The 121,896-nt window shown below is 35.7% G+C and overlaps 8 protein-coding genes across 28 annotated transcripts; 4 read left to right on the top strand and 4 right to left on the bottom strand.

The window, feature by feature from the left end:
- Window positions 1–357: 357 nt before the first annotated feature.
- On the top strand, window positions 358–18,248 carry LOC143913072 (uncharacterized). 20 transcript variants are annotated; one of them, XM_077432603.1, is made up of 22 exons: window positions 358–589; window positions 4,080–4,268; window positions 4,337–4,457; window positions 4,927–5,015; window positions 5,098–5,187; window positions 5,272–5,433; window positions 5,512–5,709; window positions 5,785–5,958; window positions 6,028–6,173; window positions 6,253–6,410; window positions 6,491–6,614; window positions 6,710–6,861; window positions 11,211–11,378; window positions 12,619–12,846; window positions 13,462–13,642; window positions 13,714–13,797; window positions 14,469–14,552; window positions 15,034–15,117; window positions 16,486–16,653; window positions 16,738–16,898; window positions 16,974–17,227; window positions 17,690–17,861. In XM_077432603.1, the coding sequence occupies exons 1-22, from the start codon at window positions 473–475 to the stop codon at window positions 17,708–17,710; spliced, it is 3,153 nt and encodes a 1,050-aa protein (XP_077288729.1). In that variant the 5' UTR covers window positions 358–472; the 3' UTR covers window positions 17,711–17,861. The 20 variants fall into 20 exon arrangements, with proteins under 20 accessions (XP_077288729.1, XP_077288724.1, XP_077288738.1 ...); XM_077432598.1 differs by having other exon boundaries at window positions 361–589; window positions 4,337–4,544; window positions 5,794–5,958; XM_077432596.1 differs by lacking the exon at window positions 17,690–17,861 and adding an exon at window positions 17,880–18,248 and having other exon boundaries at window positions 393–589; window positions 4,337–4,544.
- A 3,335-nt stretch (window positions 18,249–21,583) lies between these two features.
- LOC143912939 (charged multivesicular body protein 6-B-like) lies at window positions 21,584–23,289 on the bottom strand. Of its 2 annotated transcripts, none has more exons than XM_077432403.1 (4): window positions 23,171–23,289; window positions 22,874–22,938; window positions 22,488–22,791; window positions 21,584–22,415 (listed from the first exon to the last, which is right to left on the bottom strand). In XM_077432403.1, exons 3-4 carry the CDS (start codon window positions 22,788–22,790, stop codon window positions 22,095–22,097), a joined length of 624 nt encoding a protein of 207 aa, XP_077288529.1. In that variant the 5' UTR covers window position 22,791; window positions 22,874–22,938; window positions 23,171–23,289; the 3' UTR covers window positions 21,584–22,094. The 2 variants fall into 2 exon arrangements, with proteins under 2 accessions (XP_077288529.1, XP_077288528.1); XM_077432402.1 differs by having other exon boundaries at window positions 23,038–23,278.
- Window positions 23,290–24,991: 1,702 nt separating this feature from the next.
- On the top strand, window positions 24,992–27,746 carry LOC143913071 (uncharacterized). Its single transcript, XM_077432595.1, has 2 exons — window positions 24,992–25,291; window positions 25,378–27,746. Exons 1-2 carry the CDS (start codon window positions 25,178–25,180, stop codon window positions 26,257–26,259), a joined length of 996 nt encoding a protein of 331 aa, XP_077288721.1. The 5' UTR covers window positions 24,992–25,177; the 3' UTR covers window positions 26,260–27,746.
- A 2,504-nt stretch (window positions 27,747–30,250) lies between these two features.
- On the bottom strand, window positions 30,251–33,641 carry LOC143913640 (carboxypeptidase B-like). The gene is made up of 5 exons (XM_077433540.1): window positions 31,815–33,641; window positions 31,529–31,741; window positions 31,364–31,457; window positions 30,984–31,295; window positions 30,251–30,914 (listed from the first exon to the last, which is right to left on the bottom strand). Exons 1-5 carry the CDS (start codon window positions 31,883–31,885, stop codon window positions 30,330–30,332), a joined length of 1,275 nt encoding a protein of 424 aa, XP_077289666.1. The 5' UTR covers window positions 31,886–33,641; the 3' UTR covers window positions 30,251–30,329.
- Window positions 33,642–34,543: 902 nt separating this feature from the next.
- Hrs (Hepatocyte growth factor regulated tyrosine kinase substrate) lies at window positions 34,544–42,576 on the top strand. Its single transcript, XM_077432594.1, has 11 exons — window positions 34,544–34,637; window positions 34,728–34,812; window positions 36,759–36,862; window positions 37,342–37,502; window positions 37,744–37,859; window positions 39,245–39,365; window positions 39,442–39,558; window positions 39,635–39,797; window positions 40,410–40,698; window positions 40,783–41,107; window positions 41,187–42,576. The coding sequence occupies exons 1-11, from the start codon at window positions 34,601–34,603 to the stop codon at window positions 42,444–42,446; spliced, it is 2,778 nt and encodes a 925-aa protein (XP_077288720.1). The 5' UTR covers window positions 34,544–34,600; the 3' UTR covers window positions 42,447–42,576.
- A 3,994-nt stretch (window positions 42,577–46,570) lies between these two features.
- LOC143912914 (serine/threonine-protein kinase ATR-like) lies at window positions 46,571–67,372 on the top strand. The gene is made up of 31 exons (XM_077432370.1): window positions 46,571–46,855; window positions 47,530–47,652; window positions 47,719–49,267; window positions 50,135–50,713; window positions 52,561–52,944; window positions 53,082–54,171; window positions 54,243–54,448; window positions 56,021–56,157; window positions 56,225–56,314; window positions 56,385–56,569; window positions 56,642–56,760; window positions 56,840–56,943; window positions 57,025–57,215; window positions 57,288–57,427; window positions 57,890–58,048; window positions 58,120–58,358; window positions 58,424–58,577; window positions 58,939–59,049; window positions 59,127–59,293; window positions 59,352–59,481; window positions 59,558–59,727; window positions 61,064–61,235; window positions 61,317–61,556; window positions 61,627–61,752; window positions 61,823–61,928; window positions 62,008–62,253; window positions 64,348–64,504; window positions 64,583–64,647; window positions 64,724–64,907; window positions 66,103–66,295; window positions 66,402–67,372. Exons 1-31 carry the CDS (start codon window positions 46,662–46,664, stop codon window positions 66,528–66,530), a joined length of 7,839 nt encoding a protein of 2,612 aa, XP_077288496.1. The 5' UTR covers window positions 46,571–46,661; the 3' UTR covers window positions 66,531–67,372.
- A 2,470-nt stretch (window positions 67,373–69,842) lies between these two features.
- On the bottom strand, window positions 69,843–98,373 carry tty (tweety). The gene is made up of 11 exons (XM_077432816.1): window positions 98,317–98,373; window positions 81,421–81,555; window positions 80,028–80,189; window positions 79,815–79,943; window positions 79,568–79,711; window positions 77,921–78,133; window positions 77,580–77,846; window positions 77,355–77,499; window positions 75,743–75,986; window positions 75,441–75,668; window positions 69,843–71,208 (listed from the first exon to the last, which is right to left on the bottom strand). Exons 3-11 carry the CDS (start codon window positions 80,157–80,159, stop codon window positions 70,980–70,982), a joined length of 1,731 nt encoding a protein of 576 aa, XP_077288942.1. The 5' UTR covers window positions 80,160–80,189; window positions 81,421–81,555; window positions 98,317–98,373; the 3' UTR covers window positions 69,843–70,979.
- Window positions 70,062–70,673, bottom strand: LOC143913172 (uncharacterized). The gene has a single exon (XM_077432817.1). The coding sequence runs from the start codon at window positions 70,671–70,673 to the stop codon at window positions 70,062–70,064; it is 612 nt and encodes a 203-aa protein (XP_077288943.1).
- Window positions 98,374–121,896: the final 23,523 nt, after the last annotated feature.

Here is a 121,896-nt window from a genome sequence, read left to right as displayed (position 1 = left end):
CGCGCAACTAGTCGGCCGACAAAGTTGATACAAAATGCGCCAGTCACGACACGGCAAAGTTGATACAAAAGGCAAATCTGTCGCGTGACGCGTAGTGAGTCTCATACAATTTCATACAAACAATATTTGGTCGCGTACTGACGTGTCGTGTCGTATCGGTCGACTGACGCATAGTGCGTTCAGACCTTTATATATGGGATGGCAAACCGTTTACCGTGGTTTCTAAGCTGATCAATCGAACTCGTACGATAGTTTGAAAGACTTGGCGATATTTGAATGGGACGCGTCGGGCCGAGTCGTCGGTAAAATAGAGACCTGCACCGACGCCATCTATCGAGTGGTGGGCGAGGCGGAGTCGCGTTTGTTCGCCGGCGGGTCGGTTGGCCACCGTGGAGGGGAGCGGCGAAAGAGAACCGCGGGGAGCGGCAACGGCGGGGCGGGGTGGGGAAGAGGGGAGCCCCGCGACCGCAAGATGAACGAGCACGGGGCGCATCACGACCACCACCACCATCTGCACCATCACCAGCACCCGCACCCGCATCAGCACCAGCACCACCAGTCGGAGCCGGACGCGGAAGCGGAAGACGAGGTGAGCCTGCCCCTCCCACCCCCACCTCCACCCCACCCCACCCCACCCCACACCCGGCGCCCGTCCTCCATCTTGTGTGTTGTTGTGCGTTTGTATCGCGGCCGAGGTTGGCGGCCGTGCGTCGGCTGTCAAACGCGTTGGTTGCGCCGCGCCCCACCCCACCCCCGACCCCACCCCGCCCCCGCCCCCCGACCCCGCCCGATCGATCGCCACCGCCCCGAGCCGAGCCGACTGCGCGCCCCTCTCACTCCACTCCACTCTCCGCACTCCGCACTCCGCACTCCGCTCTTCGCTCTCCGCTCTCTCTCCTGCCTCCGCAGACGTAAACAAATTGTCGGACTTCTTCACACTTCAGGCTTCAGGCTTCAGCCTTCAGACGGGAAGAGACGAGACGAGACGTGACGAGACGGAGCCCGTTCGTACAGCCACCATTGTCTGCTCTGCTTCTTACCGCATTGTCGCTCCCCGCACCCCTCGCCCCACCCTCACCCTCACCCCCACCCACTCCCCGCCCATCGATGTAAACGTCAACTTATATTCTGTTGCTGTTTGTTCATTTGTTACTTGCCGAAAATAAATGATACTGATTACAAGTACGTTCGATAATGCAAGAACATTACGATGAACGTTCGGAAATTCATGTAATATTTTTTCTTTTGTTTTTATTTTATTTTTAATTTTTATTCGATTGAGTACTTTTGAAATTATTTCATCTTTTGTTTTTTTTTTTCGTAATGTTTGTAGATCGTATTTAGCAGAATTTGAATATATTGCTTTTTTTTTCTATTCCTATGCATAAATCTATGAAGACATTTCACATGTTGATAATTCAATTTGTCGAGACCTTTTAGAATGCCTGAATAATAACTATGAAAATGAATGCCCCCACAGATCATATTTCACACCTTGATAATTCAATTTGTCGAGACCTTTTGCAATGCATCAAAACTATAAAAATGAATGCCCACATATATATGTATTATATTGTATTTTGCTTTCTCTACAAATATTATTCGCAGTGAAAGTATTTTTTGCCAGTATATCAACAGTATTAATTTTTTTAAATTTCAGATGTGAAGTACTTAATAGTGTCGCAAGTACTGATCTAACAGCTATTGATTTTATGTGTTTTTGAATCATACTTGCGACGATTTGAAAATGAAAAATTATAATATCAATCTCAAATTCAATCTTGTTTTTTTTTTTTTTCCTTTGTTTTATTTGAACATAATGTGATTTGAATAAACTGTAATTGTGATGATTGGCTAAAATTGTAACCACATTGTCCAATCAGTTGAAAACTTCACTTCAATTATTCTCATCCAAACATGAACGATTAAGAAAATATCGTAAATGAATTTATATATGTATGTATTTCAAATTTTACTTTATCTATGTACATAGTGACACTAGATAAGTTTTCGACTAAGTTAAAAATTCTACTAAGATTTTGACTGATTTGAACTCAATCAATCACTGATCACGTTTTCATGGTTTAGAAAATATGTGTATGTGTATTTTGGATATAATTTAAACACCATAACGGCGAAAACACACTGAAGAAAAGAGCGTAGCACATCTTTGTGGCTTCCAGCTAAGGAAGGGCATTCCCAGTTCATTGTTAATTCATAGGGCCTTATTATTTCGACAAGTGTCTCTTAGATCTCTTCACAGTCACTGTCAATATAAGGATAAAATATCGCCAGAAACACTCCAGGGGCTGATTTTTGGGATTGCAGGCTTCCTGAATGGCTATGTGTGCTTGTGATTTTTTACATGTGCAAAAATATCTTTAAAAAAAACACATCTCGAGTCCCTCTCAGTGTGTTTTCGCTCTTAGTCCTATCAGACCGAAGCTTAGTACCAGTTACTGAAATGTTTATCATTTCGCTCTAAATTTTTAGGTTAACTGGGAGTAGTACCTCCCCTTATAGGTCTCCTTTTTTTTGGAATCAATTATCTCCCAGACCGCTTAAAGGATTAGTTTGAAACTTTTTACATGGAGTAGGTATAAATGAGGCTTGTGAAAAGCCTAGTAAAAAATCGTACACATGCGTTTTTTTTTTATTTTTACCTCACCTGGAAGTAGTACTTTTACTGTAGTTTTCTTAATCATATAGTACTTTAAATCTTTATCTACATACAGTATGGATTATCCATAGTCCAAAATAAACTGAAAAAATTAACGTTAAAATCTTGCATAGCAACAGCATACTTTTCATGACGATTGTTCATTGTTCACCAAACACTACTTCACTTCTACAGCCATTGTAAAATCAAGGAGTAACTGCAGCTTTCAAAAATCCATTGAAAAATATTAATCACAGCTGGAAATATTATGACATTGTGAACTGTATTGTAAATATTAAAGAGTCAATAGATCATATCATCATATACCACTGCAGCGTGTGGGCCTCCTGGGCACACCATTTTAATCTGTCACGATCCAGTCTTTACCAGTGTGCACCTGCTATGTGTTTTATGTCATCGGTCTATCTGGTTCATTGATGGTCCACACTTCTTTTCCTGTCTCTTGAGTTGTCATCCGGTGACACATACCGTCCAGAATTCATCCGACATTCTGCATTCCCATTTCAGTATTGGGATGTGCTGAACAACATCCTTGACCTTAGTGCATCTTCTGGCTCTGTCTTTTAATAAGATGCCCAGCATTTTTCTCTATAGCCCTTTCGGCAACTTCAATTCTAAACCTTCTACATTGCACAAAAAAAGAAAAAAGGTTTTACGATAGTTTTTTCACCTCGCTTGGACCATTATCATGCCAACTGAACTTATTCAAATTCTACAGAAATGACAGACTTCTTGTTTTAAATCGCCTTCTATTTTTTTTTATCTGCACAAAAATCTAATCCCCATGGATAATGGGGGATTACTTTACATGTTTTAAAAAAAAAGAGTAGAAATATATTCGCTCGTGTCATTGGTCCACTTCTCAATCATGACTAAAGCCCGGACCCAGAGCGCGCCGTTCTTTGTTCAAATGTTGTAAATGCATTGTTAAAGGTTTGCCGAACAATTGAACAATGAGAGGCGCGCTTTGGGTCCGTACTCTAATCATAACACTATGGATACCAAGGATTACTCTTTCTATAACAAGGATTATAGTAAAAACATTCAAAATTATTATTTTAGAAATTATAAATTAAGTAGAAAATGTGATAATGACTTATGAGATTTGTATGAAAACTTTAATTTTATAGTCCCGATTTATTTTGGATTTCTTAAACGATGTGCAGGGTCAAAGAACAGACAATTGATATTTCACCAGATAACACATCAACATGTATTCATTGAATATAATTGAACGCAATATGTATTCATTGAATATACAAAAATTGGTCAAAACGCAAACGAATGATTCACTTTCAATTCTGCTAAATATTGTTGAAAGATACATATATCGCTAAACAAATTTATCTAAATCACCGTTTACTCTGTCTTATTATCATTATTTTTGTTCGTGTTTTAGAATGAAAGGACAATACAAAGCCAACACCAAATTGCTACCCCGACCACGTCGGCCACCGATCTCAGAGTCAATTCTCCCACCGTGAACTCTTCGCTACCTAACGTTGCGAAATATTTGGTATTCACAAACTTATTCCCAGGATCCGTATACGGTTCGTCAAATAAACTAGAAAATGGAAAACCCGTTCAGGTTCGCACTCACGATGCATACATATTTAGATTATAAATTAGCCGTTTTAATTTGATGTGACTTTGCAGGAAGGTATGCTCCAGCACAATTCGACGATATTGAACGGCAATTCCGGTTTCCTATTGCAAGAGCACCCTGAGTCGGTCTTGAGGCAGATTCACGGACTGCCGACATTGGAAACGGGAGCCGGTGGGTTCTTGCAACAGATTCCTCTCGGCACAAATTTATCTCAGGGTATAGCCAACATATCCGTACCTGTAAATGCCATACCAATAGGTACAATATATTAGACAATTTGAAAGTAATATTGTTTACTAACCAAATTTTTATCGCTAGTCTTATGTATATAATACATACTAACTGTACTAACGCTATACTTCTGTTGGCTAAACTTGTGTGGTGCCATTTATTGTATCCTTGCTATTTAGTCAAACTCCATCATACCATTTATGTGTTATTGTACTGAAAGATTTAGAAAAATTTTTCTATTCTATTCATTCAGATATTGTAAGTCATATATAATATTTAAATAGCATAAATCTTTAAAAAAAAAATTGTTATGGAGTTTGCCTAATTGTGAGCTTACTCGCTGTCTTTTATTTTGAGATCATTCAAACTATTTGAACATGCTTTATTTTCATTTTTAAAATTGTATTAGATGTTGCGGCAGCTTTAGGAAACCACACTCAACAATCGGAATCGGAGCAATTGCAACAAAGTAATTCCAGTCAGCAACAATCTCAACAGGTTTCAACAATCTTACAACTGTGTACGATTTACTATCGATAAATACATACATATTTTTTACATTTTTAATTACATTTTATAGAGTTCAAGTCAACATCAAACAATAATGGCAGGACAGCAGCTAATATCGAGTTCTTCAAATAGACCTCAAGATCATTCAAATAATCAACAAGTATGTGCATTCATTTTCAATATATGTATGTTTATATTGTATTAATATATTTTTTATTCATTTTTTATATCACTGTCTTTATAGCTAGAATTAACAGTTACCGAAGATGGGGTTGTAACGGTCGTGGATCATGTTACCCAGAAAGTATTGGGTACTGCCGCCACGACTACGGCCAAAGATGGACATACGGGTGGGGAAATTCAAGCTTTAACAGTCCAACAGTTGCAACAAATAGTCAATCAACAGGTTCGTTTGAGAATTGATCTTAATTCATTTTCTTTGATTAATGTTGCTTATATTCTTTTCCGTTTTTTTTTTTTTTAGATGTTAGACAGTGTAGTCCGAATTGAACAAGCTTCCGGAGAAACTCCTAATATCATAGTGACGCATAACGCCAATGGCACTACGTCGATAGTTGCGAGTAGTTCGCAAGGTTCCACTATTGTTAAAGATGATAAAGCTAAAATTTTAGGTCAGTTCAGTATACCAGAAATCAAAACAGAAGGAAAACTCGATCTCAAGGTACTCGTACAGGACTTAATGAATTGACTGATGGTCGTAATTTAAAAAGTGAAGCTTTTTTTCTATCTGCTATAGATCGGTCAGATGATGGATGTAAAAACCGCCGATGGATCTGTCGTTAAGATAGCGACTGCCCTCGGAGATCAGGATATTCAGAGCATGTACAAAGTGAGCGCTGAAGACCTGTCCCAATTGCTAGCATATCATGAAGTATTCGGAAAACTGAATTCAGAAGCAAGTGCACCGAAGGTATACATTTTCATCGCAGATTTTGTCAATTTTTATTTAGAGGCAAAATTGACAGTTTGATGGTTGTAGGTCATGTCGGAATCTGAAGCCGAAGCTGGAACCAGCAATGTATCCGAACCAGATAGTAGTCCTCCGTCTGTCGGTTCTGCAGGACCTCACTCTTGTGAACTGTGTGGAAAAATGTTTCAATTCCGATATCAACTAATTGTTCATAGGTATTTCAGTCATGTCCAATGTAAAGTATTGATGATGCAAAACTAAATAGTTGCTATACACATTTTTTTCTTGTTATAGGAGATATCATGCAGAAAAGAAGCCTTTTACTTGTCAAGTGTGTGGTCAAGCATTTACTTCAGCCGAAGACTTATCTAGGCATGGAAAATGCCATTTAGGAGGTTCTATGTTCACTTGTGTCATATGTTTCCATGTATTTGCCAATGCACCTAGTCTTGGTAATTGACGTTTTATTTATTTAATTAGAATTGGATAATGAACGTAATGTCTAATTTTATTTTTTATTTTTCATCAACAGATAGACATATGAAACGCCATTCCCAAGATAAACCTTATTCGTGTAATACATGCCAAAAGTCCTTTGCTCGTAGAGAACATTTAGATACTCACGTTCGAAGTCATACAGGCGAAACTCCGTATAGGTATGGAATTTATAGTGTTTTCTCACCTAAAAAGAATGTTTGTTGTTTTTTTTTGTATATTGCACATATATTTTTTATTACATTTTCCATTGCAGATGTCAATATTGTTCTAAAACGTTTACACGTAAAGAACATATGGTAAATCATGTAAGAAAGCATACAGGAGAAACGCCCCATAGATGTGATATATGTAAAAAATCATTTACAAGAAAGGAACATTTTATGAATCACGTTATGTGGCATACAGGTTTGTATTTTTATTTCTTATCCTGTATAAATAATTATTGATACTATTTGTTTGTTGAATTATTTTAGAAAAACATTTTTTTTTTTGATTATGAAGACATTGATATTTTACCTAGAATTATTTTAATAGGATGTGATTTCAATCCTTTATTTGTGATGTTTTTATTTCTTATATAATAATGGTTTTTGCTTTGGGTAATTAATTTTGTTATACTAATAAATATTATTAGATTTGCATGGTTCAAATTTAAAATAAAATTGTCAGTACATAAGGTTTTGTATGGTTGTAAGGCTGATGATCCATAAATAAATTTAGATTAAATCCATAGTTTGAGGAAAACATGTGGAAAGAATATTAAATTATTCTGTGATAATAAAGCGAGATGGGTTCAAATTAAATTAAATTTTGGGAATTGTGTCACTTTATTTTATTATGTTACTTTGCGTTTTGCCATATGTGGTGGAGTTCTATTCTACCATTCCCGAACGATTGTTTCATAATGTTTTATAATATTTTTAGTGTAAAAAATCTTAGAAGAATGGTAAATAAAATTTCATCTAAATATGATGGAGTTGTGCAAGGAAATCAAACCCACAATAGTGGTAATTGGATTATTACGCACATTGCGATCGCCCAAAAGACAATTTTTGTCATGAAAATCGCGAACATGGAATATTTAGCAGTCGAGTTCTCGTTAGTATGATTGACTTTTCGGCTGCCAGATGTTCCGTTATATAGATTTTAGTGACTTTTGGGCGAGCGCTTTGTAGGCAATAATCACTGAAGCCACAATAGTATAATATCGTCAGTCCGGAAGAAAAACTTCACAAAAAAAAGCGATCTTTGAGTTATCGATTGCATACATTCCGAATAAAATCATTCTTTTCGCTAGAAAAATGTCATTTGTCTAGTTCAAGTTACGGTTGACACACGGCAATAGTTTCGTTTTTCACTTGCAGGGAAGTGTGTTCACCATGTTCAAACTTAAATCGTTTCTATTGAATAGAAAAGACAAATTTTAACTTCTGATGTTTACTTTCGGACTGACGATATTTACCCAGTTCGGTGATTACTAGTCAAATGTGAACCGGTCACAGGACAACCTGTCGCTCTAGATCGGTCACACTAAAACTGGTCACACCCTAAAATCGGTCACGAGAGAACTGGTTGATCGATTTTAGGGAACATTTTTAGGGTGTGACGGGTCATCACGTGTGACCAATCTAGAGCGACCGGTTGTCCTGTGACTGATTTACATATGACTAGTAGTTCGTTAACCATTTACCCACTGCAATTCGATTTATTTTATTTTTGTATAATATAAAATGTGGGTTAGATTATTTTGGCAAAACTGTGCACACTCGTGCAACAAAATTAAAATGTATCGGCCAAACGTACAAATATTCCGAAAAAGTTCGAAAGGGGAGCTTCCCGAGTGAAAGACGTGCGTTTTATATGGAAGAGAGAGGGGAAAAAGATTGAGCGTATGGAACGCGCGTATTCAGCACGAAACAAAACAAAGGAAAGTGCAAAGTAAGGAAGGGGAGGGGTGGAGGCGTGGGGGGGGTGGCGCTAGGAGGGGAAGGGAAGGGAGGGGGAAGCGGTCGCTGCGGCTGCGGCTCGTCTCGGCGATCGATCTGTGTCGGCGCTACCAATCGATCGCGCAGCTCGCGTGCGTGCTTGTGTGTGTGTGCGAGCGAGCGAGCGAGCGGGGAGTGCAATTCGAGTGGAGTGGAGTGGAGTGGAGTGGTGGTGGTGGCAACAGTGGAACCGACCGCTGACAGCTGCCCGCGCGCGTCCCCCTCCGCTGCCGCCGCCGCCGCTCCCCGCCGGCCACTCCCCTCCGCCGCCGCCGCCGCCGCCGCGAAATGGACACGAAGGCGGGCGCCGCGGCCGCGCCCATGGAGCCCCCCGACATCAAACCCGTCATCTTCGTGGACGTCCTCACCTCCGAGGACATGCTGGTGGTGGAGACGCAGCGAATCAAGAGTCAGTATCGACCCCCACCCCTCGCCCCGCCGCCATTACATGCGAACCGCACGACACGAATACACTCTCGCACCCACACCCACACCTACACCTACACCTACACGTACGCTGCAACTCCTCGACTGTGCAATTCCGATGCGATGCTTTTTTTTTTATTTTATTTCAATTTATTTTTTCGTTCGTTCTTTTTTTTATCCTCCACTTCTACTTCCTATGCATCCGTCATTCGTTGAATGTCGCATACTTTTTCGAACGCAATACGCGCTGATGGACGCTCCAAGCTGATCTAAATAGCCATATGAAAAAAAATTCCGATTTCATTTGTTTTTTTTTTTACGATTATTATATTTCCACTGAATCATCATTCCTTTGTTGTTTTTTTTTTCTTTCTTTTGTTTCATATAATAAAAATCTCCATATTGAAAAATAATGCATCCAACTTTCAATGCACATATGAAAATTTTCGGCCATTATAATAGTGTTTTCATTTGATTTAATTATACATATGTATTTATATTATACACCAAAGCAGTCTGAACTTTTTTTTTTTATTCTATTTTCAATAAAAATTAATCGCGATCTAACAATAAATATGGTTACACGACAATTGGTGCAAGTCCAAAAGGTTCAACGACAAAATGTACCCGAAAATTAGTGCACTGACAAAATGTACCCGAGACAAAATGATCACGCGATAAAATGTCCACGGAAATAATGTTCAAGCGACAAAATGTTCAAAAATCCTAAATTTTTAAAGTTAATTATAAATTATTATTATTTTTCAATTTAAATAAGTAAATATTGCATACGGTTGAGAAAACCTGTCATTTACACTAATTTAATAACGCCCGCGATGTATACGATAAAAAGTAAATTATTCATTTGAAATAAAGAAAATTTTGGAGACGGTTGAGAAGCCCTGCCATATAAACTAATTCAATGTAATCTGCAGTTCATACGTTTAGAATTTTTTTTTTTCAATTTAAATAAGTAAATATTGGATACGGCTAAGAACCCCTAACATTTAAACTAATTCAATGACATCTTAAAATGATATTCAATGAGTCACAATGACATTCGCTTAAAATGTAATTGTTGAATTTAAATAAGAATATGTTGGTGCGGTTGAGAACACCTGTAATTTATACTAATTTAATAACATCCGCGATCTATACGATAAAAAGTACCATATACATCCATAAATATAATACAATAAAAAGTTACTTTTTCCATTAAAATAGGAAAATTTAGGATTTTTGAACATTTTGTCGCTTGAACATTATTTCCGTGAACATTTTGTCGCGTGAACCTTTTTTCGCGGGTACATTTTGTCAGTGCACTAATTTTCGGGTACATTTTGTCGTTGAACCTTTTAGACTTGCGCCAATTGTCGCGTCCCCAATAAATATGTATGAGAAAATAATATTTTATAGAACTTTTGATAAAAATTGCAATTTAAAATATAATCATACGAATAAAAAAAGGAACATAAACGCTACATTTGATGAAATGATATATCATCAGTATGATGGCAGAAAACTCTACATCAAAAATTCTTGTTTTGAAGAAGTTTGACGGTCTCTATTTCGTGACCTAAAGCATTATTAATACTTTGAATAATAAATTCAAAACATTACGTTTTCTGCTAGTATACTGACGATGTGTAAAATCATTAACGCTATTCAAATTTGGCAATATTTTCAAAGTCGGAATTGTACGATGAATCGTAAACATCGGTCAAAATGTTCTCACCACTCTCAAGAATTTCAATTTTATAATGTTCATATCAGAAAATGCAAATACATAGATCCAAAACAAGACAAAATTTTGTGCCACTTTGTCAATATACATACACAACACTGAACGAATACTCTAATTGTTTCAAGATATTTTCAGGTTATGTTTATCCAAATAAGTACATTTCAAAAATGGAGCAAAAATCAACCTCCAAATCACACAACAATTGACCTGTTTTATACATTTAAAAAATTACATACTGAAAGCCACAGTTCGATGAAGAAAGAATATTTATATTGTTCTAAAGATTTGTCGTATGCTGGGAATGCAATATAATTGAAATAAAAATTTATATTTTAAAAAAATAACTCAAATGTATACAAAAAGTATTTCATTGTGTACACCGTGTAAATTTACAGGACCTTCCGAACTGGATATATATGTAATAATTGGCAATCATTGATTAAGTCACAACACAATTATATAGTAGTAAATGAAAGATGAGTTCGTAGCGTAAGAATGATGAAGCTCCCCCCTCGTTATACGTATAGGTGTCTTTGTACAGTTTGTCCGATTGTGTTAGTTTTGTTAGGTATTTATTCTCTTTTGAAATTGCTCCACAGGCGAAACTCCACATCATTGCGAAATATGCGGAAAGAAATATACCCGTAAAGAGCATCTGGCTAACCACATGCGCTCGCACACTAACGATACACCATTTCGATGTGAGATTTGCACCAAGTCTTTTACAAGAAAAGAGCACTTCACCAATCACATCATGTGGCACACCGGTAAAAAAACCAGTGGATCATTATTCTATTGACGACCAAAGTTGATCTTCGATATTGAGATTATTTGACACAGTTTCACTTTAGCGTTAAAAAAATAATACTACAGCAATTCTTATTATACATACGTAGCTTGAAGCTACTGTTATATATCAAAAGTCCTTTTATTTCTTTCGTTTTTTTAACTGAATCACAACATATAATATATTTTTATTATTTTGCATCTTTTCTGTGGGTTCGATTCGCCTTATTTTTTTTATATATATATTTGTTCCACTTGTTATGTCACCGTATTTATTTATCATTATAAATACATAGTTTAATTTTTATTTTTGTTAAAGCACCAACGTTTTCTTCAAATATGAAATGTATGCCATAACATTATATTAATAATAATCTGTTATAAATATTTTTATTCTTACATAGGTGTTCTAGGATTACATTAAAAATACTTTCCGTTTATTTTTCCATACGTTTTTATGATTTCTATCCGACTGAAATAGTCTCCAATGAGATTGAATTGTAAATTTGTACTACTTTGTATATTTATTTGAAGGCCTACTTTCTGTCCATAGTCTTTTGAACCCATAGAATGGCGCAAATATATGCAAAATATATTGATTGTAATTATCAAACATCTCATTTTATCGCTGGCTTGTGCTGACATTTTGTGATGATGGTTGAAATAATTCTTATATATTATGTGCATTTTATAACGTCGACGTATGCATACTCGCTATTTTGATCGAAACATTCAGTCACGAGTAATATTTTTATCGTATTACATTTATAAAATCAAAATATCTCACGTATGCATACGTCTAGATTCATTCTAGATAATTGAGATAGATATCATTTTCAATTATTTATAGTGAAATAGTTCAGTTTAAAGTCCACTCACTGTACTCTCGCTGCACATCGTAGTGAAAGTACAAAGTTCTAGCTTATTGCGTCATAGTTTTTTTTTTTTGTATTTGGTTTATATTGTATAGAATTCGAATGATCGATTTTTCTTCCTTTAATAATTCAATGAGTAAATCATCGGTGTTTGTAGGCAGGGTGCTTTGTAACGAATGTCGCTCAAAGCCACTATCACAATTTCTAGGATCAACTGCGACGATAAGCCAGAACTTGTGTGTAGTGAAATGATCGCATACTATAGTACTTACTTATTTATGATTTTAATTTTTTTTCTCTTTCTAAGCAGCGTAACTATCATTTTAGTTTTCGTTTTTAATAATAGGTGAAACTCCACACCGGTGTGATTTTTGCTCCAAAACTTTCACCCGTAAAGAGCACTTATTAAATCATGTGCGGCAACACACAGGTGAATCGCCCCATCGGTGCGCGTACTGCTCCAAGTCGTTCACCAGGCGGGAGCATCTCGTCAACCACGTACGGCAACACACGGGAGAGACACCTTTCCGCTGTACCTATTGCCCAAAAGCTTTCACCAGAAAAGATCATTTGGGTTAGTATATACATATATATATATATACACGTAGAAGTAGAATGCATAGAATGGTCATTGTTAACAAAAGTATCGTCTAAAAGCGAGCCATCGAAGGGAGAGACGGAAAGTCAGAAGAGAGACAAAAGAGAGAGAGAGAGACGAAGTTTAGCAAACAATGAACAAACTCTGCCGTGTATAGTTTTTGTAGCAACATTTTTGGAGGTTGAGAGCGATTCTATGCATTCTACTTCTATGTACGTATATGAATAATTGGGTTACCTGACAACTCATTCACAGATTTTCCGTAAACCGATGATGCGCTCCAGGCATTTCGTATACGGCCATCTCTTTCTCACCCCGTCTGTTCACCATGATCTCGTTTACTCTGCCATTATGTATGCAGCCATCTCTTTCACAGACCGTCTGTTCACTGATAACAGACGGTCTGTGAAAGAGATGGCTGCATACGTAATGGCAGATTAAACGAGATCATGGTGAACAGACGGGGTGAGAAAGAGATGGCCGTATACGAAATGCCTGGAGCGCATCATCGGTTTACGGAAAATCTGTGAACGAGTTGTCGTGTCACCGAATAATTGGACGTATATTCTATATGATTTGATTTTTCAATAGTGAATCATGTGCGACAACACACGGGGGAGTCTCCACACAAGTGCACTTATTGTTCTAAGTCGTTCACTCGCAAAGAGCACCTCACGAACCACGTACGTCAACACACCGGGGAGTCTCCGCACCGATGTGCCTACTGCTCAAAGTCCTTCACCAGAAAAGAGCATCTCACCAATCACGTCAGGTACGATTTTCGTCTGTTGTTTGTGTTTGAATTGATGTCGGCAGCTTAAAAATTGTTGTTTCAATCTGAAGGAAACACACGGGAGAGACTCCGTACGCGTGCAGCTACTGTCCGAAAGCGTTCAGCAGAAAGGAACATTTGACGAACCATATCAGGTGAATTTTCTTTGTCCGTACTCACTTATTCTTATATGAAGAAGTTCCGTATTGAATGAATACGCTAGATTAGGTTTTATTTTTTTGCATTCGTATTTTTGTTTCTGTGCAGTCCTCATTTAGAAATAAATAATCGCTATTTTCGTTCGTGTGAAAACTCTTTGAACCGTTCATTGTTCAAGCATCTTTTACATACTAAACTTTTGTACTGTGAGCAGACATTTGCGTTAGCTGAATGAAGAGCCTGGTTGGCTTGTTTATTACATGTTGGACGTTGGTTTTTTTTTTGTTTTTTTTTTATATTATTATTGCACAAACGTACGTAATTCTAACGTGCGTTCTTGTTTTAAATTTAAATCTTAAGGATTTAATGGAAACGTATTTGCATCATTCGATCTGCACTCACCAAAAAGTTCATCATTGACACTCTGTAACGAAAAAATTTGTGTCAGTTGAATAAATTGCGCTTGAAATGAGAGCGAGACTGTTGATTCATAGTTGTGAGAGTAATTCATCACGCATTTCACTTCTTTTACTTGGTTTGATTAGTGATATTTTTATACCGTAGTAGAATTTACAAATTTTTTAAATAAGCTTTTTCACATGTGTTAAAAATTTAATAACTAGAATTTGTTAATTTAAACCTTTATATGGTTATATTTGCTAAAAAGGAAGCATACGGGCGAGACGCCGTACAGCTGTGCATACTGCTTGAAGTACTTCAGCCGAAAGGAACATTTAAACAATCACGTCAGGTGAGAGACAAATGTGTAATTAGCCAGTGATATAGTTTACCTTTGTATTATCAGTTTTATTCCGTGCTAGTAGAAGTCATACCAAAAATGGGGAAGTGAAGTGCTTGTGGTGGTGATATTATTAACTGACACAAAGTTTCTTTAACATTTCATTCATCATGTGGCTAAATTGTTTCTCCTCATCGACATTACATCTGACTAATATTAATAATAATCACATGATATTTCTCGTCATCTTTGCAAATGTTGCAAATGTTCTTTCCCATTTTTTAGGTGACTTTTGCTAACAAATAATATTGTCACGTGATATTATTCTAATAATTATCATTGATCAATTGACTTCATCAATTTGAAGGCTATCTATCTGCATTATATTTTTTTCTAAAGTTTAACATTACGAAGGGAATCACTCGATTGGTTTATTTCATGCATTTAAATTGAATTAATTCATAGTTAAATATAATGGTATTTGAACATAAAGGAAACATACGGGAGAGTCCCCATACACTTGCACCTACTGCTCCAAGGCGTTCACCAGGAAAGAGCATCTAAACAATCACGTCAGGTGAGAATCCTACCCACATTTACTATTATGGTTTTTGTAATGAATAATTTACCAAATAAATCTTGGTAGCACTTTTACGTATGTAGTTAGTTTTTGGTGTGTTTATATTAATTGTTTAATAACACTGAGCAACAACAAAAAAAATACCTGGGCAGAGACTAATCAATCTTTACCCAGTTTGAACCATTAAATCTGAATAATGACAGTGGTTTTTGTTGATTTTCTCTCGTTTATGAATTATGAGCGTTTAAAGAAAACCGCAATTTTATCGATTTTTGGCTTCTGTAAGCTTTAACTAACAATCTAGCATTGCTGTGCTAAAAGTGAGTATTGGAATCAATAGTCAATGTTTTTTTCTATTGATTACGATTTTTAATTGCTTTAAAATATTTATATTTAATTATCTTGCAAATTTTAAATGTCAATAATCTACTTTTTTTCATAATACGAGCTTATTCACTAATTTTTCACTTTGCCACGTTAATAAGGATCGGTTTTTTTTTTATCTAAACATACTAATTCGAGCGGTAAATGATTTTATATGTTAAAAATTACTGTTGTTGATGACAGTATACATGATGCAAGAGTGAGTTAAAGATTGGAAAGGGCATCATTCGATCTCTCGAGTAATGAGAGGCCCCGCCTAAAACACTTCATAATGTAATTTTAAATCATGTATTTTCGAATTATTAGTATGTTTTTAGGTAAAATGAAAAAATATTGAAATTGAAAACCAATCCTTCTAAACATAGTGAAATATAAAACTGGCCCAATAAATGCATGATAGCTTGAGAAAAAAAAAATTTACTTAAAATTCGCTAGATAATTCATTATATGTATTTTAATTCAATTGAAAAATCTTCTGACCGTTAGGTTTTTAGTTAGACTGCAAAAGCCAAAAATCTGTAAAATTTGTACATTTTTTAAACGCTCATATCTCATTAGTGAGAGAACACCAACAAAAACCATTGTCATATTCGAATTCATTGGGTCAAACTTCGTAAAGATTGATTAGTCTCCGCTCCAGTAAGTAAAAAACATGATTTGTTATTGTTCAGTGTAATTGCCATTTGTATATGAGACAATCAAGGCTATCTTCATACTATTAAATGTGTTCAAAATAATTTCATTATTCCTTATACTATTTATATGTATGCGATTTTATTATATTTGAATTCTATTCAGTTTATTGTGATTGTGTATGTATGTGTGTTCACAGTTGTATTTACATACATTGTAAATTATTTCTAACTGGACGGTGTTGTAAAATTATTATTTTGAATTAGTTTTATTATTATTTTGAGTTTTTCAATTTGGTTTGAAAGAATAATCTGCATTTTTAAAAGATTACATACTATCCACAATTAGAATACACACCGGTGAATCGCCGCATCGATGCGAGTTCTGCCAGAAAACATTCACCAGGAAGGAACACTTGACGAACCACTTGCGGCAGCACACGGGCGAGACACCTCACCGATGCAACGTCTGCAACAAACCCTTCACAAGAAAAGAACACCTGATCAACCATATGCAGTAAGTAGTGCCCGCCTGAACAGCGTCAAACAATCTGTATATAAAATAGCATTTTTGTTTATTTGATTCTATTTCATCTTTCAGACGATTTCATACCGGTGAACGTCCTTTTTCATGCCTCGAGTGCGGCAAATCTTTCCCTCTCAAAGGTAATCTTATATTCCATCAGCGCTCACATAATAAGGGTGTACTGGCTGCACGTCCTTACCGTTGCGATCTCTGTCCGAAGGATTTTATTGGAAAAGGTTAGTAGTGGTGTTTTCAATTTTTCAATGCTTATTTTGTTTGTATGTATATTTATTGATTTTGTTACTCGACAGGACATTTGGCTTCGCACAGACGTTCACATACTGGAGAGAAACCCCATGCGTGTGAACACTGTGGAAAGACCTTTGTCGAAAAGGCCAATATGTCTAGGCATATGCGAACACACGAACTTGAGGAAGCCAGAGGTGGTAGTGTGATCGGTGAAGACGGCGATTCAACTCCGACACCGACTCCGATCACTCCAACGGCGCCAAGCGGTGCAAATGCTACCCAGCAAAATATGCCCATGATGCATATGACAGGACAAGTAAATAAATTGATTCGTTTTTACGATATGCTTTGAATCATACTGACCAAAAAAAAAAAAAAAAAAAACATTTCCATTTTTTTACCTTTTAACCATTCTGTTTATTTTATTTGTTTACTGATTGATGATATTCAGTCATTTTTTTATTTATTTAATTTATTTATAGTACAACTTTATATCTCCTCATTCGATTAATTGGTTTGTGCAGTTTGATTAATGGTGATTCTGTAAAATTAGAGGGAACACTGATTGATTGCTTTTACATGTAAAGCAGAATGTATACTGAATGTTCAGACGATTGACGGACGCTTCAACCCCTGTCGGCTAAAATATCCATCCATTAATTCATGAAATAAAAAGTTAGCCGACAGGGTGTGGAGAATTTAGCGTGTGTCTGATGTTTCAGTGTGCCCTCTCGCTTAAGCGTCATTCTTACTTATGATTTTCTCTGAATGTTTACAGAGTCCACAACTTAGGATATGAGGAGGTTCGTTAAAATAAACATTAAAATAAAAACAAAAACAAATACAATAAATAAGAACTCGCATTCGTGTTTTAATAAGTGAAAATTCGTGTTGACTGAATATTTTGTTGGCGCAAAATTTGAATAGCGTGTTTAAATCTACGTTTAAATATATATTTTCTCTATCAGGTGATTTCTGAAGGTGCTCAAGGACAAAGAACATTGGGTGTCCTTCATCATCAGGGTCAACAGCAATCATTGCCACACCATCCGGTGTTAAGGATTTAATTTTAAAGATTGAAAGTAAACTGTTAATTATTTGTTAATTGATTAATAGTATAGATTGTTAATTAATTAACAAAGAATTATTGATTCGTGGTTTTTCATTATATTTTTGCATTTTTCCATAATTTCATCCAACACAAAACTTGATATTACTACACCGTGGACATGTAATAATTAAAATAAGGAGAAAACCATTTTATGGTGTAGACAAATTCAGTGGTGATAATAAAGTTATAGTGTTATAAATTTTAGTGTGTATAATAATAATAATTGAATAATAATATTAAATATTTGCCTACTTCTAAAAAAAATAATTATTTTGAAATGTGCTACCAAATACTGTTTGAGAACGTGAAACTGCAATAAGTGAATAATAAATAGCTTAAAATGCCTATATTTTGTGCACTATTCAAATATTTATATGGATTAATATTTTTTACTAATTTCATATTTATTTTAGTCGTTTATAATACATTTTTATGTACCATTAAAAGAATTTCTTATTTATCTCATAACTCCCTGTTAAAAATATTGCATATTGGCTTAGGTTTTTTTCAATTAGCAAATGAAGCTATTTCCAGGTTAAAAGACTTGCTGGAATTATGTATGCAAATATTTATTGTATCATACATTTCTATTATTTATTATTCTGTTGAATTTTGTAATGTATGTACATTTTTTAACCAACTGATTTTTTAAGTATACATATAAATATCATATAGCACTGTATTCCACATACATATACGATTTATTTGTGTCACTCACTTTTCTTATTTTATTAGGGCAATAAACTAGTTGAAAATTATAAGTACTTCACATGTGAACATTTTATATAATATATTTATGTTTCACCTGCTTTTCTTCTTTTAATAAGGTTTTTTGTACTATTTTGTTTATTAAGTTTTCCTTTTGCTATTACCCCACCACCTTTGAAGAAAAATTAAATTTAATATATTTTTTTATTTTTCATATTGTATTCCCAAAAAACGTAATATATGCGCGCCTAGGCTGAAAACCTTAAATTTGATGGAAGTGGACGTTAATATTAATTTCAATACGTTGTATGCATTTATTGTTCTATTTATTTATGCGACACTTGTACATTTATATTTATTATAAAATAATAATAAAAAAAATGAGAGCTTCGAAGATATATTTTTTATAATCGTATATATTACTGAGAGGACTCTCTTCACTTTACTTTGTATATTTTAGTTAGGAGGTTGAGTAAATTTATATAAACGATTCACTCTTGAATCAAACAGTTCTCAAGTGCGGCCGATATATGTAATTTTATTTTAATTTCATTTTTTATTTTATTTTTTCATTTAATGCGGCCTAATACCGCTTGGGAATCATTGTCATGATTGAATCAATTTTTTTTTAAACTAAAGAAACGATAACTTTTTTCATTTTTGTATTTTACATGTTTTTTTTTATTCACAATTTTTGTAAAAATGTGTATAACTGTATATTACAAGGAAAAATATAACGTCAAAGTATCATTTTAAATAAATATATATATATATATATATATATATATATATATATATATATATATATATATATATATATATATATATATATATTGTCCTAAAACATTCTAATTGAAAATATTTTTTATATATAAAATTCATTGAATTTGGAAATAAATAAAAAAAAAACAAAATTTTTTATACTTTCGATCTAATGTAATTTTAATCATTCAACCGACCTGGGATCGGTGATTTTTTTTTGGTAATCAACTGACGATTTGATTTCCGTGTCGCAATTTTGAATAAATCGGATTAGTTTTAGTCTGTATTTGAAAGTCTTGTCGATTTGTCTGACTTGTTTGTAGTAAAATGAACATATTCACAATCAGCATTAGCGACATCACGTTTCGATCGATCCCGAATTCTCACGAGTAGACTTTTCATAAATTAATATTTTTACTATGTAAAAAGAAATGTGTATGTATATTGTTAGAGTTTGATTTGATGTTTTACCTATTATTGCAGGAATATTAGTGAATTTTATTAAAAAAAAAAATTTCATTTGTAACATTAAAGAAAATATAGACAGAATAAAAGAGTGACAAACTAATCGATTTTGTATATGAAAAAAAATATATGTTTCCACCTTTGAATAAGCTTAGAGGTCATTCAATTTATAAAAGCTATGGAAAAGATGGCAAAAGCGATCCACAATAAAGCGTACATCTTTTCTTTGGAATGGGGATAAATAGAATGACTTCTACTGTGTACTTCCTTTTGCCAATCCCTTAAAATCTTGTGCCGTCCTCGAGTGATTTTGTTGCCCAAGCGTAGTTGCTCGTAGTCACTCTTGGTCGCCCAACTCGGGCAACCAGAAGCGACCAAGAATCTGCTCAACCTATTAAGGTAAGGATACTTTTGAAAAATGAAGCACCCCTAGCCCTTATACACGACACACAGTCCCAAAAATCACCCCCTGTAGTATTTTCGGTGATATTTTATATTGACAGTGATCAATAACAGTGAATCCCAAATGTATCGATTGCATATGGATATGCATACACGTGCGACCTCCCAAACATGCATTCTGCACGTGTAAGTACACTCAAATTCGATTTGGGGAACACCCATTGTCTATGGTCACAGCGGGAAGCCAAGGACACATGACGTCCCATACCACTCAGTGTATTTTCGCCCATAGAGTTGGTAATACGTCACACATGTTCATAGTTTTTACAATACAACGCCATACATTTTGAGGGATCGCGATGGTTGCTCATGTAATAAAATCACCGTGACCAGACCCAACGCCGGCAACTGATCTCGGTCGGGTTATTTTACGGGTTTGGTGATTACTAGTCAAATGTGAACCGGTCGCTCTAGATCGGTCACACCCGAAAATTGGTCACGAAAAAACTGGTCCACCCAAAAATTAAAAATTGGTCGAATTTTTGGGTGTGACCAGTTTTTTCGTGACTAGTTTTAGTGTGACGGGTGATCGGTTGTCCTGTGACTGGTTCACATATGACTAGTAGTCCGTTTACCATTTTACGACTTGGGCAACCGGTGAGTTGCCTGGTGTGGCATGCTCCATGCAACTGTTACATTTAATCTGGTCGCGCAATTAAGTCACCCGGTGTGGCCAGGCTCGAAGCGATTATCACGGGCATAGCCTGCGCAAACTTTCCTATTTTAGGCAAGCTGATACAATTTTTTGTCTCAACCATGTTCTGATATCTCAAGAGCCGAGATAATCTCTTTCTTCCAAGTAGGTTTTTTACGTACAATTAAAAAACGCTTGTTCTACTTCAGTACGCCAAATCTGTATCGACGCGTTCCTTCGCAAAACTAACCCCCTGGAGTGTTTTCACTTGTATTGACATAAGTTTGATAGCAATCGATAATGGTGATTCACATATTTAAAGAAATGTAAAAGAAACTACGAATTAATAATGACATGAAGATACGCCTCTCACAGCTGAAGTCCATGTGCACGTCCTGTACCGCACTTTTGAATGTGTTCTTACCATACATATTTGCATTGTTTGACAACATGAATTACTTTTCATGCCACCAAGGACTTTTCTTGCTATTATTATTCCAGAAATTAAGTAAATACAATAAAAAACGCTTGACTAAATATAATATATGCGTATTTTATTTAAAATTGTACAATTTAAATACATTTAGTTACAGAGAAATAAAATAAAAAATCAACACATGTACATAACTTTTTCGAAAATACAATCAATCTTTTAATATAAATTTTCTTGGCATATTGATAAATTTTATAGAAAAATATTTTTAAATACAACTTAAGTCTATTATTAACCCTCTCGTGTCGAGAAGAGTATCTCAAATCCTTCGACACTAATATTTGTATATATTATAAGCAAACATGCAAATGAATCGTTTTGCAGAAAATATTGAACGAAAACTTCGCACATTGCTAGAAAAAAAATCATATTCTGAAGGATCGAGATACCCATTATTATACTGAACATAAGGCAGACTACGTATCAAATGAAAAGTCGATTGTCTTGTTATTCCAATAAATACCTCATCCGAGTTGAATCGGGACAAAAAGGTTAAAGCAAATGTACATTTCTTGAAGCCATCAAATTTCGATTCAATTGGTGAGTGACTACGCTTCCAACGCTACACGTTCCCGCTTCTTTTCCCTAACGGGCTTTGGTACCTCTGGAAGTTCCAGTTCCGCGTTTTCTTCTTCCAACTCTTCGGGCACGTCTGGTAGCTTTTCGCCGATGCCCAACATCTCCTCCAATTCAGCTTCGACGGCCATTTCATCCTCTTCCGTCAACGTTCCGCTCAAGATGGCGTCTATCTCGTGCTGCTTGTCAACACCTTCTTTAGTCTCTTCGAGGATTTGTTCGATCTCGTCTATATTGAGCACTTCATGGACTTTCTTTAAAGCGGCGTTACCCGTTTTCAATCCATCCAAAACCTATATAAATTAAATTTGTAATAAATTTTCATACGTAGTTTGATTAAATGTGAAAATAAAAGGAATATATACTTGTATTTCAATTTGAGCAAATTCAATATCATGAACCAATTTCTCCAAATTTTCCAATTGAGAGTCGGTGTTGCTTAAAAGTTGTTCTTGGTAATGTTTCTTCTTCAACAACAATTTGGCTCGTTCTCTTTTGCCGTTGGTCAACAACGTTTTAGCTAACTGTCTATCCTTTTCCAAATTTAGTTCTATCCTCTTTTGGTACTGTTTTAGTTTGTCGCGTTGTTGCTTCAGCTGAAGCACGGCCTTGTCTTGCTCTGTGACTCGGCTTGCATGCTTTTTACTCTTTCCGAACAGGGCCCCCATCCTAATAAGTGGAAAAGAGAGATAAAAATCGAACAACTACGGCAATATACATATACAGTTAATCAAATAATAGGAAATATAACCTTAAACAATATCCTCAAATATGGCAGCGGAAGAAATATGCACACAGTTAAAATCAGCACATGATCTATAGGAATAATCAATGCGATTTAAATATCCAACATGTTTATATTTTATTCGTTCAATTTGAAAATAGTAAAAGGTAAATTTTTTGCGACTAAATCACCTGAATTGATCAAACAAACAGAGCAATCACTCGCCGATGATAAATATTGAATGAATGATGTTCGTTAAAAGGGACATATTTCACAAATGATATGAAACATATAAACCTATACTCGATTTAATTGCTTTTCAACCTTAAAAATCCACTTATTGGACAATCGCTAAAGCCCAGTCATGACAGTGACAGAAGGACTCGCCTGACGTCTCAAGATGTTTGGTCTAAAACAAGTGATATTTGACTCTCTGATTGTGCAAAATGTTGGAGTTGTTGTTTGTATATGCTCACAAAAATTTCCGTAGCCATTGTTATAGTCGAAAATCCCTTGAAAAACAAACCAGACGAATAAATTGGAGTCAAACGAATATGTCATTGGTGAAACGAGTGAGAGCAGCCTCGTGAGACTAGTGATAATTATTGTTAAGGAAAAAGGTTACCTGACTGTCCAACAAAACTGACAGACTGATTTCTAAATTAGAGACAATTCCACTATAATTGGAACGTATGATGTGTAGTCATGAAACCTAATGAAATAAAATAAAACTGTATCTATATACATATATAAAATTAATGTTTGTCTGTCTGTCTCGAATAGGCTCCTAAGCCACTGAACCGATTACGATGGAACTTTCAAGATTTGTTGTATAGGGGGGTTGTAGGTTTTGGACCGTTTCCCAGCCTATGGAAATTCAGTTGAATTTTGAAGAGGATCTTTATTACTCGATTAATACAGATTTATTTGTATGTACAGCGAAGTAGGTAAAGGATTCACTGGAACGAGCTAGGTCGAGTTCCTGAAGCTCACTGGCATCTGGGGACGATGCACTGGTTTATAAAGGTGTTGCTTGAGCAACGCGTAGCTGGGCTGGTGAGATCACGTTCTGGAAGATTCCGACGGGGTCGAGGTCTTCCTTTGTGTTCGATGTTTGATGCGTAGTTGCGTAGCTCCTTGGGATTTCCCGTGTACTCGTGATTGCGTATCTGGAGCGAGTCGAATCGCCTTTATGGGTAAGCTGGACGAAGTATTTCGGCCACGGCTAACTTTCGTGTACGAGAAGAAGACACGATGATGTCATTTGTACAGATTAAGTTCAATGAGGGAAATAGGTGATATCACAAGTCGTGCTATATCTCTACAGTTGTATGCATGTCTGGGAAGATTACTGTGAAAAAAAACTCTTAATAATAATATTCGTAATTACGATTTTAGGTCTGCTCCAGTGGCGTGCGCTGAAATTCTCTCTCTTTTTGTCGTACAGCCTTAATGTGCCCGTTCGTACACATTAAGTAAGGCTGTAGGACAAAAAGAAAGAGAATTTCAGCGCACGCCACTGGTCTGTTCATACATAACAGCACTACACGACTCCGTTTCAAATACGTCATTTCTATTCATATTTACCGACACGGCACGGTTACACCACGCTTACGGCACTTTATTAAGCGTAAGTATTTTTCGTTGAGAACTTCGAAAACAAAACAAAATTTCTATGACGATTCGATATATATTTTTTTCGATTCAAATAAATTTTATAAAAAAAACAAATGAATATTTTACCATAAGAGTCGCCATGTTTAAGCTGTTTATATTACAAATACTGAACGAAGTCGGGTAATAAAACAACTAGTTGAATATAAAGTAAGTATAATATTTATTTAAACGTTAGTTTGGACCATTGTGACATTACAGGAAGAACCAAATGCGCCACAATGGCCTCCATAAGAAAACAAGAGAGAAAAATAAAAACCATAATAATAATAATAGTAATAATTCATAGATTAAAAAGAAATAAAAGGTACAAGCAAAAAAATACTATAAAACAAAAGTAAAATAGTACGTAAAAACGTCACAGCGAGCTAAAACTGTTCACGAGAAAACTGGTAACACCCTAAAATCGGTCAACCAGTTTTCTCGTGACCGATTTTAGGGTGTGACCAGTTTTAGGGTGTGACCAGTTTTAGTGTGACGGGTGATCACGTGTGACCGATCTAGAGCGACCAATTGTCCTGTGACCGGTTCACATATGACTAGTAGTCCGCTTACCCATTTCTCTGGTATAACTAGTACCAAATTTAGACCAAAAAAAAATTTGCAAGGTGATGTCGTCCGGTTGCTGTCAGAGTTCGATAGTTCGATACAGGGACGATGGAGTGCAGGCTTTGTCTTGGATTAACTCCGGCCGAATCTTCCATCTCCATCTTCGGCGATCCTCATCCAGAGCGTCTGCAGCAATACATTCGGACCTGCTGTCAAATTCAGGTCAGTGCTGGTTACAGGTTACAATTATTGTGGACCCAATTGATTAACTCTTCTCACCGCTTGATCCTACTTTTTTTCATCTGCAGGTTAAAAGAAGCGATGGGTTGCCAGACACGGTGTGTCTTTCGTGTAAAACCAATCTGGAATTATTGATCAGCTTTCGAAAGGCTTGTTTTCGAAGCAACGAAAAGTCTCAACGGAGGTTAGATGATTGCTTGAAGATCAAGACTGAAGAAGTTTTTTTGGAAGATGTAATATGGGACGATGAGCCTTCACTACCAACAATTCACCGAAAGAATAGTGAAATTTGTTTAAAGCCATTTCCCAATAAATCCGAACTTGTGCTACACAAAAGATCACATACTGGAGAATACCTGTTCAAATGCGATATTTGTTTAAAATCATTTGTTCGAAGGAGTACACTTGTCAGACATTTAAAAACTCACACGGGTGAAAAGCCTTACAAGTGTGAAATTTGTCTAAAATCATTTTCTGATCAATCTAACCTCAAGCAACATAAAAAATTGCATGCTGGGATAAAACCACACAAATGTGACATTTGTTTAAAATCATTTGTTCAAAAAACTACACTTGTCATACATTTAGAAACTCACACGGGTGAAAAGCCTTACAAGTGTGAAATTTGTCTAAAACCATTTACTCAAAAATCTGGTCTCGAGAAACATAAAACATTGCATGCTGGGATACTACACAAATGTGACATTTGTTTAAAATCATTTGTTCGAAAAAGTACACTTGTCAGACATTTAAAAAATCACTCGGGTGAAAAGCCTTACAAGTGTGAAATTTGTCTAAAATCATTTTCTCAAAAATCTAACCTCAAGCAACATAAAAAATTGCATGCTGGGATAAAACCACACAAATGTAACGTTTGTTCAAAATCATTTTCTAAAAAATCTTACCTCAAGGTACATAAAAAAAATGCATTCTGGAATAAAACTACATAAATGTGAAATTTGTCTAAAACCATTTATTTACTAAAAAAATCTCGACATACATAAAAAATTGCATACTGGGATAAATATAAAATAGGTTTGTAAAAAATTGTTAAAATTTTTACATTTTGGCTGCATTCGTGCCATGGTGTTTCTGGTGCCCCCTTCTCATGAAATTTCTTCTCATTGCAGTTTATTTAAATAATTTTAAGAGAAATTATAATTGAAAATTAAATACACAGATCTATTAGTTGTCTTACTTGTTTTATTTATTTTAAATTTTATACTTTTTATTTATTGGATGAAATTGAGATAATTTTGGTAAACATTCTTCATCATCCTAAGCCAGGGGTCGGCAAACCGCGGCTCTTTGGCCAAAGTGCTCTAAAATTGTAGCAATTTCAACAGATGGGGCGAAAAGCATGACCGGCGTAAGAAAAGGGTTTGTTGCTATTTTGAAAGGAAAAATTAATCACGAGGTACTTGCTTACAAATGCATCATTCATCAAGAAGCGCTTTATGTGCAGGCATTTCCAGAAAAAAATTGAAAAAGTAATGGAATTAGTGATTAAAATTATCAACTCCATTATGGCTAGGGTTGTCAGGCGTCCCGATTAATTGGGATTGTCACAAGTTTTAAGTCTCGTGTCCCGAACAAACCTCACGGGACGCCCAAATGTCCCGGTTTGCTACTTTTTAAATTACTTCAGAAGTCGATGTCTGGTAAACACTGTAGCAATATTAAACCAAGAACTATATTTCTCTATCTTATACTTTTTAGAGAACTATGTGTATAAGGGAGACAAAAAATGTGTGTGAGGCATCAATCAATTTATCTTGTATCGATAATTTTCTCGCACGCAGATGCAGAGTAGACACCGTAAGAACAGAAAGACTAGATTTCTGTGATTTTGCTAATATATTGAATATAAAAATCTACTCTCCCATTCAAAAACTAGGTGGCTATCACTATTACCTGCAATAGAATGCACTCTAAAGCTACTTTTTAGTTAAAGAAAAAGCTTTTTTTGAAGTTGAAGAAAAAGCACCAAAAACCTTATTAGATTTTTTCACTAATCCTTCTTCATTGTAATTGTAGCACTTTTCATTTACATATATTAAAAATAGAAGGGCAAAAAATCAATTATCGATATTCTAAATATTATTACTTCGATTGAAAATATATCTATAGAAAAGTCAAAGATCTGTTATTTTGGGGGGAGAGAGTATCCTTTAGGTGTACTTTTTATTGTAAAACTAAGAAGTTTTCATCTGCAGGTATGTACTATTTTTTTGCATAGCTTTAATTTAACACATGCAGCCCGGCGCATGATTTCATACATTTGCCCGTGCGACGGCACTGTCACCCAATTACGCTTAACAGCATTTAATCACTTTATATTATGAGCTGTCCCTAAATCTTTAGAGCTTTATAGGAATTTTAGTGTTGGGATGCTAAATGAAGTGGAACCGTAAAATTATACTGCATCTGGGAAACCAAAAAAAAAAAAAATGATCAGGCGGCATATTTAACATAATAATCTTCCATGTGGTGGCGTATTTAATTTGAATTTGAGGGTTATACGGGAGTGTGACTTCCGGTGGTACACTCCGTTTGATATAGCACTATCCGCGTGGCCACCGGTGGTACACGCCGGGTTGAACGTGTTAATAAAGCTGCTTAAATTGTATATATACTTTTTATTTACATCAAAATATAATTCCTGTGATTGAATCTTTTTATACAAAGATTCTATGATGTAATTCAAAGATGTATCTATAAAGATTCAATCACATTTAAGTAAAAATAATCTATTTATCTATAAATGTCAGGTCGGATAAATGCACTCTCGAGATATCCAAACTTTCATGCTCAATAAGAACAGACGCCCATAAATAAAAAAAATAAAAAATGAGTTACTATCCTCTTTTTTCGGACTTGGAACCGACAGGAAAGTGGTTAACAAGATTTCCCAACCCCAGGCAGAGTTAAAAATTAATAAACAAAATGATAATTCAAAAGTGAACTTTCCGACCCTTTCTTTCAACAAAATCTGTAATTAAAGCTGAAAAATCAAGATTTCAAGCGATATCATTTTCAGTAGATAGAGTTTCAAAACTGGAAAGGCTATTTTGTGACATTGTATACCGGAGATAAGTTTTATGTTTCGAAGAACTACATACGTTCACCACATTTCAGGCAGTGTCAGCAAAATTTGCATAGCAACCAAAATGTTTGGATACAATTCTTATAAATCGTACTGTTTTATAAAATGTAATACAATGAGTGAAGGCTTTTAAATTAATAGGTTCATTACTAATAATATCAGATTGTTAATTCGCAGTGAACTTAATTTGAAGATCGGCTCTTTCCGGTAGAAAGTTTACAAAATACACAAAACCGCCCACGTCTCTGGATATTTCTTCAACTGTTCGAATCCATCTTTCTTTGACATTAAAGTTGTATCTAAGAATTAAAAATTAATTAAATTGAAAAAGAACATCGTACCAAATAATTAATGAAACAAGAAAACTGAAATCTTTTAATTGTTCCGCTAATGTGGTTGCTTCATGAGCTACACCTGGATCCTTTCTTTCAGTTTCAAGTAATTAAAGCATCATGAACGTCAACAATTTGATAACGAACTGCTTTGACACTTCGACACTATTTTCGCTTCCCATCGTGTCACATCATAAGGAATTATTTAAGGAATATAATTGCACGTGAATCAGTTAGAATCTTCCAGCGATATATTGAAGCTGAACATAGTGTAAACATGTTTACAGTTTAGAAAGTAGAGGTGCCTTTGAGCCTCTAAACTAAAATTTTGTAGGGTCTTTGGCGCTCTAATTTTAAATTTTAAAACGCATCAAGTGGCGCCCTAACTTACTTGGCGCCGCCCTACCCAGCCCCCCTTAAAACCGGCACTGCATAAATGTATATGTAAATAGGTATATAGTGTTGAGCACAGGTGTGGCCATGTTTATCTTGCGCGGGTAGCATTGCGCGCGGGTATGTTTTCGTCTTTGGATGCATTTTTCATTTTGATCGATCGTCGAACACAATGGTCATTTATATAAATGGTTAATTGAAAAGATATCGACTGTTTGTAAAGAGAGGATGATTGAAGTCTACGGTTGATGAGGAGGAGGACCGTGGTGGGCAGTGCTGGTCTTAACTGGATTACCATCCTTCTTTTTCCCGGCCTTGGGACCTTGCTACAGTTTCAGGCAGTGTCAACAAAAGCATAGAAACCCAAATGTTTGGATATAATTCTTGTAAATTGTGCTGTTTTATAAAATTTAATACAATGAGTGGATTAATTTTACCTTAAACTTTATTTGAAACAAAGGCTTTTAAATTGATAAGTTCATTGCTAATAATATCAGATTTTGAATTCGCGGTGAGCTTAATTTGAAGATCGGCTTTTTTCAGTCGATTGTTTGAATAGAATTTACCGAGTACAAATTTAGGACCTATGGCGCTCTAATTTTAATTTTAAAGCGCTTTTGGTGGATCGAGCGGCGCCCTAACTTATTTGGCGCTCTCGGGCACCGCCCAACCTAGCCCCCCCCTCCCCCTAAAACCGGTACTGGTGGTGGGGAACGGGAGGACCAAATTCGACATCCATCATCGTTTAACCCGCACACTGCGGGGCGCAACCGAGACTCATTCGTTCGATGCTATCATTGATGTATAATACACATAGATGGGCCCTGACGAGTGATTTTGGTCGGAGATCTTATCTTCACTAACTGACGGGTGCGGGGGGTTTAACTAGCGGGGAAGTTGAGTTTTTTTTCCCTACGACGCAGCGGTACCTACCTACCTACTAAGAGAAACTGTGCATGCGCCATGTATTTTGCATGAGCTAAAAGGGAGACCAGTATAACACGTGAGGGCGGATCTAGTGTATTATACATCAATGGTTGCTATATTAAATTCGATTAATATTACATTTTAAGTGACACTTATAAAACATGCGTAATAAAACAAATTCTTAGTTGCAATAATTTAATTCCAATATCAAGTTTTTTTAAAATTAGAATAGATAGATTAAAACCCAACCAGACAATCCACCCTAAATAGATTTGTTCATCACGTATCTAGCAAGTACCAAAATGCCACCCCAGGTTTCCTTGACCACCTGTTCGATATCAGATGGAGGAAGATCAAATCCTGGCTCCTCGCTTTTAGGGGGTAACTCAATTACATATGACAAGTTTACACCACCAGCACCCATAGCCCAATCACCGCTGCTCCCGGGGGAAGTATACTTCATTGCATCAGCACTGTTTGTAACAACATATTTTTCAGAGCCAGGAGCAGCCAGAGCGTCGATTGTACTAGCGACTTGATTACCCAGACTAATGAGCTCTTCTACATTGGGCGGAGAGCTACCATCATAGGCATAAGGATACATAAAGTATTTCCCATAACTGTGAATCGTTAGATAAGCCTTAACTCGAGACTTGTTGTCGTTGATCAGATTTCTAATGACTTGACTTTCAACTTCCGAGAAGGCGCTTGGACCGGAGAATAAAATCGAGCAAGGCTTACTGAAGTTTCCAATATTCGACCACTTAAAATCGTAGTTTCTATTAGCATCGACTCCTGGGCATTCGGTACTTGTAGCCATGGTCCTGGTCTTCCTCCACATTCTATCCTGAGAAATAAAATAACATCAACTACTGCAGATCATATGAAAACTTTAAACCATTTTGATTTGACTTACATCTGTATGAGTGTATTCATATCCATCTGGGTTGATCAAAGGTATGATGAACCAGTCTACGTTGTCAGCTACGTCACGTTCAGTGATATCTTCCACCAATTTGGTGATCATATACAAGGCAGTGGCTGGTGCGATCCATTCCCGAGCGTGAACGCCAGCATCAGATACGATGATTGGTTTGTTTGGATTATTGCCTCCATTTGATGAAATCTTAATTACTTTTATCTCCCTGCCTTCTTCTGTTGTGCCCAAAGTTTCTACTGTAACTCTAGTCGGATATTTTTCTGCCAATACGTCTAAATATGCATTGATCTGAAAACAACAACTTATTAAAATCAAAAAATATATACATAAAATCAATTGCGTGTTCAAGTCGTCACCTCGTCATATCTGTTGTAACTAGTGAAGCTAATTGTTCCGTTTAATCTGTTCATTCTAGCCATTTTTTGTTGCTTGATCTCAGCTTCAATTACACTATAATACAATAACATACATTTTTACATACCAATATAAAGTACGAATTGTAATGAGAGCTTTATATGTACCTCTTGGGATCTTCAATCACCACTTCAAATGGTATATTTGCAGATTTTAGAACTAATTCAAACTGGTCAAGCGATTCCTTAAGCACAAGTACCCTTGCAATTCTTCCGAGAACATGAGCACGTTGCCATACATCTACACCCGGAATCTGTTCCACACTTGATGCAACCAATAGATGCTTCTTGGTCATAGGTTTCACATCGTAGACCTTGCTCCTGCAAAAATTATAAACATTATAATTATATTTTACTCAATCACAGATTATAAGAGATATTTTAAAGAACTCACCCTTCCAAGTACTCATGGCTACCGTATACGAAGACGAACAACGCGACAAACAAGAAAGCCAATACCTTCATTTTAGCAAAGTGAATGTTTGAGCTCAAAACAGTTGTCTTTTATACTATTCGGCTGACTTCGAAACGGATACAAATAGCTATTGATCAAATTTAAGTCAATCAGACGTCACATTACTTATAACTTTCTTGCTGATGATCACATTGTGTATGTCAGTTATCAGTTTTCTCGGATAAGAAACCCAGTTTATGTTCGTTTCACGATCTTCGTCATCGTCATAACTTCCGAAATGACGGTTTGAGGTGCTACTACTCTTTGTTTGATACTGTTTCATTATTGTAAAACGATTGTCTGTGAGAAACCTTGTCGAGTCTGTGAGAAGCCTATGATTCATTTTCAGGATTTGGGTCATTGTGGAAAACTGGTAAAATTTCCCGGCGTTACAAACTGTAAGTTTGCATTTCGAACAAATAAACAATCGCCTTTATATGGTAGTTTCTTCTTATACGCATCTTCGAACCTCAAGCATACCTGGCTTATGAATATTTATTCCAATGTGTGTGTGTGTTCCGAGCCACAGGTGTGATATATGTATGTGGTTACAACTCCGTTTAATTGAGCCTCAATGTAACCTCACAGTCTGAGCGACACTTGACCATTGCGTTCCATATGAGGTGCGATTAGAATGTGACTGGCAGTTTATTTACTCGCATGTCTCCGTCAATCGCACGACACTTCTCCGTACTGGGTTCAATTGAACACTTTTGAACCCGTACTGTGGTGGTGAATTAAATTGATTTAAAATTGCAAGGATGCGTTTTATATTTTAACGTGGAAAATTCATCGGAAAAGTTGATGTAATGTATTCTAAAAAAAATAATGAAATTCGACAAATGCACGGTTCAGTAAGAGTATCTTTGTTTTCAATACATATTGAGAGCACACATTCATATAATTCTGTTAAAAATCATTCCGAATACTATTATTTTCAGTAAAATTTTGTGGTCACATTGTATCATATTTAGTAAGCTAAATATTTGACATATAACTGCGGTTAATATTATTACTTGCACGGAATTCATGAAATGCAGATGCATTTCAATTCAAGAAAAGTTGGCAATTGGTAGTACATACCAGATTTAAGAAACATTACTGTGCGAAAATCTTTTTTCATTTGTACATACATACATATGTAGGTTTTCATTTCATATACTTGAATAAGCGATACTGAATAAGTTTACTTGAGGTGTGTGTGCATTTGCACGGCACATTTCAGGTATTATTTCCTAACGCATGCGCGCTTTATGTGTTCATGCGTTGTTGTTTATTTTGTCCTTGGTTATGTACAGTGTGGTTTTTTTTTTATTAGAACGGTGATGTGCGGTTGTTTTTGTGCGATATTCATGAACAACCGTCTCGTTCTCCGACGAAAGGGTCTCTTAGACTGTATTCGTTGGGGGGGATGGTGGCCTCATGTTGAGGGCTTTAAGGGTAAAATTCCTTGACATTTAAAGCGGGCTTAGAATTAGATTAGTCATGTTTAAGGTCTGTTCATACCTATCCAGCACGACCCGAATTCTGCAAGTACGGACAGTATTCTTTAGTACATTTTATATGGACGCGCATGATTGCACATGCGTGAATGGAGTATGAATACGTCCATATAATGTACCAAAGAATACTATCCGCACTTGCAGGACATCTGCAGGATACGGGTCGTGCTGGATAGGTATTAACAGATCTTTAAGCGGTTTATATTACAAATACCGAGCGAAGCCGGGTAAAACCACTAGTAAATAATATTATTATTATAAAACCAATAAAGATGTTTTCAATCTGAAATTAACATAGATGTCAATAATACATAGATCTGCCCTCACACTTTATACTGGTCTCCCTTTTGGCGCATGCAAAATACATGGCGCATGCACACTTTCTCTCAGTAGGTAGTTAGCTTCTAAGTAGGAAAGGTCGATTGTGGAGATCTTGTCAATAGATATACGGAGATCTAGTCGTCACTAACTGAAGGGTGCGGGGGTTTTAAAAAGGTTTTAATTGCGGGGGAAGTGAAAAAAACACCGACCGCTGCGTCGTAGGGAAAAAACCTTTTTTTTACCAACTTCCCCGCTAGTTAAACCCCTCGCACCCGTTAGTGACGCCAAGATCTCCGACCAAAATCACGCGTCAGGGCCCATCTATGTGTATTATATATCGGTCTCCGTGACGAGACAGAATGTTAAATTACAGTTGTATCTTGCTCGCGCAAATTAAGTGAGTATGTACCGTTTACCATGCACCCTTTTTTTTTTTTGATCTTTCGCCTTAAGATCTTTCGATTTTCGATCTTTGCCTTCCGATATTTGCGTTTTCCGTAATTTAACATTCTGGCTCGTCACGTAGACCCCTGCTGGATAAGGGTCGTGCTGGATATGTATGAACAGACCTTTAAGCGGTTTATATTACAAATACCGAGCGAAGCCAGGTAAAACCACTAGTAAATAATATTATTATTATAAAAACAATAAAGATGTTTTCAATCTGAAATTAATTATTAAAATTTTGGGAGTTTAGAAACGAGAAGCAGAGCATTTGAATACAATTCTTTTTTATTTTTAAGAATTTGAAATATGCCTAATTTAGAAATGAATTATTTCATTTTTGTTATCAATAATTGCGTCACATTGCCATGTCAACGTACTGTGAGTCACAGGGGTGTGATTCGGCAGTCTGGTAACACTGGAGCCAGACGGCTGTCATCGTTTCCACAGCGATCCAAAATGTTTCGCACGAATAACAATTTCGACAAGTTGCTCGGTAATTACAACTGCTCTATTCGATCTGCGATAGTTCGGTACGCGATCTGCGATCATTTGTGATTGATTTCATTATTATTTTGCGTTGCAGACAGGGCGACCAGCAATCTGCGGCTCGACCCCGACTGGCCCTCCATTTTGCAGATATGCGACTTGATACGTCAAAATGATTGCAAGTAAGCGGCTCTCATTCTCACTCCGTTCATTTTCATGTTCTTTGTCTGCGACCGTTGACCTCGCTGAACTTTCGTCTGACCGCAAGGTTGTTTAGTACGTTTTAGGCCTCAGGCCATGTTACAGATGAGACAGCCATAACGTCAACTATAACGCCCTTGACACTTTTGAACAAAATTTAAAAATATTGACTAAACACCACATATGCATATTCTGAAAATACGATTTTTTTAATATATTATACATAACTATAGGTTTTTTCTTGTGAAAAAGTTTTAGAACTCAAAAATACACTTTGAATTTTTAATATATTTGAAAAAACATATCTTGAGTAGAAGCAACTTGTGCAGTGTCTTACCCAAACTGATTTCTGTACGAATTAACTATAGTTTTTACATTACCACTTGCACCGTCTTCGATAATATATTTCAAGTGCTACTAATAATCTTGAATGAATTTGAAATTTACAATTTCATATCCACTACTTATTTTTTTTAACCTTTTGCCCGCGGCAATAAATATAGCGAACAAGCCCTGTACGCGGCACCTTTTTCTCGAATTTAGCAATTGAGTTTTCGACCTTAAATACAGATTTTAATATTTACTCAAGTAACCAGATATGTTAATTAACACATAAAGTATTATTTTAAACAATAAAATACATAATATATCTCGTAGTTTTGGATTAATTGTCAAATAATCATTCTTCATAATTGTATGAAGATGTGACGTCACATAAATGAGGTTTCAGTATGGTTCCACAAAAAACTAATTTTTGACTGGTATATATTCATTTTAAGCAAATTGAATGGATGGCATTCAACTCTCAGTAATATATTCAACCAATTTTGAACCTTTAAACAGTTGAAATAGGCGCATATAAGCCTAAAAATCCTGTGCAAAGTTCAGAAATTATATGGAAGACAGCCGCGCTACAGACTTGTCGCCCAAAGTATACATTTTTCAGCTTTAGGTACTGATGAGCAAAAGTAGCTTACTTACTAGCCATTTTTCAACAGACGTGACGTCACATAAACGAGGTTTCAGTATGGTTCCACAAAAAACTAATTTTTGACTGGTATATATTCATTTTAAGCAAATTGAATAGATGGCATTCAACTCTCGGTAATATATTCAACCAATTTTGAACCTTAAAACAGTTGAAATAGGCGCATATAAGCCTCAAAATCCTGTGCAAAGTTCAGAAATTATATGGAAGACAGCCGCGCTACAGACTTGTCGCCCAAAGTATACATTTTTCAGCTTTAGGTACTGATGAGCAAAAGTAGCTTACTTACTAGCCATTTTTCAACAGACGTGACGTCACATAAACGAGGTTTCAGTATGGTTCCACAAAAAACTAATTTTGACTGGTATATATTCATTTTAAGCAAATTTAATAGATGGCATTCAACTCTCAGTAATATATTCAACCAATTTTGAACCTTAAAACAGTTGAAATAGGCGCATATAAGGCTCAAAATCCCGTGCAAAGTTCATAAATTCTATGGAAGACAGCCGCGCTACAGACTTGTCGCCCAAAGCTTCCATAGAAGACGGTCGCGGGCAAACGGTTAACATCGTTGGTTCAATATAATACAGTTAAAGTATTTTGACGGAATGCAGTAAATCTTAATTTTCGGGTACGAAAAAGTGATTTGGCTTCTTCTTCTTAATGCCGTGTCTGCATCCGGACGTTGGCGACCACCTCGTCGATTATTTGCAGATATCCGCATCGGTCTTCAGCGGCTCGGAATAGCTCTTTGGCGCTCATATCGATCCACATGCGCATTTCAGCTAGTACCTGCAAATAGCCACAACCTAGTTTTAAAAAAGTTATAAATCATAAAAAATCTAACATTTTATAACGAAAAATATAATGTCAGCTAAAAAAATGTATCATATAAGGTTTGTATTGAATATATCTCCAATCTGTTTCTTTTTCCAGTCCAAAGTATGCCGTCACTGCGATCAAAAAGAAAATCACTTCTCCAAATCCCCACCAGGCAATGTTTGCTCTGCTCGTTTTAGAAAGCATAGTGAAAAATTGTGGTATGATTAATTTACACATATATTTCAAATCGGTCTCCGTGACGAGACAGAATGTTAAATTACAGAAAACGCAAATATCGGAAGGCAAAGATCGAAAATCTTAAGTCGAAAGATAAAAAAAAATGGTGCATGGTAAACGGTACATACTCACGTACACACTCACTTAATTTGCGCGAGCAGGATACAACAGGAACAAGAGGAACAGGCTTTTCCTCCCGTATTAATGTGCGCGCGCAGAATACGGGAGGAAAAGCTTGTTCTTCTTGTTTCTGTTGTATCCTGCTCGCGCAAATTAAGTGAGTATGTACCGTTTACCATGCACCATTTTTTTTTTGATCTTTCGACTTAAGATCTTTCGATTTTCGATCTTTGCCTTCCGATATTTGTGTTTTCTGTAATTTAACATTCTGTCTCGTCACGTAGACCCATTTCAAATGATACGAAAATTTCAACACATTAATATACGTTTTAAATTACAGGCTCGGGCGTACACGAAGAAGTCGCTTCGGTATCGAACTGTGAATCGTTCCGATCTTTGGTCAAAAGCACCGAACATGAAAACGTGCGTTCCAAATTATTAGAACTGATGCAAACGTGGGCATACGCCTTCAGAAACATCACCAAATACAGAACAGTTCAGGTATAATAACGCTTTTTATATCTTATACGGTTTCTCTTCGTACCGCTGATTTAACCAAGTTAATTCAATTAGCTTTCATATCCCTCAGCGTATACATCGTTCGTACATACATATATAAATTAACATATAAACGTGTCAATATGACGGCTCCGTTTATCAGAGTACATATTAACCTTTGATTATTAGTTACACGTACTGTGTTTTAAGCAGTGTTTTAATTTATGAAATTATTTATTTTCAGGACGCTGTTAATATATTGAAAGCCGAAGGTTATAAATTTCCGCAATTGAAGGAATCGGATGCGATGTTTTCGGCTGATAGTGCTCCCGAATGGGCTGACGGTGATGTTTGTAACAGGTGATGCAATGCTTCTACTATAATTAAAAATTTTGCAAAAATAAATATGTATTATTAACACACAGGATACCGTGCGCACAAATTTGTGCGTTTGAAAAACTTCCTTTGGCTACTGTGTGCATAAATTTGTGCGTTGCGTCACTCCTACTTCATATAAAGAAAAAACACGTTGAACCTTGTTTTTTTTGTAATGTATTCATATCGGGGCTTAGTAAAAGATGTCGCTGGTGATATTTAACTAAAATAATTTAAAAAAAGTCGATATTGAAAAATCCAGAAGGTTAGAAACTGTACTATAGCAAATGTACCAAATATTTCTTTAAATTTACAAAATATTTCTTTGGTTATGCCGAAGATGTCTCAAATTTTATTTTATTTAACCAAAGCGTAGATGAGGTTTGTAAAAATAATAGAACAGATCGTCATCGACCTTCTCAGAGGTTCGAAACCAGCGAAAATTTCATTAGTGTACGAATTTCATATTGTGTTTAAATAACGTGTGTGTGTGTAAATAATAAAAATATGTAATACTATCAAAAACCATAAAGTAAGTGAGTTTATCGATAATATATTATAATATAAAGGAAACTTTTAAATAAATATTGTGTACATATCTACCAATCAATCACATGTGAATATCTACATAAGGGGTGCAGTTTGCTGGGTGAATGCTTTTTTTGTGTTTTTAGCTGAATAAATATGTTTGATTTTTTTTATATTCATGTTCTGAAGAAAATATCACCATTGTTTACTATGTGCCCTTTTATATTTCTTCGGTAATTTATTGCCTACACTTGACTCCTGGTTACTAACCACTGCACTAGGTAATAAACACATTTTGGGAGGACCTTTTTTTTCTCACATCTGTTTTATGTTCCTCTTAGATTTTGCCGATGTCCTAAAATTCTGTCACTGATATTGTCATTTATGACACAATTTCGAAGAAAGAGGATTAACCTTGTTCTGATGACCGCAATTTCAAAGCGCATATGGAATTGCATCTGACTGCATTGTATTTATAGGTTTCAAATAACGACATTTGTTGTTTTTGTTACACAAAAGTTCACTGCTGCTAGAATTTTTTTGTTTATTTATAAAATATGTATATTTGCCATATTTATACACGTTTTAATTATTTATTTTATTAGTACGCGACTCACAGTTTGACTTTTACTGATTTTACAATTACGAAATTTTAAGATAGTCCATACGAAACTGCATTTCAAATTTCACTTTTATACGTTTACTGGTAAAAGAGATATGACATTTTAAACAGTTACTGTTTTATGCAAAGATTAGCGCAAATTCTCCCCGCCGCACGCCTGTTTCTTTAGCAATAGCCCGTGGTATCCTATGTGTTAAATCATTATTTATATATTTTATAGGTGCCGTGTGCCGTTTTCTTTGGTGCAACGGAAACATCATTGTCGTGCATGCGGACAAGTTTTCTGTCAACAGTGCAGTGCCAAGACGGCCACGTTGCCCAAATTCGGCATAGAAAAAGAAGTGAGTGCTTTCTTCGACGTCTCTAATGTATAATTTACAATGTGATTTAATTTAAGCGCTCGATTGCTCATTTCAGGTGAGGGTTTGCGATGCTTGTTTGGAGCAGGTGACTAAACCGCCGAGTGCTGGTGCAGCTGTCAAGACTGAAACGGATTCGCCTACCGTCTACGTAGCTAATACCCAAGAAAGCCAAGTAAAATCGAGTTGTTTTCCTTCATTGGTTGTGTATTTTAATTTTTGTTCATTGTCTTGATACGCTTGAATTGTAGGCACCTCCTCGCAAAACTGCCGAAGAGCTGCAGGAAGAGGAAGAAATTCAACTCGCGCTCGCTCTAAGTCAATCGGAAGCCGAGCAAAAGGAGAAGGAAAAACAACGTGTTGCTCCAGTGGCACACGTCGTTCCCGCCGTGACTCAACATCATCAATCTCACGGTATTGATACATATTATGCTAGGTTTTAAGTTACATGACACATTTCAGGGTCATTTCTTGAGCTTTGTATTAGTTTTGGATATGGTGGTTGTCACACGAGTGATTCTTTCAAATTTTTTTGTTCTTGAAGGGAAGCTTATTTTGCTTAATTTACAAAAAGCATTCTGAAATTTGTCAATCAAATTCATCTCTTTTCATATTCGTCTTCTTTCTCGTTTGCTCAATGCTGATTGTTGTGGTCATTTCTATCATCTGGGATCCGGGGATACGCTCCTCCTGGTCTTGTGTCAAATTGAAAGCAGCATTTAGGGACGATCCTATCAGTTCTTAATTTTATTTGACCATCGTATAGGAAACTGTCCTCTTGCTCGTTATCTGAAGTGTTTCAGTGACTACCAGCTTCTCTAGACTCTTCACATCCTTCCTGGCAATATGGCCAAAGTAGGAAAAAATTATATTCCTACATGTTGTAGAGAGTCTCTTCGAAACTGCCAGCTCTTTCAGGATGGAGTCGTTCTTGCTGTCTGTTGAATACGCAGCATCTGCCTCCAGCACCACATTTTGAAGGCATCTAACATCTAATTTTCATATTATCATTCCCTTAATTTATAGGAAGTCCACCGAGTTCGGCTCCGCCTGCTGAACTTTCTCGTTATCTTGACCGTAACTATTGGGAACAGCGTGTGCAGCCTTCCGGTCTCCAATTGGATCCGCCGTCAGCGCCGACTCCTTCTCCGGGTCCCACTCCTAATCCTGTGATTAGCGATCCTATCATAAATAAGATAGCATCGTTGAAATTTGAAAATGGAGGTGCGCCCGATCCTGAAATGGAGGAATTCATCACAACGTTGAAGTCGCAAGTTGAAATATTCGTAAATAGGATGAAAAGTAATTCTTCAAGGTAATATTATCTTTTGAAATACATATGCATATAAAACTGAGGGATTGTAATTAGAAGTATGTATGTGTTGTTTTTATTTATCAGGGGACGTTCTATTGCAAACGATAGTTCGGTACAGACGCTATTCATGAACATTACGACAATGCACTCTCGACTGCTGCGTTACATTCAACTACAAGATGACAACAGAGTGCATTATGAAAAGCTTCAGGACAAGTTGACTCAAGTGAAAGATTCGAGGGCGGCCTTAGACGTTTTACGCGAAGAACATGCTGAAAGATTACGACGAGCAGCCGAACAAGCTGAATTACAACGTCAATTGCAAATGGCGCATAAATTAGACGTTATGCGTAAAAAGAAACAAGAATATCTGCAGTATCAGCGGCAGTTAGCTCTTCAACGAGTTCAAGTATGTTGTTTTAAATAGATACATGTGTTTATATAAGAGTAATTTCAAGCGTTTATTTTAATTTTATATTTGTTTTCAGGAGCAAGAACGTGAAATGCAAATGCGACAGGAACAGCAAAAGCATCAGTACATGCTTGGAGGCACAGGGCCTTTCTTCATGCAGGGTAGTCCAGTTCATCAGTATCATTCGGCGCAACAGCCACCAGCCTTCAATCAAGGATATCCATCGATGATGCCCGGTTTACACCAGACGTCTCAAATGGTACCCGAAGCTCACAACATGATCAGACAACCGACCCCGCAAGGTGCTCAACCCAATCAACTGCCTCAACAGAACCTATCGATGCAACAACCTGGACATATGAGTCATATTCCTCCTATGAACATGCAAATGCCTCCTATGTCTCAATCGCAGCAAGGCCCGCAGATCAATCCAATGTCTCAAATGAGCCAAATGCCACCTGGCATGCCTCCTGCAGGCATCATGATCAGACCCGGAATGAATATGAACCAATTGCCTCACATGAACATGCCTAATCAACACGGAAATCAAAATTCGCCACAAGGTCCTCAATTGCCTCATCAATCTCAAATGAACAAACCGCCCCAAATGAACATGCAGAATCCGCAAGTGATGCAAGGTTCGCAATCTATGCAACAACCCCAACACATGGGCCCTCAAGGACCGCAGATCAATCCGGCTCTAGGGCCGATGCAGCAAATCCCACCACATGGACAACCGATGCCTCCACATCAACAAATGGGACAGCAACAGACACAGATTAATCAAAACGGACCTCAGCTGAATCAACAGAATTCTCAGATGAGCCAGCAGGTGGTCGGTCAACAGCCACATCAGATGCATTCTAAAGGTATGCCGATAATGTACATGGATCCTCAAATGAACCAGCAGATGGGGCAGATGCCACAGATGATGCAAATGGGCCACCAAGGGCCCCACATGGGACAGATTCCACCGCAGATGTCCAATATGAATCAAAACATGCCACCGGGACATCAACCGCAGCAGATGGGTATGATCAATAATCAAATGCCGCCTAGTCAAATGGTCAATCAACAGATCCCACAAGGGATGAATCAAAATCAAGTGCCGCACAATAATCAACCTGCCGGTGTTCCACCGGTCATGGATCAGAAAAGTGTAAACAGTCAGATAAATAATCTGTCCCCGACTGGTACAGGACCTGTGAATGGTCTGAACAATCAAGGGTCACCCGTTCCGGCTCCGTTGAATCAAAACCCCGTCTCTCCGCCTAAACAACAGCATGTTCCGCCAGTGGAAGAGAGTTCCACTGCAGAACTGATAAGTTTTGATTAATTAAATAAGAGCTAAGCATTACATATTATATAAAAAAATTTAAATTGTAGAATATTTAATATATTATTATTATTATTGAAATTACAAAAATATTATTATAATATTATTATAATTTTTTTTATTGTTATTAAAACGCATATTAAATATACAAGTATGAAGTTACGTGTAGTATGTTTCACCAAAATTATTAGGTCTAGATTTTAAATGTTACAGAATTGTGTTGAAATTTATTGTACTTTTATTTTTAATATCACATTTTTTTATATTAATCAATATTTACAAAATGTAATCACTTTGAGCAATAAATATATATACCTCAGCTTCGATGATGTATTTTATTTATTTGGTTGATACACCAGTGTTTACGTGTTGTCTGATGAGAAAAGTGACAACTCAAAATACTCCCTAAAATTAAACGGCAAAATACTGTTTTGAAACTTGTAAAACATAATAAAGTTCGGATTTTTCAGTTCGACTAAAAATTATCAATTTACCGAATGATTTCAACAAAAATAATATATGGAAATCAACTAAATGTAATTGAAAGGGAGACTAGTGAATGGGAATTTTCTTGATTTCTATTTTGAAAACTTATTGTGGAGAATTAAACAGTAACAAAACTCTTGTTGTATAATTCATATAACCCTGGCTTTACACGATCAGGATGGATTAGACCGGCACCGCGCCTGCGCCGGCTACTAGGCGCTGTGTTGTATGGATGGGTATGCAATATTACAGATGAACCGGATGAATCCTAACCGGTAGATTCATCCGACCCGCCTGAAACATTGTATACTCATCCATACAACACAACACCTAGTTACCGACGCAGGCACGGTGCCGGTCTAATCCATCCTGCCCGTCTAAAGCCGGGCTAAGATATTGAAAGACTAGGACAAGTTAATACGTGATATTACATATATAGCGGTTGAAGTTAAGGCTAAGTTAACTCCATGAACTAGATAATTTCGTGATTTATCTTGAAGTTAGGCTAAGGGCGGTTTCAGACTATCGTTTTATACGCGCGTATAATCTCGTTTTTTGAAGTGCATGTAGGCGCGTATAGGCGCGTCGTTTTCCATACGCGCAACTCGTACGAGCGTAGACGCGCTTATAAGCTCGTATTATCCATGTTGATACTAAATCACCGAAAACGAAAACGCCGGAATAAGCCCGTGTACGCACGTCCGGTTTTTTAAAGCGCGAAAAGTAGCGCGCGTGTAAGCGCGTATGCCGAAACGACGGTATACGCGCAGAAAAATACGCTAGTCTGAAACCGCCCTTACTCCGTGACAAATATCTGTGTACAAAAATAAAGCTATGAGAGGTATTTTAAATGTTGGTAGATTAAAAAGATGTTAGATGAATTGGGATGGTTGAGTATTAGTAATAGTTTAAAGCTAAGCACACTATCGTTTGTTTATAAGTTAGATCATAAATTATTGCCTAATTACTTTGGTGATTTTATAATAAGGAATAGAGATGTAGGCGGGGTAGGATGTGTTGACCGTATCCCAGCCTAACGAAACACTGTTGTGCTTGTTTTAATAAAGTTTTATTGTTTGCCTAATTATTGTACAAAGGTATTATATTTGGGCAAAAGTATGTCGTTCAGCGGTCTCTGGATATGGTAGAGTATCGCTGGCTCGGCATTCAGCTATGTTCAGAAGGTCTCTGGATGCGGCAGTGTGTTGCTGGCTCGTCGTTCGGCTATGTTCAGAAGGTCTCTGGTTGCGGCAGTGTGTTGCTGGCTCGGCGTTCGGCTATGTTCAGAAGGTCTCTGGATGCGGCAGTGTGTTGCTGGCTCGTTGTTCGGCTATGTTCAGAAGGTCTCTGGATGCGGCAGTGTGTTGCTGGCTCGGCGTTCGGCTATGTTCGGAAGGTCTCTGGATACGGCAGTGTATTGCTGGCTCGTTCGGCTGGTTGATCTTCCAAGTCCGCGTAGTGTAGTGGTGGCAGGTCAGGAGCTGGATGTCGACTGGTCTGCTGCTGTGTGTCGACGCTTGCTGCTGTGGGTCGACTGGCGTTGTTTGGGTTGTACCTCCTTTTATAGTGTTTCTGGTTGCTGGCTGTTGTTGATGCGTAAGCGAGGAATGTGCTTTTGTCGATGGGGTAGACTTTTATAAATGTAAACTTTTTAGACGCTCGATGTAGTTTAATGGCTGCGGTGTGCTTCGACTGGTTTGGTTCCGCTCGGCTGGTAGGGGTGCTCCGCTTGAGTTTAGTTAAATGGCTGCAGGTGTGCTTCGACTGGTTTTGGGAATGTATTCTGCGTTGCAGTAAATGTTTTGATGAATGTGACGAGATTCCCACAGAGATAAACATAGTTTTATACTAGAAATAAGGACAAACTAGTTGTAAGTAGAGTAAGAAAAAATAAGACAGCTGGGGGTGTCTTTCACAGGGGTGTGCTAATGTATAACGCCCTCCCTGAGTGCATCAGGTCTTCTAAGACCATGGATACATTCTTGCGAGGAGTGAAGAGACACCTATGTATGTGAGAGATAGTACATATAAGTTAAATATAGTATGGAGGATGAACGAATGAGACTATAGGGGATGAACGAATGAGACGACTGGCATGTTAATGCACGTGTTTATTATATGACAGCTGAAGACAGAGTGAGTAGCAGCTGTCCGAACCCAGCCGGGTTGGTCCCCACTCGCAGGAAGGCAACCAAACTCGACCATGTCGTATAAGCGAGCCGCCACATCACTCCCCCCCCAGCATCAGCGATATCAAAATTACAAAGAAACAAATTTTACAAAAGAAAAAAGGTTATTGTTACACAAAAAGCAAAAAAATTATTGGGTGGGGAGAAAAAAATTGTTGACGTGGGTCATCCGCTGTGTAGGTATTCATCCGCCCTGAATGGTCGGTACATTCGAGGGCGGTGACGTCGCGAGCAGGACGGTGGCTGGTCCGATGGTCGGCGATGGATGCGATGCTGCGGCGGCGCCGCTCTTCCGAGGCTGATGTCGGTTGGTGGGGCGGCGGGGGCGGCAGGGGCATCGATGTGGTTGATGATACTCCGAGCTGGACTGTGAGTCGTTGTGGCTCGTGGAGGTGTTGTAGCGCTACCGCCCGTCTCGGCGTGACGACGCTCGTGGGGACGGACGGGGCCTTGATGATGATGATGATGATGGTGCTGAGGTGGTGTATGTCTTGTGGTGCTGGATGACCGTTCTATGTGTAGTGGATCGCGCATGACTCCACATCCAGCTGTCAAGATCGTCGTCTCATTCGCTCCCCCATTTTTTAAAAACACCTGTCGTCGACGTTGTGGCTGGACTCCAGTCGATAGGTAGATAGGTAGGTAGCCGTGTCTGCTCGTTTATTGTCACCCGCGGGCCGCGACGCGTGTTGATGGCGATGGGGGCGCGGCGGGTAGCTTCTCCCGCCTGGCTCGGCGAGGCAGGGATGAGCGGCATGTTGAAATTGATCGAGGCTGCGTGGCTCGATGTCGGGGGTCACCAGTATAGGGGATGAACGAATGAGACGACTGGCATGTTAATGCACGTGTTTATTATATGACAGCTGAAGACAGAGTGAGTAGCAGCTGTCCGAACCCAGCCGGGTTGGTCCCCACTCGCAGGAAGGCAACCAAACTCGACCATGTCGTATAAGCGAGCCGCCACAAGACGACTGGCATGTTAATGCACGTGTTTATTATATGACAGCTGAAGACAGAGTGAGTAGCGGCTCTCCGAACCCAGCCGGGTTGGTCCCCACTCGCAGGAAGGCAACCAAACTCGACCATGTCGTATAAGCGAGCCGCCACATCAGAATTTTAGATTCAAGTTAATAAGATTTTTTTTTTAAATTAGCTAATAGCTAAAATTATATATAAATTAATAAAAAGATGCATGTGTGGGAATAGTTTAAATAAGATGTACACCATTTATCGCGATTCGGTCAACGTCAAAGACAAGCATAAGAGACAAAATGAAAAGTGAGTAGAAAATCACCTAAAAATTTGTAAAATGGTCGTGCAAGATTTTTTATCCATACAACCATCAAGTATTAAGATAATTTTAGCTCTATTTTAGCGACTTGGAACAAATTGTATATCTTTATTATAGCTAACTTTGTTGACGGAAATGCACAAAATCAATGGTGTTATGTTATGGTACGATTGGCAGAATTGTAAGCAGAGTGCGCGGCGGGATTTGAAGGCACTTGTCAGTTGTCAAGCTGTCGATTGAGGTTCCGTGATGGAGACGGAGGCTGCGGGGGGTGCTGCGCCCCCCTCAGAATCTGAAGGACACAGTCGAGACATGGGGGAGATTTCGATAGCCCTAGACGTGTGGCGACTTATAAGCGCACCTCTACACGCACTATTCGACAACTTGGCCAATGCAGCTGACAGTTTACATACTGTCATAATGTCTTTGATAAACTCCAAAAGGTTCATTTATATAACATTTATGATCCAAACGCCATGACTATTGACGCCAGTACACTCACAACGATTCCATAATAAAATATTTATATCACATAGTTCTTCATTCTACATAGTAGGAGCCAATCGCTTTAATACTCGCCGCTTGCTTTTTTTAATGTATGCTTGATTCTGAGCGTAACAAACTTCATCTTGTGAAACATTTGTTCTTTTTGCCAATATAAATTTGTCTTGGAAAAGGTTTTTTTTATATCCAATGGTTTTCCGTTGCCTTTTGGGGTGGAAATAAAAGATTATGATCTTGGTGGGTAGGTTGAGTATTTGAAGGGCCCAATTTTGTATGGAATTGTTTCAACGATTGTTGTTAAATAAATCCAACAAACAGGAAAGAGTCAATCTGGATTTTATAATCATTCATATTTTGCGAACAACGATAAACACTCTCCATATAATCACTGAGAAAATTGAACAAATCTTCCGATTTTGGCCGCGGTTTGTACACACAATCCCTCAACTGGTAAATAGTCGCTTAACTGGTGAGGTTCAGTTATGATTAGAGTTCCGACTATTCTAGTAGTTTGATAATATGATAAAATGTGCCGAGTATCTTTTTGTAGTTTGTCATAACCTACACACATGTGTACAGATTTTAACACATACCTATTTGTACATTTTTTCAGAGAGTTTTGCGAAATATTAACACCGCCTTCATCCAAATTAGAATTCACAGAATACTATTCATCTTTTAATAAATGGCTTCTGGGCCGTTTGTTTTACATATTGTCGGTGGAAAAATTAAAAAAGTAAGTTATACTTTTTGTATGTATTTATAAATATATTGAATAAGCTTATTTATAAGATTATTTTAGGATTCACCATATCAGCATTGAAGCTCAGTTAAAGATTTTATCAACACTGATGGCAAACGGCGCTACATTCTACAACGAAATATGCAATGATTATATTGAAAGCGGCAAAGCTCTAATCAAATACTATAACTCTGTGGAGGACGAAGACTGCGAATTAGAAGTTTTGCATCTTAGAATGCTCATTCCACGTTTAATCAACATTCCAAACACAGATATAAATTTTTCTCCGATATTTATCAACGTATCTGATAAGAATTTGTGTCGAAGTCTTATTAAACATATATCGAAGATCTTACATCATATAATGCCGTTAAGTATTGCATTGGAAGAATACCAGATTACGGACGATATCGTCGCTCAACATCTATTTATTTTGGAAAATTTTGATTTCGATTTAAAAATCATCGCTATTAAATTCTTCACAAACATTTTGAATGAGCACGGAGTACCTCCTAATTCCGATGATGTTTTAATCAAATTCATGCTAGGAATCGAAAGCCTTATTTTACACATGCCCGTGTATGCAAACAATGGATTATTATATCACAGCAAACAAATTGCAGAATTCAATAAACACATTGCTCAAGCGTTAACAGCCGTTACATCATTGAACACAAGTTCACAAGAAATTCGCACTTGTATAGAATTAAATATATGCAGATTTGTGCTAAGTTTAGACGAACCTGCCGTAGATAATGAATCTTTAGATTGCACATTTAATATGGAATTGAAAAACAGTTGTGTGAAATTACTCGAAAAGATATTTCGCACGGGTGGATCTATTTCGGCAGTCGATGTACCAGTTACAAGATATTTTATTAAAAACGCATCTTTGTTGTACACATCGTTGATAGCATCACAGTTGAAGACGTATATTTACATTGATAAGAATGAATCAAACGATGTATCCCTTGATGTGATGAAGAGCAGTCCAACGGCAGAAAAACTACTATCGGCATTGACATTCTCGTTGGAGACCGCTTGTTGCCCGAACATCGATCTATTCGTCATAAGAGAACACTTGCAAAATTGTCTGAGCTCATTGCGCATCCTTCACGATTCGGCCATCGAATTCTATAGCAGGTATCAACAATACCACGGATTCCACAACGCTATTTTTAATACAAAAGTCACAGATAAACATAATAGGATACATTCCAAATTGAAACCGTACGAGGAGAGAGTACGCCTGTTGCACATTCCTCGAGATAAAACGAAGACGATTGTTAAAAATATCACTGAAGTTATGAACCGAATACTTGAGAAGGATTGTGAGCCCATTTCGGAAATATTCACGTGTATGGAAATTTGCATGATGATGCTGTTGCTGTCGATTGAAATTTCAGTGGATGATTTGTTTAGCGTTTTGAGAATAACGCGATTGACACTCAATCAACCGTCATTTTCTGCTAAATTTCACGAGATGTTACACCTGCACTCGTTGAATATAATCTCAGTTCAAAGTATATTAAACTATGAAGAAATGAAAAAAAATACTATAGAACGTTTGGAAGTGTTCGATTTGAATAATCCGGAAATACATGCCAAGGTAAAATATTAGCTAATTGCTAAGATACATAGATGTAGAATAACCTAGATATGCCATTACATACAAATTTCGTTGGAGATCTTGTCGCCACTAACTGAGGGGTGCGGGGGGTTTAACTAGCGGGGAAGTGGTGAAAAAAAAGGTCGACGCAGCGGTCGGCAGTGGTCAGCAACCAGTTTATGTACATATGTACATGCACTGAAGTTTTATTTTATTTATAACTTTATTTTATTGGACACTCCGCGTGACAGTAAACCAAACTAATAAAGCCATATTAAGAAAAGAATATTTAGCTATACACACTATATTAAACTACAAATGTATGTTACTATAATAAAACCATCATTAACTATTACAATATTTAAACATTAGTAACTTCCACAAGGATCAATTTTAAAGCTGACACTTTAATATTTAGTTCATTGTTTGTAGTTTTAAACTTAATGTCGATTTCTGAATTTCCTTCAGTGCCAACAAGATACCTGTGGCAGAGGTTGTCGACCGCTGTTCCATCAGTGCATAGAATCGCGCCGATATTTCATTAATGTTAAAATACTACTATAATTGAAGACATTATATATTAATTCTTACATATGATATGTGACGCCATCCGCCTTTTTATGTTTTCTTGAGTAACTGTAACACGATTTCACTGAATACGTTGGCATTTTCGAAAAATGTCAATCGACCTTCCTACTTAGAAGCTAACTAGCTACTGAGAGAGTGTGCATGGTCTGTACTTTTTTTTTGTGTGTGCATGGTCCAACAGGGTGATCGGCTTAGAGCGTAAGGGCGTATCTATGGTATTCTATATCTATGCTAAGATATCAATCCAAAAAAAGTTTCATTTACATTTTCTTTTTTCAGATCTTGAGGCTATCACCTTTGTTAATCATAAATGAAATATTAACGCCAGAAAAAATCATATCGGACTACCTATTCTCTGCCTTATATTTGAACGATAAAAATATATTAGACGTTGTAATTACAGTTCTGCCGATCATGGTGTGCATTCTATACGGTCATTACGCCGTAATGAAGTCAAAACACGGGGACTTTAAAGAAAGTGTCGGATTTGAACTTCCCTCCGTAGACGGGGTGCACTTATCATTGATATGTCTCCACTGTTACAATTGCAACGATGACAAATCTATTCAGAGAAGTCTTGAAAATAATCTAAAAAATAACAGAACAATGCTCTTGCTGAATAAATCTCGCTTGAATTATTCAGAGAGCAATGATTCAACGTGCAATATGGTGGCGTTATTCAGAAGATTATCTTCTGAGGAATTTTACGAAAGCGTTGATGTATTGAAACTGTATAAATTTGTTGTTACTTTGTCTCAACATTCTTTGATTATTCCACCAATTATTGATTATATACTCGCAGAAAGGAATCTACCGAATATTTCTGCCGGATTGAAACCATTCTTCAGTATCGTTTTGGTAATTATAAACATGTTATAAAGTCTTTATCTGTATAGCCCAGTAGATAGATTCCGTGTTATAACAAATCATGCATATGAACATAGTATTTTGTGATTATATTTGCATAGTACTGTTGCGTAGGGGTGGGTGGAGGATCCAAGTAAAAGGCTAAAGTCGTGTCACAGCATTTATTGGTGATTAAGGAGATACACGCACTGGCAGTGCTACGTCCAGAATGTCTTGATATCGCCTAAGTACCCCCTTTTAACGGGTCGGTCGCTCAAGGCATCTTCAACGTCCGGTTTGTTTACCTATTGTTATGGTCACGTACTAGATGTGCCACGGAAGTCGGTCCCACGCTACCGCTGTTAGTTCTAAGAACTCCACGGGAATGCGACCGAGTACCGCTATCGCCGCTAAGTGCATTCATTGTTTAGCCGACTTGCACTTAAGCCTTGTAGATAATCTTTGAAACCAATTATAACGGTCACACTGTCTCTGGGATGTTACTCGGCCTAATCTGGTGGTCCGGCCTTACTCGGCGGTGTACGTAACAGCACTGATTAGACTAAGCAACAAAAAATTAAGTTTTTTACTTACGGGAGCCGAGACTAATCAATCTTTACTAAGCTCGACCCACTGAATTCGAATATGACAATGGAATTATTGGTGTCCTCTTGTTAGCGTTTAAAAAAATGTGCAATTTTTACAGATTTTTTGCTTTTTCAGTCTTAAACTCAAAATCTAGTATTGCTGTGGCAAAAGTGAGTATTGGAATCAATAGTTGAATTGTTTTTCTATTGATTGTAATTTTTTATTGCTTTAAAATACGTATAATTAATTATCTAGCGAATTTAAAAAGTCAAAAATATTTTTTTTCTTCAAGTACATATATTTAGATAACAGAAAAAGATTGAGATATATAAAACCAATCCTTATAACCGAGATCAAGTGAAAAATTTGCGAATTAACTCGTAATATTACAGAAAAAATACTCAAGAAAAAAAATGTGTATTAAAATATTTTTGACTTTAAAAATTCGCTAGATAATTAATTATACATATTTTAATGTAATAAAAAATCACACTCAATAGAAGAAAAAACATCTGACTATTGAATCCAATACTCACTTTTGGCACAGCAATACTAGATTTGGAGTTAAAGACGGAAAAACCAAAAGTCTGTAAAAATTGCCCATTTTTGAAACGTTCATATCTCATTAACGAGAGAATACCAACAAAAATCATTGTCATATTTGAATTCAGTGAATCCAACTTAGTAAATAATCAAATAATAATATTCAAATAATCGACGAGGTGGTCGCCAACGTCCGGATGCAGACAAGGCATTAACAAGAAGAAGAACTTAGTAAAGAGTGATTAGTCTCCGTTCCGGTAATTTTTATTGTTTCTCGGTGTCATCTATTTGCCAGATCTGTAATTTTTGGTCTTCCAAATTCTCAGATAGCCGCTCAATGCCTTCTTTTATATTTCACTTTACTAAATTACTCAATGTTGCTCGGGCAGATGAAATCAATGTTTGTTTGTCTGTCACATATACGTTCCTATACCATTCAACCGATTGCGATGAAACTTACATGAGTTATTGTGTACACGTCCGCTATGGTTTCTGTAAAAAAATCGCCATGCAGATTCAGGTAGTTTTGAATAAAAATTAAAAAATTAAACTTTGTCAGATAGTTTTATAGTCTCTGGCCTACATAAATTGTGACAGTATACTAAATTTGGTGGTTCTAAATCGAAAAGTGTAGATTTGTGTAGTGAATAAATATACAAACAATCATCTCTATAGTAGATAATATTACCAGAATAATATATTTATATGATAAATGTTTTGATTTACAGACTGATCCCAAAGTAGACGACTCGGTCAAGAACGATATATTGGATACTTTTCTCACGTCACTGTTGAAAAATGTCAAATCTTCATTGTATGAAAATAACGCGGACCAGCAGTTAATCTGTCTGAATGCCGTCAGACAATTTGGTATGAGCCGTTCGAAAACAGTCCTCCTGCCGAGTGTTAAAATACTCCTTTACTTTTTGATGAATCCCAATACCCCGTTTGGCTTCATGGCAAACTTTTACACGAAGGACATCTGCGAATCTCACTCGCTAACGCCTAATTTAGTATATCATATGTACAAAAAGGATTTTTGTCGAATTATGATGGGACTGTTGGCTTGGAACTACTCTTTGAAGCAAGAATTTGTACCGTCGATACTAAGAGTTTGTAATTTCCCTTTGCGTTTGCATGGACTGTGTCGCTAATAGTGTATAAAAATTTACCAGTCCATATAAACATAACTTAATAATGCTTGTAACGATCATATTTATAATATGAGTATGTGCTGTATAACTTTCAGGTCGTACGTGTATTTGGTTTCATCAACTACAAAGAGTTTCTATCGAAAGAAATGCATCACGCACTGCCTTTTCTGATTCCGTTGATTTTACGGGAGCGAAGACTCAGACGGATCATTCCAGAAATCAGCGAATTGATCTCATGCAATCCTTCAGACTTCTTATACGACAGATTTCCACACATCTATGCCCACGTTTATATTTTCAGCACAGACGAAATTGCTAATCAGTGCTACGAGTATTTAGTGGAAATCATCAGAACTCCGTTGCCGACGTTGATAAAGAAACACTCTCGCGTCATACTCACTGAACTTCTATTCCAATATTGCTGCAACCCAGAGAGGGTTATAAAAGCGTGCCGACAATTAGCCAGCATCGATAGTGATAACGAGACCAGTGTCAATTGTACGATTCCTCTGACGCAAGTCGCTGATTATATTCAACCGAAGATACTTGGAGTTTTGGCGTATTTCGATAGCAAGTTGATTCATACTAAAATAGCCATATCTGTGAAGAGGAAAGCTCTTCAAAGCTTTCCGTACATATTGAACTTGATGGGTACGAAGCATATCACACCGTTGCGGTTCAAAATCTTAGCCACGCTCAGGACAGCGTCGACGCTGATGAAAGAGTTTCCCGAATTGAATATCGAAGCTTGGGATGCTTTCATACGCAATATTGATACAATATTACTCGGTTCGTTACTCACTACTATAGTGGTGTCGCTTTTGCCGTTGATGTCGCACTCGTCGAAGAAGCTGAACAAGATATTCGAATATCTCATTGTTAAGAATGAGAATATTCTATCGACCCATATAGCTGATTTGTATTTCTTGGAAACGACTGATGTGTTGAAATGTATCAAAAGCACCGTCGTGCGATACGTGGACAAATATCAGTGTATGAGTTTCATAAATAAAATGAAATGGTATATGAAATATTTGAATCAGGATACGCCCGAGATCAAAGTGTACGCTTTGAAGTATTTGAACGAGTTGATTAAGAGTCAACGTCGAGAATTAGATTTGATATTGTATGGAAATAACAATCATATTACTGTGATTGTCGAGCTGCTAGAGATTTTAATTGTCGGTGAGTGTAATAGTAGCGATGTGAATTTGGATGTTTTGAAGGAATTGTTTATGATTTTAAGTTTATTTTAGGTTGTCGAAATAAAGATAGTAATTTGGCCGAATGGAGTAGTCGCTGTCTCGGTCAAATAGGTGCTTTGCAACCGTCTCTGTTGCCGAGGAAATTGGCTTCGACGTCTGCCAAGTCGCAATTTGCGTTCAATATGGGAGATGTGTCTTTTGCTAAGATGGCTCTAATTGAACTCGCTAAAGCGTTTCAGTTCGAGAAGAATCCAAAGGTATTGCAAAAGCTTTATAATTTTATATTGAATTATTATAAACCTCCTTTGTGTTTCACTTACGATTACAATTCAGGAAAAAATTTGCCTCTTATCCGATCGTTTTCATACTTTGCCATATTGCTCATTTTGGTCATTAATATAAGTAAATGGATCCTCCGCCATTACGATACAGATAAAATATCGTTTAAGACACTTTTGAAGTGGGTTTGGTGCAAACGATCGACAAGCGCCAGACAGACTGAAGCACAGATTAACTGGATGGCTGCTTTAAACGCAATTCTCGACTTCACGAATGATAGATTGCACATCAGATGACGAGTAACCTTTCGATGTGCACAGATGCAATTATTAAAATTGAGTTGGATCTTTCTTGCGAGTTTAATAAGGCAAAATTCGGAACTAAAGTATCAGAAGCACATAACGTATACAGGGTAGGTATGTATGTCGGGACTTCGGGTAGATTTCGCTTAGTGTAAGTGCGAGCAGTGCGCACGCATAAGGTACACGTGCCGTTAATCTGTGCTTCAGTCTGTCTGGCGCTTGTCGATCGTTTGCACCGCATCGGTTTGAAGTTTGTAAATTTGAAATCTGGGTGACGTCTATGTAGTCTTTAGTTTTATACATAGATGGCGGTAGTTAAATAAAATTATTGGTATTTTTATTCAAAATAATAATTTATATATCTTAATATTATATACAAAACTAAATTTATCTTTATAGTATGACTGAAAAAAAGTTTTTTTTTTACTTAAAATCACCGTAATTATTATACACATTAAATATCAAGAAAATAAAAATAATTTAAAAGGTCAAAATAAAATACTGACATTGTTTTAAAAAAAAATACTACTTCCGGTTTACGAATTCTGACCAAAACCCTATCAGCTCCAAGTTAGTACATAAAGGATACAAATATATAAATTTTCAGCTTGATATGTTCAGGGGTGTGGACAGAATCGTGGTCACAACATTTTTGACCTTTCTAAGAGGAAAAAATCCCACCTAAAAAAAGATTTGATTTTGATTTTCAAATGCTTTTTATTATTACGAAATTATGTTCACAATACATCTTATATCTATTTTAATAGCTACTGATCTACTGATCATTTTCTATTTTACAATTTAATTTACTTTGGTTAGTAATCATAGTATTATATTGTTCTAATGTTAATCTACAGCATAATAGGAAAAACAGCTCAAAAACCTATTTACAATCCTTATAAATGCTCATAATACATCTAATACATAATATTAATTAAAGACTCTCTAAAGTCGATGACCTAAAGCAGATAAAAAAAAAAAAAGAGGACACCTATAAGGAATTGTACCATTTCCGGTCAACTTAAGAATTAAAGTCGTATCGATTGGTATTAACGGTGTTTAAAAAATACACAGACACACATTTTTTCTAGATCATGAAAACGTCATTCTGAGTTCGAATCAGTCAAAAAATCTCGAATTCGAATTTTTGCATGAATTGTAAAAAAAAATTATTTGAACACAAAAAATGCTGTCGGCCATTTTTATTATTATATATGTACATACATAGATAATTATATTTTATTTCAGAACATGGATTGTTATTCACTTGCAATACAAGAAATATTAAATTCATTTAATATTCGACCAGAAGGTGAAAATAAAGATGTGTGGGATAGCCTTCCGAAGAATTTGCTGGAAATTATCGTTCCTTTACTCTTGTCCAGGTATTTCTTCAATATTATACATAAATTAAATCATTCCAATTTTTATATAATTCCAATTGTGTTTCAGATACACTCTAGCGTTTCCGTCTAATCCTGAAAGTAATCATCCTATATTCGGCTCTCCCTCTGCGACTACGTTCAGCGAATGGGGTTTTAAGTAATTGAATGCTAATAAAGTATCAGCCTTTCAAAGATAGTACTCCATTTTAATTTTATGTTGTATTTAGTTGGGCAGGAAAACTCATCTCGCACATAAAACAAGATGACATTAGTTATATGCTACGTATGGTACATCCGGCACTGAAGAGAGACCTTCGAACTTTAGTCTTGTTTTTACCGTACATTGTTCTTCATACCGTGACGACAAACAGTAATGTTGAATTTATCAATGAAGAGATTATGAGTGTCATCGGTAAGTTTTTATAATATTTTATGTCATTTGTTTTGATTGATAGAAATATTTACATATTTTTAATATTTTCAGGTTTGAATTCTTTCAGTGTCGAATCTATAAATATGAAAAAGCTACCTGATTTTAAAATAATGCGATATGTTAATACAACACCTTCAATCACGCATATTGTTTCCGAAGAAGGAACTCATGTTGGTTTTATTTTATTTATTTTTTTATTATAAAATAATATTTTAATACTTAAAGTATTTATTTGTACTTTTGTTATAGAAAAAGTGTTGTAAAATGATTTATAATTTGTTGGACTTTTTCAATCGCTGGCTTATGGAATGGTGTTATAATAAAAATAATTCATTACAAGATAACGATTATGTGTAAGATTTGAAAATAGATCTTTGAATTTGTTCCATATTGTTCATCTATGTATATATCTAAATTTAATGTTTTGTTTGTAGAAAAATTAAAAGCTTCACTAATGAATTTTGTAAATTGACTATCGCTCGTGGAAACTTCCTATGCAGTGAATACGAAAGATCACTACAATACCTTGAATTGTATATGGAAGAATCTCCTGAACGATTTCAATCACAGCTCGGTTTTTTGGCTGAAATATACTCGGTCCTAAATGAACCTGATTCCATTGCAGGTTCGAATTATTCAAAACTGTCCATTATAATCTTAAAATACATGAATTAATATTTAAAATTTAATTTTTAAGGTATTATGAGTATAAAGCAGAATGAACCCACTTTATCGGAGTCAATTCTTGCTCATGAAGTAATGGGACAGTTGCAAGACGCAGCAACGTGCTATGAAAAGTTGGCTCAACAGGGAAATTTTGGTGGGGAAAAATTACAGGTAGATAAAAAAAGTTAAATTTATGTATATAACTAGCAGAATAGATTAGTGGTTAGCATACAATGGTTTGAACAGAGTCGTCACGAGTTCAAATCCCACTGGTTTCTGCTGGATTTGTGACTCCAGGTCGATCGTTTTCTATCAAAGTTTGCCAATTTATCTGATTTTCATTGAAACGGTTCCAACAAATTGGCAACCTTACCGATTTTATCGCAAAATCTCGAGTTTTCACCAATCTCGAATTTCGCTGAATTGTATAAAATGCTGCAAATTTACAAATTTGACCATAGATGTCTCTGTGGATATTAATTGATATGTACTTTTTATAATACTAATAATATTTGTATCAAATGTACAATGTTTCTGGCCTGGAAGGTGCATTGGGCTTACCTGTTAGGCCTTCCTGTTATAAATTATAAATGTGTATTAATGTAGTTTTAATACTTTATAAAAATGTTATAGGGTATGGTCAAAGTATATCTCGGATTAGATCAGCCTTTTACTGCTTTGAAGCTTTTGCAAGATGCCGATGTTGAGTTCAACAGTTATGGATTAGCTGCTGAATCTTTTTGGAGATTGGGAATGTTTGAAGACCTAGACAAAATGCTCTCCCGTCCTGATGTTAGTTTTTGTATAAACAAATATATATTTTTTTAGATATTTATGTTGGTTAATTGAATGTTTGATTACAGGTTGTAAATAATGACACATGGGGAGTAAATATTGGGCACTGTCTCTTGGCTCTACGCAGCGGAGTACGAGAGACTCTCCAAGAGAAGTTGAGTTCGGCTCGGAAAGCCCTCTTGCGTAGATTAGACAGTGGTGCTAGTTACATGTCTTTAGAGGAAAATGTTTACGATCGAGCATACACGTCTGCATTTGATCTGCATATGATATCTGAAATTGAGGACATCGAAGATATTATATTTAAGTATGTCCGACATTAAAATAGCGAGTGCGTATATTTTATATGTATGATACTTTATTGAATTTTAGGATCAAAGATCTTCACGACGGTGATACCGATTGCGTTCTGACTGTAAATAATTTGATTAATGATTGGAATTTGAGGTTTAATTTATTGCAATCGTCTAAAAACATCGTCGAACCTGTTTTGAGATTGCGGAGGATTCTTTTGGAACAATCAAAGGTTTGATTTTATATTATATTGTTGCGTAGGGGTGAGTTCAGGATCCCAATGAAAGGCCAAAGTCGCTTCACAGCATTTATTGAATGATACAGGAGGTCAATCTGATATGGTATGATAAGTACCTCCTTATAAAGGACAAGTAGCTCACCACAGCTTCCCCGATCTGGTTATGTATCTATTGTCTAGGCACGTAGTTTTAAGTGAGTCTCACGCTCTCGGATTCTGAGAATTCTAGTGTGGCCACTTACTGAGTCCCGTTAGGCCAATTCGGGGATCCCGTAGACAGCGGATATTATCTCTCGTGTTCTCACGTTACAATATTTTAATTTTAATTTAATGCCAATTATGATTATAATTACAGGAACTTCTTCAAAATACACACCCGAGAATTATTCCGTTGCTTGACATACACATCGGAAAGCTGTGGTTACAGAGTGCAAAGTTTGCTAGAAAAGCTGGAGTCTTTCAACAGGTTTTTATTTCAATTACATGTATAATATAATAGTATAAAAAAATTGTTATGAAAGTAATGTGATTAAACGTTTCTAGGCATATATTTACATATTAAATAGTGAAAAATACAGTCCGAAAGAACTATTCATTGAAAAGGCAAAATTGTATTGGATGCGTAATCAACAAGAGCCTGCCTTTTGCACGCTAAAACGCGGATTAGAGGAACATTTTATGGATACGAAAAATCTCGCCGAAGATGATAAGTAAGCTAAATAAATAAACCAATCATTTATACGTGTGAATAACTTCTAATTATTTCAGAAAATTGTGCGCTAAAGCTAAATTACTAATAGCTATATACAACGATGAGACTACAAATGTCGATATGGATGTGAATATCAAGCATTATAAAGATGCCATGTTGACGTATAGAGAATGGGAAAAGAGTTTGGTTAGTCTAATATACATATATTATATTATATATGTGTGTGTTTGTATAATTAATAATCTTTTATATTCATTTCCAGATTTGTTTGGGTGAATACTACGAAAAAATCTATTCTGCTTTGACTCCCAGCGAAAAACTCGGAGGCTCCGGTTTTGCCGCACGGACTCAGGCTCTTGACTATTACGGCCGATCTTTACAATACGGACATAAAAAGTTGTATCAGAGCATGCCTCGTATGCTTTCCATTTGGTAATTTCACTCATTTACAGGCGTAGTTCTGCAAAAAGAATCCAACCCATATAAGTAATACTGCAACAACTCCAACTTCAACATGAAGAAAAGCTTATAATTTTTGATAATACATATAAAAGTTAGAGTTGGATTATTTTTTCATTACTGCATATGTTCAATGGTTCATATTTGAGCTTGATCGGTCTTTGTCTGATCCTCTTTTTAATAATTTGTTTGAAAAGTTATGTGTGAAGGTTCGTTTATAACAGTAAAGCTCAAGCCGGGAACTGCATGTAAACAACAGTACTAAAAGTATTCTTTAGTACATTATATATGGACACATAATAGACATGTCCAGTAGTAAAGAAGAAGAAATAAAGATACGTATGAAATTAGGATGGAGTGCATTTGGACGAATGAATGTAGTTTTTAAATCAAAAATGCCACTGCCTGAAGAAAAAGATCTTCAATTAATGCGTTTTGCCAGTGATGACGTATGGATGTGAAACTTGGATATTGAACGCCAAGATGCTACACAAAGTTCAATGTACTGAACGCTGTATGCTCCGCATAACAAGGAAATATAGGAAGCGGAGTACTTGGATGAGAAGTATGATAAGGGTAGTGGACATAGTGGATAGAGTAAATAGATTGAAATGTCAATAGGCTGGTCACGTGGCTAGAAGAATGGACGAAAGTTGGACAAAAGAAGTGCTAGAATGGTACCCGAGAGAATGCAAAAAGGTAAAAAGAAGACTGCAGGGAAATGGGTAGACGAAATTAGGAAAATGTGTGGGGTGAGATGGATGACTATTGCGCAAAACACAGACGAGTGGAAGAGGCCTTCATCCAGCAGTTGATGGTGAGTGGCTGTAGATGGTGATGATATGGACACATTAATATAATCCGTAATGTGTACGTGGCGTATCTAAAAGAGCAGCAACCAATACGATCTATTAATATTATACAGCAGAACATGTCACCAAAACGTATCAAGCAGAACAGTTTTTCTTTACCTACTGTGGAAATGTTCAAAAAAAATCACGCATGGCGTGACGTCATAATGGCGAGTGCACCCGTACTAACGAAAGTGCGCATGCGCATATGAATATTTATGACAATATTGACTCGACGATACAACACAAGCAATATTTCGTCGTATCTATATAAGCCGATTTTGCTTTGCACTGTGCTGAAGATGGACGATGCTGTATATGTAGTATGAATGGAGTATTTTCCGTGCATTGTTGTTGCGAATTGTTGACATGCGGTGCTGGATAATATAATTATCATAATAAGTAATGGAAAGACAAAACAATCAATACTAATTGTAGTGTACATATATAAATTACAGGTTGGACTTCACTTATGAAACTGAAATCACTTCTGAAAACAAATCGACTGCACTTGCAGCATTGACGAACATATGCACATTGATCGAAACCTTTACTGAACGCTTGCCTCTGTATTTATTCCTGTCTGCGTTTTCGCAGATCATATCGAGAATTTGCCATCCCATCAACCAGGTTTATATTAAAAAAAATAGTTCAATTTAATTCGCTTACTATCGAAATACAGTACAGTAGAGTCATTCAAACGTATCCTAGGTTTACAATCAACTGAAGTCGGTGATTATAAAATTGATTTTGGCCTATCCGCAACACTCCTTGTGGATGATGATGTGTGTGATCAAGTCTGGATATTCGCAGAGAATGAAACGTTGCCAAGACATATTGAATGACCATCGATTGAAAGATCCAGAAATGCAAAAGTTCATCAGCCACTTTAACTTGTTGGCGACGAATTTGATCGACCTTTGCAATTCACCTGTCAATAAAGATCTTCAAGTAATTACTATCTATCTGTTCTTATGGTACTTTAGTCATATTTTTAATTACAAAGATTGATCTTTTCCAGACGTTCACCGTCAGCAGCCTCGTCAGAAATTTGCCTAGGATTTTGACTACTTCTGATTTTAGCGAAATAGTTATGCCGCACGAACGTTTCGTCAAACTTTCACTTCCCGTTACTGCAGCTAGAAATGTACGATTCTGTAAATTTGGTGTTTATTATATACATATATATGCATGTATAATAAGAAAGTGTGTTTTAGGATCGAAATTTCAATCCGTTTACACCGCCTGTTTACATAGCAGGAATTGAAGAAAAGGTTGTTGTATTGCAGTCCTTACAAAAACCGAGAAAAGTTACATTTTTAGGTCAATATTGATATTGTAAATATTTGAATATGTCTTTGTTTGTATTAAATCGTTTATATATGTATGTATTTTACTTTAGGTTCTGATGGTAATCGTTATATTATAATGTTGAAGCCAAAAGATGATCTGCGTAAAGATTTCCGTCTGATGGAATTCAACGCTGTAGTCAATCGTTATCTCCAAGACCATCCCGATGCTAGGGAGCGTAGATTGTATATTAGAACTTATACAGTGTTGCCATTGAATGAAGAGTGTGGACTCATTGAATGGGTTCCAAATTTGGTGGGGCTTAGACCCATACTGTCGTCGATTTACAAACGAAAAGGTATATCCTAGTCTTGCTTTATAAAGGTATATCCTAGTCTTGCTATATAAAGGTATATCCTAGTCTTGCTATATAAAGGTATATCCTAGTCTTGTATATAAAAGCATTCTTCTTCTTTGTCGTCGCTTTCCTTATGCCTGAGAGTGGTGACTTTCCCGTCCTCTGACTTCCACGGTCATGGTCCTCCAGTTCTCTCGACACTCGGCAGCTTGCAACTCAACTGGTCGCTCCATCTTGGGGATCTTCCTCTTCCTCTACTTATGTCAACGCTTCCCAGAACTATCTGTTTTTCCAGGCTGTCCTGGTCTTGCCTCGCGATGTGCCCAAAGAACTGGAGGATACGCCTAAGACAGGTGGATGATGTGCTATCGCCAAATCTCAGCTCATTGAGTTCAGAGGCATTGGTTCTTTCCATCTCCAGCACCCAAAAGCACTATAATCAATAAATACATTTAAGATCGCGAAATATTTGATCTTTGTCTATACGCTAGCAATTTTTAAATTAGTTGAACGTGTTTAAGCAGGTAGGTGTGTTGACCAGTGTCCTAGGAAACCTTTGGAAACACGTTTGTGTTTGGAAGAAGTTTATTTATTGAGGAGGTAGTTGCTTTAATTCGGAATCGGGCTGGCTGAACTCCAGAGGCTCACACTGTCGTCTAGTGCGATAGTATATGTATATCCTGGTTAGTTATTCAATGTGTAGCTTGATAGGTGAGATCATACTCTCGAAGATTCCTATGGGCTTGAGGTTGTTTAGTGCGTAGCTGTATGATGAGATGATGCTCTCGGGGGTTCCTATAGGCTCAATGTTGTTAATGTAGACCGAGTCGAATTGTGTCTTTGCCCCTGTGTGAACAGAGATATTTCAGACAAGTTCAGCTCTGCATGCTCGAACAGGAACGCGATGATGCTATCGTGCGACTTGTGTTTTATGGAGAAATATGTAGATGAGATCATTGACCTCGATTTGGGATAGTACAAGCTGTGCTATATTCCTACACATGCAAAAAAATGAGGTACTTATCGGTTATATGGGCGCATCCGAGCATCGAGGATACACACAGTGTGTTTTCGCCCTTAAACGTTACATAGTGTACGTTTCTAAAGAGAAATCGATGCGACTCGCTGGCGTACAAAGGTTTAAATCAAAAGTTTAAACAATTTCTGTACGAAAATAATGATTTAGGTTATAGTTCTTCGAGGCGTTTCAAATCCTAACCCCAGCTAGACTTCAATTGAAACGGTACTTCAGAAATTGGCTCATACCTAAATGTTATTGTAACGTAGAGATTAGGTGAGTGGCGCTCGTGGTTTTTCGATGGTTTACTAGCGCAAATCACCTGATCTCTCGTTCCCGCCAAAATGGCCTCTACGTATGAATGAGCCGTATGCAACGGCCAATGGGATCGTCTGACTCATCGACCAATAGGTGTTTGAGCCCAAATGTGTATACATATAAATAAGGGGCGCTCTCGAATTGGAAATAATTCCGACCTGGAGCGCCGACGGGAGCAGACGAATAAACCGCTTCTACAACCCTCTTGCGTCTTTCTCTCTGATCCTGGAAGCCCCCTCTTTGCGTCCACGCAACATTATTATCACCTGATTATGATTTCAATTAATAACTTTAATTTTAACCAGCGTCGTGGACTAATGGTTAGCATATTATGCTCTCGAGCAGTGTGGTCACGAGTTCGAGTCCCACTGCTGGCCAGACCTTGGTTTGTGACTCCAGGTTGATCGTTTCTTATCAGAGTTTGCCAATTTTTCTAAAATTGACATCTCCTTTCCTATCTCTCTCGCTAATCTCAAGCTATTCAGCGTCTTGAGGTTCGCCAATTTGATTATAAAATGCTGCAAAAATGTCTCTACTATGGATGTTTGTATGAATTCGCATTGTATAAAATGCTTATGTATATTGATTGTATTGTATCTGTTTAAGTGCACTCGTCGCTTTGGAGCGATCTGTAAAGGCATGTTCTATGAAATAAAATAAAATAAAAATATTTGACAACCTGTCGGGGCACTATAGCAAAAATGAAATATTAAAAAAAAAAATTACGTTGCTAAAACTTATGTTTTCTTTGTAAAAAGGCTTAGCAATCAATACTAAACAATTACGTTCATGGGACTGTGATGTGAATGATCCCATATCAAAGAAGAAGAAAACATTCGAAACGGAACTAATACCACGTCACCCGCCAGTCTTCGGCGAATGGTTCCGATCCACATTTCCGGATCCTCACAGTTGGTAATAAACTGATAAAACACACAATAATATATCGAAAATCAAACAGACATATACAAAAACACTATTAATAATAATCAGGTATCAAGCAAGATCTGCCTACACGAGGACCACGGCCGTCATGTCTATGGTTGGATACATTTTAGGTACCCATTCTACTTTCTATAATATAATACATACATACATAATATATGATCATAATAATAAAAATATACACCATAGGTTTAGGAGATCGTCACGGTGAAAACATACTATACGATTCGACCAACGGCGATACCATGCACGTGGATTTCAACTGCCTGTTTAACAAGGGCGAAGGGTTTCTACGTCCGGAGACGGTCCCGTTTCGTCTCACGCACAATATGCAATCGGCCATGGGTCCGCTCGCTCACGAGGGCATGTATAGGTACGTGTGGGTTTTTAGTATGATTTCAAATTTTATACATTTTTACTTAGTGACAATAGATGAAGTTTTGTGATCATGCGAAAATTCGATCTTGAGATTTTGACTGATTCGAACTCAGAATCGATCACTGGTTCGTTTTCATGATCTAGAAAAACTGTGTGTTTGTGTAGCTGTATATTTTTGAACACCGTTCATCCTATCGAACTGAAACTTAGTATCGGTTGCTGAAATTCTTATCGATATGACGTAAATTTTTAAGTTGACCGGAAATGGTACCTCTCCTTATAAGTGACCTTTTTTTTTAAGTTTTTCAATTCAATTATCTCCCAAACGGTTTACCGAATTAGAATGAATTTTTTTTACATGTAATAGAAATTATAAATTTTATGCCCTTATATATTTTGAATATTTTTATCTGAACCGGAAGTAGTACTTTTGCTCTATAGAATCGAGGTTTTTTATGTTTTTCTCAGATTTTTTTTGGTTTATTGAACTGATATTTCATATATAGAAGTTTAAGCTTAATACTAAGTTATGTATAAAATTTGGTAAGCATCCGTCAACCGGAAGTGGCAGTTTACTCTTGTTCGATTTTTCTTACACTATTTTTTTCGACCCCTTTCGACACGTGTGCTCTTCACGAAAACATTCAAGTATTATTCTTTTATCAATGTGATGAAAATAAAAAAAATCACTAAATTAAATAAACCGGAAATGGGATTTTTTCCTCTTAGAAAAGTCAAAAATGTTGTGACCACGATTCTTTCCACACCCCTGAACGTATCAAGCTGAAAATTTATATTTGTATCCTTTATGTACTAACTTAAAGCTGATAAGGTTTTGGTCATAATTCGTAAACTGGAAGTAGTATTTTTTTTTTAAACAATATTTCATTATTTTATTTCGACCTTTTAAACCATTTTTATTTTCTTCATTTTTAAATGCGTATAAAATAATTAGTGATGTTAAGTAATAAAAAAATTTCGAACAAAATCTGACAACCGCAAGTAGAACTTTTATCTTCGGTAAATTTCCCTACATTTGCATCGAAAATGCTCTCGTAACCGGTATGTGTGAATGTGTATGTATGTTTCATCATAAAATTTTGTTTTGTGACCTTGTTATATTCCTCAAATACATAGATACAGTCATGGGTTGGTCTCATCCGAATTTTTTTAATTGTGTGATGTTTTAGGAAGTGTTGCGAGGTGACGATGCGCGTGCTGAGAGCGCAGACTCCGACGCTGATGGCCATAATACGCCCGTTCGTATACGATCCCCTCGTCACGTGGCAGAAGTGTCTCGATCGTTCGACCGTCATTGCCGAGAGGACGAACCAATCAGCCAAAGAGCACCTCACGCATATCGAACACCGACTCCAAGGAATGGTCCGTTCTGTTTCCACATGCCCAAACTCGAATGTGTAGATGGTCGTCTACACACCCGAACAGCGTTGTCGTTTTTCTTTATAATTGTATTGAGTGGTTGTTTCAGGTTCGTACGAAGGATAAGCAGTTCACTTTGTCTCTCTCGCCCGAGGGTCAAACTAACCATCTCATCCTCGAGGCGATCAGTGTTGTAAATCTATGCCAAATGTACATGGGATGGGGTCCCTTTTTGTAGAAGGAATTTTTATTTAAGTAAATATTTTATGTATAATAAGTACAATAAAATGTGTTTGCAATTTTAATTGTAATGTATGTTGTGTTATTTAAAAAATGTATTATATTTTCAATTTGTGACTTCCTTTGAATTGAATAAGTTTGTACATAAAAACGTGTACCGATGATTAATACAATAAATAACAGTCGGTGTGAAGAATTCTAGTGATTTATTTATTGTATCTTGTACAGAGTTCCATTAATTAAAGAATACATATTTAGCATGGATTTATCTACTTACATGTTTATAGCTATATTGTTTTGTATAAAATCAACAATGTTTTATCAAAGTATATAAATATAATACATGTTACCAATTTGAAGAAAAAAAAAATCAAAAGTTTCAAAACGAAAAAATTCCAATTTATATAATTTTCATTATAAAAGTAGACGAATATAAAATATATATAAAACAGTTGGAAGAAAAAAATGCATGCAAGTTTACTGATTAAATTATCTTTGGCAAAATAATGGCCGATCTTGCTTTTTTTTTGTTTATTCTCTTCGACAGCACCATCGTAATATGGAACGCGCGCATCTGGGATAATTTAAAAACGAAACTCACGAAACAGATCGTTTATTGTATAATAATAATACATACATACAGTATTTAAAGTAGTAATAATTCTCAAACCGCTATTTTTAAAACGCAAAATATAAATATCCGCAAGTTTTGTGCACGCGAACATATAATATTATCCACATTTCATTTTTGTTGCAACGAAAATAATGACTAGTCGTATTACAAATTTGAATATCAAATTAAAACAAAAGCACTTCAATATATGAATTCATTTTATACACAAAAAAAAAATAATAATAAAACAAAAACTTAAGTTCCTTGCGAAAGCTACGGAATTATTATTGTGTGTATATGTATAAAGCTTATTTGATTAAACTTCAAAAAAAGTTAACAATTATTTAAAAATGTAACTAATATTTTATATATATGTAATATATATATAGATTGCAATGTGCGCGAGCATACTTTGTCAAGTACACGCGTGAACATTACAAGTAGACGACGTTCACACTTGAATAATTCTTATTGAGCATTTTCTATACACCGATTATAGTGCACAGAATACAAAAATTACACGACATAATATGCATTTAATTTCAATATATATATATATATGTATAATATATAAATGAGGGGGGGTAGGGGGTATATTTGAAATATTTACACACGAGTATCTGTGCAATTATTAATCATGGTAACCAATATCGTCATTATTAGTAGGGTTTCTGGCATAGCGTGAACATGCCGTAGAAGTGATGACGAGCCGTGCGGAACCCTCGATATAATATAATATAATAATGCGTAATATTGCATTACGGAAACGAAAATGAAACAGGAACTTGTACAGCTGACAACCTCATATAAGAGACACCTAATATAAAATCGCATTCACATATACAGTAAAACATATATGTGAATTAATATTTTAGTTACACTATATAAATAATTCAGTACTACATTCAACATTATTACAAAATTTTTTTTTTTAATTATATTTACAGTAATTTTTTCACATTATATGATAAATAGTAAAATTTAATGAATATAATAATAATAACTAATATTTATATCATTGCGCTCTCGCAACCGGACCTTCACAGTAGTGCCGATTGCGAGATATACATTTTTATTTTTCACTCAATATTTGTACTAACCCTATTATGGCCTCTAATTGAAAAATAAATAAAAATGTAATATAATAATTAAAAAAAAACAATATAAAGTATTGGAATATAAGCACGTATGAAAATCGAAAATTCATTTTACAAAATTTTATTTATTTAGACTAATGTGGCAGTAAAATTTGAGCTGATTGCTAAAAGTTATCACTAGGGGTGTTCGAATGTAAGCTGCAAAATAATACATTAAATATACATTAAACAAAAAAAAATCGAAAATGTTCAGCAACGCTTAACAGTGCCGGATTATTATATTAATAAAATCAGTCTTAAAAAGCTTGTAAAAATCATGCGATATTTGTATGGATTCAAAATGGCGGCTCACATTCGAACAGCCTATGTACAGATTTCCAGGTTTTTTTCAAACACCCAAAATACGAATAAATCTTCTAGAGAAAATTGATTAGTTTAATTTTACAAAATTATTGTTGTTTTATAAAGTTTTCGTCCTCTTCTTTTTTATACACCTACGGTTTTTTTTTTATCATCTTTTATTTATTTATAATACCTAACCTTTAATTATGTGACGTTACGTTTGAACACCAGTTAAATGCGGTGAATAACAATGAAAGTTTGTGAGCTTAAATCGATCGTACAACGGATTAATTTCTTATTACTTTCCTTTAAATTTATTTAATTTAACCTCCAGACAAATAATCTACCATTAAAATGTCTATGTATATATATATAAATATAATATTTTACTTTATAGTAATGGATTACGAATATTCCAAAAAACGCTAACAAAAGACACGCTTTTCTTTACATACCGTGTGTCAAAGAAACTGTTATGTGATTGACCGATTTTTTTTTTCATTACTTTCATTATACAAGTACTCTAATTTATTTTATATTTGAATTGTTAAAAAATAATGGAATACGATGGGTACAAAATTTTTCTTATAAGACCTGCATTTATATTAGTAAAGTAGAAAATACATACGAATTCACACAATTGAGGTTATCATAGGCGTTTTTCTTTCAATAAAGTAAACTTTATAAATGTTTTTTTGTGCAATTTATATACGTATTAAAATTACAAAACTTGTAAAAAGTGCGATAGTTTACGGGAGACGATGTCGTTCTAAAAAAAAGGAAACAAAAAACAAAAGAATTGTGAAAAAATTGTTCCCATTTGTCACTATGACTGTTTTTTTTTTTTAATATTTTATTTAAATTCATTTAATTTATTATTCGATTGTTCATAAAAAATGCTATTTATCTGTACGAGACATGTAAAATATTAAAATTGAATAGTCTTATAGGAATATCACTATAGTAAATATGTATTCCAGAATACAAATGGAAAATGTATATTTTTTAAATACATACATACATATATATATAATATATATATCACTCAGTGCTGGGTGTTTTTAGTTTCATATTTACAAATCTCTTACGAATCATACTTAACATATAATAAATACATGCGTATGTTTAGACATATACAAACATACAATTATAATTGATGACAAATTTACTCTTCCTCATTGTTGTCGGATGAAAAGATTAGTATACAAAAGATTTTTGTCGTTTAGTTGTTTATAAAATAGAATAATCTAAAACGATTGAATTTTATATGTAATAATCTAATTCCAAAAAATCTACACGTATCATTTTTTTTTTAATTTTTTTTTGCCACTCGGTTCACTTAATTAGATTCATTGTTACGAATTACTCGGATTATATAGTACTGTTGGTGGAAGTCGATCATTTTGATTTTTTATTGCTTTTGGTGTAAGTGAAGCACTCTGTTGGTTTAACAGCGTGCTCCACTTTGAAGTTATCATTACAATTCGGTGACGGCGTATTGATCTCTATTAGCGTCCGACTGGTGGTTATCGAGCGGTGCCAGCGACGTCGATCGAGGATTCAACGCTTGCCGGCCGCGTCTGTCGAGGGTCTGACTGCCGGCGCGGGCGTTCTGTTGAGCACTCTGCCCACCCTGACTACTCTGGTTGGAGTACCCGTGTCGGCGGTCTAACGTGTGCGAGTGCGACTGACGAGACGTACCCCTCTGCTGTTCTCCGGGAGGTCTGATCGACTGGCTGCTGGTTGAAAAGAACTTTTCAGGCGTGCGACTGGATCGATTCTGAGACCGATGCTGAGACTGCGGGTTGGCTTGGTTGCAGCACGGTAGCGTAGGCGGTGCCGGAGATCGGTACTGGGTGAAATGAGCAGCGCTCAACGGTTGCGGAGCGAGTGTCGGAGGATCCGGCAACGGTTGGTGTACAATTGATGTGCCGTTGCCGGTCTTCTCCTGAGGGCCTCTTTGATTAGGAGTGGTGCGTCGGCCTCCGGTCCCGGCCCGTCGGTCCAAAGTGCCTCCGATCTGTTGTTGCGGATGTTGCGGCTGATGCTGTGGTGGCGGCGGTTGAGGAGCGGTTTCTTCTTGTTCCATTTGTTGAGCGTATTTGTGACTCTTGTCGTACTTGCCGCCCGTGCGTATTGTGGCGTATTTGTCAGGCGGGGGTCGGGCGAATGTGGAGAGCGGTGCAGGCTCGAGCCGCGGCGGAGTTTCACCGATGCTGCTCAGCGGCTGGGGTCGGCAGACTGAAATAGTGGAAGTTTTGAGGTGTTTGGGTCCGAACGATGCGTATTTGGGATCGAAGCGGTTGATTTGATTGGTGGGGGTGATATCGCGCGGGTCGGGAGGCGCCAGACCTCGAGGGTCCAGGGGCTGCGGCCCGGCGCCGCCCGCGCGACCTCAGTAAAAGTCCGAACTCTCCAAGGTCTTGCATTGCTTGCTTAGAGTCGCGTACTTGCCATTGTTCGGTCCGAGCATGGTGGGGGCGTGCGAGGGCAGACGACCGAGCGTGTGGCAGGCACCGGCGCCCGCCCCAGGCAGATGACTGCCACGCCCGCCTCCACCTCCTCCAGGCCCACCACCGCCCCCTCGCCCCCCTCCAACACCATACTGTCCGCTAGCCTCATTTCTGTAAACATACAAAAAAACACTCCGTTGCAAATACCTTTATGCAGTCAATATACGCAGTGTAAAGCCGCAGCGGAAAGCTCCGTGGCCGTTCAACGTGCATCATATATCATCACTGTCAATACAAAAAGCCTTTGAACATACAACCCACATACACATTGCAACATCCTAATGAGTGTAGAGACCCGTATCTTTTCAATATTCAGTTTGAGCATCAAACGGGGCGCCCCGTTCGACCGAAGCTCTCGGAATTTATAAATTCCTCATCTGAAAAGTATTTTCAAAATTTCTCATCTGCTTGAACAGGAGTTTTTATATATGTATGTCACAGTTACAGTCAAGGTATATTTTCAGTTTTTATATATTCCAACTGGCGTTTTAGGTCATTCATATTCGAATAAAATTCAACTAGTAAATTATATCTCTACAAACGTAAATACTTTTTCAGTTCCGGTTCCGGATTCTTGTTTCAGTTCTGAATCCGGATTCCTGTTTCAGTTCCGGATCCCGATTCCTGTTTCAGTTTCAGATCCCGATTATTTGTTCAGTCCCGGTTCCGGATTCCTTTTTCAGTTCCGGATCCGGATTCCTTTTACAGTTCCAGCTCCCGATTATTTTTTCAGTTCCGGAATAAAAAAACAAATTAATGTTAGATTCGATTGGATTAGTCATGTTTAAGCGGTTTATATTATAAATACCGAGCGAAGCCGGGTAAAGCCACTAGTCTTTAACCACTTCATCGCCATAAGCGCACCGTTGCGCGCTCCTTCGTATTTAAGCCTATGACTCGAAATTAATTTTGGTTTCTTCACAGTGACATCTAAAAATATCCTGTGATACTAATGAAATTGTAAGGAGTCAATATTTTTCGTTAGTTTGTGATATATTCAAGAGGTAGTGTCAAGGGTTGGCACAAAAAACGGGTCTACGTGACGAGCCAGAATGTTAAATTACAGAAAACGCAAAGATCGAAAATCGAAAGATCCTAAGTCGAAAGATCAAAAAAAAAGGGTGCATGGTAAACGGTACGGTACTTACTTAATTTGCGCGAGCAGGATACAACAGGAACAAGAGGAACAGGCTTTTCCTCCCGTATTAATGTGCGCGCGCAGAATACGGGAGGAAAAGCCTGTTCCTCTTGTTCCTGTTGTACCCTGCTCGCGCAAATTAAGTGAGTATGTACCGTTTACCATGCACCCTTTTTTTTTTGATCTTTCGATTTTCGATCTTTGCGTTTTCTGTAATTTAACGTTCTGGCTCGTCACGTAGACCCGTTTTTTGTGCCAACCCTTGACACTACCTCTTGAATATATCACAAACTAACGAAAAATATTGACTCCTTTCAATTTCATTAGTATCACAGGATATTTTTAGATGTCACTGTGAAGAAACCAAAATTAATTTCGAGTCATAGGCTTAAAAACGAAGGAGCGCGCACCGGTGCGCTTATGGCGATGAAGTGGTTAAAGACTAGTGGCTTTTTGAATATGAATGACCTAAAACGCCAGTTGGAATATACCTCGACTGTAACATACATATATAAAAACTCCTGTTCAAGCAGATGAGAAATTTTGAAAATCCTTTTCAGTCAAACGAGGATCGGTCGAACGGAGTAGACTCCATTTCAATACATTGAAACAAAATTTATAAAATACATACAATTTAAAACTAACAAAAAATAATAGAATGAGAATATAATGCAAAAATCGCATCATCTATAGCAAAATGTTAAAAAATAAGGGTCTCTGTTAATGAGTAATGACAATACAAAAACTTTTGTTCAAAGCAAAACAAAAAACGACAATGAGTCACGTTTGTAAAAGCATCTCCTCTTTTTGCCGATGATAATTTTCTGCCAAGTTAAAAAATCCAAACATTATTATGTTTTAACACTTGCCGCACTGTAATGGGTAGCGAGAGACCAGGACTTATATTTTATTCAAATACACTTCATATTTTATGTATTCCTCATCAAAACCTCTATGATTCGAATTATTTCATTACGAAATAAAAACATTGATCCAATATTAACAGAAATAATTATTTTCAGTACACGGCGCTCAACGGTCAGTGTGAGAATGATATCCGCCTTGGAATGATCTTTTTTTTTCATTTCTTGCGCTTATTTTACATTATTCGACGTTTAATACACGACAAAATGATTTTTATAACTAATTACAATAACTAACCTCGCAGATTTTTGCTTAAAACATACATTTTTAACTGGACGCTAGGAGTCCAGCACAGTGGCTCGGGGATTTTTTAGCACAGCAAGGCAAGTGTTATGATAGTTTTATTAGATGTTATTCCGTTAACTAGGTTAACAAGTTTGTATTTAAGTTACTTATGAAGACAATCAAATAAATGTATTTCTTAAAAATGCATTTTGGATGTAAAATCTACTGTTCCTTTAATGTAGAAACATTTTCATACTTTTGGCCATAACTTTCATTTCTGCAATCATATATAAATGTACATACATATATACATATAAAGTTTTTGATAGTATTATATGTTAAATTTAAATTCAATAAGAACTTTCAGCGGCCAAACATTCTATACGTTCCAATAATACCGTAAAATAAAAGCCTACACGATGTAATATAAAAGTATAATTTTATTTGCATTGACAATGATAATATTGATACAGACGAAAACAAAAAAAAAACAACTTAAAAGGAAGTGGGATTGTTTTGGATATGAAATTGTGTTGCCATGTTTGTAGAGAAAAAAAAACAATTAACAATCAAAAATTTTAAACATAAACATAAATTTTTGGTAGGAAAAGAGAAGTTTTACTTTTTAAAAACTATAGTATAAAAATAAGTATGCGAACATACATGCTCTAATAATCATATTCCCAATTAGAAAAAATAAATAAAACAAAAATCCATTTATACAATATTTCGCAATTTGTATTCATCGTTTAAATGCGGAATTCTATAACCAAAGACAACACAAAAACATGCTAGATTCATCGATCGATTAAATGGAATGTATAACCATTCACAATCTGACTCATTAGGCATAGAACAACGAATTGTACTAAATGAGACCATCACGATAGTGTCAGCAAAAGCAGGCCAGTTAGAAAACATGGTAATTCGGATTCAAACTTCCAGCCGATGGTCGATAGTAATTGATGAAGCAGTTGAATCCGACGTATCATGTGTTTTAGTATATAATTAAGCCGAGTATCGGATACATACTGGCATTCTATCGCGATAGCCTCGTACCAACACAATATAGACAGCAGTATTGCTAAAAATACCTTATGCAAATACGGAAGAGGTCAAAATATTGATACAATAGATATACACTTATACAGTTATCTAGTAAGAGTAAGTAAATATAATGTAATAAGTAGATAGTTGAAACTCTTCGGAAAGCTAAGTTCACAAAACACCAAACGAAAAAAATATACCAAATATGCAAGCAATTGCAAAAAAATAGAATATCGGAAAAAATATGTATCTTTTAATTCAAATATTGAATATTGAACTTACCAAGTTCTCAACATAATAACTGTTTTTAAAATTGAAATTTTTCAATTAATATTTTAATTATTTGTTTGTACACAATTTACTTACCACGATGAATTAAAGTCTATTGATCAAATTTAACATGTAATTTTGTTATGAGAAACTGAGAATATCAGTTGAAAATAACATGCAATTTAATCAAATAATCGAAAACGATTTTGTACAAATAGAATTTGGCAATATAAAAACATCGATATGTAAATCGTTACACTAACTTGTAAATCTTGTACATTTTTAAATGAAAACTTTTTTGAATTATTTTTACATGAATAGTTTTAACCACTTAATCGCCACGCGTTTTTAGAAACCGATTCGATTATTTTATGTTTGTGTTTAGTGCCAACCCTTGACACTAACTATACCTCTTGAATATACATAAGAAACCAAGGAAAAATATTGACTTTTTCAATTTCATTAGAAAGAACCAAAATTAATTTCGAGTCATAAACACGAAAGAGCGCGCACTGATGCGCTTATGGCGAGTGGTTGAAAGAAAAATATGGTTTTTAACCAATAGTGAGTGCCGCATACAAGGTTTGCAAGTTAGAGTATTATTGCCGAAGTCCAAATCTGCAATTCAAATAGACTTAAAGTACTTTGTATTGAACTTAAATAGACTTAAATTAGAAAATGCAAAAAATTATAATTGAAAAAAAAATAAAACTAATAAAAAGCGAGGTTCGCATCATGCCTGTGTAAAGAATGCAGCGGGGCGGAGGGCATGGTTGTCATGGCAACGGCGGAGCCATAGGAGGGAGGCAGCGGCGGGGAGGCGCGTGGAGAAACGGAAGGGTAGTACGACCCTTGGCTCCGAGGCAGGGTGCGAGATCCAGCCGAAGCGCTCGCAAGAAGGGTGCCACCACCGCTTGAAGAGGACGGCGGCAAGAACGGCGCGTGCTCATCACCGGCGTAGTCTCGCCTGAAACATTGACGGAGACGATTTTTAGCATGACATATGAAACATCGCACAAATAATGGACTGACGCGACTGACTTTTTCCTGATGTATATCCAGGTGTGGCTGTCCACCCACACCAGGATGGTGAAGAGTAGTCCGGCGAGGGCGGACGCCAGCAGTAGTAACGCAAGTCCTAGAAGGCCGGCATCGCAGAGCGCTCGTGCTCCAGCCAGGTAGTGAGCTCGCACCGCTCGGCAGTCGACCAGAGCGGTCAGACTGTTCAATACGCGCTCCGCAGCGTTCGTTTCGGCCGTCAGCGATTTTATAGTCGGTTGTAAATCTTCATGAAAAATAAATAAAAATATTAATGTTCATTTCAACTACTAGGTTACAGTAAGGATAAAGAAGACAGCTGGTGGTGTCTTTCACAGGGGTGTGCTCATGTACAATGCCCTCCCTGAGTGCGTCAGGTCTTCTAAGACCATGGATGCATTCTTGCGAGGTGCGAGGAGACACCTCTGTGAAGGACAGTGCATATAAGTTTAGTATATAGGTATATATACAATTTTGGAGTTAAGTAATTAAGTATGTATTAAAATTAGCTAGCTAAAATTGTATAAATAAATAAATAAATGCTAAATGAAAGTTTATAGTATGGGAGAGACCAAATATGATTTTTCGAAGTGGAATTTTATTTAATTCTCATATAATAGCCAGCAGTTTGGCTTAGTGATATATATTTAGTATATATTTAGCATCACTGAGGTCATAGGTTCGTGTCCTCGCCACTGCTGGTTAGATTTGGGGGTTTTGTGACTCCAAATCGATCGTTTCTCTATCAGAGTTTGCCAATTTTATCTGATCATTGCTGAAACGGTTCCTGAAAATTGGTATTAAAAAATCTAATCCTGTTGTCACAAAAATCTGCCTGTGTATAATTTGTATTAATTATACACAGTAATCTGAAATCCATAGATGTCACTATGATTATTATTTCTGATTAATTGTTATATTCTATATATTCTGATTGTATATGTATGTATTACTGTATTTCTGATTGTTTATGTATTTCATTAACGTATACCCGTCGCATTGGAGCAAATCTGTAATGGCGAGTGTGTATTGATTTGTGACAATAAAATAAAATAAAATATAAAGACAATTTAATATATTATCCCTATTAATTCAATTCAGATTCGTGTAAATACGAGATTTTAGCTCGCAATTTTACCGATTTAAAATTCAGCACACTTCCAATTAACCCTTTTAAACGAAAATAAAAAATAGTGTGGCCAGAATACTATCCCAATAAACATGTTTCAATAGAAAATACTCAATATAAAATAGTATTAACAGTGGGAAAAAATCCCAAGTGAAAATACGTACTTTTGACTTTTGATTTGAACTGGACGACTACTTAGAGAGATTTGAAAGCTGAAAAGTTCTACAAATGAAAGATAAAATACCCGACTATAGATTCAAATATTCATTTTGAACAGGAAATTGACAGATTTTGAGACATCGACTGAACACACCAACATATAGAAAAATCGTGCGATTTAAAAAAACACATATCTTCGAATCTCGAGCCAATCAACATTTTTTATTACCAGATTCGTGTGCACTGGGCATAGATCTATAAGAAAAATCATATCTCGTCTCTGAACCATTTTTCGTGTTATCAATGAAAGTATAACGAATTGCATACTTGGATTATTGAACATAGACGAGGCGATGCGATCAAGCGAAGTGAGTCCTTGGCGTACGGCCAGCACGGCACGTTGGGATTCTCGTAAGCGTTGGGTGAACGGATTAGCGCGTGCCACCTCGCACACCAAATAATAGCGTACAACCTAAAAAAGCCGACACAATATATGTAAATCACAGTTTCTAATCAAATAGTCTTCAATCAAAGATAAAAACCAAAGGTAACCTCTTGTGGTAGATCGGGTGGTGCTCGTTGGGCAAGAGCGGCGGCCGGATCTTGGCACGCATCCGCCAGAGCTACGGCAGCTGCCAGAGCAGCACCGGCAGCTAACCAGCAAGCTACGAGAGCGGCTAGCGCACACACGCTGAAAGCAATTAGAGCTCGTCGGGAGTGACGAGCTACTCCAATCAGCAGCACGGCGCAAGCCACTACGAGAGCTGACCAAGCTCCGATGGCGCCGATCCAACGAATCCATTCCCAGCGTCGGCAACGCTAAATTATAAATTCGATAATAATTACTTTGTCATTAAACTTTGCAGTGTGGAAAGTGCGAGACTGAAATGTACTTCTAATGACTGGTCCATGTTGATGCCGGCCAAGGGACGTTTGATGTCAGCTGCGGCACTTACTGCCATTGTCGTGTTGTTCCTTACAGCCGATAAGGTGTTTAGCAGGACACCTAAAGCGGTTTGATTCGTGACCGGAGAATCGAAAATATCTGACAGGTCAGTCAATTGAGGTTTGACTTTTTGCGTTAGAGCCAGTTCAATTGAATTTGTCTGAAAGCAAAATTATGAGAATTTTAAAATGTGCTAAAGAAAATGGTGTGATTATTAAAATATTTAAACTGGAATTCAAACTCAAAGAATCGTGGAAGATCATAGAAGACTCATGATAGGCACACTCCAAAGATGATTCAGAAATGTCTATGTACATATAATTTTGATGGTGTCACGACAAAACGTCTAACGACACAAAGTCCACAACATGATTACATAATGTTCATACACATAAGGTATGAACATTATGTAATCACTTGAATCATTAATGAACATTATATAATCAGCGTAAGCATTTTGTCGTGATCTTTGTGTCGTTAGACGTTTTGTCTTTTAACGTTTCGTCATAACACCATCAAAGCTATGTACAAATAATGTATGAACATTATGTCCTGAACTCATTTTGTCCGTGAACATTATCTCGCGTAATCATTTTGTCGTGGATGTTATGTCGTTAGACGTTTTGTCCGTAAACGTTTCGTCGTGGAACCAGTTTTGATGCGGTAAAAACTTATAGGAAGTCATTTCAATGTGAACACTGACACTATACGATACAATCAACTGTAATAGAGCAAAGCTACATGCAAATTGACTCTGCAGACCTATGTAACAGTGTTGTCAATGCTATCTCAATCATTTATTTCACAATATGTCATTGTCATAAAAACTATTTATTTATAGTGTGTCGCACCATCATACACAATACAACTGCCTAGAAAATAAATCCAAGTTTGACTCCATTGATCGAGGTATGTATGTGGAAATGACGAGTCAACAAGTCAACGCATTTTAAATTGTTAAAAACGTATTTTAAACTTATTAACCTTTTAATGCTGACCAACGCCTATCGGCCAACAAGTCCATGAGCCTGAAAAACGCTTATAGGCGTTGTATTTTAAGCATGTACAAAGTAAACAAGAATACTACCCGCTAAGCCTTTTCAGGTAACATTGAACATCATGGGTCGTGTAATCCGTGTCATTCATTTTTCAACATTTATAAAGACTGGTTTACACCGGAATTTCAGACCATAGCAGAATTTCCCAATGGAAATCCCTAACTGCTTAGTATTTTAGATTGTGAGCATTAAATTTTAACAACAATACAAAAGATGGAACTGGTTTTGGAAAAATACATTAATAGACTTATTTTGTTTATTTTCTATTGTTGCAAGATATATTAGAGTCTAAACACACCTTTATAAAATTCGAAATCCTCAGCGGTAGTTATCTAGGGTTTGTTTGGATTAGCTACAATTTTTTTTACCTGCTTTCTTATTGGATTTCTAAATAATTCTGATTGAAAATTTTGGTGAAATTTTCAACGTGGCGGGCTTTCAACAGAAAAAACGTCAGCACTCAAAGGGTTACCAGCAATTAAAATTTTAACTCGACATCTGCGATATCCATTAGTATTAAATGAACAAATATATACTTGATTTCTAATAGCTCCAACGATGTTGTTGATGGAGCGAGCTGCATCAAGCGCCTGCAGCAAAGCATTGTGCAAGTCGTCATTGCCATATAATCCCATACCTATAGCACCACAACAAAGAACTGCCACAATACATAAAGTGACCTGAAATGACAAATTGCACAATTAACACAGTACAACGACCACTCAATTCAACGAACTCTATAAACTAATGCGAATCTCATCGGGAGCAGCATCGTTTGCACACCTTCAGAGCCGATATGCTTTTGGAGGGACGAGGCTTCCGGTCGCAACATCTTGTCAGTAGATAGATTAACAACACAAGAAGAGTAAGAATAAGCCAGGCTGCTGGCACTGAACCCAGGATGCCAAGGCTCTGAAACATCATAACAAAACACATTAATACTTTGAAATATATGTAGTTGTGAGTGTATTTTTGATAAATGAAAATGATACTCACCTCAAGGTAGAGCTCGGAATGGGGTGCAAATGAAGAGTTGACTCGATGCAGTGTGACGTTGACGTGAGGCAAAGCGTGAAGAAGCCGTGCCAATACTGGAGGCCTGTACTCCTCGTCAGGTGGTGGGGCCATACCAGCACCAAAGGCCCCAATTCCACCTACCTAAGATTAAACATACAATAATTTCTACATACTCACGCATTATATAGTCAGCATACAACGAAAACACATTAACTATATCAACCATTGTTCGTATGAAATTGTTAGTATTAAAAATAACAGCGATTTTCAAAATATAAAAAAGGTAAAGGAATTAAAAAAATCACAAAAAATTGACATGTAACTATAATCTTAAATGAAAATTAGATGTCATCGGATCTGGACTATACGGAAGATAACCCTACATATCCCAAAAACCTGCTATTTTTTTTCAAAACATTATTGATGACTGATATGATGAATGAAATTCTACTGAAAAATAGCTTTTGAAGCACTTAAAGCCTCCGAATGAAAGATGTTGCTGACCAAGTTGCATTTCAAAACATCAACTTAACAATAGAAGAAAATAGGGTCTATATGTATTTAATGGCATTCATAACCAGCATTATAGCTTGGTGGTTGTGTTAATGCCAACTACCGAGAGGTTCCCAGGTCCAATCCCTGGGTTGACCTTAATTGAAAAGAATTTATTTGGAGTAATTATGCAGTGCTGCTGGCCAGCTTTGGATATTTGTGACTTCCCTCCACGGTCCGAACCAGGGGCGTCATTTCAGCTTTTCTCAGGGGGGGGGGCAAAATTTTGAAATAGTAAGAAATTACTTTCTAGGGGGGGTTGTATTATATATTTAAAAAATTAATGTATATGAATTTTAACTATTTCTTTTAATCGTTTTTTTATTTATATAATTAATATCAATAAAATTAATAATAAAATAATTTTTAAAAATCTTTCAAAGCAAGACAAACAAAAAAATATATTTGGGAGTTAACATTTTTTTTCTGGGAAAAATCGACGTGTTTATACCTGAAAGTGTTCTAAAGAATTTCAATATTCTATTTTAATTCAAATTCATAATAAAACATTAGAGAACGTGGATAGTTCCGTTCAAATCTGGGGGGGGGGGCAGCCTACTCCAGCCCCTCCCCAAATGACGCCCCGGGTCCGAACAGTCCCTCATCAAATTGACAAAACTATGCGACCTACAATTTGAATATGATTTCAAATTTATAATTTACATATGTATGTATCTACAAGTTTAATACCACATGTGTCGCTAAGGGTTTGAACACGTAATGGCATAATGGTAAAATATAAATCAAAAAAACATAAAGATAATGAGTTTTCATAGTATGCCGACGATATGTACACATAAATAAAAGATATGAAATATACCTATGAACTTTTTTTGGGAAATTCTGATTCCCTCTGCTCAAACGGTCACCAATCGAAGGTATCCCGGTGCACTTTTTCAATCCCATAAATCCTAATGTGGAGATTACACGTCGGGGTTCAAGAATAATGGGAGGTCTGAAACAAAAATACATACGTATATAAATTATTTTGCATTATATTTCAGCTTTGACGTCAACGAGTGACAATTTTGACGTGGGAATAACGTCACCTGGGAGAGCGAGTGCTTTTCAAGGGGCGAATAAGAGGATTAATTTCAGATAATTACAGGCAACGATGCTTCACATGCTATGTAACGAGGCGACAGCCTCAACTTTGTCTATGAATTTTATATCACAGTAACGTCACATTACATAAACATATGTCAACTTAAATTCATAATACATCCGAGAATGGAAAACTTATATGACGGTAAAATAAAAATAATAATTTAGATTATAATAAATTATCATACGGTAAACGGACTACTAGTCATATGTGAACCAGTCACAGGACAACCGGTCGCTGAGGATCGGTCACACGTGATCACCCGTCACACTAAAACTGGTCACACCCTAAAAACGGTCACGAGAAAACTGGTTGACCGATTTTAGGGTGTGACCAGTTTTCTCGTGACCAGTTTTAGTGTGAAGGGTGATCACGTGTGACCGATCTAGAGCGACCAGTTGTCCTGTGACCGGTTCACATTTGACTATTAATCACCGAACCTATCATACATACATACATACTATTTACAGAATTTCTTAACATCGTAGATCACCTCTTTAGCCTAGACAAAAATTACTTTTGATCTACTTGACATAATGGTGTATATAAAAATACTATAGGACTAACGGTGTTCAATAAGAGGTTAGTAAAAAAATCCCCAAAATTCACAGACGCACACATTTTTTCCAGATCATGAAAACGTGATCAGTGGATCGATTCTGAGTTAGAATAAGTCAAAATCTCGAGTTCGAATTTTTTCATGATCACAAAACTTCATATAGTGTTACTACGTACATAGATAAAATAAAAAATGATAATGTATGAACATACATACTATGATATGTATGTATGTACATACATACATATGTAACAGAAAACTTTCATCGTATGAAGGGAATGTTAGATGAAAAATCATTGATTTTAAATAATTTCCTGTACCTCCGATCGATCGATTTACTCAACAATAATTTTGAAAAAGTAGGCGTTCAAAATCAATGATTATTTTTTATTTAACGATCCCTTGATACGACGAAATTTTTCAACTAGGTCCATTGATGAAAATTCAATTCAATACATATGTGCATACGTATTGAAAAACTCACATGATGATTGGAATATATTCCAGGACTACTGCAATGACCGTGGACAACTAACTGATGAGTGTAAATCGGAACAAAACGATAATTAATGTAGTCACAGACGGATATGACGGTGGACATTTCTAATAAAATGATAGTGTTTAGATAAATTCATACAATATAAAACCCCCCATATGTTAATTATATAGAAAACATTTTAAAAACAGGAAAATTAATACGTGCGTATTATAAACACTATCGAATTTCCGATTGTAAAAAAATTATATGTACACTATTATATCCTGTCAGAACTTTGATGATATTAGCATTAATCATCCGGCAAAAAGTAAGGACGAGCGAGCAAGTTTCCTGTCAGACACATTGAATCGACTCAGATTGATAGGTCAAATTTCGGTTTTTGTCATGGTATACTACATGTCTCTATATGAGAATAGTCGATTTGTGGAATTGCTCATTTCATGAAATTGTCAAAAAAAACACAAGACCATTGCATATTTCATGAATTTGTAAAAAGTAGCTGCCGATTTCGTGAAATATGAAAGAATTCGTTGTTCAGAATAGAACGAATACTGTCTGTAATTTTTTTAAAGATAATACAATAATATTGTTTTTGACCAAAAATGGATTTAGGAAGTTTACAAATGAGTGTAACGACATGTATGTGAACATACGTATTATATGTAATGCAATGTGTGTCCAATTTGTAGGAGGGGGAAACCGTAGTAATGTGATTTCTGGTTAAATATTTGATACGGAAAATCATATGCTTGACCGTAGAGGTGGTGAGTATTGAGTGAAGGGGAATTACCACCACCCTCATGCAAGTGACATGGGGTTTTACGATGAATCATATGAGTGGCCACACATTCTCAAACTGATTGTGACATTATACATTAGTGACAAAACAGTTCTTCGATGATTTATTTATTGACATTTCGAATACATTGTTGGATTTTGTACGATACGAAATTTAACGGCTTAGCGAGCAAACGTTCACAGGAAAAATGCTCACCGACATAATGGACTCGATAAAAGGTTCACGCGATAAAACGAACACCCACAAAATATTTTCGCGACAAAATGTTCATCTACAAGACGATAATATGTAGAAATCAAAAATTCGTATGATAAAGTTTGTATTTAGTGAATAAATTCCGACTAGACTGGCTTATTTAATTTGCAAATGTTGATTAATCTGTGAAAGGATAATGTGCAAATCTTCGTTACTACGCGTTTCATCGCATTCTTGACCGTTTTTTTTTTTTATTTTTATAAAAAAAATTCGTTTTTGGAAGAAATAAAGTTTTACGGGTGAACATTTTGTGGGTGTTCGTTTTGTACCGTAAACGTACTTTTGTGTGAATGTTTTATCCGTGAACGTTCTGACGCGTGAAACTTCTATCGGGTACATTATGTCGGTGAGCGTTTTGCCGGTGAACGTTTGTTTGTTAACATCTAAGTTCCATTTTTTAAAGAAATTAAATAAATAACAAATTTATCAGAATTTGGAATGAATTTTACAAATGCTATGCGGCAAAGTTTTTATAAATTTCGCTTCTTTTTTTTATCAAGTTTAAAATATCGAAAGCATCGAATGTACATATGTATAATTTTTTTGTAAAATTGAGGCAATGAATCCAACGAGGTTGAATAGCAGATGTAATTATTAAGCCCATAATGGTTAAAAAAATAAAAGATGAATAAAAATAGTGGTAAATCTATGATATATGTTTATATAAACAGAAAGGAAGCATGCATGTGTTTTTTTGCACAGGCATATGTATGTATACAGATTTCAAAAAATAAATATTACAATTATCAGAAGTTCATAAGAATGTAGGAGATAGCACCGTGATCACTGACGAAGACAAATTTATGTACATATATGCTCATTTGTGCGCGGATGGCAGGATGAGCGCGTGAAGGGGCAGCGCCGGGGGTGGAGTGAGGGGGCGATGCGAATTGACGGCAAAGGGCTGTGCACAGATAAATGTTATAAAATTATCTGGCTGTGCATGCTGAAACCGTAGCGACAATAGCCTCGGGTGTGGTTCACGTATCAATTTAATTCCAAAACCACCCGCTGAAATATCAACGTGCGTAATACTAGTGACATTATATGAACGAAAATACATGTGCATGCTTTTAGTTAATATAATGTCTATTTGTAAATTTGCAGCATTCTATACAATTCAGCGAAATTCAAGATTTGCGAGAAAATAGTTGAGGTTGCAAATTTGTTGGAACCATTTCATTGAAAATCAGATAAATTGGTAAACTCTGATAGAATACAATCGACCTGGATCCACAAATCCAAGGTCTGGCCAGCAGATACCAGTGGGATTTGAACAGGTGACCACTTTGTTCAAAGCATTATATGCTATTATATTATTAGTCTATTCTGTTGGTTTACATACAACCCATTTAGTTTATCTACTTAAGCATAAAAAAGAACATATAAAAGTCTCCATTAAAGATGAGACCATTGAGCACGACATTACGAACTAAAAGGTCACAAACCTGTGCAAAATCACACATACCAAAAGCATTCGAGTTCATTGAAAACGTTTACCGTTTAAATACATTGAAACGTTGAAAGTGCAAGTTTGCAAAATCGACACAAACTTTGACGAGCGCTGGTTCGTTATTGAACCGAGAGGAATTTGTAGAAATGCACCTATTCGAAGGGAAATTTCAACACACACGAAAGCATCAAAACTTTTACTTCAAATAATATTTGCACTTGTTTTCCACAATGCGAATAAAATGTATGTATGAAAACATTCATTATGCTTTCACACAATACAGTAACGATTAATTATTAATATTGCTAAATTATGTATGTATACGATTGAAGCACTTTAAAAACTGTTGCTTTGCATCAGTTCAGATGAAAAGCACATTTGTATATAATGCAATATACTACACGCGAAAAGAGAATCAAGTGGGAACAGAAAAAATAAAGCACAAAACGGGAGAGAAAATTGCGTTCCATTTGGGATCAAAGAGGGCAAAAAGCTTTTAAATAAAGTAAAAATGAAATATCCCGTAACGGGAAACAAAGGATCGTCGAACAATGTAATCAAAAGGACACGATAGCGTGCGTCGAATTTGCGAAATATCGAAAATAATACACAGAGTGAAATCGTATAAGTTTATCTGTCCCGAATTGGGTCAATTTTCGGTCAAATAAATTCTTTTTAATCGAGGTCAGCTCACGGGATCGAACCAGGCGACATCTCGGTGCTTTATATCATCGCAACCACCGAGCCACGCTGCTGGCTAATCAAACTATTGAATTGGTTTCGTTCATTGCGTCTATACTAGCAATATAGCTCAGTTGTCAGCGTGTAATGCTTTCATCTGAATGGTCATGGGTTCGCTCCTGGCCCATTGCTTGCTGGCCAGAATTTGGATATGTGACTCCAGGTCGATCGTTTCCTTATCAGATATTGCCAATTTATCTGACTTCATTGAAACGGTAAACTTTCCGTTTTGTAGCATTTCGAATTTGCTGGTTCATGATATAAAATGCTAACAATAATGCATGTAAGTTTCATCGCAATCGGTTGAATGGTATAAGAACGCAAACGACACAGAGAAAGAGACAAATAAAAATCGATTTTTTTTATATATAGATAGCAATTCCCTAAAATATTATATGTAAAGCAATCGCCTAGTTCGACCCCCTAAATTCTTAGTCATAACTAACTCTAGCGATAGCACCCGTCTACATACATACTATTATATAATTAATCTGTATATTGAATTGGGATTTAACTTAATATTTGACGTAAATAACACAAACCGGATGTATGGTAGATATTGAATGTGACGATGAGGCGAGCTGACCGCAGATTATTACATTTGTCTCTTATTTTGATAGTTTGCAATTATATTTTTAACAAATTCGACAAATAGGAATATACAAGAAAAATATGCTGTTTACATACATGCTGTACATATATAGACAACTTCTTCAGACTAAATGAAACATACATACATACATATGTACATCCATAAATGTTGACACTTGTTGCTCGAATGCTTCTCTGGAGTTTTAACAAGCACATTATACACCCACGATATAATTAATATTAACACTTTTCGCGCATCCCTAGCAACTTACCGACATTCAAATTTTACTCCAACTTGAGCAAACTTCACACATAACGACCTTAGCCTGCGGTCGCACAGACCTAATTGCAGAAACTTTTAAGTACTAAGTGCGAAACCTTAAAACCAAAGCCGGGTTCAAATGGTCGATTTTATAACCCAGCGGTTGGTTCGGTTTCCAAAGGACAGAACTTGAATTTTGCTTTCAACGTGCATATAAAAAATACGGTCTGCGGTTAGACTGTCGAAAAATTTCAATGATTTATTCGGTTTTAAATCAAATGTTCATTATTGCTGATATGAAATCAAAATTTAGATGGAGCTATTTAGTGCATATTGCAATATAGCTCCCAGCAAACATAAAGTGCATATAGCTCGGTGGTTGCGTTAATGCTAACCATCGAGAGGTTCCCGGGTTCAAGCCCTGGGTTGACCTCTATTGAAAATAACTTATTCGGAATTTTTTATAGTACTGCTGGTCATACTTGGATATTTGTAACTCCATTTATGACCATCAGAGTTTGCCATTTATCTCATTTCATTGTTGAAACGGTTCCTCATCAAATGAGCCAAGCCATCCTACCTACTCTGTCACCACTATTTGAATATGACTTCAAATTTATAATCTGTACATTTATATAAATATATACAAGTTTAATACCATAGGTGTTGCTCAAATTATGTAGATAAAGTACTGGTTAAAAAACGTCACATGGAGACATAAGGCGCTAAAGACAAACGTCAAACAACAAAACTTATGTCACACGAAGACATAAGTAGTCACCGGACCCAGAAGGTACCGTGCCGCGTATTGTTCAAAGGTTGTAAATGCATTGTTAAAGGTTTGCCGAACCTTTTTTACAAAGGATTTACAACAATGGAACAATGGATAGCACTGTGACTATCCGGTGTCTAGACATAAAGACAAAGATGTATTTGTGCACACGGAGACACACGGGTCCTTTACTATTACTTTACAATGTATTTTAGTTTCGACTGAACTTACAATTGTCAATGATATTCTGACGCGATGGCTTCGTTTTATTAAATCTTTCGAACCAAATCTGAGAAAACTACTAGACGAAAACCAATAGGTTCTAAAAACTCATTGACACTCACGCGTGGAGGTACCTGTTAGGCGTTTAGGATTCCTTTTACCCATGTCTCCACTTCGTCTTCAACGTTCGCTTTCAATTTTCATTTCAACATTCAATATGATGCATGCCTTACGGCGTGTGCGTGACGCAAGCAATCAACCGACCACACTTGTTCAATTCCGTTGACTGAAAATTGATGTTTCATCAGTGCCAGCGCCACTCTCTATGTTTACTGACTGTTTTTCTCTTTACAATAATATGACTGAAAACACTTTTTTCTTCACTTCCTCAGGGTTCATATTATATTGTTTTCCCAAAAGTTTCTAAAGCGTTATTTTCAGTCCCATCGCGTAAAATTGCGATAATCTTCTATAAAATGTATTATTTCCACTGATTTCAGTGTGGCATGACGCACGAAAAGTTGCAAGATACCTGACTGGTTCGGGAGTGAGTGCGCTTTCCGTGCAATCCGTCAAACCGCGTCCGTTCAACTCTAAGGGCGAAAACACACGGAGAGGCAGGCACCCGTTTTTTCTTATTTTTTCTCCAAATATGGGAATTACCGTTATCGATATACATCGGTATATATCGACTGTATATACAAGTACGTGCGTTTTCGCCCTAAAGCGCAAGCACTACATCCGATAAGCGCATGCGAATCAAGTTGCGCACAAAATGAACAATTGGAGACATACATAGCTTATTGATGCCTTTTTCAATATATTTGAAGATATGTAGACCACCAGGTTTACAACTCTACTATATTGTGACCCGAAAATTATAACTTAATCATAACAAGACAATAAGAAAGTTTCCCACTATCTCGAGAACTTATTACCGTTACAATCTACATAAACTGAAAACTAATGCAAAAAATGTATAAAAATAAAACCGCCAAATTACCCACTAACAACGAAAACAAAATAAGTACAAACACCATTTGTATTATTTATCTAAACGACCTTTTAAACACATGTTCGTACGCACGATTGCACATGTTCCACAAGAGCAGATGATATCATAATACACCCATAGATGTGTAACTGCATCATCAGCATCATAATCGGATGATGATTTAACGATTCGTGACTGGCGTTCGTAAAAATTGATAACGAACTAAGGTCACATATCTAGACCTGCATCGACACAAGTGCCAAGTGCATAAACATAACTCATTAAATTATAACAAACAGCTCGACGATGACACACGTCTTTGGGGAAGGATTCGTATGCAAAGCAATCAAAAAGTTTTAATGCACTTTCGAGCGTGCAATATGCAACTGTACACCGTTAAACTTTTGCGAATACGAGCACATTGCAAGCGAACACCGGTACCATTGGTTGACGCCTCAATTGTCAGATAACGAGCGTGTGAAAGTTCAACGTATCGGTGCAAGTGCAAGGCATGTAATCGTTATCTTTAAATGTTGATAAGCTCTTTGGATGTTATTTTTAGAATGGAACCAACTGGGGGTGAATTCCCTTTGCGAAGTTTCAAATTTGTAGTCGCTTACAATTTTTTGATTTTCTTGAAAATGTCCACACATTCGCATTTCCGATGATAATATTTATTTAACAGATTGCTCCAACGCGACGAGTCTGCTATAATTTATTTTTTATTTATACCAGGAATGCCTAACAGGTAACCCCAATACGCCTTCCTAGCCAGAAACATTGTACATTTGATATAGTATTATTAGTATTATACAAAGTAAATACATATCAATTAACTTTCACAGAGATATTTATAATCAAATTTTTAAATTTGCAGCATTGTATAAAATTCAGCGAAATTCGATTGCTAAAAACTCGAAACTTGCGGGAAAATGGGTAAGGTTGCCAATTTGTTGGAATGAAAATCAGATAAATTGGCAAACTCTGATAGGAAATGATCGACCTGGGGTCACAAATCCAGGGTCTGGCTAGCAGAAACCAGGGGGGTTTGAACCCGTGACCACGTTGTTCAAAGCATTATACACTAACCACTGGTCTATTCTGCTGATTTATTATTGGTATATTAATAATAACCCCCTCTTATATGAAAAAATACGTACGTAGACGGCCGGGCACCATTGACGAAGATACATATACAAGCTCATTTGTAGGTGGACAGCCGGTCGAGCGTGCGGGGATGGAATGAGAGGAGCGCTGGCGTAGAATGAAAGGGCGATGCGAATTAAAAAAATATATTAGCGGAAAAAGCCTCGTAAGTGGTTCGTGTATTAATTCCTTTCCAAAACTACCCGTTGAAACATCAACGAGCACAATACTAGTATATATACGCATGTATATTAAACAACAGTAATTTGTTGCTGCTATTAACAAATTAAAGTATTGAAAAAAAAATACAAATCGAAACGAATTTGAGCGTATATCGTAATAATGAACGTGGGCGAATGAATACGTATGCAAATGTTTATTGAAATATTTATGTTATGTGTTCGATAAATTTGGAAGAAAGTGGCCATTTCCGGTGTACATATTAGTCACTATTATCGTATAAAATATAGTGTGACCAACACTCGACTATCTGCATACGGAAAGAAGCAGTGTTAAATCAAAAGTAATTACAGACTGTATGTAACATGCTAATCAGAATATCGATTCATATTCAAAATACTCATAGACTTATAGTAATAACACGCTCAAAAGTGCGGCACGGCACGCCTAGGTTAGACTCCAGCTGTCTTCATGTCATTTTCAATTCGTAAGTTTCTCCTAACATACATTTATTTAAATATGGGAATCACCGTTATCCATCACTGTCAAACCTATTTCAACACAAGAATAAAATATCACCGAAAACACGATATGGGGTGAGTTTTGGGAAGGTTTGCGTTAAATGCTCGCGAGCATTCGCCGAATAGCCGATTTCAGCAAATATGAGCACTGACATGAGACGATCACTGTGACACTTGTACAAAGTCAGAGCGGTTCGGCGAAATGTTCGCGAGCATGTTACAAACGATTCTCCGGCCTTAGTGTATGTAATACAATGCAATAAGTACCATAACATAAAACCATACTAAAAACTAATTATATACATATATAATATCGCTATTCCGTATGTCTGTCTGTCTGTCTGAGATAACGCTCGCCGTATAATAATAGGCGTTTCGATTCGACATACATATGACAGCTAAACCACTGCCAAAACGTGTATACGAATACAACAAGAAAAAAAACTTATATATATATATATATATATACTGATCGCTACTAATGTTTCCGCTTAGCAGAGAATTTACCGCTATTTATTGAAAATGTATTTATTTAATTAATTAATTTTTATATTGTTTATATTTAGGTAGGTAGGTAGATTTTAAACAATTAAACATAAATTAATTAAATATATTTAAAAGGTATTTCAAAAAAATTCGACCACGTGGGGATCGACCACATGATCGACGACCAATTTCTTTTAATTTTATTTTTATTTAGTAACTTAATATGCCAACACCCATGCGATGATATTTTATTTTATTTTATTGTTACAAATCAATATACACTCGCCATTACAGATTTGCTCCAATGCGACGGGTGTACGTTAACGAAATACAGAATACGTAAACAATCAGAAATCAGAAATACAGTAATACATACATATACAATCAGAATATATATGTAGAATATAACAATTAATCAGAAATAATAATCATAGAGACATCTATGGATTATTTTTAGATTTTTTTTTTGTATACAATTTTTATACATATAATAAATACGAAATTATAGAGATGTCTATAGAGATATCTATAGATTTCAGATTACTGTGTATAATTATTACAAATTATACACAGGCAGATTTTTGTGACAACAGGATTAGATCTAATATACCAATTTTCAGGAACCGTTTCAGCAATGATTTGGAGTCACAAAACCCCCAAATCTAACCAGCAGTGGCGAGGACTCGAACCTTTGACCTCAGTGGTGCTAAATATATACGCTACCACTAAGCCAAACTGCTGGATAATAATATGTCATCGGGTACAACACTAGTAAGTTATAAATGAACAATGATGTGATTCAACAATTAAAGCGAACTGACATTCGCACCGAATAGATACCGAACATACATACATATGTACATATGTTAATGTTGTGATTTGATTTGCAAAAATAAAATTGACAGTGCGAATTATATAAACCGCTAATAAACGCGACGATTAATCAAAATCGAAGCGAATAAATCGAGCATTAAATACACCTCGCTCGACGTTCGATGTTTGCATTGATTAATTAAAGCGGATAAATATTTATATACTGAATTATGTACGCGTGTGCATGCACAGTGGCGTACTACAATAGCCGCGCGAAATATAAATAAATACAATACGGCGGTTTAATCGATTGAACTGTGTATTTATAAAATAAATATGATAAACGCGACACCAACTATGTCATTTGTCAAATTAAACCGAATTCATAACATCATTAGCGTTTGAAATTTGCATTCGCACAAAAATATACACAGCGTGACTTTTTACTAATGTACAGTTTACGCTATTCATTATGACTGACGGGTACTTATATTGTTACATAAACGAAAAGAAATTAAAGTTAGCGTTGAAACCAAGGCGAGTCGTTAAAAAAACGCGACTCACACTACATTCTCCGACTCACGATTTAAAAATTTCGAATTGAATTATTTTCCAATATAATATGAAAGAATATTTCCAGGTACATAAATACAATCCTAATTTCGACAACCAATGCGACAAATGGCCCAATTTTTTAATATTTTTTACATACTAAGTACATATTACAGTTATTTGCCGCCATTTTCAAATTTGATTTGTCAGGCTCATTCAAATCCATACCTCAACACTTTAATGAGGATTTCAACACTTGTTGGTATCATCTCTAAAGTAAGTTAAGATAAAAAGACAGAGATAGAAAACACTGCGTCACAGATCTGCATATATTGGGTATTGTTGAATCACCGTGAAAATTTATTTTTTAATAAAAAATAATTGAAAATTTTTAAGCTTCCTTCTGAAATCAACAAAATAATAAATTAGAATCTGTTTGAAAATTTATATTGCTTGTAATATAATTGAAAAATATTTGCATGAAATCTATCAGCGAGTTGTGCTTGCGATGAAATAGTCGTTGCAATGAAAAGCTACTGCGATGAGAAGTTCGTTGCTATGAAATTTAAGTGCGATGAAGTTGCAGCGATGTAATGACCTGCGATGAAGTGTCTTAGAATATGAATCACTATCGAATCACACAAAACCAGAACCGAAACCCGTCTAATGATTAAAGGACGGCTAGTTGTAGTTGCATTTGCAAATAACAATAGACCGTTCTATCAGTGTTCAAAGCAAGATAGCAAAAAATAATGCTTTTTCTTAGAAATTATCGATACTGACCTTTTTTGTAATAATACCAACTAGCGTTAGCCGAAGTCTACTTAGTTAGACTTCGGCTAACGCTAGTTGGTATTTGCACAAAAAAGGCCATTATTGCTAATTTCTAAGAAAAAGCATTATTTTTTCCTATCTTGCTTTGAACACCTTTATGCTTTATAATAACTAGGCTACGGATATATAGCGTGCTTTTTCCAGGGATCGGGGCGGTTTGGCTCTATTTACAAAGCTAGATTGCAAAAAAAAGTTCGGTGAACCTTTAACAAATTATTTACAACAATTGAACAATGGACGGCGCGCTGTGGGTCCGGTGTCTAATGATAACTAAAGAGCGGACCAAGTTTGCGCCGTTCATTGTTCATTGTTCGCCGTGCACTGTTCATTTTTATGATGAACCCTTTTTTTGCACTCTAGCTTTGTAGTTTGCCTTGTTTCCTGGAAAATAGACCCAAAACGCACTGTTTCCTGGAAAAAGTACGCTTCCGGTCCTACATCTATGATAATATTACGCTTTATGATACCATAAGATTATACAAAATATGGTGGTCCTAAGTGAAAAACTGTAAATTTGTACAGTTTACGAACATATCTACATTTTTATACATAGTATATTCCAGATGTTATAATTTAAATTGTAAATTATGAAATATAGTTAGCGAAAGCGACCAACTATAATTAAAATTTGTTTACAGTGAATCTGTATTTATCAATGAAATTATACTTTCACTAGTAAAAGTATACTTTCGCCAACTCAGTCGGTGAAAGCATATCACACAAATCAGGACATTGAAAACATGGCGTCAGCACCAATTGTACGACTGAGAACTGTTCATAATTTGTGAAAAACAAGGCATTCGATTCAGGAAATCAAACGGTCCCCACATGAAACTGTATTTGGACAAACTACAAAAGTCAGTCAAACATCATAAAATTCGCCTTCTGATGTAATTAAACATTTATACACTGAATATGTCGAAAAAACTGAAAAACTTTTGCTGGAGGTAAAGGTAAAGAGAAGACACATCATTAATATAAGTATCAGAATTAAATTGAAAGTTTTCGGAATATGAATTCTTTCATAGCAGTGAAAGTATACTTTCACTGCTAGTATCAAATCACTTTAAGATATGTAAAGTACATATTCGGAATATGAATTCCCTAAAACGCCAGTGAAAATATAATTTCACTACAATAAATTAACTTCAATCGTAAATAAAAATTTAATCGATTAACAAAACAAATCGAAGGTAAATAAGATAACAAATAATCCAACGGAGAAATTGGATAAACATTACACTAACAAACTTCGTAACAGCGCTTCATTACTATAGTACCAAAATATGACACTGCGCATTTTTAAAATCATAAATAAATTACCCAAAACGCCTTTTGATCTTATAAAAGCGGATTAAAAAGCATACAAAAGACAAGCCTTAATACCCTCATTATACTTAAGTAAAAAATTAATTTTACTTTAAGATGTAAACTGCCACTGGGAGAACGAACGAAGCGGAAAGTGTTCGGGGCAATTATTACCGTAAAGTGACGATAAAAACGAAAGAAAAAAACTTTTTTTTACAGAACACCTCTCGCAGAGTTTGACGGGTAGGCGGAAAAGGGGGAGGGGAGATGGAGAAGAGGTTGGCACCTGCTCGAATAATTAACGGCGGTCGGGAAGGGGTTCGTTTGCGTCACATAATGAACCTCTAATCCCCCGCTCGTCTCGCACTTCGCATAATTAAATTTGAGTGGGTGGCTGTGGGGTGGCGGCGCGAAGTATAATTTCAACTTCAAATTCGAAATCAAATTTTAATAAATAAGTAGATAAGAGAGAGAGAGAGAGAGAGAGCGCGTAATTTTAACGCTTCTATCAAAGTTGGAAAGTTAGCGCGTTGAAGGAAACAAACGATTTCGTTCCGAGAATGTACTATATGTGAGTGGTCTTTGTGATCGTTTCCTCTCGTTAGCATCGCAAAGAGGTCAAAGCGAGGGTCCCGTGGGTTCTCTTCCTACACTAAGGTGGGTGGGTGGGTGGATAGAAAGGCCGCTGTTAATTGCTCTGGAAAATGGGAGGATTTCAATACGCGAAAAGGTCACAAAATTTTCCTACAATCTGAGAGTCGATCGATTCTATAAAGCTGCTAAATGCTTAAATGCATAGTGGGAGGTCGTTTAGTACGATTAGATTTAATTGAAGTCATAAAAAGACTCCATTTTGTACGTAATATTACGAACGTTTTGGTTCCAATTATATAATAGCTTAATATCAGCAGTTCGTTAAGTGTGCGATCTGACTGAATGCACTCGGGTCAATACTCGCGAATGACCAACAATAAAGACGGAATCGCATGATATCTCTAAGCCCTTTTAGTTTGATTTCACTGACTGTCCGGTTATAATTTGACTGATTTGCATACAAATATAGTAATGGAATTTGAAAATTCTGATAAGGAAATCTAAATATATTATAAATATTATATACAGAATTCGTTTCAATTTGGAAAAAAAAAATTTTTCTTAGAAAAACATTCTCTTGGAAAAATTAAGATCTCATTCTATTGCAAGATACTAATTTTGTTATTATAAAAGTCGTTTAACCCTTCGAATGCTGACCAACGCCAATCGGCGTTTTGCCAACAAGTCCACGGAACTGAAAAACGCCGATAGGCGTTGTATTTTGAGCATGTACAAAGTAAACAAGAATACTACCCGCTAATCCTTTCCAGGTAGCATTGAACATGGGTCGTGCAATCCGTGTCATTCACTTGTCAACGTTTATTAAGACTGGTTTACACCGAAATTTCTGAATTTATAACCATGGCAGAATTTCCCGATGGAAATCCATAGCTGTTGAGTATTTTAGATTTTGACTTGGCATTTAGATTGTGAGCATTACGTTTTAACAACAATGAAGAAGATGGAACTAGTTTTGGAAAAATACATTCATTAATTCAGTTCGGTACTCTAGACACGTCGCACTCTTTTCACTTGATACTTTCAATACTAATTCCCAAAAATATTCTTATCTGCAGCGCGTTTATCGTATGTTTAACGGAGAGCTGAATGGGGTTGATCTATTTGGTATTTCCCTACATCAATTCAGGTCTAACATCAAGAGAATCTTGACCGATTGATTCATTTCTTCTCCTATTCTATTATATTTTATAACCTTTTTCCAATATGTCCAATATTTTTATACTTTAGTTTAGTTATGTAATGTGCTATTTAATCATCTTATAGCTTTCATTCTTTTCCTTTTCATTTGTTTATTTTGTATTTACCTTTTTCATTTGTTTTATATTTGTAAATTTCAATTTCTTCTTATATTATATTTTATAACCTTTTTCCAATATTTTAATACTATAGTTTAATTATGCAATGTTCTACATACTTTGTCATGTTATAGCCTTTATTCTTTTCTTTTTCATTTGTTTTCCTTATTCTTTTTCATTTTTTTTATAATCTTTGTAAAAATCTGTTATTGGACTCAGATGTTACATATATTATATATTTACTATTTGTTTTTTATACATATCTATGTACATCCTGTTGTCTGTTGATTTTTCAATAAATAAAATAAAATAAAAATAAAAATTAATAGATTTCTTTTGTTTATTTTACATATATTGTTGCAAGATATATTAGTCTAAACACAGCTTTACAAAACTCGAAATCCTCGGCGGTACGTATCTAAGATAGTGATCTAGGGTTGTTTTGATTAGCTACAATTTTTATACCTGCTTTCTAGTGGATTTCTAAATGATTCTAGTTGGATATGTTGGCGAAATTTTCAGTGTGGCGGGTTTTCAACAGAAAAGTCGTCAGCACTCAAAGGGTTAAAAAATATACCAACTCATACAGCCCTCAACCTAAGGCTCCCACCCCTCTAACGAATATAATCTGAAAGACATTTCTGTCGAAGAACGAGACGTTTGTTTAACTACTTTGCACCAGATAATATAATAAAAATTATATATCTAGGGCAGTGGTCAGGAACCCTTTTCGAACAAAGGCCAAATAAGAAAAACCCCATTATAGTTGGTCCGCAAAACCAGAAAAATGTGTGGGATGAGATGGATGAGAGTTGATCAAAACAGAGATGAATGGAATCGTGTTGGGGAGATCATCATCCAGCAGTGGATGCCGAATGGCTGTGTATGATGATGATGAAGTAAAGAATAGTTTGAGAGCCGCACTTATCATACAAAGAGCCGCATGCGACTTCGAAGCCACACGTTCCTGACATTAATACACTACCTTATCATAGATGCGAATTTATCTATTGATTAATTTTTGACAAGACAGCAAATATAAAATTTATAAAATTTTAAAAGATTTACAAAAAAAAAACAAAACACTGCAACAAAGCATTTAAAATATATTCTTAGAGAATCTTAGATAGAGTGATACAATATGTGATACGTTGAAGTATATCCGTTACGCATTTGGGGTAGGGAAAATTATACTTCCGGCATTTTCCGCTTTTCCCGATATTTTCGAAGATACTGTCAAAGAGTTTTGAGATAATATTACTCACCTACTACATATTTACATACATACACACACATCTACTTATGTATAATACCAAAACTAGTGTAAAGACACTTGATCCATTGCGGGTCAGGTGTGGTTTCAAGCGAAAAATGTCATGTCAAATTTAGAAAAGTTCTACAGTTGAATTATGTATTTGCCACAAATAAAATGTCAACACATGATACGTACATGGATATTAAATTTTACGACCCAAAACAATTTGACACTTTATAGCAAGTTGTGGATTTGGGTCACCTTATCGGCAACACACTCAGATAGTGAATTAATAAAACAACTAACAACATTGGATGATGAGATGACCTTCACAAAGGTAACGGAAAATTATTTATATAGCAATCGAAGATTGCTCCATACATATGTATTGTATAAATAGGGAGCGAAGACACAAAAAGCCGACCTAAATTAAATTTAATAAATAAAAACAATACATACCATTTAAAAGCTATCTGTTATCGGTGTCGTTCGGCGTACTTCGACATCTTCACAGATCTGCAACGAGAACAAACAATAAAATTAATTGATTTTCAGTACGCACGCAATGTGATCAAAGTTCAAACACAAATTTCAATCGGTTACAATGAATCGACGACAGTCAAAAATAAAACGGGTCAAAACCCTCGTCAATTATAAAAAAAAAACTAATTTAATTCCATTCGATCTGTTAAAAGATTGCAATAATTTGGGAAAAATTCTTATTTATATATGAAATGATGCAAATAAATAAATGATATCGAATTATCCACGGTCTGAATCCTATATACATGGTCAAAAAGTTTCTGAAAAATTTAGAAAGACTTGTCTTATGTTAATTTGACAATACAAGTATCTTCGAATAACCTTTTAGCTAAATTTGAAGTGTGAGCTAGCATTTATTTCTTAGTTATGGTTCTCCACGACATTCGACAACACAGCTGTTTCAGTAGCAGCTTCTCTATCTGGTTACTTCATCTTGTCGGTGATCTTCCTCGTCCTTTAAAACACTACCCACGGAGACCAGTTTTTCCAGACAGTCCTTGCCTCAACTCACAGTGTGCTTAAAGAACTAAAGTATAGTAGTAAATATAAGTAGATGGGTGTGAAATGTCAACAACTTTCAGCCATCGTAGAATAGAAGCATTAGTTTTTCTTGATGTCCAGGGGATTTGAAACATCCCTCTTCAACAACATATATGTATATCTCAACAACGGATAAAAAATGAAACATATAGCGTCGTTTAAACGCAAATGTGCATCACATTTTCATATTTTACCAGACCAAATTTGAAACTTTTTAAAAGAAAGTTTTTTTGATTATCAATGCGATGAAAAGTTTTAACTTTGATCAATCAATCAATCAAAATTGCATATCAATTCCTTTCCATACCCACTAATTGAATGTCAACGGGCAAAACGCTAACAGAAAAAAAGGGCGCAGATCAGCTGGGCTATGGGCACGCACGTGGCAAGTGTTTTTTTTAGATAGCAGAAACTTACGAATTAACAGTGACATGAAGACAAGCCTATCACAGCTGGAGTCCAACATAGGCGTGCTGTGCCGCACATTTAAGTGTATATTTTGAATATAGACTCGCAAGCATGCTTGAGTTAAGGGCTGAGGACAACCATCTGCCATTATATTCAAATATCACCAGTTCGTCACTTGTATGACACCATCATGTATGATTCCTTCATTGTCACATGATGAATTAATATTAACAATAAAAAGACTAACCAGTAGAGATAAAACACACCTAATTTAATAAGTAGTACCATTGATTTGTAGCACACCTAATTTAATAAATAACGCCATTGATTAAGCACTGACTAACCGAAATAGTACGACACGTGTCTTCAACACATTCATTGTTTTAAATAAGAGAAAATAAACTCGACACTGTCAGAATTTAAGTTAGTCCGTAATCAGCTCTTGTACTGAATATTATAATAAATCATTATTTTTTATTCAAACCGTTCGTCTACAATTCTTTATTCTCGCAAGAGGTCCAAATGGGAGAGAGAAGATCAAAATTCCACTCACACATCACATTCAATTATGAATATAATTATGAGCGCAGACTACCAGACAAATGTGTAGGTTAAAATAATCTCCAATAACCTACGCACACTGAGGTGATTTTATAAACAACCAGCGGTTATATTTATATATTTAATTGTTTAATACGAAAAAAGAGGTAAAAACTACCTACATGTAATCAATATAAAACACTAATAGAAAAATTAATTAATAAAATAAATTTTCAATGACGATAAATTCTCAACCAAGCGGAAAGATTGACATCAATTAGTATATATAGAAGATTTTTTATTTTGTTATTATATCTTCGTATACGTTTTAGCAGTGACGTACACAGAAACGACTATTATAGTACGGCGAGCGTTATCTCAGACAGACAGAACAGCGATATTATATATGATTATTTATTATATGTAGTTTATGTTTCTTGATCTGTATAGTACATTCGTCGCTTTGGAGCGATCTGTAAGACGAGTGTACATGATTAGTTGAATAAAAATAAAGAAATAAATATGGATATTGTGAAATTGGCGCCAATCTTTATATTTAAATTTACCGGGAACTTTATGAACGCCCGCACCGATATAAAATAATTGACATTTCATGTTGATTATACAATATTGTACGATACAAACAAACACATTTACAAATCGACTGACATTGAATCGCTTCTTGGGAATTTTCTAGGATTATAAAAGCAAGTGAATAATAATTGATAAAATATTCCAATTAATTATTTAATTAAGCAACGAAGACGACTATCCGGTCTAACCTGTCGGCGAGAGTTACGATTTACGCATTTCGTGTGTCGACAAACCGCAACTGTTGCGCAACCAGTAGATTCGATATACAGGTGTGTGTTTGGACATTTGATAACTGAGCGTATGTTGCTTGTCTGTCGCAAACCGACTTAAGTGATATGGTTTTCAATTTGAGAAACAAAGATTCGTCGGCGTGTAAACACGACACTAAAAATAAACGCACAGTCAGTGCTTTCTCACACAGATGATAAACCCCATGGAGATTGGGGAAAAAAAATCTCACAGTGTGGTATGTAATAATATTCGGTCGTTTGTATTACGTGTTTGTTGACATTGACATTGCGCGCAATCTCAAAGCGATTTTTTTTGTGTAAATTTGTCAGATTTGAAACTAAGTACGACTGGTTGGTTCATTCCTAAGAAACAATGAGGCAAGTATTCAGTTTCGTGAAAACGGTGTTACAAAATTTGGTGAAAGTTTGCAACTGCATTTTTATTGCACGTACGTACTTGGAACTTCGCTACTGCATCGTGACATATATTTAATGAGTCATGCTTTGAAGTTTTCGGTTGCCTATTGAAGGAGGTAGATAATAGTAAGAAAAAGAAAAGTTTGTATTTATAATATGTACATATGTATATACATACATAGATTCAATGTTATACTATCTGGAAAAACTAAAAATGATTCAAAATTTTCCGTTTTAATAATATATATAGGCAACGGTGTCAAAGACAACGAAAGTAATACGCAATCGTGTAAAAGGTGGTTTAGATTTGTTTCAGACATCATAAATCGAATGGTAGTCATGACAGGTAAGCAACAATCTAATAAGATAAATGGTATATTTACATCGTTAATGCGCTTTTAAAATTAGTCAAATAATAAAAAGGTCAACACCATTTGAACCATTTAATCAATAATTTAATTTAAAAATTAACTATAAAACTAGGAATGTGTTTCTAAGATGTTCTTACGAAAGATTAAGACATTTTAAGTTAAAATTGAGCATTTTATGAGTATATCAAGTTCGCAAACCTATTGACATTTAAGTCAATTTTCTACGAATTTTTAACATTTTGCGATATACTAAAATACATACATGTGCTAAAAAGTCACAACAGATGCTAAATTGTGTGATTTTTTTCATGTTACTATTTCGTAATATGTAGTTTGCGTATTATATTATTTTATACGTTATTTTCAGATATAAAATATTTTTTTTTATTATTTTGAAATTCGTTGAATTGTTTGTAAATTATGTTCATAATACATCTTGGTTTATTTCTTATTGTTACAATTTTTTACTTCTTTATTTGTTAATATTATGTTATTATAATGCTCTTTTTTTTCATAATAGGGAAGATAATTTAAAAAAAGCCATAGTTTAAATTGTATTATATGTATTTTATAGATTGTACTGAGGTTGATCCTTGTTTCTAAAATTGTCTCATATGTTAAAATTAAACATTGAATTGCAAAAATGGATTAAATATATAGATAAAAAAACACAGATCACGTTTACACACTTTTCTTAATACATTAAACGGTTAGATCATCGACTTATCACTCTTTAGTTAATATGTACATATGTATGTATATTATGAACATTCAAAAGAATTGCAAATATGTTAAGTTTTTTCCTACTACGCTTTATATGTACATAGTACATATGATGTGCCCATAATTATAAAAGTGGTCTAAGTCGAGTAAAAAGTATTTTGTCTATCAATTACATATTACAATATAACCGATATTAAACAATATAATCGACTTAATAAGAGTTATGTAAGAACATAGATAATGAGCACTAGATCAGTAGTTATTAGAATAATCAGAAGAAGTATTGTGAACATAATTTATGAACGTTTAAAAATAATAAAAAAAATATATGCTAAAAATCCACGAAAGGTATAAAATGAAAGTGTCAAAAATTGATTATACTCAGAAAAGGACCTTCCAATATCATTATGGTAACATTTTAACATTCGACCATCCAAGCTTATCCTATCAGCTACTCACTAAATTTCAATATATTTAATTTAGACGATTAGTGACACAAATTAAAATCCGGAAAACAAAAAGGATAATCATACAAGAAAAGCAGCATTATTTAAAAAACATTTACACAACAATATAACTTTATATCAGAGCTGTGACGTTAGAGTTGGAGTTTAAACAGTTAAAATATGACAAGACGAGCGGGTGGCGGAAAACCAAAGATTACTAGCTATCAAACGTCACCTTCTTCAATCTTAGACGTGTTTAATACGATTATTTTTTACCACCAAGTATCAAGATAGATTTAAATTTCCAACGTTGACCAAACCTCGCAAAATGGCAAAGTTTCAAAACAATCGGAAAAATATAGGAATTTCAGCTGAATCGTTTACGAAGAGCCTTGCAAAAAATTAAACGACTCGGACTCTTTTTTATTATTTTTTAATTAATAGTATTTTACGGTATGCGTCAACTAGTCTATAATTTTATTGAAGTAAATCGGCTAACAAATTGAAGTTAAATTTCTTTTTATATAAAAATCATGATATTTTGAAGTGTTCTGGCCAAAACGATGTCTTCGCCGTCTCATACTTTTCTCATTATTTTATTAATTTATTTGAAAATGAAATTAGTATATACATATGTAGGTACATACATACATATACTATGGAAGTACTTAATTTTTATTTATACTTATTTCATTATCAATAATTCAATAAATAATTGGGTTACATGTCAATTTTTTATATTTTGAAAATCGCTATTATTTTTATTACTACTAATTTTATACGTTGACAAGAAAAATCCATCTTGCTAAAATCGTTAAAGTTGGAGTCGGAGTCAAATAATAAAATAAATTCGTAGTCGGAATCTGTAAATTTTGGTTGACTCCACAGCCCTGCTTTATACATATGTACATATGTACCTACCTACATGTGTATGTATGTATATGAACGCAGACAAATTCAACGAGTAATTCAATCTGACCGAATTTCGACTTTCCATCCCTTTTATGGTTCATGCGTACATAAGTATAAAATATTATAACAGAATCGAGAAACATGCATAAACGGCATGTTTACAATATTGAGAGTATGCGATAGATGGGTGTGCTTTAACATCCGACAACGTCACACAATACATAATCGTTAACCCTTTGGATGCCTGTGAAGCGCTCCCATAACTTATAAGTATTATTAGGCACTGGTACCCGAGTAGTTCGGAATATTTCGACGTACAAATTTGTACGTAAACGGAACGATAACGCCGTTATAACGGCGGTCGCGTGCGCCAGAGAAAATCCCCGTAACGATTTTACACGCGATTTTCACGAAAAGTTAACCTAACCGACTTATCAAATCGCTCCCATGTCTGTAAAAACTTGTACAATCTTGAGATATGACGTCGCGTATCTAATTTAATTTAAGACAAGAGAAAAATCTTGATAAAAAAGGTAATAGAAAACGCAACGTTTTTATTGTACGACTGAACAAAAACGTTGAAGTACACGAAAAAAAACTGAATATGAGAACGTTCTCATTAATTTTGAAACTTTAAAATTATTTTGGATATTTGGCGAGACGAAATATTTGCAATACTATTCGTTGTTTTTATATGTATGTAATTTATAGGTATCTATAAAAATATCAAAACATGTTTTTTTGCGGTTAAATCCACATGCATACATATACATATGTACATATTAGTATGAAAAACAAAATTTTATCTTAAAGTGAAGGTTACTATTTCATAGACAATTCGACTAATCTATGAACGGTCCAAATTTATAATTCCTCAAGTTAATGTTCGTTCAAACCAGTGGTTCCTAAACTTATTATGCCAATGGATCCCTTCAAAACCTGACAATGAACCCCCAAGTGAAATAACTCAGTTATAAGTTATGAGTAGAGTACGGACCCAAAGCGCGCCGCTCATTGTTCAATTGTTGTAAATTCTTTGTAAAAAAGGTTCGGCAAACCTTTAACAATGCATTTACAACATTTGAACAATGAACGGCACGCTGGTTATCCGGGCTTTAGTTATGAGTTATTCAACTTATTTCAGTTCAGTTTCAATGCTTTCTAGCATACTATTTAGAACTGTATGAAAAAATGACTACCTATATTGTTCAAGTGTACAACATTTTTCATTCTAAGATATTTTTCAAATTTCATTCGAAATAGTACATATAAATGAATATTTTACGAATTTTCGATGGATTATTCGAATATTCGTATAGACGAAAATCGGGCGAATATTCGATTGAGAACCCTAGTACATACATACATAGATAAAGAAAAAAAATGAGATCACAATATAATATTTATATATTTTAGGCAAAAAAGCACAATGTGGGTTTAATTTTATTCTTTTCAGACGTAAAAAGAGGATGTTCGAAATGGGCAACGTCTTTTAATTTAATTTTAATTGAATTCGATGACACTAATTGATCGCAGTCACAATTTATTATTGCGGCTCGTGAAGAATGTGCTTTAAATTAAGTAAAAGGTTAAATATTAATAAAACAAACTTTTGTCTGCTCTTTATTTTACTTTTCATTCATAAGACAAGACAGCTAATACATTTTAAATCCACCATTGTATCTAAAAAAATGTTATTAAAGATACCCTTTCCTATCCCATAGCAACTAACAAATCCGAACCATGTCATATAATCCGTCATGTAAAAAAGATCGAAATTATACATACATATGTCACCGAGTTAATCTAATAACTTCATGATATCCGCCGGATTACGTGGGGGATGAAATCCTCTGTCGCTCATACTTCGTCTGATGAAATCCCTGTGTGCAATTCTATTGAATAAAAATCTCTTATCCGATCGTTTTCATACTTTGCCATATTGCTCATTTTGGTCATTAATATAAGTAAATGGATCCTCCGCCATTACGATACAGATAAAATATCGTTTAAGACACTTTTGAAGTGGGTTTGGTGCAAACGATCGAAAAGCGCCAGACAGATTGAACCACAGATTAACTGGATGGCTGCTTTAAACGCAATTCTCGACTTCACGAATGAAAAATTGCACATCAGATGACGAGTAACCTTTCGATGTGCACAGATGCAATTATTAAAATGGTAATTATTAAAATTGAGTTGGATCTTTCTGGCGAGTCTTTAATAATTTAATAAGAAAAAATTCGGAACTAAAGTATCAGAAGCACATAACGTATACAGGGTAGGTATGTCGGGACTTCGGGTAGATTTCGCTTTGTGTAAGGGCGGTTTCAGACTAGCGTATTTTTCTGCGCGTATACCGTCGTTTCGGCATACGCGCTTACACGCGCTACTTTTCGCGCTTCAAAGAACCGGACGCGCATACACGGGCTTATTCCGGCGTTTTCGTTCGAACCGGTAGTGGTGATTTAGTATCAACATGGATAATACGAGCTTATAAGCGCGTCTACGCTCGTACGAGTTGCGCGTATGGAAAACGACGCGCCTATACGCGCCTACATGCACTTCAAAAAACGAGATTATACGCGCGTATAAAACGCTAGTCTGAAACCGCCCTAAGTGCGAGCAGTACGCACGAATAAGGTACACGTGTCGTTAATCTGTGGTTCAGTCTGTCTGGCGCTTTTCGATCGTTTGCACCGCATCGACTGCTTCCAATGTAGCTATTAATTCACCCATAGTCGGCCGCGTTACAAATTTGGTTACTGTTTCATTCTCAATTTTACTTTTTTTCCTATGCGGAAAATTGCTCCCGGAACTAGAATATTTATCAAATTCAACTCTCTTGTATCCATTCACACCTTCAAGGTGTCTATGAAGAACCGTTGTTGATGAACCTTTACACGAGAGGATTTTCGATCAAATTGTGTACCTTGTCGATCCCTTATTACCGATTTTTCGAGAATCCTCGAGAAATTTTATGATTTCGTGAGAAACGAGAAATGAAAAAAATCTCGAGCAGACACTAATCGCGTAAAATAAAATATTAATCTATCGGATCAAATATGTACATGAATAAAATCAAACGGACAGAAAGACGATTGATCGATAGCTAAATTTGCCTATACAAACTTTCTGATCACCTAAATGGCAATCGCAATACTAAATTGTGTAACAAAAAAATGGTTCATTTTAAGTGAAACTTTTTATGTCACGGTTGTATAATTTTTACTCGTTCGAGACGAATAGTGAACTTTTCCTTAAGAAGCCGAAAAATAGATAAACGTTCCTACTGCCTTATACTTATATTGTTACTAGTGTTGTCCCCGTTGATATTTTAATCGATGGTTTCGGAAAAAGAATTAATACATAAAGTTATATGGTACATATATAAATATAATGATTATTTTACATTGATAAACAACATTGGCGTGGCTAACCACGCCAATGTTGTTAATGCCAATGTTTCAGTTTTTTCGTCGACATTAACAAATGCATAAGTTCAACTTTTAACGTGAATGGTCCGATTTCAGTTTTACATCCTGTATATGTATTATAAAAAAAAACCTCGAAATTCACACGTATCAAATAACCATTCAATGAAATGTAATACAGACCAATAGAAAATAATATAAATTCAATACAAAAAAAAATATAATACATACAAAAGAAAACGGAAGCGACGCATTTTCGCACTACACGTTCCGAATCGATCAAATTTTCCACAAATACACATTCGGAAAATTTATATATAATACCACATAGAAGAGGTGAACGACACAACATACACATATGTACATACAATATTAATACAGAGCTGGTAAACTACCTTAATTCACCCGTCAATATTTAACGCGAGTTTCGGGCGCGCGTTAACCCTGTTAAGCCCAGCCTCTGTCTCTCCGACCCTCTCGGGGAAATAATCGAATTTTTCCGGCAAACACCGCTTCTACAGAGCAAAATAACCGTAATATCGTCATCGAAGACGTGCACCGCGATCCAATTAGCCCAAATTGCGAAATACACACCTATTTCGTCGCTTTTTTCGGAGATACATATACTGTATGCATTGCGAAATATGCATACTGTGTATGTTCGTCGAAGAAAAATGGAAGCACTGACGTGACCCGATGATGTGTAAATGCCGAAGGCCGGCCGGATTCTTTGTTGGAAGCTGAATGCGCCGCAGTAAGTATAGTAATAATAATCCATTACTGTATTATCTCGACGCTAATGTGCACTGCTTTGACTCTATTGTCGTGCACTCTACTTTCGAAGATTATTATATAGTGCACGTTTACACTTATCGGCTGTTTATAGTTTGGGTAATGATGATCGTCCGCCGAAGAACGGGATAGTCAAACGAACAAAGTCGACACGCTGAAATATGATCAACATTGTCTACGTATGATATTTGAACCTCGAGGGCAGAACGGGATGTTTGTTCGAAAAAGAATCATAGAATTAAGGTGCAAACCAACTTGACATGAAGTCACCGTAGGGGGTTAACCGGGTGTGCATGCGTAAGACACTATCCGAGTCAGTCAAATTGCACGTGTACATCCAAACATAAGACTAATGTCATACCGGTATTGATCACTGTCATCTTCCTATCAACACGGTTGTAAAATATCTCGATAAGAGAAGGGAGTATTTAATGGTCGAAATTAAATCTAAAAAAAATCGACTTATATTTAATATTTGACTTATATTTTATTATATGCCAGGAAGGCCTAACAGATAAACCCCAATGCGCCTTCCTGGCCGATTACAAAACATCGATATACAACTTATAGGTTAATTTTAACAGGGAAACAAGATTAATTTTTAAGGATAAATTTTTGATAAACTTTCGAAGCATCCTTTAAAAAACCGAAGGAAATGATGAAAAAAAACCGATGATCTGATTATATGAAATGTAACCACTTTAATAAGTGGAAGGCAGCACACTCAGAGTGGTGCTCTTTATATATATTTTTTCAGTATGAAAATAGAAAATAATTCAAGATGAAGCATGCTTGGAATGAAGTACAATTCAAATTTTTTTTATAAAAATAATCAAACATTTAATACAGTATACATATGTATGTAGGTACATAAATGATGGTAATTGGATTTCAAAAGACAATTTTTCAATGAAAATCGCGAGTACGGAATATTTGGCACTTGAGTTCTCGTTAGTATGATGGACTTTTCGGCTACCAGATGTTCCGTTATAGAGATTTTAGTGACTATTGGGCGAGCGCCTTGTGACCAATAATCACCGAAGCACTAAAAACAAATACTTAAATAATTAAAATGTGCATGATAGTTACGTATCTTGGTTCCCATAAACATGGCGATCTATCGGGCAACCATTTGGGCAATTTATTGCAGCATTGCACTATCATCAAATATTTATATACTACATTATAATTAAATAATGTAAAAAATTGCAGTATTAGGGTTAATTTTTTTTTCTTCAAAATGTGCATTGTTCATTGTAATGGTAAAATAGATAGTTGCGATACAATTATCATAGGCAGCAGTCTCTACAACAGACAAATCTGACGACTAATCGAATCGTCTGTGAACCCCATTACACATTTGTATATACATAGAAAGAGTATTTCAAGAAAATATATTTTTCAATCGTCAGACTAATCGAATACTGAAAATTGATTTAAATTTCACTATCGGCAGTGTTATTAATTTAATTAAAATAAAACCAGTCAACTTAAAAATTTGAAAAAAAAAATTACGTCGTGTCGATAAGAATTTCAGTAACCGATACTAAGTGGCAGTTCGATAGGATTAACGGTGTTCAAAACATCCCCAAAATACACAGACACACACACATTTTTTCTGGATCATGAAAACGTGATCAGTAATCGATTCTGAGTTCGAATCAGTAAAAAAATCGAAGTAAAAAGATCGAATCAAATAAACATTTATATCAATCAACTGCCTTATAAAAAAAGGAACCAATAAATACTGAACGTATTAAAATATGTATAACAATAACACGTTTTAAATAACGCATTCGAACAAAACCCATAGATAATTATTCCATTATGGATTGTTGAATAATTCCATACAGAAATTAGTTATGACAGGCGATAAAAATGGCAATATTGTTAACACACAACTGCATAGACGCATTGACACATGCATACATATATACACACAAACCAAAAGAAATCACGTCACGTCACTTCGAAGTGTACATAAATCGATATAATTAATAATAACGTCACACAAACGACGATCAAACCACCCCGGTAATTAGTATCCAAAGTATAAGGGGTGAAACTAGAACCGAGTCCGGAAACCGAACAAGAACCGCTTCAAAAGGAAAACTTTACAAATAGTTTTCCCAAATCAAAAGGTATGTAACTAACTTTCTACCGGCCCTGGAATGACATGGCAATTCCACCAAGTCGAAATTCACGCACGAAAAGCCGGAAAATCGAATCGAACAAAAAAAGAAACGAAAAAAAAAACACGGACGGAAATATAATTATATTAAATCGTTTTTTTAAACGTTCGCCAGGGAGGGAATACTCCCATCGCGCAAACATCCCTTTTTCATTTTACATTTTAATATAAAGGCACAAAAAATAAATCACGAAAACGTGAATGGAATTCAATACGCACCTGCCTATTAAAATGGAATAAAAATAATATTTATTTAACACCGCGTTTTTTCCGCGAAGAGTGAACAAATGCATATACGATTGCCTTTTATCCTAGGGATATGGAGTTGCTTGAAAGTTTACTCCCACTCCGACTTTATCTTATGATTCTTATCCGACTCCAACTTGAGCGATTTTAGTAAGGTCGACTTTTTTTAGCCATCGTATAAAATTGATAGCTATAAAAATAATAAAGATTTTCAAAATATAAAAAAACTAAAAAAACACTAAAAATTGACATGTCACCCAATTTATAGAATTATTGGTAATGAAATATGTAAGTATATATAAAATGTATGAGACGGAGGAAACAATCGGTTTTGGCCACAATACATTAAAATACGTTTATTTATAATGTAATTTTAATTCATGATTTTTATAAAGAACTTCATAAATTTCAATTTATTAGTGGATTTACTTTAATGAAATTGGAGTCTCTAGTTGACGCATACCGTAAAACTATTAATTATAAATAACTAGTGGTTTTACCCGGCTTCGCTCAGTATTTGTAATATAAACCGCTTAAACATGACTAATCTAATAGTAAACATTTTATTAAATTTATTTGAATAGTTTTATTTTACATAAATTTATTTGCATACTCATTTATTTTTTTTTATTAAATTGACTGTCACGAACAAAAAAAACATATACTGTCTCATTCAAAATTATATGTATACCAGAATCCGGTGCCTGCGCCCCCGGAGCCTTCGCCCCCTAGGGCTTCGAATCGTTTGAATCGAAAAAAATCGAATCGTCGCCAATGAATCGAAAAAAAAAAACGAATTTGTCGTCTACGAACGAAGGTTACATGCATACATATATGTATACATACATACATACATATATGCAAAGTCTCTTGCCAAATTATATATTAGATAATAAAAAGGAATCGGAGCCAAATGCCGCACGGAACAGCTTACTTCAGCTTACGGCTTCTTTTTTATAATTTCTTAGAAATTCTTCCGGTAAAAAACACGAAACTGCCACCAAACAATTCCCATCTTTCAAAAAATTTCAACCACCAAAATTAAATATTCTATCAGCATATAAAGAAAAAACAAAGATTTCGACCTGTTATATCAGCAACCGGTCTCCGTGACGAGACAGAATGTTAAATTACCGAAAACGGAAATATCGGAAGGCAAAGATCGACAATCGAAAGATCTTAAATCGAAAAAACAAAAAAAAAATGGTGCATGGTAAACGGCACATACTCACGTACATACTCACTTAATTTGCGCGAGCAGGATACAACAGGAACAAGAGGAACAGGCTTTTCCTCCCGTATTAATGTGCGCGCGCAGAATACGGGAGGAAAAGCATGTTCCTCTTGTTCCTGTTGTATCCTGCTCGCGCAAATTAAGTGAGTATGTACCGTTTACCATGCATAATTTTTTTTTGATCTTTCGACTTAAGATCTTTCGATTTTCGATCTTTGCCTTCCGATATTTGTGTTTTCTGTAATTTAACATTCTGTCTCGCCACGTAGACCCGTCAGCATAGCTCAGAATGTAATGCTTTTAACTGAGGGGTCATGGATTCAATCTTTGACCCGGTGTTGCTGGTCATATATGTATATATATACTTTGGATATATGTGACTCCAGGTCGATCGTTTCCAATCATAGTTTGCCAAATTGTCCGATTCCACCAAAATTTGTAACCTAAACTGTCTCTCGCAAATTCTAGCTTATAGTATGTCGAGTTTGTTGATAATGTAGCGTAGATATTACGTAATTGGTGCTCGTGGACTGTCAGTTTACCATCACTAATCGTCTTATCGCGCGTTCGCGCCAAAAAGGCCTCGACGTATGAAAAAGCTGCCTAAAACACCCAATAAGGTCGCGCGATCCATTGACCAATGATCTCTCTGTGTTGAGTGTACACGCTATAAATATTAGGCGGTTTTGGCCCGTGCTTCATTCGGAGGCGGATCGTCGACGGAACAACAATCAACTAACTCTACCACCGCGCTGCGTCTTTCACTCCGATCTCGGAAACTCAGTTTCCTATTTCAGTTCCATTCACCGATCTCTGTTTCAGTTCCGATTTCGATTAATTATTATTATACGTATTGTAGCTTCATTTTAAATCATGTATCAATGAGTTTCCGAAATCACCCGTTGAAATTTCAACGGGCACAACAGTAGTTACAGATGAAACGGTAAAAAAATGTGCGTTAATTCTGGTGTGATATATATTTATCTTGAGCACATTCGTTTCATCAACAGGTTTAAACGAGCGCGAAAAAGGTGAAAAAGTGAGGGGCGCTCAGTATTCAAATCGCGGAACGGCCCCACGCAAAAGGTTAAAATAAAATATATATTCCGGCCTTCGGATTAAATTGAAATCGTTTTACGAGACAAGCCGTTATTATAATATTATATGATGATCGTTTTCTTAATGAAATCGACATTTTTAGCCGTGATTCAAGAGGATGCGACGCACGGAAACGTGCACAAGCATAATTTACAACGGTGTGATATAAATACCAATGACATGCCTGTATCAATATAATCAATTAATAAATTCACCTCATTTCGTTTTTAATATTCCTATATAAAATTCTATCAATTTCGTAACGATAACAGCTAGAGGCCAAATGGTCAAACACGCTACAACTATACGATGAAAACCCACAGAGGATTATATTCACGAAACGTCAACAATACAAACCATGTTGAATTTTCATCGCAAAATGCAGCTCGTACCACCATTCTATAGAACTGTCAGAAATGGATCATATTGATCGAATCGAGAAATCTTCATTATTTTCTAGATAGTTTTGCATACAAAAAAAAAACGCTAGCATGCTTAGTCTGTCTCGTCGCCATCTTCTCAAAACTCAGCCCCTAGAGTGTTTTCTGTAATATTTTATCCTGGTTTGATAAAGGATTGACAGTGATCGATAACAGTGATTTCCATATTTGAAAAAATGTAGGAGAAACTTGTCGAAATAGTGAGATCGTAAAAAATCTATGACCCGAAGAAACGCCCTTCCCAGTTGGAAACAAGTCCATGCCGTACGACCCAGTGTGTTTGCGCCTCATCGCTATCAATACAGATCGTGATTCTAGTATGGCAGATTTCAAAAACAACCCGGAGTTGCTACTGATTATCACACTATCCTATTACACTATCAATATGAAACGCGATACGCGTAATAAAACCTAATTAAGTGCTCCAATAGCCAACCACCATACTACATGCATACAAAGTATGTCATTACGATTACACATGATTTAATTAGCAACGAATGAATGATTTTGGAACTTACTCAAAAATTGTCATATAAAAATCAGTAAACTAGTAGGATTTGAATTTTATAAACGTCCAAGCCATGTGTTGTAAAAATACTGGCATATTCTCACACTACCTTCTAAACCAAGCTGTGGCTGCTGGCTACAATGAGTCATCTCGACAGCCTTGCCTAAATTTTATTCAAAACGGCAATTAATATAAAGAATGATTAAATTTTATTTAAAATAAACATCTAAAATGTTAATAATATAAAAAAAATCCATTTCAAAAAATCAAAAAACATTTGTGATTCAATGAAAACCTACATATGTACGTATGTGGAAAATTTCGTAGCATTAAACTAATCTTTAAATGCTGTAAAGTCTATTCATACTATCTACCACGGCAACAACACAGCACAGCAGCTCACGTAAACGACAGCAATATTGTGATCTTGAATTTATAGTTGCCGAGGATTCTACGAACCAAAACTTACATACAAAGTCTCTTTCGAAATTATATTACATTTTTGTTAAGACAAACGAATAAGTGTTGTGTTCGAAGATGTGCAAAAAATTGGTTGACTGAAGATTGATGACGAAAATTGGATGACAAATTCTTTTAGGGCTTTTAAATTCTTTTAAGGCACCTGCATATTTGCACACCTTATTTTCTTCTGAAAATTTAATGCTCAGATGCGACGATGATCAGCGCACACGTTGCTGCTGTATAGTATGAATGGATTTTGTCGGCTACTCTTGTTATGTCATGTCTACGTCACGTTAGGTATGAATGTGTCTATATAAAATGTACCAAAGAATACTTTTCGTAGTGGTGGATTATAAATACACGTGTATACGTATTTTTTATCATACGGTGTAATTTAACCCGACATTTATTTTTGTGATGGTAAAATGTTGTTATCATTATTTATGACACACGTAGATTTTCGATGGAGATACAATATGCTATGAAAATTTAAGATTTCCCCCCTATAGAAAAGCTATTTACAAATTAATTTTTGAATCGATAGCAAGTGCTGAAAGCTACATTATTAAAGTGTTTTTTCCATTAAACAATATGAAATTTATAAAACTACATACATGGATAGGATTTGTTTGACAAATTGTTTCCATGTTCGGCCGTTAGCGGATTAAAAGCTTCGATGAAGCGTTATAAAATACGAAAGTGAGTACCCTTTCGAAATATACATATTGACTTTGATATATCACTATCGCGTGGCAATCAATCTGCCGGCTCAGCTTTTACGGCAAACTTTCCGTCGAAAGCTTCTTCCGTTTCGTCGTAAACGACGTTTTAATAATTCCCGAACTTGTTCCAGAAAACCCGAAATAATTATATACATACGTATGTATGGATTTTCAATTTGCCGCGCCGCCGTCCCGAAATTTCATCGTCGTTTGTTATTCTGTCGAAAAAGTTCAAAAGAAAGTGATTTATTTGTTTTGTTTCAACTCAATGGATCGGCGTAATATACATATATGTACATTGTGTACCGTTTTCGGTTCGATAATTCGACGTCCTTGAACTTTTTCGGAGATGTAATTTGATTAATATTTGAAGTTGATTTGTCGATTTGTCAAACGAGAGCCGAGCTGTGACGTAAACAAATTGTAGAATTCAATTTTAGTTTAGTTCATTCAAAATACAAAAAAAATTGAGCTAAATTGTATTATTATTTATTTTTTCTGATGCCGTTGTATGTAGATCTAAAAAAAAACACACAGAAGCAACAGGTGTCAACAATCATACAGTGAAGAGGGGTCTACCTCATGGGCCCGAAAGTGAAACGCCCGAAAACGCAAATATCGGAAGGCAAAGACCGAAAATCGAAAAATCTTAAGTCGAAAGATAAATAAAAATGACCACTGACACGAAAGCCATGTGAAACGTAAAGGAGGTATGTAAAAAAAGGGTGCATGGTAAACGGTACATACTCACTTAATTTGCGCGAGCAGGATACAACATATTACAATCAACAAAATATATGATATGTAATATGAAGCAGCTACATGTAAAGGAATCTACAGTAAAATATTCAAAAGGAATAAATTTCGATTACGCACAACTTTGCATAACGATTTTTTTTATTATTTAATTTTATCTTTGCTTCTAAATTTATGCATAATATGTAGAAAAACACGTGAAACTTGCGTCGACTATTTTTAAATGTCAGTGTGGGGGTCGACAGGGGCAATCATTTGCGATTGATGTAATAAAAAGCGCTAATTGACGACGATTTTTCAACTTTGGAATATTTTCATAGCACAGGTGATTTACGACGTTGTTTAATAGTTCGAAGTTAAATAAAAAATAATAATGTGTTGTTTTTATTTCATGATTGAGAATCTCTGATATTATTTATAAGAACATTTATTTATTTTTAACCGTTGATCGAATCGGTTATCTTACATTGTTTACGTTTTATTTTAAATATACATATGTACATACATATATTCAAGGCCGTGATTACTCTGCAGTTTACATACATAATAGGTAATTGGGGTCCAAATATAATATAATACAACTGTCAAAAACACGTTTATTTGGCGGTCATCTCCATTTTTGAAGCAAGTGAACAAAATTTTAATTATCAAAATAAAAACATTACACAAATTTTAATAAATTATGCTAGAAAGGAGTACCAAAGATCGAAATCGCAGATCTCTGCCTGCAGCTCATGCACTTAGACTCTTATAGTGTATTTTATATTATTACTAATGGTGCTACCCGGCTTCGCTCGGTAAATGGAAATGAAGTCTAGTAGTGAGAATACCGTCGAAATATGAAACAAATCTTCATTTGTTTTACTTTTTATTAAATTTATTTCAATCGAATTAATAATATTTAACGAACGACCAATCACAAACGTCTTAGACCAATCCAGCCAATCAGAAACGAATTACAGACACCGTTCCGGTTTTATATTTTATTTTATTTTACATAGATATATACCAGGAAGGCCTAACAGATAGACCCCAATACGCCTTCCTAGACAGTTAATTTAATACAAACACTGCAGTATTTTGATTACATAAATCGCTGTATTTCGAGAGGCTGATGAACACGAAATTAACAATTAATTAATTAACCCATAGACATCTATGGATTCAGACTTGTACATATTTTTTTTACATATTGTACATAAATCAAAGTCAGATATTTGTGACATATTGGGTAGGATGAATTTTGCCAATATGATGGAGGAACCGTTTCAACAGTGAAATCAGATAAATTGGCAAACTCTGATAAGAAACGATCGATTTGGAGTCACAAATATCCAAGTCTGTATATATGTATATATACCTATATATAGCATTCGAACGCTGTATGCTCGGCATAACAAGGAAAGACAGGAAGCGGAACAAGTGGGTGAGAAGTATGACAAGGGTAGTGGACATAGTAGATAGAGTAAAGAGATTGAAATGGCAATGGGCGGGTCACGTGACTAGAAGAATGGACGAAAAATGTACAAAATAAGTACTTGACTGGTACCTGAGAGAATGCAAAAGGGTAAGAGGAAGACCGCAGGGAAGATGGATAGACGAAATTAGGAAAATGTATGGGGTGAGATGGAATGAGTGGAGGCGTGTTGGAGAGGCCTTCATCCAGCAGTGGATGGTGAATGGCTGTAGATGATGATATAAGGATTATAATATTTAATATTAATAATTAATATAAGCATTAAATTAATTGAGAAAAAACTGTAGCTATGATTCATATCAAAACCTAGTAAATATGCCATGTGTTTATCAACCAAAAAATGTTTTTATTAAATCGTAGAGCGTTGAAAGTAAATATTTCCTTTTCTGACCAACTTCTCATTCCATAACAGTTACATACCTACAGCAAGATAAAAAAATATGTATTCAAAATGATCGAAAGTAATTAAGTAATAACGTAGTTTTGCAAAAATACGAACAGGTTTAAATTGGGCCATTTTGCATTTTGATGCCACTTAATTGTTTTCAATTATTCGATTGAAATTTAATCAACAATAAAGAAAATAAATCCACCAAAGAGAATATTTCAGACGCACATACATACATACATATGTACAATACACGCGATGAAAAATCCAAGCACACGTGTCAGAGACAAATTTTGACACGTTGCTCACCATCTGTTCATATTCTTCAGAACCGAAAACACACACCTAAAGTTGACACATTGACACGATTAAAAGCCGCAAAACCAAACAGAGCGAACGCCATTGACGACACACCCATTCGAGCTCATGCTAATTTTCCGCGGGAAAACTCACAATTCAAAAAAAACTCGGGGGGGGGGGTGAATATATACACGTCGAGAGCGAAGAGGGCATCGCCATTAATCACCGAGAAAAACAACATTTGAAACGATATTAAATTTTAGCCCTAATGACGCGTTATTTCCCCGTTTTTATGTCCGCGAAACGGGGGAGGGAGAGAGTTCGGAGGGTATAAAGTGGGGTTTTGGAATAAATATGGCGTAGATAAGTGATACGTGAAAATGTTGCGCTCATTAAGCGTATTACGTTTGCGTACCGGCAACAAAACAAATTGTGCGAAATATACGGTAACGACCCACCAAATCGCGTAATGTTCGCAACGCAGATTCTCCATTTTCTATATTTATTGCGTGTGCTTTCGTTGCTTCGAGGCCGGCCGCATAATGAACGTCCGGACGGACGTACGAGTGCGTCACAATTGTCATATAAAAATGTCTTCTTAAATCACTACGAATTCGTTTACAAGGTCAAAACTTTTCACAATAAAAATGGCATATCCGCCCTTTCAGATGCTGATATGTTCGGTATGCGACATCCTGGCGAAAAACGAACGGACGAGACAAAGTGGCGAAAATTTTTTCTCTCGTTTTTATATCGTATGTCAGATTAAAATATTATTCTAATAAAGCACCCGATGATAATGCACTGGGCATATAGTCTAAAAATATAAAAATTACATAGCAGTAATTTAATTGGACAGTTTAGCGGGGACTCAAATCAATTAGCTGAATTATTCGTAATAAGTTTTTTTTTCTCTTTTTATAAGGGACTAAGGAGTATTGTATCGAATGTGTGCTTTTATAAATATTGACTTTTGAGATACCTACTATATCTACATATACATATGTCTGATTTGGACCAAAATTATCAACATTTATTTCAACGAATCACTGATATATTATATATGTATATAGAGTTTGTTAGTCAAACAAAAAATGAATAATGATTTAAGTCACAAAATGGAGAGCTTCAAACCCCTCGATTTTCGAAAAAAAACGATCTTCTCAAAACAAGAAATATTGACTTAAAACTTTCTGCCTGTATACCGACGATATTTACATTTTATGTAACTAAATAAATCGTAGAATATTATGTATATAATTGCACGACTCAATATACATATGTACATTTCAGTGGGGTGCCGTAGATATCTCCTTGTTTTTGTCGCACAGCCTTACTTACGTGTGCGCGAGCGGGATACAAGGGGACTCGGTATGGCGTCACCTAGTCCTCTTATATCCTGCTCGCGTACACGTAAGGCGGTGTGGCAAAAACACGGAGATTTCCACAGCACGCCACAGGAACATATGTATGTACATATATGTATAGAACAAAAAATATAGGCAAAAATGATAGTTAAAAGATAGATAGATAAAAATGAGTTTAAGGAAAAAAATGATAAATCGCGCGATCTTGAGATCAATTGGCCTCGCAGTTGTTAGAAATAGCCTTCGGGCGCAATACATCGAATGTTTGATGACTTATTTGGGATGCGGCGCCGGTAATAGAATTAAATAAGTAAGATGAATAAGTGAACTTTATCAAAAACAAATCATAAATATTCTTAAGCTTAAAACAATTACTACCAACTTGACACAACTCAACATATCAATATCTACTTGCTACATCATAATTATTGTGTGTCGATTTTTAATATTTAATAATATGTAAATATAATACAAACGTCACACCCTTGTTGAAAACAGTGTCAAATATTACAGATAACAAAAAATAGTAACCTCCATTCCTATATTCTCAGCGTGGACCAAATAAAAGCCGCAACATATTAAACGTAGTGCTACGTGATTCGCGAGCTGACATAAGTCGTCTTGCAAAAACCACAATACGTAGTATGTACTACGTGACTCGTAGACAGTACGCTAATAAATTAATAATGCATTGTCTTACGTACCTAGAATTGCATGTCGCACGCAAAAACAACAACCAAGAACATGCATAACTTAATAAAATCATAATCTAGAAGAATGGACAAAAGAAGTGCTGGAATGGTACCCGAGAGAATGCAAAAGGTTGAAACGAAGAACGCAATAAATTAGATAAATGTGAGGCGTGAGATGGAAGAGAGGTGCGCAAAAAAGAGACGAGTGGTTGGAGAGGACTTCATCCAGCAGTGAAGAGTGGATGGCTGTAAATGATTATTATGAAAAATTTTGTTGTATGTACTTCTATAGCCACTTAGCCACAGCGTAGTGCACTAGTAAAGCTTTTGCATAACAGTAGATAGGTCGTGGGTTCAAATCCCGGCCAAATTCACTGCTGGCGAATTTGTGTACTGATTAAAAAAAAACAAGGATCGACTGTCTCATGTTGGAATTATCTGATTTTTCTAGCTTATTTGTTGACACGGATCCAAAAAATTGGTATACTCAAATTTAGCATCTCGAATTTATTGAATCATATAAATATGCTACCTACATACTATAATAATGTTTTTCTTGCAAATTTGTTGTGTATGAAAAAAAATGTTAATTATCTATAGATATCTCTATTGTATCCTATGTACTGTTGTTAGACAAATTGTTAGTACAAAAATAATATAACCATATGTATCGCCTTGGGGTAATTCCAGTCATGGCACGTTTATCCAGTCGACACCTCAAAAGTTTCACTTCTGCCGAACTTGATATCATAATCAAGATTCACTTATTTTATCCAACTAGTTAACACATTCTTTAGAACAAACGTATCTTTTCAAAATTTGTCGAAAATTTTTAGCGAATGACCAAAAATAGTAAAGTGACACCGAAACGAAAAATCCTCAATGAGTCTCTCGCATCTGTCAAAATAGCATTTTATGCGACGTATGGTAGTGGGGCCATTGATCAAACCGTACGTCAATGTGAATTGCCTTTTGAAATATTAGACATAAATACGTACATACATGTTTGCAACGTGCGAATTTAACCCGCGCGGAGCCGAGTCCGTTCGGTTAGTATACATCAAAAACGGCAAAATAAACATTGACATTGTGTAATTTAAACGGGTCGAATATTACATTAACTACAAATTCGCACTTTGCGGCAACGAAGGGTCAAAAGGGACGACACTTCTTGACCGTCAACGACTCGGGCCGGTTCAAAGGGCCCTTTTCGACGGTTCGAAAATAGACCCGAGAGGGAATTTTACGCAGATTGCACAAATTCTAGTTATATGAAAATATTCGCATAGGAATACCGCATGCAGCTGATATGATGCATAATGTAGGAAAGAGACACCGAAAACCCATTCGGTTCGTAATTTGTGCGGCAAAGTCGTTGCGTTTATTCAATTTACATTTTCCAGCAGAATAATGTGCGCGGGAGGGATTATGAGCGGAAAATGTTGATTTAATTTTCACCGAGTGCAATTCTAAAGCGCCGCTTTATAAATAATTCAAATACAACCCCATTATTGCGAATTTGAACAAAAAAATAAAAAAGAAAGTTTTTTTTTGTACTGTACGATTTTCGCAGCTTACGAGGGTTTTCCCACGCATTCGTGCACAAAAAAAAAATGAGGCAAGGACGATATGTTCGTAGTGCGTATGACCTTTATTTTTTTTTGAGAAATCGTAACGTGCAATCTTTACGAGAGATTGTGCGTAAAAATAAGCGCCACACTTGTTACTTCTTCATATTAGGTAATAAAAGTGAAAAAAAAGGTTTACGTTCTTATTTTCCTTTCGAACCAACATTCATATATATGTAGTCCTATAATTAAGACAAATTCATGCAAGTTTTATTAAAAAAAAACTAAAATATTGCTTACTTCAACTAAACTGCGTGCAAAGTGATGCGACGCGACACGACAAGACTAACTTTCACCGACGTGTTTTTTTTTTTTTTGTTTAATACCGTTTTCAAATCTAAAACGCCACTGTGCCTGAAGAAAATGATTTTCGACCTTGCCAGATGTCTTGTCGGTAATGATTAGAGGTAGGATAGCCAAGGTGTTGCATTGTAGTAAATCCTTTGTAAAAAAGGTTCGGCAAACCTTTAACAATGCATTTACAACATTTGAACAATACGTGGTACCCTCTGGGTCCGGGCTTTAGTAATGATGTATGGGTGCGAAACTTAGGAATTGAATGCCAGAATACTGCATAAGG

Source organism: Arctopsyche grandis, chromosome 6 (genome assembly GCF_051622035.1).
Source record: "Arctopsyche grandis isolate Sample6627 chromosome 6, ASM5162203v2, whole genome shotgun sequence".
In the NCBI taxonomy this organism is placed as follows: domain Eukaryota; kingdom Metazoa; phylum Arthropoda; class Insecta; order Trichoptera; family Hydropsychidae; genus Arctopsyche; species Arctopsyche grandis.
Note: the sequence above shows the minus strand (reverse complement) of the source record. Positions and strands in the feature narration are given on the sequence as shown.

Coding starts and splice junctions, on each gene's coding strand:
- LOC143913072 (XM_077432596.1), top strand. CDS start 473: ATGAACGAGCACGGGGCGCATCACGACCACCACCACCATCTGCACCAT. Junction 5,188..5,271: donor ATCATTCAAATAATCAACAA/GTATGTGCATTC, acceptor CTGTCTTTATAG/CTAGAATTAACAGTTACCGA. Junction 16,899..16,973: donor GAAGGATTTTATTGGAAAAG/GTTAGTAGTGGT, acceptor GTTACTCGACAG/GACATTTGGCTTCGCACAGA.
- LOC143912939 (XM_077432403.1), bottom strand. CDS start 22,790: ATGGGGGCCCTGTTCGGAAAGAGTAAAAAGCATGCAAGCCGAGTCACA. Junction 22,416..22,487: donor TTGCTCAAATTGAAATACAA/GTATATATTCCT, acceptor TAATTTATATAG/GTTTTGGATGGATTGAAAAC.
- LOC143913071 (XM_077432595.1), top strand. CDS start 25,178: ATGGAGTGCAGGCTTTGTCTTGGATTAACTCCGGCCGAATCTTCCATC. Junction 25,292..25,377: donor GGACCTGCTGTCAAATTCAG/GTCAGTGCTGGT, acceptor TTTCATCTGCAG/GTTAAAAGAAGCGATGGGTT.
- LOC143913640 (XM_077433540.1), bottom strand. CDS start 31,885: ATGAAGGTATTGGCTTTCTTGTTTGTCGCGTTGTTCGTCTTCGTATAC. Junction 31,742..31,814: donor AGCCATGAGTACTTGGAAGG/GTGAGTTCTTTA, acceptor TAATTTTTGCAG/GAGCAAGGTCTACGATGTGA. Junction 30,915..30,983: donor ATGAATACACTCATACAGAT/GTAAGTCAAATC, acceptor TTTATTTCTCAG/GATAGAATGTGGAGGAAGAC.
- Hrs (XM_077432594.1), top strand. CDS start 34,601: ATGTTTCGCACGAATAACAATTTCGACAAGTTGCTCG. Junction 37,503..37,743: donor CCAAATACAGAACAGTTCAG/GTATAATAACGC, acceptor ATTTATTTTCAG/GACGCTGTTAATATATTGAA. Junction 39,798..40,409: donor TCAACATCATCAATCTCACG/GTATTGATACAT, acceptor CTTAATTTATAG/GAAGTCCACCGAGTTCGGCT.
- LOC143912914 (XM_077432370.1), top strand. CDS start 46,662: ATGGAGACGGAGGCTGCGGGGGGTGCTGCGCCCCCCTCAGAATCTGAA. Junction 58,578..58,938: donor TTCTTTTGGAACAATCAAAG/GTTTGATTTTAT, acceptor TTATAATTACAG/GAACTTCTTCAAAATACACA. Junction 59,294..59,351: donor AATCTCGCCGAAGATGATAA/GTAAGCTAAATA, acceptor TAATTATTTCAG/AAAATTGTGCGCTAAAGCTA.
- LOC143913172 (XM_077432817.1), bottom strand. CDS start 70,673: ATGGAACAAGAAGAAACCGCTCCTCAACCGCCGCCACCACAGCATCAG.
- tty (XM_077432816.1), bottom strand. CDS start 80,159: ATGGCCCCACCACCTGACGAGGAGTACAGGCCTCCAGTATTGGCACGG. Junction 79,712..79,814: donor AAAGCATATCGGCTCTGAAG/GTGTGCAAACGA, acceptor TTGTCATTTCAG/GTCACTTTATGTATTGTGGC. Junction 77,847..77,920: donor ACATGGACCAGTCATTAGAA/GTACATTTCAGT, acceptor TTTATAATTTAG/CGTTGCCGACGCTGGGAATG.